The 110,242-nt window shown below is 37.6% G+C and overlaps 2 protein-coding genes across 2 annotated transcripts; one reads left to right on the top strand and one right to left on the bottom strand.

The window, feature by feature from the left end:
• Positions 1-16,643: 16,643 nt before the first annotated feature.
• Positions 16,644-57,480, top strand: LOC111156809 (sorting nexin 16). The gene is made up of 8 exons (XM_022517886.1): positions 16,644-16,850; positions 18,605-19,078; positions 27,693-27,779; positions 31,647-31,795; positions 44,600-44,669; positions 54,859-54,995; positions 55,517-55,636; positions 56,588-57,480. Exons 2-8 carry the CDS (start codon positions 18,704-18,706, stop codon positions 56,682-56,684), a joined length of 1,035 nt encoding a protein of 344 aa, XP_022373594.1. The 5' UTR covers positions 16,644-16,850; positions 18,605-18,703; the 3' UTR covers positions 56,685-57,480.
• A 15,000-nt stretch (positions 57,481-72,480) lies between these two features.
• On the bottom strand, positions 72,481-100,478 carry LOC111156838 (charged multivesicular body protein 4C). Its single transcript, XM_022517936.1, has 5 exons — positions 100,187-100,478; positions 80,905-81,082; positions 77,715-77,829; positions 74,633-74,798; positions 72,481-74,422 (listed from the first exon to the last, which is right to left on the bottom strand). The coding sequence occupies exons 1-5, from the start codon at positions 100,374-100,376 to the stop codon at positions 74,358-74,360; spliced, it is 714 nt and encodes a 237-aa protein (XP_022373644.1). The 5' UTR covers positions 100,377-100,478; the 3' UTR covers positions 72,481-74,357.
• Between the last annotated feature and the right edge of the window lie 9,764 nt (positions 100,479-110,242).

Here is a 110,242-nt window from a genome sequence, read left to right on the forward strand (position 1 = left end):
CAGGCAGAGGACATGAACAGACATTTCTGCAAAGAAGACATCCAGATGGCCAAGAGACACATGAAAAAGTGCTCCACATCACTCAGCATCAGGGAAATAAAAATCAAAACCATAATGAGATACCACCTCACACCAGTCAGGACGGCTAAAACTAACAAGTCAGGAAACAACAGATGCTGGCAAGGATACGGAGAAAGGGGAACCCTCCTACACCATTGGTGGGAATGCAAGCTGGTGCAGCCACTCTGGAAAACGGCATGAGGTTCCTCAAAAAGTTGAAAATGGAGCTATCCTACGACCCAGCAATTGCACTACTGGGTATTTACCCTAAAGATACAAATGTAGAGATCCGAAGGGGCACGTGCACCGGAATGTTTATAGCAGCAATGTCCACAATAGCCAAACTAGGGAAAGAACCTAGATGTCCATCAACAGATGAATGGATAAAGATGGGGTTTATATACACAATGGAATACTATGCAGCCATCAAAAGAAATGAAATCTTGCCATTTGCAATGACATGGATGGAATTAGAGGACATTATATTGAGTGAAATAAGTCAATCAGAGAAAGACAATTATCATACGATCTCCCTGATATGAGGAATTTGAGAGGAAAGTGGGGGGTTTGGGGGGGTAGGGAAGGAAAAAATGAAACAAGATGGGATTAGGAGAGAAACCCACTATAAAAGACTCTTAATCTCACAAAACAAACTGAGGGTTGCAGGGGGGAGGGGGGTATGGAGAGGGTGGTTAGGTTATGGACATTGGGGAGGGTATATGCTATAGTGAGTGCTGTGAAGTGTGTCAGCCTGACGACTCACAGACCTGTACCCCTGGGGCAAATAATACATTATATGTTTAAAAAATAAAAAAGCAAAAGTAAGAAGAGTTCTTTCCTTACTGAGTCATTTCCAACAAACAGAATGCAGTGACTTCCAGGGCTAGTTAAGGAAAGGTGATACAACTTCATTGTGGTTCTCTTTTTCTTAGCATGCTTACCCTTGGAAACTAGTCACCAGATTGTAAGGAAACAAGAAAGTGGAAGCAAGTAAAGGCCATGTCAAGATGTTCTGGCCAAGAATCCAACTAACGTTTCAGGCAACAGTGAGCATCAACTGGCAGACATGCATACGAGCAAGCCCACAGGTGATTCCAGGTCCTAGCTTTCAAGTTCTAAAGGTGATGCTAAGTGTTGCTGAGTAGAACAGGACCACACTGTCTCTACTCAGTCCTGCTCCATCACACTTGCATAACAAAACAAATTTTGTTATTGTTTTAAGTCACTAAATCTTGTCATAGTTAGTTACTCATTAATGGAAAAGCAGAACAGGCACTGTAACCAGAAGACCCAGTCTCTTCCTTCAAAGAGTAGTACAGACCAGTGAACAGGGGCAGTATGACCAACTAGAAAAAGCATGGACTTTGGAATCAGGTTGTCCATAGTCCCGATCCTCTCTGCTTACTGCCAACCACCTCCCAATCTCTGCTTCTACATCTGGAAAAGCATAGCAATAATACCCTCTAAGGATTGCTATTTACCCCAGTAAACCATCTCTCTGCCTCCAGTATTCTCTCTCCTATTTATTCTGGGCACCGAAGACCCAGTAATCTGTCTGAAATGCAAATTTGATCCTGGCTTCTTTTCCCCTGTCTTCCCATCTCCCACTCTCAACATTAAATTTCTAAGCTCCTCAAGCTTACTTTCAAGGCCCTTTGTGACCTGGTCTTCCTTCAACACCTCTCCTCCATCCTGAGCCTTCCACAACCCTATACTTTGTGGTATTTACTCTGTGAACTTTTTCTATTTCTCTTCTGACATTTTCAGAAAAGGTATAAAGGATAGGGTAGATCTTAACTATGAAGTTCTTAAAAAGGTGACACAGGGGTTTCACACAGAATTTCACAGAAAGCTATCTAAGCATTCCCTTTATACAACAATCCTTCCCCTGAAGGTTTTCCATTCTGAACAGCAAGCAAAATCATTCTCACTTTCTCCATACAGCAGTCTTACAGTCAGGTAACTCCACCGTCCATTCTGTCCCATTCCCCAAATGTATTACTCCTGATCTCTAGTCTTCCATGGAAGCCCAATAGCCAGCCAAGACCTGAGCCAAGGTTCAGGTTCCTAGACTTCTCTCATTTCCTCAGAAGGGAAACATACACCAAACTTCCTGGGAAAAGCAGCCTTGGCTCCCTCTCGGCTGCTTTTCTTTTAAAACAAAAACAGAAACAAAAACCCCACACAACTACAATGAGTATCCCCTTACACTTGTCAAGATGGCTAAAATCAAAAGCACAAGAAATAGGAAGTATTGGGGAGGATGTAAACAAAAAGAAACGCACTGTTGGTGGGAACACAAACTGGAGCCAAACTGTAGTAAGTAGTGTGGAGGCTCCTCAAACAAATCAAAAATAGAATTACCATATGATCCAGTCATCCCACCACTGGATATTTATCCAAAGAAAGCAAAAACACAAATTCCAATAGATATATGTATTCCTATGTTCATTGCAGCATTATTTACAATAGCCAAAATACGGAAACAACCCAAAAGTCCATCCATAGATGAATCAATAAAGAAGATGCAGTATACATACAATAGGCTATGACTCAGCCATTAAAAAGAGTAAGAGCTTCCATTTGAAACAACATGAATGGACCTACAGGGTATAATGCTAAGTGAAGTAAGTCAGACAGAGAAACACAAATACCATATGATTTCGCTCACATGTGGAATTTAAGAAACAAAGGAACAAAGACAAAAAGAAACAAACAACAACAACAAAAAACAACCCAGACTCTTAAATATGGAAAACAATTTGTTGCCAGAGGACAGTTGAGTGAGGGAGGGGTAAAATAAAGGGAATTAAGAATGTAAGTATCTTGATGAGCACTGAGTGATAAACAAAACTGTTGAGTCATTATACTATATACCTAAAACTAATATACCAATGTGTGCTAATTGTACTTCAAAAAAAAAAAAAAAAAAAAACCAGCGGGGCACCTGGGTGGCTCAGATGGTTGAGTGTCTGCCTTCGGCTCAGGTCATGATCCCGGGGTCCTGGGATCAAGTCCCACATCAGGCTCCCTGCTCAGTGGGGAGCCTGCTTCTCCCTCTCTCTGTCTCTCATGAATAAATAACATCTTTTTAAAAAAATCAACATATTACTAGATTATGCAAAAACCCTAATAAGCAAGATTGACTCCCTCTACCTTAAAGTCAAAAGTGTAAGAGAAATTGTCCATATTCATGCATTCTTAATATTTTGCTCCTAATACACTTGACTCTATCATTCTGTTTTTCAACTTCAGACCTTAGGAAACACTGTCCTGCCTGAAACACCCTCCTCTTCCCCCTTCTTATCCCCATTCCCTTCACCTGCCTAACTTTTAATCATCCTTCAGTCCTGAACTTAGAGGTTACTTCCTCCTGACTCCGGGCTCAATCTCACAACCCTGAAATCATGACCTGAGCCAAAATCAAGAGTCAGACACTCAACGGACCAAGCCACCCAGGCATCTCAGTAACAATTCTGTTCTGATGTAAACACTGTATCTCTTGGTTCAGAGGATGGAAACCCTAAGTTCTCAATAAATACCTGAAATGACGTATATAAAATGGCTAACGCAGAACCTGACACTTAATGCCCAATTGCCCCCTTCACGTTTCCTTTCCTTCTCCTAACGCCCTCCACGTTATTCCTATGTTCCACAAGTAAGTGACACCATATGATAATTGACTTTCTCTGCCACAGGCTTAAGAGTTTTGTTTTATCTCGTAAGTGACTCAGCAATAATAATGGATTCTAAGCAGGTGAATTATAATCCATGTAGATTTGTGTTATAGAATGCTCACTCAGGAACAAAAGTAGAGAAAGAATGTCTGGCATCAAGGATACCAATCTGGGGCTAATTGCATTGGTCCAAGGCAATATATGCACACGCCTGAAGGAAGGTATTTATAGTGATAAGGAAAGAGAAAACAGTTTTGAAAGGCAATTTTTGAAAACAAATTACTGCTTCTGACAGGGTGTAAAGAACAGAACAGTGGAAATCTCAATTTGACAATTCTCAAATTCCCTGCTTTGGTTGATCTGGTAGGTAAGAATATCATCACAACCAAAGTAGAAAAGGGAAGAAACATCAAGGTAGAGAGGAGGGAGACACTAAAGAAATGATAGCTTTGAAGTGCTGATGGGACATTCAAGGAGAAATATTCAACCAGCTTTAAGAAATAGACCTAAGTGGTGTGCTCCTTCTTTTTCTGTTCCACAGAGGAGATTTCTTCATTCCTAAAGAAGGGTAAACCTGGGGTGGAGATCAACTTTACCACATCTCCAGCTGGACTTCTGTCATCACCACTAAGCAGCCCCAATAAAATCAGTGCCTCTCCCTCTGGATGGCTGGAGAAGGAGACAAACTCCCTCAGTCTATACTAGGCACCACCCAACCTGGCTTTCCACAAATGAATACAGATGCCAGTGGAAATATAAGCTGATCTTCACTGATAAAGAATTCTTCAAAACCATCCCAATCTTTCTCTAAAAGCTATACACAGCTTTACCTATTAACTGGGACACAATCCAAGTTCTTCTGCCTCTTATCTAGGATTTGCATATATTCCCAACATTGATCTCCCCTCGTTATGTCATTAACTCTCCTTGTAGAATACTGTTTTTCAGCATCCCCATTCCATTCTCCCTTCCTAACCACAACCAGACTTTTCAGATACCCCATCGCCTATGCAACCCATGTACTTAGGGTAAAACTGATTCAAGGTCTACCTGAGGTAGACCTTGGTTGACTTAAGCTAGCAAACAGGTTCTATTTCCCTGGCCACAGTCACTGGTGTATTGTTGAGCATGTGACTTAAACGGTTTAATTAGAATAATTCTCAGGACTCTAGCTCAAAATATCCAGATGGAAGTTCTTTTTCCCATAAGAATAAATAAGGAGGGGCACCTGGGTGGCTCAGTGCTTAAGCCTCTGCCTTCAGCTCAGGTCATGATCTCAGGGTCCTGGGATCAAGTCCCACATGGGGCTCTCTGCTCTGCAGGGAGCCTGCTTCCTCCTCTCTCTCTCTCTCTCTCTCTCTCTCTCTCTCTGTCTGCCTCTCTGCCCACTTGTGATCTCTCTCTGTCAAATAAATAAAATCTTTAAAAAAAAAAAAAAGAATAAATAAGGAAACATATATACTTGATTATTACTGGCAGCTCCCTACATCGTGAGGTTAATGAGCCTAACATCACAGAAAACAAAACAGAATCATTAAGTCATCAGATCACCCAAACCTAAAATCTGTCCTGCTTCTGGATTTTTCTGGTAATTGTGTCAATACATTTTCTTATTAATGTTTCAGCACGTGTGTGAGCCAGATTTTCTATTATTTATTCCCCCGAGTCACATGAACTATTTCAGAACCTGGTATTAAAATGTGAAATGAGCTGAAGGAGAGAAGCATGGTGCAGGGCACATCTCAGACTGAGGAGCTGACATCCTGATAATAAGGCTGAAAAATTGTTGGCCAATCTGTTAGCTCTTGTGATGGAACGGCCTCTCTTCTTTGCAAACATTGCCTTTTCCAAAAGGGCACACCATCTTCTCTCATTAGACCCCCTATAATATCACCTGAGTGAATTTGATGATTGGACCAATTCTTTGAACTGGCACCTCTCAACAAAAATTTTAAAGACCGTTGGCACCAACTGCTTGCGCACTGTACCCTTAGGACATGGAGTACTTAGCAATTTGCATCCTCAGCTTTGAGATTTAGCTGCCATAAGTGACAGATTTCATTTATCCTCCAGTTGCATATCTTTACCACTATGTATATATCTATCTACACCCACAGCCATAACCATAGCCATACCTATACTTATACCTATATCTACACCACATCCATGCTTATGACTATATCTATTTACCTACATGCAGACCTATACCTATGCATATGTCTGTGTTTAAGTCTGTACATCTACCTGCACACATACTATGCTGTCATAACATTCGGGTTGTTATAGCAAGTAAATGACTTAACATATGTAGGTGCTCAGTGAATAGTAACTGAGTGAATGAAAGGTGCCTGTGACATTTTAAGCTCTCAATAAAGGCTAGGCATTATTATTTGTATTTATTGTTAATAAAGCTAGTAACAACTGAGAATCCCAACTCAAGCTTGCTTATCAATAAGGAAATGTATTATCTCAAGAGATAATTTCAAGACCAGAAGTAAAGAGACTCTAGGTAGAGTAAAATTAAAGGTTAAGGGATATCGTCAAGATGCTTTCCCCCTCTTCACTCCACCATCCTCATATTGGGTTTATCCCAAACTGATTCCCTTGCAGTTGCAAGACGATTGTGGATAGCAGTCAGGACTCTGTACGTCCTTGTTCATAAGCATTTGAAGAGAAGAAGAGAGTATTTCTTCCCAAGCCCAGGAATTAAGTCTTTCCTTTTTCTTGGCCCTTCTTTTGGCCCTTCTCTTCACTTCCCTATGTGGCAAGCTGCCAGAAGTGGCTCCATCCAATTTAAGAATAAAAAAATTTTAAAGAGAGACTAACAGCTCCCAAAATATCTGGGAAGCTTAGGACAGCTAAGAAAACGGCCCAAGACCAAAGCATAAAACTAGTCTTACAAGGAAGCTGTGACCACCGAGCACTAGACCCTGTACCCTGAACCACCAACACGGAAGGCCGGAGAAAGGATTCACATGCTTAGTAATGCCAGAAACATACATCTATACCTTAGCTGCAAGGGAGGCTGAGAAAGCAGATTATCTGGCAATTTGGAATTTCACAGTGGGAAGTGTGTTCTGAACTCTCACCTACATACATGAAGCAGGAAATCCCTAGACACAGAAAGAGATTCAGATAGTTGGCAACCACTAAGGTCCACTGCAGACAGAGCTACTATAGGAGCTTCTGCCAGCTCAGCCACCCACATGGTGGCTTTCCCCGGGGAAAAGAGACTTCATGAACAAAACTGAAAAGGCTTGCTCACCAAATTCTGTAATACTCGGGATTCAAGCAAAAGTGAAAGAAAAGTTCCCCATTTCACTTGGCGGCAGACTGCTGCACTATGGGTCCCCAGTCCAGCAGAGGCAGACAGCATTACTGGAAGACCTCCAGTTTGTATTCATGGTACAAAGACCTGGACTCAAGAGACACTGAATTAATCTCTGTGAGTGGAAAGGATGGTGTAGAGCTGTCAAGGCAAGCATGACTCAGCCAGTGGCAAAAGCAGTGACAGCAGCTCATCCAGCAATGGTGACAGGGAACAATAATCAGAACAGATTCCCTGGAGCATAGAAGATATCCCTTGAGGACTCTAAGGTTATGCAGGAAAGGAAAATTTACAAGAGACCAGAATTCCTTAAAATGAAGAGGGAATTTGAAATGAGCAAGACTTGGGTGTTCATGTTAAAAGCTAGTGTCTCGGAGACATGTGGATCACACATGTGATTAAAGAAACGTCTGACATCTTATTTCCTGGAACTGGAGCTCTGAGAAGGAGGAAAAGGGAGCACTTTTGCTAACTAGTTTCCTTTTTCCTCCTACTGAACACATGAGGCAGGTTTCCTAGAATCCTCTGCCACCCAGTTTTTTCAAGGTTGTTTTCTTCTAGACATTCAAATCTCAGCAATTAAGACACATTCTCAGAGAAGTCTGATTTGATACCTCAGTGTATAATTGCTGCACTTCCCCCAGCCCAACCGCTCTGATGATATTATTCTCTTTTATTTTCTTCAAAGAATATAAATCTAGCTAAATTCTTAAAACTTATTTCTTATTCTGTTTATTGTCTGTCCCCACATAAACATTCACCAGAATGTGAACTCCAGGAGAAAGTGGCTTTGCAGAGATTGTTACTCATGAATTCCTGTAGCCTTAGGACAACAACAATGGGCACATATGGTCGGCATTCAACAAATACTTGTTGAATGAGTAGGAGTATCTGACTCCCCACAGAGTTGAGGCCATTTGATACCACATAAAAATTAAAACTTTATGTCTATAAATCCTTATTTCAATTCAAACAACTCAGTCTCTCATTATTAAGTAGTCTCTACATAAAATCCTCCCCACCTTTTCTATCTGGGGCACTCCTTTTCCCAACTACACTTCTCACCACCAGCCCCCCAACCCTCCCCTCCCAGACATATACTTCATCTGGTTAACTCCTTCCCAATCCCTCTGGTCTACCCAGTCTTTCAACAAGGAAGATGAAAGAAGTGAAACACAGGAATCAATACGAGAGAGCAAATCAGAAAGACAAGAGAGAAGGTGAGGACTGAACAGGCACAGAACATGATTTTAGGAGTTGATACTAGGATGCATAAATTTTACTAGAACTAGGTAATGAACAAAGAGAAAGAAAAAAAGAAATGAAACGAAGCTGGCGACAATAGTGTTAAGTGGGATGAAGAACCCAGGAGCAGAAGCTTCTGAAACTAAACCCAAAGACCTTGTTTTCAACTGATGTCTTGGCAAGCGTGGTTCTTAGAGGGCCAAGGCTCCATGCACCACAATGACAGAGGATGTATGGCAGAGTAGAAATGTGAACATGGGCTTTGGAGACAGATAGAACTGAGCATGAGTCCCAACCTTGCCAAACAAGCTAACATCTAAGAGAATAACTTTCCATATAAAAAGGACAAGCTAATCAGCCTCTCAGAGATGCAATCTGTAAGTATCAATTATAATCACAGTACCTGTTTCATGGGATTACTGTGAGGATTAAATAAATTAATACACATAAAATCAGTAGTGCAGTTCTCTACCCACAGTTAACTGCTGTTCATTCATTCAACAAATACCTATTATGAGATGTTATTAATATTGTCTATCGTTTTAAGCTATCTAGTTGGCTCAAGAGATAATAATAGCTATTATTCATTTTACCAGGCACCGTACTAAGCACTTAAGAAGCATGATGACTTTCTATTTTTCACAAGAACCCTCTTAGGAAAAACTATTATTGTTGCACATGACAGATGAAGAAAAGTTGGAAGTAATCCAAACAAAAGACCAGAGGTAGCCCAGATAATTTCAGCCCTCCATGAAGAGGTGTGGAGTTCACCTACAAGATGAGCACGAATCCTGGTGCTGATGTGTTAGACTTGCTAATTCTTCCAGAGCTTTACTTTTCCTCCGAAAACTATAGCTTTCTTAGGATGATCTCTTATACACTGAGATGCTGAGACCTGGCACCGGAACTTCAGAAAACAGAATTTTTCCCCCCATGTTTATACAAGGAGTTGGAGCATATCTCAAATTTAATTAAGACAAAGACTTAAATGTACAATAATATCCATCCATTGGTCTGTTTAATTTCCGTAGTTTAGGTTTTTTTTTTTTACATTTTATTTTTGCTCAGCCTAATGCCTTTTATAGATCTTATCATTGCTAACCAGTCTGTGATATTCATTCCGTTATCTACTTCAGATTTCAAATGACACACATAAATTTATAAGACACTAGATCTTAAGTGGACCTTTGAAATCACCTATCTAGTCCAACAGTTTAGAAATTATTGTGAACAAATGAAAGAATCTTTTCTCTTAACCAGAGCAGCTTCATTTTGTTTCATAGAGCAAGTGTTATTTCTTTGAAACCAAATTCCCCTGAGAATATGTATGTAATTTTTGTTTGTTTACATTAAGTCACTGAGCTGATCCAAAAAAAAAAAAAAAAAAAAAAAAACAAAAAACAAAACTTTATTCACAACTTTTCATTCATTTATTCATTCAGTTTGACCTCACATATGCCAGAGTTTCTGTCAACCAGTGAAGAAGAAGAAAAGAACATGATCTCTGCCTCAAGAAACATGTGTTCTAGTCAGGAAGGCAGACACACAAGGACAACCACATCTAATATGAGGATGGCTATAGCAGAAGCCTGTAGAAGGAATGGTGAGGATATGGTTGAGAGGGATTAAAACAAAAATGGAGGTCACCTAGAGCTGGGACTTAGAAATGGGATGAGAGAAGTAGGATAACTCCTAGGCAAAAGCAACAACAAATGCTAGCAGGAGAGAAAATGAAGAGTTCAGAATGGGAAATAATTGATATGGCTGTTCAGTGAGATTCATTGCATGTGATAAGCTCAATAAATAGCTGGTTAGTTGATTTAATTAATTAAACTGGAGGAAATAGACTATAAAACTAGATAAAAGTCAGTTCATGAAGGGTCTCACAGGCTGACTCAAAGAATTCAATTTTGTTTTCTAAACTAGGAGTTGAAAAAACAAATGTCTAAAGGGATTTATAGGAAATGTGAATAAGTGGGTCAGGCAAAAAAAATAGTAATTATGGAGACTATACGTGACTATACTTGAAGTACTTGCTTTATTCAGGTATAATGTAAGGTACGGTCAGCACATCAATGTCTATATGATCCCGACCTTTATGCTGCACACATAAATAAGTGTGCTATATAATGTGATGACTGCCTCCATTCACATACCAAATACAAAAGGATCATTGAGGAGGGGATTTCCTTAATTCTATCAAATAGACATTACTGGTGAGACTGCATCTGAGACAATTTGAGGAATGAGTAGGAGCTCATCTTTCTACTTCCAGCTACATACCTTTCAACCCAATGAGGCTAGTCTCCTCAATGAGGAGACAACACCCTACACTCTACTATGTCCTCTCTCAAGTCTTTGACCCTCCCTGGTGTGACCTTTATTTACTCAATTCCCACCAACACTTAAAGGCCCAATGTAGGCCTTCTCCTGCATAAAATCCAAGAAGACTTCCCAGGTATCAAACTTTACTTGAGAATGTACCAGAGATAAGACTCAGTTGAGAGGCTTAAAGACATTAGGACATAAGAATCTACATTAAGTGCTCAGTGGGGGGGTGCCTCGGTGGCTCCGTCAGTTGGTTGGGCAACTGCCTCCAGCTCAGGTCATGATCACCGAGTCCTGGGACCAAGTCCAACATCCGGCTCCCAGCTCCACGAGGAGTCTGCTTCTCCCTCTCTCTGACCTTCTCCCCCTCTCATGCTCACTCTCACTCTCTCTCTCAAATAAATAAATAAAATCTTTAAAAAAAAAAAAAAGAAGTGCTCAGGAAAGGGTGTCTTATTATGTGTGATGAGCAGCTTACTTGTTGAGTACTCAAGAATTCACTAGCTTTGTGATTATAGGCAGATCTTTAAGCTTCTGTTTTCCTCAGTAGTCTTAGCTCTAAAATAGAGGTTTATCTCCATGATCTCTTTAGTTTCTTTCAGTTCTAAAGCTGTAATTAAGATCTAGTGATTTTGCGAGGGAATTTGATCTGTTATATTTCCCTTAAGATTTCCACATATGCTTTTGAAATTTTCCTTACATAATTTGATGAGTGGAATTCACAAATGAATCAATGGTAGGGATACTAAACAGTGTCTTCTCTGTACCATTATATATGCCATATAATTCCTACCACAGATTTAGGAAATTGCAAAGGTCACAGGTTAATTGCAATAAAGTTGGCTGTCAGTGTTCCCCTGTTATTTTGATCACCACCTGTTATTTTAAGAATAGGTCACTTGTGGTTCTTCTCTGGACCCTTACAATTTCATGGCAGTGAGAAAATAGGAGTAAGTAGATCATAGATCCTGAACATGAAATCACAGAAACACCACCTATGGAAAACAACATACACAAATTAGGGAATCCATGAAAGTATACCAAAATAATAACTGAACAGGAGTTGTTTTTTATATTAATTTAGGCATTATAAATCACAGAGAAGGGATTGTTTGTATTTTATCTGCTTTTAAACTTCATAAACTGAATATGAAGTTTAAAAAACCAGGCCTCCTTCTAACTTGCTGTAGTAGTTATACTTTTGTTTATAAGAAGAACAACTCTGGCTAGGTTTAAGCAAAAACCAAATCTATTGAAAGTACACTAGGGTATCTCATGAACTCCAAGTAAAAGTCAAGAATGGGGAATGACCAGATCAACTCCAGTGACCCACTTTTTTGACCCACTTACCACAAAATTTCCTCTATCTGACTTCACTTTTTTGACCCACTTACCACAAAATTTCCTTTATCTGACTTTACCTCAAGTGACTTCCAGTCTGTATCTTCCTCCCACCTCTTTTAATTCCTAGGAGAGAGCATCCTTTGGATATGATTTAAGTCAAATGTCCTCCTTAAGAACAATTAACTATGACAAAAAACATTTGTTATCAGACTAACATATTAGGGGCCCAGCCTTACAGAAGACAGAGCAGTTCCAGAGAAGGGGCAAATGTGGGATTCCAGGAAGCCACCTCAAGAGATGTCTGCCTATGTACATATTTTTTTCTGCTGGGTTTTTGGTTTTGTTTTTTTATACCATTCTTCCCTCTCTTCCTAAACCTTTCACCCACCATTACCAATATTTATATATCATTGTATAAAATTGTTCCTAGAGTGGGCTCAAAATATCCTACTTGATGTATATATTTTATATAAAATTAAAATAAAGAAAGGACTGAAAAATGGTCTGTTACTCTACAAATTAAAATGTACACAATTTCATTTGATTGTGTGTACTATATAAAGTCATCCAAAATTAACTAAAGTATTTGCATGGAGACTAGCCATTACATATGCTCTGTCAAAATATAACTTTCACTCTAACAACCACAGGATATACTTTCTTGATTATTAAAGACATTCAGGAGCCCAAAAATAAACCCATACATACATGGTCAATTAATTTATGACAAAGAAACCAAGAATATAAAATGGGGAAAGGATAGTCTCTTCAATAAATGGTGTTGGAAAAACTGGACAACCATATGTACAAAAATAAAACTATGGTGTATCTTTACACCATACACAAAAATTAACTCCAGAGGGATTAAAGACTTGAATGTAAAACCTGAAACCATAAAACTCCTCAAAGAAAACATAGGTGGGAAACTCCTTGACATGAGTCTTGGCAATGATTTTTTTGGATCCAGCCTCAAAAGCAAAGGCAACAGAAGCAAGAACAAACAAGTGGGATTATATCAAACTAAAAACCTTTTGCAGAGCAAAGTAAATTATCTATAAAATGAAAAGGCAACCTACTGAATGGGAGAAAATATTTACAAATCACGTGGGATCTAATAAGGTGTTAACATCCAAAATATATAAAGACCTCACACAATTCAGTAACAACAATTGGGCAGAGGATCTAAACGGACATTTTCCCAAAGAAGACATATGGATGGCCAACAGGCATATGGAAAAACACTCAACTGTACTAATCTTCAGAGAAATGCAAATCAAAACCACAATGACTGCAGGGGTTGGGGGGGATGGGTTAAATAGGTGATGGGGATTAAGGAGTATACTTGTGATGAGCTCCAGGTGTTACATGGAAGTGTTGAATCACTGTATTATATAGCTGAAACTAATATTACAGTACATGTTAACTAACTGAAGTTTAAATAAAAACTTAAATTAAGAAAAAACACAATGAGATTATCACCTCACACTTGTCAGACTGGTTATTATCCAAAAGACAAGAAATAGGGGTGCCTGGCTGCTCAGTCAATAGGGAATACAACTCTTGATTTTGGAGTTGTGAGTTCGAACTCCACACTGGGCATAGAGATTACTTAAAAAAATTAAATTAAATTAAACTATACTCATGTATCATTTTAAAAAAAAGATAAGAAATAACAAGTGTTGGTGAGGATGTGGAGAAAGGGAACTTTCATGTACTGTTGGTGAGAATGTAAACTGGTGCAGCCACTATGGAAAACAGTATGTAGGTTCCTAAAAAAATTAAAAATAGAATTACCATATAATCCAAAAATTCCACTTCTGGGTATTTATCCAAAGAAAACAAAACACTAACTCAAATTGGTGGCAGATTCATAATTCTCAGACCGGAGCTCTTTCTGCTACTGGAACTTTTCTTTTTCTTTTTCTTTAAAAACAGTACTTTCACTCTGGAAAACAGTATGGAGGTTCCTCAAGAATGGAAAACAGAACTACCCTACCACTAGGTATTTACCCAAATAATACAAAAATACAGATTCAAAGGGGTATGTGAACCCTAATGTTTATAGCAGCATTAACAACAATAGCTAAATTATGGAAAGAGTCCAAATGTTCATCAACAGATGAATGGATAAAGAAGATGTGGTGTACATACACACACACACACACACACACACACATACACACACTGGAATACTACTCAACTATCAACAAGAATGAAATCTTGCCATTCGCAAACAAATGGATGGAACTAGGCTGTAGTATTCTAAGCTAAGTCAGAGAAAGAAAAATACCCTATGATTTTACTCATATGTGGAATTTAACAAGAGAGATGAACATATGAGAAGGAAAAAAAAGAGAGGGAAGCAAATCATAAGAGACTTTTGAAGATAGAGAACAAACTGACTGTTGCTGGAGGGAGGTGGGAGGGATGGGCAAGATGGGGCATGGGTATTAAGGAGGGCACTTGTGATGAGCATTGGGTGTGTATGTAGTGATGTATCACTGAATTCTATTCCAGAAACCAATATTGCATTATATGTTAACTAACTAGAATGTAAATAAAATTTTGAAACAAACAACAAAAAACAAAAACAAAAAAATATCATATACACACTCCCATACTCACTGCACCATTATTTACAATAGCCAAATTTGGAAACACACTTAATGTCTATCAATAGATGAATGGATAGGGATGCCTAGGTGGGTCAATGGGTTAAAGCCTCTGACTTCGGCTCAGGTCATGATCCCAGGGTCCTGGGATCAGGTCCCGCATCCGGCTCTCTGCTCGGTGGGGAGCCTGCTTCCCCTTCTCTCTCTCTGCCCGCCTCTCTGCCTACTTGCGATCTTTGTCTGTCAAATAAATAAATAAATAAAATCTTTAAAAAAAATAGATGAATGGATAAAGAAGATGAGAGAGAGAGATAGATAATAGGTAGGTAGATATAACAGAATATTACACAGCCATAAAAAAAGAATGAAATCTTGTCATTTCTGACAGCATGGATTGACCTAGAAAGTATTATGCTAAGTGAAATAAGTCAAAGAAAGACAAATATCATATGATTTCACTTATATATGGAATTTAAAAAAACAAAAACAAAACAACAAGCTCATAGATACAGAGAACAGATTCGTGGTTACCAGAGGTGGAGGTGAGCAAAATGCATAAACAGGTTGAAAGGTACAAACTTCTAGTTCGAAAATAAGTAAATCACAAGGATATAATGTAAAGGATGGCAATTATAGTTAATAATACTGTATTGATTGAATATCTGAAAATTGCAAGAAAGTAAATATCAATGTCCTCATGACATGAAAAAATTTCTGGAATTATGTATGGTGACAGATGTTAACTAGATTTATTGTAGCGACCATTTTCTCAATATATACAAATGTCAAATAACTATGTTGCACACTTAAAGCTAATGTAATGTAATATGTAAATTATACCTCAACTTTAAAAAATCTTTCAATAGTCTGCAAGATAAAGAATACATATAGTCTCTCTATCCTGTGTGTTCCTTTCAATAATTTGTGTGGGAAGTTCTTCTTGGACAATTTCAACTTTCCTAGATCCTTCCTCCTCCTAACTGAGGTATTTGTCACTTTTGTCTCTTGAAAGTTTAATTTACCTTGGCTTTGGATTGGTTTTGGATTTTGGATTTTCTCATTATAAGTATCTTTTGCTACCATCTACAGCCCTGCCCACAGGTGAAGGAAATACTCCAAGGCAAATCTTTTTCCTTTCTTTTCTCTCTATACCCTTATTCACTTACAGAACTCATGGATATTAACTGCCACTTCAAGATCAAGACTACCAACTCTGAACAGAAAACTCACGTTTTAGTCTACTGTTTCCACAGAATTCCCTTTTTATGTCTCAATCACACAAGAAGGGCAATACCATCAATCAAAAGCATTATTATGCCACAAACCAGATTCTTTTCCTATGCTCATTTTGAAATCACAGCTATCAATTTTTCCCAGTCTTCGTAATGTTCTAAAGCCTAGAAATCATGGGATAATCTTTAAATCAAAATGCACAATTCTAATGATAAACAACCCTGTGAACTGGTCTAAATTTTGGTACTTGACTATCAAAAAACAGCTTTCCCCATAACTTTACAGGTCTTCAGATGTCCAAGTCTAACAAGTCTCATGTATCATTTGAGATAAAACTGCTCCCTGGACTATAAAAACACAAAACCCCTCAATAATTTCAATTATATTTCAATGATAGGGCGAATAAGCTTAAGTGCAGTGTTCTATCTTCCCACTCTTAGAATCGATTTTCATCCCTTAAAGCGCTACTAAAATCTATAACCTATTAGAACCAGCCCAAGCTAATGAGTGATGACTACGAGTCCCATGATGCAAAGCAAGAGCCTGGACCAATGCTGGCTGTAGTTCCTCCTCGAAACTGTAATCTTCAGATCACCTGTGCGACAAACTGAGAGTCCTAACCTCCACTTCTCAAAGTTAGTTTACAAAAATAAGCCTAGGGCAGAGAAGGTGGGATGCTTACCACAAAACTATGACCAACCCAGCTGCCAAGGAGCCCCGTCCGGTGAACTCCTGTCCCGACCTCTGGGGTGGGGGGTGACGAAGGAGGCGGGAATAGCGCCTTTGCGTGATGTCACTTCCGGGAGAGGCGGCCGAGTTTGGCCCCACCCTCCACCTCGCTGGAATCCTGGGCCGGGCGGCCAGGGTAGAGCCCGGCAGTGGCTGGGAACAGCTGCTTTGGGGGCGGAAAGTCGCGTGAGGCTTCTTGGTCCTGTGGGTGGAGACGAAAAGCTGCGGTTAAGGAGGGTCGGATGTAACCGTCACAGGGAAGTGCGCTCAAACCGGATCGCGGAGTGGGCTGAGGTAGGGCGAACGCAGCGGCGCTGTCCTGGGCGCTCATGCGAGTGACACCTGCGACCCCCGTGGCTGGCGGGCGGCGGGCTGACTCCACCGGAGGGTGGAGGGGCCCCGCGGGAGCCTCCGGGCCAACCTTAGGCCACCGCAGACCGCCGTGCGTGTGGGAGGCGCTGGCCTCTCACCAGGCGGCGTAGGTGGCACGGTCTTGGGGCCCCGGGGAGCCTCGGGAGCAGTGGGTTTCTCCGTCCTGTGAGCCGAAGACCCGTGGCCTGCTCTCGTACGGACCAGGCACTCCTAGGGTCGAGCTGCGCCTGGGTTTCTCCACTTTTCTCTCGCTACCCACTTCTCTCTCCTACCGTGTTGCTCCGGCTCGGGCCACTACACCTGACCGAGGTTTTCCAGTGTAGCACTGTGTTATCCCTTGGAGCATCTCTGTGCTAAGGCAAAAGTGAAGACGCTATTAATAATCCCAATACATTTATTTTCTTGAAGTTTGGGTAGCGCTCACTTCTTTGCGCGTCAGTGATTGTATTGATGGTCGTCCTCTCTCCCCAGCCTCAGGGCCTCAGGTAGTTGAGTGGCAAGGGGCAGGGGTATCCCACAGGCCTTGGAAAGGATAAGATTTCAGACTTTTATTTACTACTTTTGGGGGAGGCCATCAAGCAGAACCGAGGAGTAGTGAATCAGCAGTTCAAGTTTCTTGAATCCTTGATGATGAGGAAGGTTGCCCAGAGCCACGTGCTGGATTAAAAATCTTACTTCAGCATCTTTCCAAGTCCTGCGGCTCTCTTCCTACCTTTCTCACCAGCGGAGTTGCCTAGATGTGGTTAAGATAGGCAAACCCCTTGTTATGTGTCATTTCACAGGTCTGTAGTTATTACAGTTTCTTAGTTTATTATTTATTATTTAACCCTTAGTGGGAAACCCTTTCATTGTGTAACTATGAGATTCTGAGACAAAATAAACCAGTCCTTTCGACAACAGGGATTACAGCAGGGATGAGTTATAAGGATTTGTTAAATTCCCTCAGTTTCTGGCATAGCAGGATTACTGATGCTCTGGAAACTGTGAAGAATATTTTAACTTTCAGTCATTTCATCTTGTTGAATGTAAGTTTGAGTCTTATTTGACTAATTTAATTTGGTCACTGTTTTTTTGTTTTTTTTTTCAAGTACATTTGGTCCTGGGTTTAATAAATGGTTACCTTAAGAACAGTTGATATTTACCTTGTAGCATCTAAGCTTATTGTTCAGTTATTACTCTGAGTAATTCTTTAGAGTTTCACTAATTAAATCAAAAGGAAATGTGAATAATTCTCCCTTTCTTTTCTTCCTCTTTCCCTCCCCTTGTACTGTATGTGGAACTGTCAGGACCAGAGTAGACAATAAAGCTTCAGAAAGGTCTTTACCACTCTTCCTGTTCCCATTCTTCTGTGTAGGTGAAATCAGTTTCAAATGAACATTACAGAAATCTATCACAAGGAAAGAAAGTAGAGATTAAAAAGGATGACATGTAATATGAAGGTCAAGAAAGAGTGTGGAATAGTTCTGCTCTCTTTATCTTGCAAATGGGAATCCTTAGAGATGATATCTTGGGATTAAATGAAGTGATTTGAGGTGTGTTTTCATTTCCAAATGAAGTAATGGAGTGTCACAAAATCAAAAGAAATGGTTGTGAACATTCACAGTTTTTTTTTTTTTTTTTTTGGATAATGCTCCAAATTAAAGACTAACCTTTCAACATGTTCTTCTCATTTTTAGATAGTGAATTCCTAAGAAGAAAATAATGGATTTCATATTAGTTGTTCTCTAAGTGTTTGGACTCAGCATTGTGAGGTTTATTGCAAAGTCTAAAAGAAGATGGCAACTCCTTATGTCCCAGTTCCTATGCCCATAGGGAACTCTGCTTCCAGTTTTACAGCCAACAGAAACCAAAGAAGTTCTTCTTTTGGGAGTATCTCAACAAGCTCAAACTCTTCCAAAGGCCAGTTAGAGGACTCAAATATGGGTAATTCTAAACAGACAAGTGTACCCGATCAAATGGATAGTACTTCATCTGTCTGTAGCAGTCCCCTCATTAGGACTAAATTTACACGTGCAGATTCTTCCATTGAGTATTCTGCTAGACCAAGAGAAAGTGAAGAACAAAATCCTGAAACAGTATATTTGGAAGATAGACCTTCTACACCTACTATACTGGGTTATGAAGTGATGGAAGAAAGAGCTAAATTTACTGTGAGTATTGACTTCTGCTGTATATCAGTAGAAAGTGACAAATTGACTAACCTATGTTCTATACCTGGGTTAAATTATTACCTGTACTTATAATTTCTTGAACATAAAATTCAAGTAAGTTTTACACCTCTAAATTCTGTCATGCTGTAGTAAACTTCATTTTACTTGAAACCAGCACACAAATCAAGAAACAAAACATTACCAGGATCCAAAAAGCAACCCCCAACCAGGCTCTCTGTCAGTCAATACTCACCCTCATGATAGCCTACATTAATTTTGCCTATTTTTCTACTTTATGCAAATGGAAATACAGAATATGTACTCTTTTGGGTGTGTTCTCTTCAGCATTGTGTTTGTAAGATCCATCCTTAATCTTGCATGTAAAAGCTCATTTTTATTACTGATAGTATTCCTTTATGTGAATATACTACAGTTTATTTTTATCCATTGTACTGTTGAAGAGCATATGGATAATTTCTAGTTTGGGGCTGTTACAAATGGTACTGCTGTGAACCTTTTGGTACTTACTGCTCACTAAACACATTAAAATGTTTGTTTTACATCTGCGTAGGAGTAAAATTGCTAGATCATATGGCTAGCTTTAAAAGATACTGATGAACAGTGTAGTTCAGAGTAGTTGTACTAGTTTATACTCCTTTAAGCAGTATAGGAGAGTTCCAGTTACTCCACACCTTCCCAACATGTGGTATTTTTTCATCTTTTTCACTATTATTTTATGCTATCCCAGTGGGGAGAGTAATACACATTGTGGTCTTCATTTGCATTCTTAATGACTAATTAAATTGAAGACTTTTTTGGCCAATAGATATTCTCTTTTGTGAAGTGTCTGTTCAAGACCTTTATTCATTTTTCTTTGGAAAAGTTTTTTCCACTTTGATTTATAGTTTTCTGTGCATTTTGAACAAGTTCTTTGTTAGAGCATACATTGTGACTGTTCTGTCTATGATAATAGAGGCAAGTGTGCAGGTTTTTGCAAAGGCTAAAAGAAGATGGCAACTCCTTGTGTCCAGTTTCTATGCCCATAGGGAGCTCTGCTTCCAGCTTTGTCACTGTGTATGATCATCTCTGTGGCTTGCCTTTTTACTTTCTTAGTGATGCATTAGATAAACAAAAATTCGTAGTTTTACTATAGTCCAATTTATTTTTTCTTTTATGGTTAGCACTTTTTAAAAACTGCCTACTCCCAGCTTGCAAAGATGTTGTCCTATGTTTTCTTCTAAAAGCTTTATTGTTGGACCTTTCACATTTAGATCTGTAAACTATCTGGAATTTATTTTTGTCCGTGGTGTGAAACAATGGTTAAGATACTTTTTTTCCCTCCCTGTGGGATCAAGTAATCAGGTTTTTATTGAAAAAACCACTCTCTCTGCATTTGCACCGTTGCCAATGTCAAGATCAGGCAACCATTTAAATATATGGGTTTGTTTCTATGTTCCATTTTTCCCTCATTTACCAATTCCACATTGTCTTTAATTATACATTCGTTATGAGAGGCCTTGATACTTGCTAGCTTAAGTAGTCTAGCTTTGTCGTTCTTCTTCAGAATTGTCTTGGCTATCCTTTACCCTGTTCTGGGATTGTACTGAATCTATACACTAAAGAGATCTGACATCTTTACAATACTAAGTCTCTGAATCTAAACCTAATCCACTTACTGAAATCTTTAACTTCCTTTTATAGTTTTCAGAGCAGAAATCTTAGGAGTTTTAGTTAGAGGTTTTTGTTTGTTTGTTCGTTTTAAGTAATCTCTATACCCAATGTGGGGCTTGAACTCATGACCCCGAGATCAAGAGAAGCGTGCGCTACTAACTGAGCCAGTCAGGCACCCCCTAGTTAGATTTATTTCCATGTATGTGGTTTGATGTGCTTGATATCTTGTTCTGATTTCTGTTTATTCATTGCTAGTTCATATATTTTGGTCTTGTGTATCAGTGTGAGTTTATGTATCTGGAGACCTGCTCAATACACTTATAATTGGAATGGTTCTTCCTCTTAGATTTTCTTGATGTAAAGTTTTTATGTTGACTTCAACATTTTATGCTGTAAACCTACAACAGTATAGAATGACCTCTGAGAAAAAAATTGTTGAGATAATTTTTGTTGTTAGGGGAAATGTTTAATTTTTATAAAAAGTTTTTTATCTGAGTATATTTGACAACAATGTTACATTTGTTTTAGGCATTCAACATAGTGATTCTACTTCTCTATACATTATGCTATGCTCACCATAAGTGTAGCTACCCTTTGTCACCACATAACGCTATTCCAGTATCATTGACTATGTTCCCTATGCTGTACCTTTTTCCCTTTGACTTACTCATCCATAACTGAAGACCTCTACCTCCCACTTCCCTTCACCCATTTTGTACTTTCCCACCCTCCTTCCTCTGACAGCCACCAGTTTGTTCCCTGTATGTACAGATCTGATTCTGCTTTTTGTTTGTTTATTCATTTTGTTTTTTAGATTCCACATATGAGTAAAATCAGATGCTATTTGTCTTTTTCAGTCTGACTTATTTCACTTGGCATAGTACCCTCTGTGTTCATCATTGTCGTTACAAATGGCATGATCTCATCCTTTTTTGTCATTGCATGATACTCCATATTGTGTGTGTATGTGCATACCACATCTTTATCCATTCATCTATCAGTGGACACTTAGGTTGCTTTCAACCTATCTTAGCTATTATAAATAATGCTGCAGGAAACCTAGGGATGCAAATATCTTTTTGAATTAGTGTTTTCATTTTCCTTGGGTAAATACCCAGTAGTGAAATGACTGGATCATAATGGTAATTCTATTTTTAATTTTTTGAGGAAACGCCATACTGTTTTCCTCAGTGGATGCATCAATTTACATTCCCACCAACAGTGTATAGGGGTTCCTTTTTCTCCACATCTTTGATAATACTTGTTATTTCTTCTTTTTTATTTTAGTAACCCTGATAGATATAATGTGATATCTCATTTTGGTTATGCTCTGTATCTCCCTGATAGTGATGTTGAACATCTTTTCTTGTGTCTGTTGGCCATCTGTATGTCTTCTTTGGAAAAATCTTTATTCAGGTCCTCTGCTCATTTTAAGTAGCATTTATTTGTGGGTTTTCTTTGTGTGGAATTTTATAAGCTTTTTATATATTTTGGATATTAACTCCTTATCAAATATATCATTTGCAAATATCTTCTCCCATTCAGTAGGTTGCTTTTAGTGTTTTGTTTTTTTTTTAATGGTTTCCTTTGCTTTGCAAAAGCTTCTTATTTTTATGTAGTCCCAATAGCTTATTTTAGTTTTTATTTCCCTTGCCTCGGGAGACTTATCTAGAAAAATGTCGCTAAGGCTGATGTGAAAAAAAATTACTGCATGTGTTCTCTTTTTTTATGGTTTCAGGTCTCACATTTAGGTCTTTAATCCCTTTTGAGTTTATTTTTGTGTAAGGTGTTAGAAAGTGATACAGTTTCATTCTTTTACATGTTGCTGTCCAGTTTTCCCTGTGCCGTTTATTGAAGAGACTTTTTTCCCATTGTATATTCTTGCCTCCTTTGTTACAGACTAATTGACTGTATAAGCGTGGGTTTATTTCTGGGCTTTCTATTCTGTTCCATTGATTCATGTGTCTGTTTTTGTGCCAGTACCATTTGTTTTGATTGGTACAGATTTGTGGTATACCTTGAAATCTGGGATTGTGATACCTCCAGCTTTTTTCTTTCTCAAGATGCTGTGGCCATGCAGGATATTTTATGATTCCAAACAAATTTTACAATTATTTGATCTACTTCTGTGGAAAATGCTTTGGTATTTTGATAGGAATTGCTCTGAATCTGTAGATTGCTTTAGGTTGTATGGACATTTTAACACCATTAATTCTTCCAATCCATGAGCATGGACTATCTGTCCATTTATTTGCATTTTTTTCCATTTCTTTCGTCAATGTTTTATAGTTTTCAGTGTACAAGTCTCTCACTTCCTTCTTAAGTTTTTTCCAAGGTATTTTATTCTGTTTGGCACAATTATAAATAGAAATATTTTCTTAACTTTCTGCTACTTTGTTTATAGAAACACAACCAAAAAAATTCAATTTCCTATGTATCAATTTTGTATCCTGCAACTTTATAGGATTTGTTTATTACTTCTGGTGGAAGTTTATTACTATGGTAGAATCTTTAAGGTTTTCTGCATACCATATCATGACATCTGCAAATAGTGACAATTTAACTTCTTCCTTACCATTGTTTCTTTTTTTGTTGTTTTTTAAAGATTTTATTTATTTATTTGACAGAGAGAGGTCACAAGTAGGAAGAGAGGCAGGCAGAGAGAGAGGGGGAAACAGGCTCCCTGCTGAGCAGAGAGCCCTATTTGGCTATCAATCCCAGGACCCTGAGATCATGACCCAAGCCAAAGGCAGAGGCTTAACCCACTGAGCCACCCAGGCACCCCCCCATTGTTTCTTTTTCTTGTATGATTGCTGTGGCTAGTACTTCTAGTACTTTGTTGAATAAAGGTGACAGGAGTAGGCATTCTTGTCTTGTTCCTGATAAAGTTTTTCACCATTGAGTATGATATTATCTGTGGATTTTTCAGATATGACCTTTATTATGTTGAGATATGTTTATTCTAAATCTGTTTTGTTGAGAATTTTTATCATGAATAGATGTTGAATTTTGTGGGATGCTTTTTTGCCTCTATTGAAGTGATCATATGATTTTTATCCTTCATGTTGTCAATGTGGTTTTATCATTGATTTGCAATTACTGAACCATTCTTGAATCCCCAAAATAAATCTCACTTGGTTATGGTGAGCGACCCTTATAATGTGTTGTTGAATGCAATTTGTTAATATTTTGTTGATGATTTTTGTGTCTGTGTACATCAGTATTGAGATAATTTATGAAGAGAGACAATCTTTAGAGTTAAATTATCATAAGACTGATGATGTGATAGGAAATTTGCATGGACCTGACATTTTTGGAAATTATGATAAGCCAGGGGCCCATTTTCTTACATTGACCTACCTTATGCTGGACGAGTATTCATTGAAATGATGTGTGTGAAAATACAAGTTCATGGGCAAATTTAAGGCAGCAATACATAAAGTCTTTAAAAACACTTTGGAGGAAGAAGTAAATAATGGATATAAAGTTATTTTCATTCATTTAATTCATGTTGGGGTACCTACTGTGTGTAATGCACTCTTTCAGTGATAGTAGTACAGCAATTCAAATGAATGAATGATGGATAAGTAAGCATTTTAAAATGTGGTATGTCATATGGTGCTAAGTGGTATAAAGAGAAATAAAAGAGTGAAGGGAGATAGTTTCCCCACAACCGGAGTTGAAATTTAAATCACATTGTCACTTATGGCCTCACTAAGAGGCAGTGAGCCATGAGAATATCTGGGGAAAGAATGTTCCTGACAGATGAGAAGCTGCAGAGGCCCTTGTGGCTGACAGCAAAAGAAGCCATGGGGAGAGATGCAGGAACTGAAATAACAGGTAAAGACAAAGGAGACACAGATCAAGTAGAGCATGTCGGCCAGTATAAGCCCATTAGATTTTTCTCTGCCCAAGATGGGAATCTTTGAAAAGGTTTTAAAGGAAGTATCACATGATCTGACTTAATGTTTAAAGGCTCATTACTGATTGGTAATTACTGACTGGTTGCTGAGTTAAGACTAGATTTTATGGAGGAAAGAATGGAAACAGGAGGTATCAAGTTCTTGTAGTAATCCACGGGAGACATGATGGTGGTATGGACAGGGAGGTGGAAGAAGTCCTAAGCAGTGATCAGATTCTGGGTATGTTTTGAAGGTAAAAACTTGAGATGTGGAATAAAGAGAAATCAAAGATTATCCCGAAGTTTTTGGGTAAACACTAGGGTTGCTGTTTAATTAGATGGCAGGTTTTGAGGGCAAGATCAGGATTTGTTTTTGGACATTCTAAACTTGAGATATCTAGTAGACATGAAAATGGAGCTGTTAGGTCCACAGGCATATGTATTATGTATACGTATGTAAATAAAGTTGAGTTTAGGGGAGAGGTCTGAGCTGGATATACGAGCTTGGCAGTCTTAGGTTTGTAAGAGAACTTTTCCTAGGTATATTTCTTTGAATTGAGCTCTTAACTGAAGAAAATGTTAGGAATAACTGGTAAGTTCTTGTCAGTAGTGTGTCAAGCCTTTGAAAAGTGTTTGAGAACAAAAGTGACTAGGAGGGGTGATAAGTCAGATTGGGAAGGAGCCATGAGGTAGGCTGCTTCAATTGGTAATGCTTTGTCTCTTGTGCTCGGTACTAGTTACATGAGTGTGTTTGTTTTGTGACAGTTCATCAAGTTGTACACTTAAGATTTTTGTGCTTCTCTGTATGTATTCTGTAATTAGGTGTATGCTCCCGCATAATTTATTTAAAATCCTAAAATAAGGACTATATATATAAAAAGCACAAAGTTGTATGTACTAAGTTTCTAGTAAAGAGTAACTGCTGCTAGAACATAGAAGAGGGAGAGATCAGGAGTGCCTGGGTAGCTCAATGGGTTAAAGCCTCTGCCTTCGTTTCAGGTCATGGTCTCAGCGTCCTGGGATCGAGCCCCACATCAGGCTCTCTGCTTAGTGGGGAGCCTGCTTCCCCCTCTCTCTGTCTGCCTCTCTGCCTACTTGTGATCTCTCTCTCTCTGTCAAATAAATAAATAAAATCTTTAAAAAAAAAAAAAAAGAGGGAATGATCAGTAGTGTCCATAAACTTTCCACTGAAGGCCCTACTTACACAAATAGAAACATGGGAGAGCTTTCTAGAGAAGATAAAACCCAAAACCTGTACTTTGTCTTTCCTAGAGAAATAGGAGTTCTCAGGGGCCACTGTGGAGAAAAACTTGAAGATTCATTTTTTAAAACAGGAGAATAAAGTCAATATGGATTATGTAGATAAACCTTACTGTCATATGAAGTTGACTTTTATTATGCATCTGTTATTCATACTCAGAAAAGTTTTGAAGTCAAGTTATCCCTTTTGTTTCAATTAGTAACTCCTAAAAAGAAATGTTTCATGAGTATCGCCTTTACAATTATCTTAAATAAGGACTTTCTGCAGACTTTAGTGGGTATCCAAATAATCTTCCTCATTCTTTATATGTTAAAAAGATGAATTATTTATTTTTCCTTCAAAACTAAAGGAGTCATCCTTAACTCTTGCTGATTCTCCCCTTTAACAACTGAAAGAGAGGTCTGTAGGGGAGAAAAATAAAATAAGGATATCTAGTCCTTAAACAATGAGTTTTCTCTAGAGCATCCAGTAAGACTAGGTGAGCCACAAATGTGAGTCAGATTTGTAATTTAAAATTTCCTAGTAGCCATGTTTTAAAAAGTGAAAAGAAGCAGATGAAATTATACTTAATAATATATTTTACTTAATCCAAAACCATTTTAGTGAAGTATTTTTACATCTTTTTTTTTGTTCTCAGTCTTTGAAATCCAGTGTGTACTTATACTCACAGCACCTGTCAGTTAGGACTTGTCACATTTCAAGTGTACAGTAACCACTTGTGGCTAGAGGGCAGCACCAGAGCTGCAATTGAAAGTTATTGCACAGCTGACTTAAAAAAAAAACAAAAAACTTAACTCATTTTTAAGTTTCACTTGTTCAGCAAATGGTTATTGGGTACTTCCTATGTGTCTTGTATTTAGTTTAGCCCAAAACGCTGTACCAAAACTACCAGGAGATGGTTCACTGAGAGTCTGTCAGAAATAGTAGTTCCTCATAATAAACTCTAAAATTATATTTAAGAAAAATAGAATATAGTTTTCTTATTGTATGCTTTTTAAAATATTGACTTGCTTCAACCAAGTTTTTTTATTTAAAGCCTAGATAATTGTGCCTAAGTATAGAAGTGTAAACTTTTATCGAATATGGATAGTTTTTAGCTGCATCATAGCCTTGAAGAATCAAACAACATTAAATTTATTCAAAAACTTAGTGTGATAGTATTGAGTTTCGAAATTAAATTGATTGTATAGGACAAGAGTGGCTACTTTTCACAGCTTTTTCAAGTGTGATTCTTTCATCAATTTTAAATATTTAACATAAAATATATTTGGAACCGATGAGTTCATTTATTTTATTTATTTATTTTTTTTAAAGATTTTATTTATTTGTCAGAGAGAGAGAGAAATCACAAGTAGGCTGAGAGGCAGAGGGAGAAGCAGGTCCCCTGCCAAGCAAGGAGCGTGATGTGGGACTCGATCCCAGGATGCTGGGATCATGACCTGAGCTGAAGGCAGCCGCTTAACCAACTGAGCCACCCAGGCGTCCCCGATGAGTTCATTTATTATTAGTATGTGCCAAAACATTTTGTCGCAAATTTGTCATAGTAATGTTTCTTAAGAAACAAATCTTGCTTTTGGTATCTACATTGATTATTTGTACATTTGATGTTCCAAATGGTTTCTGATATGTTTTACATATTAATTGTTATGACCTGTGTTGTCAAGTAAAAGTTTTTGAAAATATTTGAAAAAATTTGAAATTTGAAAAAGTTTTGAAAATATTTTAAATATCTTTATAGATATTTTTTTTTCACCTCTCTCTCTCCCCATCTTTCTGCATAGGTATATAAAATACTAGTTAAGAAGACCCCAGAAGAAAGTTGGGTAGTTTTCAGAAGGTATACTGACTTCTCTAGACTTAATGATAAAGTAAGTACTTTAATAAATCTAAAATGGACTTTCCAGTTTCAAATTATTATCTGTTCAATTTATTATATGTTCCTGACAGTTCCACTGTTAAATATTTGTGGGTTTTCCTCCTTGTTGTTTGAGTGAAGTCAAATTTTGCCACTCCTAAGAAAATTAACTATTTTATTTCATTTTAATAGCCTATATACCTATCTCTATACATAACTTCCCTTTTTTAGAAAAAAAAAATTTTAGTATAAAAATGTGAAAATCTTAAAACTGCTAACAGAAATATAAATGATTATATAGTCTTGTGAGTTTTAAGAAGATGTATATAAGAGCCCCTAAATCATATGACTATAAGAAAATGAATAACAAAAAATATTTCTAATATATTGTATTAGTTTCTATTTCTGTTTAACAAATTACCACAAACTTTGTGATCTAAAACATACCTGTTGATTTAGTGATTTAGGTGGTCTCAGCTGGGTTTACCACTGAGGGTTAGATAAGGTCAAAGTCAAACTGTTGGCTAGATCGGGCTCTTCTCCGAAAGCTCTGAGAAGGTATCAGGTTTGGGCTCATTTAAGTTGTTGGCAGAGTTCAGTTTCTTGTAAGACCAAGGTCCCATTTCCTTGCTGGTTATCAGCCAGAGGTTGTTCTTAGTTCATAGAGTACTGTCCAGTCTTTACACATGGCCCCTCCATCTTCAAAGTCAGCAATTGCAGGTCAAGTTCTTTTTTGTGCTTTGAATCTCTGACTTTCTCATCTGCCACTAGCTAGGGAGAAAGCTAGACTTTTAAAGGGCTCATGATAAGATTAGACTCACCAAGATAATCTCCCTATCTTTTTTTTTTTTTTTAAAGATTTTATTTATTTGACAGACAGAGATCACAAGTAGGCAGAGAAGCAGGCAGGGAGAGAGGAGGAAGCAGGCTCCCCGCTGAGTGGAGAGCCCCATGCAGGGCTCGATCCCATGACCCTGGAATCATGACCTGAGCTGAAAGCAGAGGCTTTAACCCACTGAGCCACCCAGGCGCCCCGATAATCTCCCTATCTTAAAGCCAAATGAAAAGTAATCCTAATTACATCTGCATAATCTCTTTTTTGCGATAAAACAAAATCACAGAAGCAATACCAGGGACAAAGATCATGGGGCCATCTAGAATTCTGCTTACTGCACATATGAAACAAAGAATAATAATAAAAATCCTCAATATATTAAAATAAATAAATTTTATTTTACAGAAATTTTATTTCAATTTAAAAAAAAATCAATATATTGGGACGCCTGGGTGGCTCAGTGGGTTAAGCCTCTGCCTTTGGCTCAGGTCATGATCTCAGGGTCCTGGGATCAAGTCCCGCATCAGGCTCTCTGCTCAGCAGGGAGCCTGCTTCCCCCCTTCTCTCTCTCTGCCTACCTCTCTGCCTACTTGTGATCACTCTCTGTCAAATGAATAAATAAAAATCTTAAAAAAAAAAACATTTTCAAAAAGTCGATATATTAAAAGCTCTTAAAATAAATTACAGAGTAAACTCAAAAGTAGAAAATATTACAAATGATGTGAACAAGGCAAACCACAGAAGAAATATAAATGACCAGTAAATTCGGAAAACATTTGGTATCACAAGGACTCAAAGGAAAATTAAGAAACTATTTTGCACCCATCAAGTTAACAGACATTGAAGTGGTATTTTCTTTTTTTTTTTTGTTTTTTGTTTTTTAAGATTTTATTTATTTATTTGACAGAGATCACAAGTAGGCAGAGAGGCAGGCAGAGAGAGAGAGGAAGGGAAGCAGGCTCCCTGCTGAGCAGAGAGCCCGATGCGGGGCTCGATCCCAGGACCCTGGGATCATGACCTGAGCCGAAGGCAGTGGCTTTAACCCACTGAGCCACCCAGGCGCCCCTGAAGTGGTATTTTCCATTGTTGGAATCTTCCTAGGGTACACAGCTTCCTAAAGTTGTGCATAATTTTGACATAATAATCACATTTCTGGGATTTATCCAAAATAAGAAATCATGGATATAGACAATATTTAGCTCTAAGGACACTTTTCACTGTGTTTTATTCATTGTTATTTTCTTTGTATTTTAATTTGTTTTTAATAGTTAAAAATTAGAACCAACCTAAACTGGGGAATTGATAGGGAATTGATTGAGTAAATTGCAGTAAGAATATAATAAAGAGCTGAGGTGGTCACAGAGCTAGAGGGAAGTCAACTGAGGCAGGTGAGTGGGGCAGTATTTTAGAAACCAGGAGCATTTCTCCAAAAGAAACAAGTAGTTTATGATGTTTCTCAGAGGCTAAGTAACCTTGGATTCTGTCCTTGAATCAGAAATCACTCCCTAATTTTGACTGGTGTTTAGTAGAGGAAATTTGATCCTATTTTCTCCCATCTGCCACCTTCACCCTCAAAACTTCTAAAGTTAGTATATTCTTAAGATTTTTGGTGGTAAGAAACCCCATCTATGTGATTTTGCAGTTGCCTGGCTGCCAAAAAATTTATGCCATTTTGAAAAACCTCAATTTGAATGAAAGGTAAAATATAAAATGCTAAACTATTTTATCATTTATTTAGGTATTATCAAGATGACTTTTTGTAGCATGCCAAAATACTTAAAGTATTATTTGTAATGTATTTCCATCATTAAATATGAATTTATTTACTGTTCCTGAGTTCTTATTATTACACTGATGAATTAAAAACCTGTAATTCTGTACTTCCATTGACTTTTTTTAATAATTAAATAAGATCAAAGTAATTTATGAAGTTACCATATACTTAAGTGGAATTCTTGCTTATGAAATTGTTACAGTTTTTATTCATGAAGACTAATTTCTAACAGTTTCAATTTAGAGCTTTTTTTTTTTAAGATTTTATTTATTTATCTGACAGACAGAGATCACAAGTAGGCAGAGAGGCAGGCAGAGAGAGGAAGGGAAGCAGGCTCCCTGCTGAGCAGAGAGCCCGATGCAGGGCTGGATCCCAGGACCCTCGGGTCACGACCTGAGCCAAAGGCAGAGGCTTTAACACACTGAGCCACCCAGGCGCCCCTAGAGCTATTTTAATCCTTTATGACTTGCTATTTTTCTTTTCAGGGCTTAGTTATTAATTAATGTTTACTTCTCTTTACCTCTGTAGACTCGTCTTAATATTACTATAATATTTCTTATCTTCGGCAAGTTGGGATTTAGATAACTCTTAAGCTTTTAAAGAAAGTTGTTAGTAGTAATTTAAGTTAGCAAATATCTCCTACATATTCCAAGTTGGGCACTTTAAAATTAATAAATACCTATGTCAGTGTTCTAGGTACCAGAAAGAGCTCTACCTATCACCTGGTTTTAGTTGCAAGAATCAAAAAATGTGTATAAAAGTCAAACCACAGTCTGGGAGAAAATCTTTGTTGTATTCATATCTGACAGAGGACTTGTATCCAGAATATATAAAGAACTGTTGCAGCTTAATAATAAATAGATAAGCCAATTTTTTTTAAGTGGAGGGGTTGGAAGAGTTGAATGGATAATTCACCAAAGATATGCAGATCCAAAAAAAGCCCATAAGAAAATAGTTAACATCATGCGTCAACAGAGAAATGCATATTGAAGCCACAGTGAAATACTACTACATACCCATTAGATTGGCTAACATTGAAAGGATGGACAGTGTCAAGTGTTGGCAAGGGTATGGAGCAACTATAACGCCTATGTATATACAACTGATAGAAATCAACAAGTAAAACAATTGAGGTTATAAAAAGCTTAGCTGAATTTAATTATTTATTTTAAGCTTATTTCATGAACAAGTTCATGTAGTTAACAGGATAGATTTTATAGAATTGATATGATTGAGTTGAACATTGTATTTTCTTTTTTCTTCTTTTTCAGTTAAAAGAGATGTTTCCAGGCTTTCGATTAGCACTTCCACCGAAACGCTGGTTCAAAGATAATTATAATGCTGACTTTTTAGAAGATAGACAACTAGGATTACAAGCATTTCTTCAGAATTTAGTGGCTCACAAAGACATTGCTAACTGGTATGTAACAAACTGAAACAACTTGTTTAAATTAAAGAATAAATATAGAACCATAGTTATTCAAGCATAAAAATATGGGGTAGGAATATAATTACTTGTCCTCTTTAATAAGGTACTACTTGGAATTTTCTTGCTTTTTACCCATAAGAATTTTATTTGGCATTTGATTTGTATTAACCTTTTTAAAAAATCAGCAAAGTTAAAAATTTTTCAATGTAAAAAAAAAATTAGGGGCTCCTGGGTGGCTCAGTTGGTTAAACGTCTGCCTTCGGCTCAGGTCGTGATCTCCCAGTCTTGGGATCAAGACCCATGTTGGCTCCCTGCGCGGTGAGGAGTCTGCTTATCCCTCTCCCTCTGCTCTTCTCTGTGCCCCTCTCCCCATGCATGCTTATGCTCTCTCGCTTGCTCTCTCAAATAAATGTATATACTCTTTTGAAAATTTTTTTAAGTTAAAAATTCAGTGTACCATATGCTCAGCCATGCAACTATAAACTTGATTTTAGTATTTAGTATTTTTTTAAGATTTTATTTATTTATTTGACAGATCACAAGTAGGCAGAGAGACAGGCAGAGAGAGAGGAGGAAGCAGGCTTCCTGCTGGGCAAAGAGCCCGAGGTGGGGCTTGATCCCAGGATCCTGGGATCATGACCTGAGCCGAAGGCAGAGGCTTAACCCACTGAGCCACCCAGGCCCCCCAGTATTTAGTATTTTAACAATTATTTAAACAAAGTGGCCCACATATTAGATTTTTCGTTAATATAACATTATATAATTTTGAAGGTAGTGTTCTCACATTTCTCCAAAATAATGCAAAATGATGAAGGTTGTGAAGTTGGGTTAAGGTATATAGAGGGTAAATTGTGAAAATAAAAACCATTAAAGGGGAGATAAAGGATCTGTATGGTTTTTTGCTTCTGAAAATATTTATAAGAAAATTGCTTTATGATTTATTATCAATTGGGTGTCTGATTTTGGAATTTACATTATCAGATAAATTATAAGTATTTTGATATAAGTAGAGAGCATTTACAAAGCAGTGATAGCATATTGTTTAACTGCCTATGTCTATAACTATCTTTTTCACATAAGCAGTTTTTCACACAAGGATGAAAAACAAGGCAACCATCCTTTCTCACTTTTTCTCCCTTTTTTCCTGTCTTTCTTTTATGTATATCACCTTGTGTTATACATAACACATGTGCCATGCATATACATCTTGTTTTCTAATGTGTGCTTCCCAAGCGTGATGGCTACTGCTTGAGATCTCTGCCAGTCCCCCTCATTTTCCTCTATGAAAGGAACTACAAGCTAAACCCCTTCTCTTAATTCCAGATTCATACATGCATTTGCCTCTTTGACATCTCCTTCAGATATCTTAAAGTGGCATCAAACCCAGGTAAAAACTTACTCTCCAGACTTTCCCCAGTGTTCAGCAGCATCATTTACCCATAACCTGGGAGTCATCCTAGACACAACCCTGTCTATCCTTATCCTTTCCTTTACATTTTAAATATCACTCAAATCTGTCTACTTTTTTCCATTCCTGCCATTACCACCCTAGTCTAAGCAGTTATCTCTTACCTGAATTACTGCAGAAGGTTTCCCTCAAGTCCTCCTCATATACTCTTCTTTCTGTAGTCTATTGGAGCCACAGTGATCTTTTTTAATGCAGTTGAAGTCATTTTTTCTGGTCCCTGCCTACCTGCCTATCTCTCCAACTTCATATTTTATTATTCCTCCCTGACCTTGTTCTCTGTACTTCTGCTGTATTGGTCTTTTAATTCTCCAGAATCACCTTGCTCCTTCGCCCCTTAGGACCTTCAAATATGTTGTTCCTTGGGAAGACAGTGTTTCATACTACTACCCCACCCAGCCCTGGCCTAGTTAATGCCTATATATCCTTCAGATTTCAGTTAAAGACTTCACTTCCTTAGGCTTTTCTGACCACTCCCTCACTTACCATCACCACCACCACCATCACCAAAGATCAGTTCTTTCTAGAATCTGTACCAGTCCTTCTCACCTGGTTCTGAGAGACAAATCTTAGTGGCTTAAGTGAGATACCTATTGTATGTGTGAATTAACTTCTCACCTGTACTCTAGGATGGTACTAGCTATGTGCCAGTCTTAAGGGAATTCAGAAAATAGTCCCCAAATCATTGTCCTTAGCATCTAATTCTCTCATGGAATCCCAACTGAGAAAGGCTGGTTGGTACTTTAATCTCAGCATTTCAGTTTGTAACTATTTCTCTGATTATTTGATTGTGTTTCTCCTACCAGGTTGTAAGGTACATATGTAGTTGTAGGTCATGTGGCGGTTTTGCTCTCCATTCAGTGTGTAGCACTTAACACAGTGCTAACACAAAGTGTGTGCCCAATAAGAGTACCTCTTAAACAAATGGCTGGATATTTGCTATTGTATTATCTATAACAAACAAGTTTGAAGCAAATATGACAAAATTTAGTGATTGTGTGTTCTAGGTGTCAGGGACATGGGTACTCCCTACTTTCCAAAATTGTTACAGCTCAAAAGAAATAAAAGGTTAGTGTTAATTCAGACATATAAAGCAGGAATAAAAGCCAGCAAACTCTAAAATCATAGAACTGTTTGAAGAAAATATATATTAAACCATACAAAAAGAAGACTTACAGCTAAAAAGTCAACGTACATATCTTATCCCCTTCTCTTCTCTTTTATTCTATAAACCTTTATGTCTTAGTATTAAAAATATTATTATTTTTATTCTATAAATGACTATACTCTATTTTTATGTAGTGAAATATCAAATGATATAAACCACATTAATAAACTGATTTTGTGATATCTTGATTTTTTAAATAGTGAAAGTGTATCTTAGTTTTGTCTTATTTTTTTTTAAATTATGGGTAGTAGATCTCTGTCTCTAAGGTAGACATACGAGTGACATTTGAGATCCGTTGTTACTAAGACTGTACACTTTTTTTTTTTTAAGATTTACATATTTATTTGAGGCTGGGAGGGGCAGAGGGAGAGAATCTCCAAGCAGACTCCCTGCTAAGTGTGGAGCAGGACATGAGGTTTGACCTTACCACCCATGAGATCATGACCTGAGCCAAAACCAGGAACAGGATGCTCAACTGGCTGAGTCACCCAGGCACGCCCAAGACTGCATACTTTAGAACAGTGTGGTAATGGCCTTGTTCAACTTGTAAATAGGTGTTTCAGAGAAACAAAGATTTCTTAGCCAAATAAATTGGAAAAGATTTCATTTGACATTCCTAGAGTATTGAAAGTTCTAAGAAGTATTGCATTAAAGAATGTAGTGCTCCTCACGCTATTTGCCTACTTGTTTTTGTCATGTTGCATCATCAAACATTTAGGGATTACTGTTAGATAAATTGAACTCAAAATGAAGTATTTATGCCTTGTTTATTCTGAGATAACCACTATCCTTTTTGTGGGTTTTGTGTACCATTATTTATTTCACAATTTAAAAAGCTTCTTAATAAGCTTTTGTTTAAAGCTTGAGTGCAGGGAGGGGAAGACGAGTTATTTATCTATATCTTAAGCACTTGCTCTTTGTCAACCCAAGAAGGATATGAAAGAAACTGAGGGTGTACTCATTGGTCTTAAAATTCATTTGAAGAAATTAGGCTTCCATATGAACAAAATAAGGGAGTTTATGAATGTCCACTTAGTATGACACAGGTTATTAAAGTAGAAGGAACTCAGAGAAGGGGAAGATTGGTCCTTTTTCAATGATGAAGCAATACTGTAGGAAGTAGAATTTGAGAACATTGAAGGCTAAATTAAAATTATGGGTAGAAAGATGAATATGAGCCAATAACAAATAATTAGGAGATATCTAGGAGGTCTAGGATTGCCAAGCAGCCATTTATGAATTTCTTCTAAGGGAGAAAAGAGAAAATCTCAACACATCTGTATGAAAATATAAAACATTTAAGAATCAGTACTTAGGAGCTCCTGGGTGGTTCAGTTGGTTTTAGCTCAGGTCATGATCTCAGGGTCGTGAGATCAAGCCCCCCGCCCCTCTGGGCTCCATGCTCAGCACAGAGTCTACTTGAGACTCTCTCTCACCCTCTCCCCCTGACTCTCACCTCCATGTGCACATTCACTCTCTCTCTCGAATAAATAAATCTTAAGAAAAAGAATCACTACTTAAAACATCAATTAAAGTTACCTGCTGATATACCTATTAGCATCCTTTTAGAATTGTAATGGCAGCATGGGAAAATTACTTTCTTTACACGGTCAGGTGATTATTTGATATTAATTTTTTATAGATTTATAATTGCAGTCCTTTCACTTTCCTTTTTTATATCCTTAACACTTCACAACACAGTTCTTAACATTCATGTTGGCTAAGAGCTTGCCATTACACAACCAGCAGCTCTTAATATTATAACCTCTCTGATTGTAACAAAGCAGAAGTAAAAGTAAGAACTGAAAGGATACTAAGGATTGTTGGTCTGAAAGTTTTAAAATAATATTATTTTCAGATGCATTTAGAAAATACAAAGAAAACAGAATAAAAACTTAATATTTTCAAGATTTCAATAAATCAAAGGATTTATTATTAATTTTATCTGTTCCATTAATATTTATTTAGGTCTTAACTATATATAAGGTACCATAGTACACAAAGGTGTATTAGATACTGATCCTTTATTCAAGAAAATTGAATAGGAGGAATATTCACACAAAAAAACTATCGTGAGTAGAGTTAGATCTCTTTCAGAGGAGGAAGAGAGAGAGAGAGAGAACTTTTGACTGGGAGAATTGGAGAAGGCTTCCTAGAGGGTGATTTGAGCTGGATTTTAAAGAACTAATGATATTTGGACCAACAAAGAGAAGGTAAATACTCCCTCCCTATATTCCCTCTCTTATAAATGAGAAGGGAGTACTGTATCAAAATGCAGAAGCAAGAAGGCACAGGTCCTATGCCAGCAGCATGTTAAGGTGAAGGATATCTAAAGATAGATGGAGGGGACAAGTCTTACTCTGCACAATTTGGTTGTAGCTATTTACCATATATAGTTATTTATAAATTATTTATAAATTATAAATATAGTTATTTACTGGTTTATACTATCTTCTGCTACTTCAAAATTATTGCATCATTTAATCAGCACAGCAAATTTTACTATTCTCTATTTTCAGAAACACTACACAAATATCCTGATTTACCGAGTTTTTTTCTTCTTTTTAATTCTTTTAAAATAGAGACGTTAAATTACATAATTTTTTTTCAAATTACCATCCATCTATAAGAACTTCAGTGACAAAAATTCATGTTTTAAATTCTGTATGTGTTAAAAAAAAATCAGGATGGATTTGCATCAACAGCAGTTCATAGTTTAAAAAAAAAGTATAGAAGAATTTACAGGAAGGAGCAGTTGAAAAAAATGATAATATTTAGGCTTTAAAAAGCAAAAGTAGGGACGCCTGGGTGGCTCAGTTGGTTGGACGACTGCCTTCGGCTCAGGTCATGATCCTGGAGTCCCGAATCGGGCTCCCGGCTCCGCTGGGAGTCTGCTTCTCTCTCTGACCTTCTCCTCGCTCATGCTCTCTCTCACTGTCTCTCTCTCAAATAAATAAATAAAATCTTTAAAAAAGAAATAAAAAGCAAAAGTACTTGGGCGATAAAATAGCCATTTTCACATATTTGAAAAATTGTGATGGGAAGAAAGATTAATCAGATGATACTTAGATTTAAAATAGTGTTTCTCCAACCGTAGTGTATCTTGTTAAAGTGAAGCCCTGAATCAGCAGGTCTGGAGTGAAGATTCTGCATTTCTAACAGGTTTCTAGACGATGCTGATAATGCTGAACCAAGGACCTCATTTTTAATAGCAAGACTAACATGTAAAACTAGAAATAGTAGTGAGAAATTAGAGGAAGACCCTATCAGTTCAGATAAGAAAGAATTACATATCATTTCAGGCTATCAAATATAAAAATACTCTGCTTTTTTTTTGAGAAAGTGAGTTTCTCTTTACCTTAAGTATTTAAAAAGGCTAGATAAGCATCGATGGTACTGAAAGGGGGATTATTAAATGGGATATATTGGATTAGATGACTTCTTAGATCCCTTCTAGTTGTAAAATTCAGTAATTCTGTTATTCTGGAACAAGAATGCTTAAACTATTTTTTTATTCATTTTCAACCTGAACTATGTTCTCACAGGAAGCTTTTTTAATGTATTTAAGTTGATTTTATATATAAAGATATTATTAAGAGAAGTTACTCTTAGTATTTTTTATAATTATATATGCAAAGCTCATATAGTCCCAACTCATGAGAACCAACACTTTGCTAAGGTTGGTCAAGTGATTTTCACCACTAATGTTAGTTTGGTAAACATTCAATTATGGACAGTTTTTTTAAATGCAATAAAGCCAAATATTTTGTATTCAGATACATCTAAACTCTCATCTAATTAAATTGGGTGTCAGAGATCTTATGCAAAATTTAGTTTTTGGAGCTCAATAGTAAAATAATTTTAGTCAGTTACTTACCTGATTTTAATCAATGTCTTCAATTGGAAAATGAGGTATTTGATATAAGTAGCTTCTAAAAGTTCCCTTTCAACTCTAAATTTCTCATATTGTATTCTTTTCATTGTGCTTCCTCATGAATCTTAAGGTCACACCATCAGAAACAACCAGATTTTGACTTTTTAACTCTTAAGACTTTTGGTCTTATTGCTATCCAAAGTTTACCTTCTTGTGAAACTAGGAGTATCTGTTAAAACGTAAAATTCATCTCAAATTTGAGAATTGTAGTAGAGTGTTTATCTGCCAACAGTGGATATAAATTTGTTCTGATGCTCTTAACAGTTGCATTAAATTTTTTTCTAATTGTATAACTCTTAATTATTTGTATAAATAAGTCTTTATTTGTGGAATACTTACTCTATGGTGTACTAATTGGTTTGAATAAGGTCTATGCAGTCTAGAAACATCATCTACCTTTTGGTGAAGCAAACAATACTTGATATTGATAAACAGACAATACTAATAATACAGTGTAATAAGTGCTGTGAAAGGAATCCTCAAGGTGCCATGGTAATACATAGAAGAATATTGAACTTAGGGACACCTGAGTGGTTCAGTTGGTTATGAGACTGATTTTGGCTCAGGTCATGATCTCAGAGTCGTTAGATCGAGCCCCACATGAGGCATTGAGCTGGGTATGGACCCTGCTTGAGATTCTCTCTCTCTCTCTCCCCCTCACCACCAGTTCACACACCGGTTCATGCACCTGCCCACTGACACACCTGCTCCCTCGCGCACACGCGCATGTGCTTTCTCTCTCTCTGGGGGAAAAAGAAAACTGAACCTAACATGGGTAGGAAAGGGGATCTAATCAGAAGAGATTCCATGAAGAGATAATAGATGAGCTGAGCCACAAAGAATAAGTACAAATTAGCCAGATAGAGGTGGAAAGGATGGGCCAGGTTAATAGCAGCAAGCATGAGTAAAGGTATGGAGGCATGAAGTAGTTATGAAGATGTACTTTTTTAAGTGTCAGTTAAGAAAAACAGTTAAAACTGTAATGTAGGCAGGTGTTTTATGCCAACACAAAGATCTTGGCTTTGTTCCCTCTTGCTAGAGGAAGCATAGATGAGTTTTAACCTGGGTTTGACATAAAATGTTTGTTTTTGAAGTACTCTGGATTAGAAGGAATAAAACTGAGCATAGGGGCAAAAGTGGACTAGTAATTAGGCAAGAGATAATCAGGATCTAAACTGGTTCCCCACTACCCCAGTATTCCACCACAGGATTCTAAATGTGAGTCCTTCAGCCTCATACCCAGTAAGCCTACCTCCATTGTGACCCTCACTGTCACCAGCCTTGATCCCTGAGTCCTTATCTTCCAGGTTGTGTTTAATGTCAATTTTCTGTTATTTTCTTTTAGCTGGTAGAGTGTCCTGAAGAGAAATACTAACTGATAAAACATTTCTATCTGAAATCCTTGAGATTTCATGCAGTAGCCTTTTTGTGCTTAATTTGATTTTGACAGAACTGGTATCTAGTATTTTTAGTTCTTTCATATTTTTAGTTCTTGACTGACCTTTTAATGAATTGTAGGCATTAGTTTTAAGGGTTTTTTTTTTCTTTTAAAATACACATTTCAAGATTAAGAGCACTTTCAGCTATTAAATTACTGGTTTAAAAAAATCATCGTAAACAGATACATATTTATGAAAGAAAAAGATTTAACTATAATAATAAATAGAAGATGGTAGTTCACCAGATGAAATCATTTTCTAAGTTTGAAAATACAGTAGAACTCTGACAGAAAACTTTTTTAGAGAATCAGAGGAAGAGAAAGTTATAGGTCAAATTTGCTCTGATAATAAAAAATGCTGAGGGATACCATCTGTGGTCTCCTTATCTTCAGGCAAGCTAAGTCAACAACTGATCTCAATTTTAAAATAGAATTTTCCCAAACACACTTAAAAACTATTCTAGGTTATAAAGGGCATAGAAGGATACAAAGTCTTTCTTTACCTTTTAATTCCAGATTGTTGGATTTTTCTCTTAGATAGGTTTCTCTTTTTATCCTGTTTCTCTTACCTTTATTATCATAGCCAAATGGAACCAAAAGTATTGAAGATTGAATATGGAGGAGAGATTGGGGGCTATATTGAACCTATTGGTGAACAAGGAGGAAAAAAGAGTAAGACTTTTTCTTAAAAACTGACTTCTAAGGAGGCGCCTGGATGTCTCAGTCAGTTAAGCAGCTGCCTTTAGCTGAGGGCATGATCCCAGGGTCCTGGGATCAAGCCCCGCATTGGGCTCCCTACTCCGGGAAGCCTGCTTCTCCCTCTCACACTCCCCTTGCTTGTGTTCCCTCCCTCACCGTCTGTCTCTCTCTCTCTCTCTCTCTGTCAAATAAATAAATAAAATCTTTAAAAAAAAAATGACTTCTGGGGGTAACAGGGTGGTGGGTATTAAGGAGGGCACCTGTTGTGATGTGCACTGGGTGTTATATGTAACTAATGAATCATTGAACACCGCATCAAAAACGAATGATGTACTATACAGTGGCTAACTGAAAATAATTAAAAAAAAATTTAAAAAGTAAAAATTTCAATTCTCTGGGAAAAAAAAAGATTTCTATTTAATTTATAGACCATTTAATAATAATAGTCTTTGGTATTTATATTTTATTTTAATTCACTTGATTTGTTTATAAATTATACATTGGTAATATGTAGGAAATCACTGAGCAGAACCATGGCACACACAGGCAGTCAAATATTTATCAAATCTAAATAAAGTTCTCTAGTCAGTGGTTCTCAAGCATGGGTAAAGCTTTCCTTTTCTAGAAGGGGAAAAAAAGGTATCAGAATGTCTGTGAAAGAAATTGTTTTCTCAAATGCTACCATCTCCCAGAGATTCTTTTGTGTCCCTCTCCTATGGGAATAGTATGAGCATACTGACTCTCTTCCTCTGCCTCCTGAGTACTGTTGAAACAGGAAATGTAGTGAACCCCTGAGAAAGTATTTTATAAATCAGAGTTGTATAGCCAGTTTCAAATTTCATTCTTATGTTACAGATTAAAGAAGGTAGGGCATGGAATATGACTGTGAACTATATTGGAAAAAAATCCATTGGATTTCATTTGAGTAGCACACTAGTGAGCTATATAGATCATAAAGATTTTTCTTTTTTTACTGAAGTATAATATAAAATAAATAGGTCATGAGGCAGTAGTATAGATCATAAAGATGTTTAGGGAAGGCGAATGAAATAGAAAAGCCCTTCCAAAAAAGATTCCTACGGCTGGGTACATTGTCAATATCACTGTTGATCTTGAGTTAATTTCTACTATAAGTCAAAGATATAAAAAGAGATACATATATTCCCTTAACTACTTTTTCTTTACTAGCAGCAACATTTCAATAATTAGGTAATTTGCAAACATAAAAATGTTACTAAAGAATGAGGAAGTCTGGGTATAAACCTATAAGAAAACAGTGTCTCACATTGGGTTATCATACACTTGAAGTATTAAAAAGAAAAAAAGACCCTTCTATAAACTTCTGTGCACTTTCCATATCAATCTTAAAGGCTGTTCTCAGGGTTTCATCCATACTTCTGACCTCTCAGTCCCAAAATCAGTTTATTTCCTCTGGCTCATTTTTTGCCTAATAGTTGGTTCTCTAATAATGGGTGGATAGAAATATAATAGCTAAACCAAAAAAATGTGTGGTCTGTTCTTCTCTGTGCTCTTAGACCTACTGCAATATTTTAGAGGCCTTGATTAAAGGAGATAGACAAGTTGAATGTTTTCTGAGGGAAGTGACCAACAAGAGGAAAGGATCCAAATGAACCAAAATATAACAGAAAAGAATTTAAAGGTAGAAAAAGGTACATATTCTGACTCAGAAGACATATTCAAGGTCTTTTTCTACCACTTGTAACGTCGTATGGGTCATTTTAACTCTCTGAACTTTGGTATCATTTGTAAAATGGAAATGGAATGCCTGTCTTCACCTCACATGATTATTGTGAAAATCAAATGAAATAGGATATATGAAAGCCCTGTTGTGAAATGTACTTTAAAAATATTAGAAATGTTAACTATGTGGGGTGATAGATATGTTAATTAGCCTGATTGTAGTTCACATTTTGCAATGTATACTTGAATCAAGTTGTACACCTTAAATATACATACAATTTTTAACTGTCAGTTTTACCTCAGTAAAACTGGGGGGAAAATGTTGGCTCCATGAGTGCAGACCCATGTAGGCTTTAAGTATGCAATAAATTTTGTTACAGGATGAAAGAAAAGAGAATATTAATGTATTAGTATTGCTTTGGGCGGAATATAAGTTTAGAGGAAATATAACACTTAAAATGTGCTTTTAGGGTTATCATGTGAAAGAGGACTTAGATTTGCCCTGAATGGCTCAAAAGCAGAACTGATTCTTGAGTAGAAGCTGCATGAAGAAAAATTTCAGCTCAGTAGAAGAAATAATTCTGTATAATTTTCAGTATTTTTCAAACATAAGATGGTTTATTCTAAGAGGTGAAACACTCCCTATTCCTGGAGGTGTTCAGGTATACTCTTGCTGAACACATGAAAAGGATAAAAAGCACAATATGGATCACATTTTTTAAAAATCAACTAGATCACATTTAAGATCCTTTCCATCTCTATTATTTCATGACTATGAATACTCAGGTTTTTTCTGTTTCCTTGAATTTATGTTCTTTATTACCTGTATTGTCAAGATTTTATTGTCCACAGATTCAGTTCTCTTTGTTCTGTCTTTGCGATCTTCTGGATTAATTTCTTAACACATTTCTCTATATTAATTCACATTATTTTTACTTTTGGAAAGGTTTCCCTGTATATTCCATTTGTCTCTTCATGACCATCCACTATCATCATCAACCCATCTGACCCAATATAAAAACCCCAATGTACCATTCCCTTTTCAGCATAGGTTGACATCTATACAGAACCTCAAGATAATCATATTTTTATCCTTTTATACCTAAAAGTTTTAAGTCTCCATATACGTTTTAACATGCAAACAGAGTTGCCTCTCCATCCAAAATTGCTTTTAGAAAAGTGAGTATTTTTGTAACAAGGAAGTTAAATTTTCTACTATTTTAACCTATTTCTGATAATTGAGAAAGATGACAATGCCCTATTATAGTTGCCACTTGAACAGCACAGGTTTGAACTGCCTAAGATCCTCTTATACACATACTTTATACAGCATAGTATTATGAATGTATTTTCCTTATGATTTGCTAAAAACATTAGCTTACTTTATTGTAAAAATGAAGTATATAATAGAACATACAATATATGTATTAATTGACCATTTTTGTTATGGAGAAGGCTTCCAGTCAACAGTAGGCTATTAGAAGCTAACTTTTTGGAGAGTTAAAAGTTATATGCAGATTTTCAGCTGCAAAGGGGGTCAGCACCCCTAACCCCTGTGTGGTTGAAGGGTCAACTGTATTTCATTATTTCAAAATTTATAGTAGTTCAGAAATGAGTTGTTCAGCATTTTTTTCTCTTAAACTTTTTAGGGAAAATAAGTAAATTATGTAATAAACATGATTGCAAAAAATCTTTAACTTGTTTCAGAGAAAATACTTTTCTGTTACTTTAAAAGCATCTCCTGACAATAAAACAAATGAAGTATAAATTAGAAATTGTATTTCTGCATAATAGGATAATGACATTTTTAGAATAGTTTAAATTAATAATTTTGGAAGTAATCCTGTTTCTACTCATCATTTAGGTTGGTCTCCTATACCATTATTCTGACTTATGTTTTATGTCCTGCAGGTTTTGGGGGGTTTTTTTGGTTTCTTTTTTAAAGATTTTATTTATTTATTTGACAGACAAAGATCACAAGTAGGTGGAGAGGCAGGCAGAGAGAGGAGGAAGCAGGGTCCCCACTGAGCAGAGCACCCGATTAGGGGGGGCGGCGGTGGGGGCTCTATCCCAGGACCCTGGGATCATGACCTGAGTAGAAGGCAGAGGACCCACTGAGCCACCCAGGTGCCCCTGTCCTGCAGTTTTTATGTAGCATGGATTTACAATCTCTGTGTTCCTAAGATCTTAGAAAATGGCTTAAAATCTTTGCGTCTTCTATAGATTTTATATTTGTATTTGGTTGTGTGAAAACACATAACCAACTTGCTGCTTTTGGTATATCCACAAAACCAACTTGCTTAAAACACTGTATAGCTTCAAAGTAACTTTTGCTTTCTGTTTTTTGTAAACTTATTTGTACCCCAGCTTATTTTTTTTCCTCTGAAAAGCCTTGCAGTGAGAGAATTTCTTTGTCTGGATGATCCACCAGGTCCATTTGATAGCCTAGAAGAAAGCAGGGTAAGTGCCGTATTATGTATCACATGGAAAGGGGAACAAATGATTCAGTACAATAACTACATTGTTTCCTGAATGGAATAGCAAACAGCAAAATATTATAATTTCCGACCATCATCGTTTTATACAGAAAACTTTTAATGTTTGAGTCAAAGATGTCTTTAATTGAAATACATGAACCTAGTTTAGTGAAAAAATAAAAGTTCATACATGCCATGCCATCAGTGAAGCTCTAAAATTAAATCTTAGTTTTTTTTCTCCTTTTACTGTTTGGAAAAAAAAATCATCTGGAAATTTATTTTACTACATTTAAAAACGCTATTTCTGTGCTGAGTTTTCTCCCATCTAAATATCAAAGTAAAGAGCCTACAATTAAAATCAATTAAAACTTACCTTCAGAAGTAGATGTTATTGTCTTGTTATCAATTCAACTCAAGCTTGATGCTCCTCAAATTACGCTAATTGACGTGTTAGAGTGGCCTATTTCTTGAAGCAGTTGGCTAGATTCACAAAACAGATTTGGTAATAATAGGGAGGATTTTATGCAAGTTTGCCCCCACCCCCAAATGTTCAATTGCATTTAAATGGAACAGATTTAATTGATAGATTTGTAATGTTTTCAGTTAAACTGAATCTGTTCTTTGTATTAGAGTAAATGCCATAGCTTTTTGGAAACAGCCTTATTGAAGTAAAAATTTCATCCATAAAATTAGCTATTTACTGTTCCATTGTAAAAGTACAATTTAACAATTAGTAAATTTATAGAACTGTGCTACCATCACCATAATTCAGTTTTAGAAGTTCCCATTACCTTGAAAAAAATTCCTGCCAGACATTTTGCGATCAGTCCAACATTCCCAGCACCAGACAACTACTGGTCTGCTTTCAGTTTCTACAAATTGGCCTTTTCTGGTTATTTTCTATAAATAGAGTCACATTTTGTGCGTGTGTGTGTGTTTGTGATCAGTGTTCAGTATACATAATATTTTACAAATACAGTATGCATAACATAGTATACATTATATAATCTTTACATCTACTTTCTTTCACTTAGCATCATGTTTTTGAGGGTCAACCATTCATATTCTATAAATATAGAAGCAATACTTTTTGTTGCTGAATGGTTTTTCATTGTTTGCATATACCACACTTCTTTTATTCAGTCACCAGTTGGACATTTGAATAGTTTCCAGTTATGTGCTATTTGAATAATGCTGCTGTGAACAATCTCATAGAGGATTTGTGTGGACATTTGTCTTTATTTCTCTTGGATTGAGCCCTAGAAATGGAACATTTGCTTATATGGCAAATTATGTTTAACTTTTTAAACTTACAAGCTGTTTTCTGAAGTAGCTATACCATTTTCCCTTCCCACCACAAGTGTATGAGAATTTCACTTTATCCATGTCCTCATAAATGTGATTTATCTGTCTTTTGGAGTATAGCCATTGTGGGTATGTAATGGTATTGTGCTATAGTTTTAATTTGCATTTCCCTAATTTTTTATGTTGGCCACTTTTTTTTTTAATATGTTGATCACTTTTTCTTGTGTTTTTTAGCCATTTATATGTTTCATGAATTGGCTATTTATGTCTTTTGCCTTTTTTGTGTGTGTTTAGCTGTTATATTGAGTTATAAGACTTCTTTATTTTGGATATAAGTCCCTTTATCAGATACCTGATTTGCAGATATTTTCTCCTGATCTCTATGTGTCTTTTCATCTTCTTAATGGTGTCTTTTGAAGTACTAATGTCTTTAATTTTAATGAAGTTTATTTTATCACATTTTTCTTTATGGCTTATGATGTTGTGTCATTAAGAACTCTTTACCCAGAGGTGCCTGGCTGTCTGAATCAGTAGAGCATCCAAGTCTTGATCTCAGGTCATGAGTTCAAGTTCCATGTTGGGTGTGGAACCCACTTTAAAAAAAAAAAGAATTCGGGGCGCCTGGGTGGCTCAGTGGGTTAAGCCACTGCCTTCGGCTCAGGTCATGATCTCAGGGTCCTGGGATTGAGTCCCACATCGGGCTCTCTGCTCAGCAGGAAGCCTGTTTCCCTTCCTCTCTCTCTGCCTGCCTCTCTGCCTACTTGTGATCTCTCTCTGTCAAATAAATAAATAAAATCTAAAAAAAAAAAAAAGAATTCCACCTAATACAGGTCAACAAAAGTTTTCTCCATTTTTTTTCTAGAAGTTGTATAGTTTCTTACATTTAGTCTATAATCCATTCTGACCTGATAGATATATATAACGTATGAGATAAGGGTTTTAAGTTCCTACAGATAACCTAATTATGCCAGTACACTTTTTGTGTTGGTACCTTTATCAAAAATCAAATAAACATAAAGGAATGGTTTTGTTTCTGGACTCTTAATTCTCTTCCATTAACCCAGTTACCTATCCTTATGCCAGTACCATACAGTCTTGTTTATTACAGCTTTTTATGGTTACTGTTTACATAGTGTGTGTGTGTGTATATGTGTGTATATATATATATATATATATATATATATATATATTTTTTTTATATTTATATTTTTTTTTTTTTTTTTTTTTTGCTTTCAGTTTGTGTCTTTCAATCTAAGGTCTGTCTCTTGTATATAACAATATAACATATAGTTGGGTTTTGGTCTTTTGTTTAATCTGACATCTTTACCTTTTACATCTGCCATTTGCAATTTATTTTTTTATCTGTCTCATCTGTTTTGGTCTTCTTCATCCTTACTGCCTACTATTATGTGAAATACACATCTTTTATATGCCAGTTTGATTCCTCTATAGAAATTTTTACTTTTTTATTTTTTAACGGTTGTTCTTGGTATTACAGTATACATCTTAACAGTCTACTTCAGAGAAATAGTTAATTTCAGGGAATCATAAACTTAGTTCCAGTACATCTTTTTGTCCCCTCTCCTTGATATTACTATAATTACATTTTTTTTTTTTTTTAAGTAAGCTCTATGCCCAACATGGGGCTCAAACTCACAACCCTGAGGTTAAGAGTCACATGCACCACTGACTGAACCAGTCAGACACCCTTATTTTTTATTACATATTTTAAATCTGTGTGTCATAAAACCAGTATAATAATTATTTCTTTATATAGTCTTTTCTCTTACAAAGAAATTAAGAGAAGAAATGAGAAAAATATGTTACAAACTTTTATATTTGTCCATATATTTACTATTTCCAGCCCTCTGGTATTTTGTTTGGAATTATTGTACATTTATTGATTAATTTTGAAGAGCAAAGTCATTATAGAATTCATTCCTTGCTGTGGATTGGTATTATCATCTAGTATCACATTCTTTCAGCTTCAAGGCCTTCCTTCCCTTAGTACTTTTTGTAAGGCAGGTCTGATGGCAACAAATTCTCAGCCTTTGTTTATTTGGGAAAGTTCATTATGAAGGATAATTTTATTGATGGTTTTTTTTCTTTTACTACTTTGTGTCATTCCTTTGTTTTCTGGCTTCCATTGTTTCTGATGAAAAATCAGCCTTTAATTATATTCTCATGGACATGATGAGCCATTCTGCCCTTGCTACTTTCAAGATTTTTTTCCTTTGACTTTCAGCAGTTTTATTATGATATATCAAGGTGTTTATCAAAATTTGGCTTCATTGAGCTTCTTGGATTTAGTAGATTAGTGCTCTACATCAGACTTAGGAAGTGGTTGGCCATTATTTCTTCAAATAATTTTTCAGTCCTTTCCTCTTACCCTTCTCCTTCTGGGATTCCCATTAGCCATATATTTGTATACTTCTCATTGTATTACGTGTTTCTGAAGTGTTGTTCACTTTATTTCCAATCATTTTTCCTCTGTTCTTCAGGCTGAATAATTTCTGTTGATCTATGTTCAAGCTCACTGACTCATTTTTCTGTCATTTGAAATCTGCCATTGAACTCCTCTTGTTAATTTTTCACTTCAGCTATTGTGCTTTTCAACTCCAGCATTTCTATTTGCTTTTACATTATAATAATTATTCTATTTCTTTATTGAGTCCTTACTGTGATAATTAATTACTGTGGCTTTATAATTTTTGTAACTGGCAAGACAAGATTTCCCTTCCTTGTTCTTCTTCAAAATTGACTATTTGCTTTTCTGTATGAATTTTAGAACCAACTTGTGAGTTTCATAAAAGATCCTTGGGGCATTTTGTTTGGAATTATTGTACATTTGTTGATTAATTTTGAAGAGCCGAGTCATTATAGAATTCAGTCTTCCTATCAATAAGATCATTGCTTTAAGTCTTGTTTAAAAGCCTTCAATAAAGGTTAAATTTTTTCCTTGGGACATCTGGGTGGCTCAGTGGGTTAAAGCCTCTGCCTTCGGCTCGGGTCATGATCTCAGGGTCCTGGGATCAAGCCCCGCATCTGGCTCTCTGCTCAGCAGTGAGCCTGCTTCCTCCCCTCTCTTTCTCTGCCTGCCTCTCTGCTTACTTGTGATCTGTCTGTCAAATAAATAAATAAAATCTTTTTTTTTTTTTAAAGTTTAAATTTTTTCCTAAAACTTGTAGGGAAAGCTGTAGAATTTATTATTTGGGGGGTTTTTTTAATCATAATTGGTATTTTTATTATTTGTTAAAGATTTTATTTATTTGATAGAGAGAGAGAGCACCCAAGAAGGGGAGCAGCAGGCAGAGAGAGAAACAGCATCCCCACTGAGCAGGGAGCCCGGGGGGGGGCTCCATCCAGGACTGCAGGATCATGACTTGAGCCAAAGGCAGACCATCAACAACTGAGCCACCCAGGCACCCCTACTATATTCTAATTTATTACTGTTGTATTGTTGTTTTCTGTATATTTTATATGTTATACTTTGGTGAAATCTATCATTAGTTTGTAGATCCTTTTAAATTTTCTGTATAGGTAATCATATCCCCTGAAATACTACAGTTAAAATTTTTCTGTTTTAATCCTTAATACTTTTCATTCTATTTTCATAATTTTTTGTGCTACCTGGGAGCTTTAGAGTAAATAGAAGCAGTTATGACAAACATCCTTTTCCTCTGTTTCTAACTTTAAAGGAAATGATTCTGTGTTTCACCTGTAGGAAAACCTGAGTCTGATATTTTCTTTAGTTTGTTTAGTAGTTGTATGGGTAGATTTTTAACAACTGATTACGTTTCTTTAATGAATACCGTTTATTCAGATTGTGTGGTTTTTTTAGGGCTCAATTTTGGTGTATTTTAAGAAAATTGGGCAATTCATACAGATTTTAAAATACATTGATGTAAGGCATTTTCTCTGATTTTTAAAAATCTCTTAACGTATCTTTAATAACCAAAAGTAGTATATTGAATTCACTCATAATGGTTGGTTGTTAAAAAAATTTTTTTGGAATTCTGTAGTTGAAATATCCCTAATGAATCATTCCTTTTATTATCAGGTAGTGATTCTTTTTGTGCCTAATGTTTACCACTTGAAACGTATTGCTCTGAGATTAATAAAGCTACACTTTTTGTAGGGAAGAAAGAGCAGATTTGCCTGTTGCCTGATAAGTATTTTTCTATCTTTATATCTAAAATGTGTTTCTTGGGGCACCTGGATAGTTCAGTCGGTTAAGAGTCTGCCTTCGGCTCAGGTCATGATATCTGGGTCCTGGGATTGAGTCCCATGTTAGACTCTCTAATCAGCGGGGAGTCTGCTTCTCCCTCTGTACTCTCCCTCTCTCTCTCTCTCTTTCTCAAATAAATAAATAATCTTAAAAAAAAAAAAAAGAAAGTGCGTTTCTTGTCAGCATCATAGAGGTATTTTTGGTTTTTGATACAAACAGAAGAATCTGTTTTTTAAATGGCAAGTTTATTGTGATGTATCCAGTAATTACCAATATATATGTATTTATTTCTGCCATTTTATTTTGTGCCTTTTATTTACCTTTTTCTCCTTTCCTTTCTTTTATATAGTTAATGAGTTTTCTTTCCTCCCTTTTCCCTCTACTCCTGGCTTCTAAGCTCTATATTCACTTTTATTTAATGGCCAAATACTGTTTTCATCAAATAATTTAGAACCGAGCCTCCCCAAAAGTGAGCCGGTGCTTCCTTTAATTACCTGCATACTGGCACTTCCTTTCCTCACCATTCTAAGTTCTTTTGTCTCACTTTTTCCACTGGGGCTCAGTTAATTGCTCTTAAAATACACCATTTAATAGCTCTTGCAGTGAATGTGTGTTGGTAATATTTAGGTCTTTAATGTCTGAAATTTTTTAAATCTTGCTTTCATTCTTGAAGTATGATTTAACTGGGTCTAGAATTCCACCTTGATAGTCCTTCTCAGTTCTTTGAGGTCTTTTCTCCTGCCTTTGCTGTAGACCGCTGCTGTGAAATATCTATTTTCAGTTCATTGTTGTCCCTTTCTAGTAGACTCTTTTTTCTCCCTAGTGTTTTAGAGACCTTCTCTTTGATTTTCACAGTTGCAGTTTTACCATCTTATGTATGGGTGGTGTTTATTTTTGTCTTCCTTGGGATGCATTATTCTTCCCAAGTCTGAAAATGCTACTATTCAATCAGTTCTGAGAATTTTCTGCTGTTTTCTCACCGAGTATTGCTTCTCCTCATTCTCTCTGTTCTCTATTTTAGGCCAGTTTATAACTATATGTGTTAGTTATTTTCCTTTTCCATCTGTCTTAATTTTTCATGTTATGTCTCCATCTCCCTGTGCTTCATTCTTCAATGAATAAATTCTGTAATTTTCTTAGTTCTAGCTTCCAGTTTATTGTCTTCAGACAGGATTATTCTACTGTTTGATACTTCCATTAAGATCTTAATAATATTGGGATGCCTGGGTGGCACAGTGGGTTGGGCCTCTGCCTTTGGCTCAGGTCATGATCTCAGAGTCCTGGGATTGAGTCCCACATCAGGGTCTCTACTTGGCAGGGTGCCTGCTTCCTCCTCTCTCTCTGCCTGTTTCTCTGCCTACTTGTGATTTCTCTCTGTCAAATAAACAAATAAAATCTTAAAAAAAAATCTTAATAATATTGACTATACTTGTCATGTCTTGAGATTCTATTGTTTTGGCTCAGGTATACCTGATTTTTTTTTTAATAGTGGCTTTTAAAAAATATTTTCCAGTCATTTTACATGTTCATCTCTTATGGTCTTTATCTCATAATATGCTATCTGAAGTTTATGGAATTCTAATCATCTTTTCAGTGGATGATATCCAAGTGTGTTTTGTAATTTAGGTTATAAATTTGCCCTAATTAGAACCTTGTCTCCAAGAACACTGAACAGCCAAACTTGAGGGTATATCCTTCCATAGAAGTTTGTTTTATTCTGCAGGCATACCTTGAATATCATTGATCCTAGGCCATTTTTTATGCTAATTTCAAAGCTTGGGTATTTCTGACTGATTGTGAATAGTATAAATTCAAACCAAAATCCACATGAGGCATTGGCCCATAGTTACAGATTCTTCAGGGAAGACTTTACCTCTCCCACATAGAGGCCAAGATGAGACACACAATCTTCCTTGATGTATTCCAATGTTGATGAGTGACTTTTATTAATGGCTTTGCTCTTTAGAGTCCTTACTTTATTCCTAAGTATCTGATTTTTTGCCACTAGCCCTTAAAATGTGCCTGATTCATCTCTTATCCCATCTTGGTGTTTAAAGTTCAAAGTTACCAAAAGCAACCTCTCCTTACTCCTTTTTCACCCATTACCCAAAGCTATATTAGTGCAGATGCTGGTGGTACTTGTTTTCATTTCTCTTCGTTTTTGTTCCCGGAGACTTACCTCTGTTTCTTGCCCACATAGCTGTTTAAAAAAGTTGAATTTTTAGCTAGGTATTTTATAGCCAGAAGCCTTAGTTTGTCTGGTCACCCGTACTATTATCTATGGAAGTCATGTGTGGTTCATTTATTTTGTTTTTCTCTGTGTTCCTATGTTCTATTTGCATGATTGTTGAACACTGTTCAGTTTTTCTCATATGTGACTATACCCAGATTTTTAAATATGGGTATGTTTATAACATTCATCTTATGTCATTAGGTAAAAAAAAAATAAGCCACAGACTGATATATATTATATACTTCCATCTATATAAAGATAAATATTTGAGAAACTGAAAATAATTCAGTTGGGTGGAACATGGGTTATGTAGAGGACCAGACGAAAGGAAAGGTAAATACAGCAAGCTATGAAGTTGGGGTAAAAGGGATATGTCACATCATAAGGTACTTCATTTGCCTACATATATTTGGCCTTATTATTTAGGCAGTATTAAATCATAGGTAACATGATCAAATGTATTTTTAAGAAAGTCAACTGTATGGCGACTAACATAACAATTTAAAAAAAAAAAAGGAAGAAAGCCAACTTACATTGCCAAAGTAAACATAGGTGAGCCAATTAGTTTACTGGTGGTGTAGTTTGGTTAAGAACTGAAGACTGTAGAAATGAGAAAAAAATGACAAAAACATAAGAAGTGTTGATGAGGCAGTAGAGAATGAGGGTAAGGGAAAGGTGGAAAGACTGGGTTATCTTTGGGCCATAGAAATTAGGGGACTGGAGTTATCTAAGATGCCTGCTTGATGACTTTAATGATGAGACGGTAGAATAGATACTCCCTTGCGAACGCTATTTGACTTGCCATTGGTACATCTAGTTGAAGAGGACCAGCAGATATATGAATGATGTTTATGCACTCAGGAAATGTTGAGGGCTGAAGATCAATAACAACAACAAACCCATTAGAAATTGATAGCATATAGTGGAGATGAGAGCTGAAGTCTTAACAGTAAGTGCAATTGCCCAGGAATGACATATAGAGCAAGAGAATACATAACCAAGGGCAAAACTCTGATGAATGCCCACATGCAAAGAACAGATAAAAAGCTAAGAAGTAGCTGTCCAAGTTAAGAAGCAAACCATAAAGTTTCATGGAGGCCAATGAAAGAGATTCCATTAAATTAAAAAAAAAATTAAGTCAATAGTGACATGCAGTGAAGTCATTAAAACAACACTTTGGATTTGACAATTAGAAGGTCATTGTTTGCCTTTCCCTAGGCATAGTTGGTACAGAAAAAGAAAATGAAAATCCTCTAATTTAATGATTTTAGAAGTAAATGGGGGGCTAAATTTGGGTGATAAAAACCTTTTGTGATAAATTTTTTCATTTTGAAAGGAAGGAGGTGAGTTAATAGCTAGACAGACTCATGATTAAGAGGGAGGTGATGATTTTTCTTTATAGAGAAATTTTTAGGACTTGCTTAATCAACTTCAGTCAAGTTTATTAAGGAAATTTAGGGTCTAGTGGAGGGGGAAAGGTTGAAAATTTAAGACAAAGTGTATGTGGTTGAACACGCTTCCAGAGGAGGAAGATAGGTAGATAAGATAAAGAGTCTCATGTTCTTAAGGAAAAGAACAGGATGTGAAGGTAGCTGGGATTCAGGGAGTCAGTGATTTTTCTTCCCCCTGATACAGTAATCAAGATCATCTGCTGGGTTTGGAATCAGCAATAGTAACACATTGTAGGGGACCTACCAGGGGTGAAGTTCTGAAACAGTCATAGAGAAGACAGGACAGGGAGTGATAGATAACTAGGAATAATTAAAAGAATTGATCAGTAACGCTGAAAGCCTCATCAAAACAAGTGACCCACATTTTTTATGACATCATTTTTTATGGTAGAACAATTTTGTTTGTTTTATCTTTATTTCAGCAGTGTTTAGTAGGGATCCCGGGTATGAAGGATAACATATCAATTTTGAATGACTCTGGGAAAAGGAGAAGCAAGAGAAAAACAATGTTGAAAAAAGAACCCAACATTGTTTTGGTGTTGTGGAGGAGGTTGTTACAATAGTATTGCTGCTAAGCTAATACGAATGAATAGTCAGTTTTTCAAAAAAGTATATTCATCTAGGACTAGGCAAAAATAGATGAAGGAGAACAGAAACTTAAAACTTGGTCATTTTTTTCCCCCAGTTCTACTCTAGAGGGTTATCACATACTCATTTCAAGCACTGTGGCTTACTGATTAACAATTCTCAAGAAAGGGGACCTGTAGTTAGAAGTCCCGCTGGTAGGTGGCAGATAGCAAGACAGCAGAGACCGAAAAAGATGAGTAAAGGGAACAAATTGTTGGGGCTGCATACATATTATTTTGATTATGTTCTTTAACTCCTCAAATAAATGCTCTTGAGGAAGATACTGCATAAGTAATTTTTTTTCTGAATTTTTTTGTTTGTTTTTAAGGCTTTCTGTGAAACTTTAGAAGAGACAAACTACCGTTTTCAAAAAGAACTACTCGAAAAACAAAAAGAGGTGGAATCACTGAAGAAACTGCTGCATGAAAAGCAACTTCATATAGAAACTCTAGAGAGCAGAATCAGGTGTATTGTGATATTTACATTTTTAGCCTTACTCATTAAACTCTTAATACTCTGGGCTAAATGCCCTTTGTATTTTAGTATGATTTAGGAAATTTCTGATTCCAGAAGTCTTAGACTCTTGGTGTGATTTCTTATAGATTGGGAAAATTGCCTTTCGGTAAATTATTTAGGAGGTTGAACATTTGAAGGATGGGAAACATCAGAAATAACAAGTCTCTAGCTGTTCAAGATAAACATTATTCATTTTAACCTGTTTAAGTGGTATCTTTGTTTCTAGGCATTTCTACCAACTTTTACATACGAAAGTTGTAGTTTGTGTTCTTGTCAGCATATATTGAATTGACATTAAAATCATTTTACATTAATTATAAATACTAGTTTCTCTGTTGACTCCCAGAGTCAGCAATTTATTAGCTATATTAAGAATAGCTAAAGACTACTAAAGTTATGTGTATTTACAAAAATAAACTAATACATACTTTATTCGTAGAAAATAACTTGTTGCTCTAATTTACTTTCAGAACATTGTCTTTAGAACCTGAAGAGTCATTGCACGCATCAGAAACAGAAGGTGGACACATCCCAAAGGTGGAGTCCTCCTCACTTGAGGTTGATCAAGATGTTTTGCATGAGGAATCTAGGTAAATAATATTTGGCTTATTATCTGATTAATTAGAGGGAAATAGTAATACTGTATCAAGTTTGTTTTTTTTTTATGAACTCAGTGTTATTGTATCGTGAATCTGCTGAGCAAATAAAGACAGACTATTCGAAAGTCTAGGCTGTCCCTAAAAATGAATCTTTGGCATCTAGGCTGTAAATTATTACTTACTTTGAAGATATGTCTAAATTACCTATTCAGTTAATTCATTAATTTTATTAAGTTTAACAAATTAATCTCCCTCAGTCTTTTCCCATTCAAAAAGTGGGATACTATAATAGCAACAAGCCTGCCTACCTAACAGGAATGATGAAGATAGTATATTTGAAAGCACATAGAATATTTATTACTTATAAATCCAAAGTCATTATAAATACTTTAGTGGTAGCAGCTAAGCGTAATTATGAGAACAAATTTATGTTGGTAAAGGTCATTATAAATTGGATTTTTAGTGATAAATGGTAGTTGGGAGAGCTGAAAGACTCAAAAATATATCTCCATAGATGTTGTCTGGTAATAACAACTTAAAAATATAAAATTTCTTGGGGCACCTGGGTGGCTCAGTCCGTTAAGCAGCTGCTCTTGGCTCAGGTCATGATCCCAGAGTCCTGGAATCAAGCCCCATGTTGGGCTACTGGCTTAGTGGGGAGCCTGCTTCTCCCCCTCCAACTACCCCTGCTTGTGGTCTCTCTCTCTCTCTCTGTCAAATAAATAAATAAAATCGTTAAATATATATATGTATACAAATGTGTGTGTGTGTGGGTGTGTGTGTAATTTCTGATCAATTATTTAAATATTCTTTTCCATTAAATATTTTCACATTATAGTTTTTAAATAATCTTTCCATCAGATAAAAAAATTTTAAAGGTAATAGTGAAGTGAATTCGCATGTTTCTAATCTCTTTGTTGACATGTTTCTCTTTTCTTGCAGAACTGATGATAAGCCATGCTTAAGTTTTAATGAACCTGAAAATTCTGTATCAGACATAGAAGTTGCAGAAGTGGCATACAATGCTGAAGAAGACTAATACATGACAAGCAGTTCCTTCCATGTGTATGTTTCAGCAAATTTAGAATAGAATGGCAAATACTTAAAAAGAAAAAAGAGTGAAGCATTTACAGAAAACAGAAAGATTGCACATGTAAAAGTTTACATAAAGAAAAGTTTTTTAAGTTATTGGGATAAGGAATGTATTCACTGCTGCTTTAAATTGTCTTTTATCCAACCTTTGTATTTAATACACTAAAAAAAAAATTAAGTTTGAGTTCTGTTATCAAGACTCAATTCTTAAATAATGTGCATAAATTATTTTGGTATTTTGCCAATATGTTGCTCCAAAGTAATGTGTGTGTGCATACTCTTGTGTGTATGTGTGTGTGTTTGAGTTTGTGTTTAAAATGCCAATTTTATCAGTTAAATGGACATTAAATGCATGTTACTATCTGGTTGATATATACTTCTTTGTATCTATGACATGATATATTTTCATTAGTCGTTTAAATCAGTGGTAAAGATGAATTAAGTTTTAAATATCGATACATTTACCATCTGTAAATAAAAATTGCCTGTTTGCAATGTTACTGCTATTTAAAAAGAAGAAAACTTTCTAATACCAAAGGAAAACTATTTGAAAGAGCTATAATAACATAAAATAACATAGCTAAAGTGATAAAATAGCCTTGATTTTAAAAGCTGATACATTATCAGAGTACTATAATAAGTATCCTAGTTTATTATAATATGTTGTACTTGTTTATTTTCCACATAATCTTTATCTTAAATCTCTACCTATAGAATCAGTGAGTTTTCCTCTTTCAGAATACTACCTCTTTTTGCTAATCAAGGTATACTCTTTTGAAAATAAAGATTCTAAGCAAGTAGGGAGTTATAAAAAAAATACAAAATAAAAAGCCATATATACTATAAAGTTCCTTAACTACATTGACTCCTGGGATTGCATTTTTATTTCTGTATATGTGAATATGTTGCTATAATATATTAAGGCTGATTTTCCTTTTAATATATTTAGCCAAGTGATGCACTTTATGATAATTAAACTCCTTTGTGCCAAGTTTAATTGGTGAATTTCTTTAGTAAGTGGAGTTAGGAAAAAGAATTATGTAGTGCCTTCACTATTTAACTTTTTACACCAGTTTGCTAGGGTCTGTGAGTCAGCTTTATGAAAAAGTGTTTCTTTCAGATTGGCTTATAGTTTTCGAAAGTGCCTTGTTTCATTTTTACAACATGAAGTTTCTCATTTATTTTCTATTTCCAGTGCTTTGCATATTGCTGTTAATAAGTGTTGTGATTGTGCTAGCATTTTGAAATACTGCTCGGTATATTGAATTGCATGTGCTTTTTAAAAGCTGAGGGAAACTTACTGGGGAAATAGAATAACCATCTCCAGTTTTGTTTTCTTCACTATCTAAAAGTTTATCAGTATCTTGATGTACATACTAAAATGTAGTTGTTTAAAATCCTACTTCCATAGATTATGAGATCAAGTGGCTGTTGTTAACTTTTGATCTAAAAAGGACACTGTTTCTTACAAAGTACCAAAAATTTTAAAAGCCTTTGTCAAAATGCACAACTACGTTCTGTCTCAATATTTTCCACAAAGTACACCAGAAGTTTGTTTACTATCCTGGGAGAGAGACAGGAAGGATATAATAAACTCTTCTCTTTGTTCATTTCAAAATATTCTAGGCTTAAAAGGTTTAAAAAGAACAATCATTTAAATTAATTTCATTTTTAGTCTAATGATAAGATGATCTTTGCTAAATCCCAGATGTTATAATGCTACATACATGTCTGTTTTAAAGTGAACCATACACTTCTGAATCTGGCTTTTCAGAAGATTGTATGTAAAGTTTGGGATGGGTGAAGAAAACTTATTAATTAGATAAACCACTATTTATATTTAGAATTTACTTTTTTTACTTTTATGATGCATTTTATTCCTATTATTATATTCATTTAATAAATTATTTTCTCAGTACAGCAGTAGCTGTGTTGTTTAGATCTTGAATAGTGTTTTTCCCCTTCCATTTCAGTGTTCTCTCTATCCCTTACAATTATTGTAAATTTAATTATACTTAACTGCTCCATTTCACAGATATGGAATGAGTTTATGATCATTTTTTAGGTTTACACTTTATATTATGATCATTTTAAGTCTTTGTGAATAGGTGCACTGTGTTACAAATGTAACCAATATTAATAAAAAAAGTTGAACATAATTCAAACAGGAAACACTTCTGTGAATACTCTTTTAACCTTTTAAAAATTAACCTCGTGTGTAGGTAGTAAAACCATAAACCAGCATTTTAAAATGTGCTTTGTCTATTCTGAGAGTAGACATTTAAAGCACATTATTTAGGAAACCATGTTCCTCAGATAAATAATCTACGTAGTCTACTTCATCTGTTTTTGATATTAAAAGGGAACAGTGGCCTTACATCTAAAAATAATTTGTCTAGTTTTAAAACGGGTTTTATTACTTACGGGAAGAGAGGAGTTTGGGGATTATGTTAAAAACAAGCCTGTATTCTCAACTAGTAAAGAGAGGAATCCAAATTGTATCCTCTGGGAGATTTTCAAAAAGCTACATATTTGATCCACATTTTAGTTCTTCCAAAAGATAATAGAATTATCTTCACTGCATTGCAATTTGCTTCTGTGCTGTTGGCTTCTACTAGCAAAACAATCATCAGAAACTGCGTTTTCAACACATGTGTTTATTTTAAGGCTGATGCCTGCTACACCACAGTGTACCTTTATGAGGACTCATGAGAGAAAATTCTCTTAGGTCTCAGCAGCAGTAAAACCAGTGCTTTTCTTAAAGAATTTATCTGGTTTTTTGTTTTTGTTTTTGTTTTTCCTTAAAGACTATTACTGTCTTTCTCTTTTTTGATTTGTTTTTTTAGGCAAACTTCAGCCAAATTGTGTTCACCATGGCTACCATATAGAACCTCAGGAATTCTACTTTTGTGTAGCAAACATGACTTTATTTTTCTTATTTTCTCAACCCCAATTTTCCTCCCTATTTAAGGTCTCAATTAGAACACGTATGTTTTTGTTCTGATGAAGTCTCCATTCGAATGGTATTTTAGACTACATTAGGTAAAAACTTGCCATAGCCTGTACTAACACCATTACTGCACCATTAAGGATAGCAGTAATTACACAAAGATAAGTTATCTTCCCTTTCAGAGATCTTCTTAAGTAGGACCAGTGAATGTGGGATGCAAACTTAGAAATGTTAACTAGTGGTAAGCTATGGGTAGGTTCTTGGTCAAAATACAATATTGATAAACTCAGATTATGTGTTTAACCATAGCCTCAAATTAGAAGGCCCCACTTGCCAGTTCCTTGTGTATCATTGACAGAAAAGTAGAATAGTGTCATTAGCCCCACACAAAACAATAAACAATACAGCTAATGTATATTCAATAGCTGAAGTCAGTATTATATTGTAATAGGTACAGATAAGACTTGGTATAGAATTGCCTAATGAAATGTTTGCAGCCTAGCTAGTTGTAATCAAAAAAGTATTGGTTAGAAGCTGGTTAAAGTTCTTTGGTAAGGTGTGAAATGAAAAGCCCACCTTGGGGTGATTAAGCCCATACCTGGAGGATTATTTCTTAAAATTAGCTCACCTGCCAGTCGTTTTCCAGTAACCCTGTTTGGCAAATACCACCATTCACTGACTAGCCCAAAAGTTTCTTTACCCCCTTCAAAATGGGAATGGGATAAACTAAATAGTGTTTTCTCAGCTCCCCTTGCACCTAGGTTTGAGCCTGTGACAGGATTACGGCCATTGAGATGGATAGAAGTATGCTGATAGCTGCTGGAAAATCACTCGCTTTTCCTGTAAGAGGGTAAGTATGCTGCTCGTATGGCCTCTCCCCCTTCCTCTTGTTTTAATCTCAGGTAATATGCAGAGGAACTCTGGAAACCATCTTGCAGATACAAGGTGTGACAAGTCTGAGGGAAGAGTCAAGGGAATCACAGAGACTAGCCACTTGTGAAACTACTAAAAATTGTTTTTTTGTTCATTGTACCAAGATAAAAGCTATTTTTAATTTGAATTATAGGTTTAACTTTAGGGGGTAAAAGGCTTTCCAAACAAAAAGGCTTCTTCCTGCGATGGTACTATGTATTTTGTTAGTAAAGAAAAATAATCAGAGGAGAAACATTTTTTTCTTGAAAGCTAAAAGAGAACCATCTCTTAGACGTATCAAAGTTCGCTTACTCCTCAGACTCCTTCTGGCAAACCAAATATGAAGGAGAAAACAATCTATTCTACACATACGTATAGTCCACTCCACTGTAACAAAACCACAGACTGGATGGCTTAAACAACAGAAATTTATTTTCTCACAGCTCTGGAGACAGTGCCAAGATAAAGGTGCCAGCACGGTTGGTGTCTGGTGAGGATACTCTGGGTTACAGAGAACAAGCTCTCTGGTGTTTCTCATAAGGGCATTAATCCTGTTGGATCAGGACACCCCCCACCCCGCTTTGATCTCATTTAACCTTAATCACTTTCTTAGAGGACCCATTTCCAAATTTAGTCACACTAGGAGGTTAGTGCTTCAACATACGAATTTGAGGGAGGCACAGACATTCAGTACGTAACAGTATAGTATGGATTATCATTTAATGCTTACAAAGAGATTTCTCAGTTCAAAAAATCAAAGTAGATAGCCTATTTCATTTGTCCATTGAACAAACATTGACCATCTACCACATGTCAGCACTGGGTGATACAAATTGTTAAGCACATGATCCCTTCAAGAAGTTTAGACCAATACAGCTTTTTATACAGGCTGCTCTGTACAGCATTGTGGCAAGTGTGGTGGTAAGTGTGTTATTCGTGATGAATTATGGAAATGAGAAGGCTGGAAAAGAGGACAAATGTTGGTCAGCAGTAGAAATGTAGAGCATTAGCAGCTTCTCAAAAGCAGAAGGGTATATGCCAAGCAGATCGGCTTCAGCCCATGCAAGTGGCAAGGATCATTATTATCCCTGATTCTTTTTCCCTTACCCAGTGTATCACTTCTAGCTCCAAAGTAGAAGCCCACTCACCTGATGTGACAGGCCAAAGAAGGACACACAAACCACACTGCATACCTTCAACATTTTATTTTAACTTAATGCACATATATTCATTTGCCAAAGTTCAAACAGTGGTGCAAAGTCTATCTTTGGCACGTTTTTACTAATGAGTGCTCTGGTTTTCTCTCCTGCTAAGTCATACTCCTAAATGCATTTTCTGATCTCTAGCTTTAGTTTCTGTAGAGTGAAGGCATGAGATGTATATGAAGGAATCTGTGGCAGAAAGCATGATTTTTACTGTTGGGTTTTTTTTTTTTTTTCAGTCATGTACTCTCTTTCCAAACTGACCTAGTTTTCCCTAGAAATGATAATTTGTTCTCATATTGCATTATTTTTTATAATATTAATGATCTTATTTAAAATTTAATTTTAGGGGCACCTGGGTGGCTCAGTCAGTTAAGTGTCTGCCTTTGACTCAGGTCATAATCTTAGGGTCCTAGGACTGAGCCCCTTGTCAGGCTCCCTGCTCAGTGGGGAGCTTGCTTCTCCCTCTCCCTCTCCCTCTGCCCCTCCACCTGTTTGTGCTCTTTCTCTCTGTCTCAAATAAATAAAATCTTAAAAATAAAATTTTAAATATAGCTAGTATACACAAATTTGGAAGCAAACTGATGCTTAGAAATCACACAGTTCTCTTGGGAGGAAAGAGGGGTGTGCTGGTGTTCTAAGAAGAAACCAACTAGCCACAGGCATTCAGGTTGCCCTGGGTACCACTGAGCACATTTTATGCAGAAGATGCAGAACTTCAGCAGGTCAATTATGAATTGATCACCAGGATCTACCTTCCCCGCATCTACCTTCCCCCCTCTATAATCCAGTCTCCCACAGCAGCCATGGTTTTCTTTTTGAAAAACATAAATCACAACATGTTTTTCCTCTCCTTAGAAACTTTCAAAAGTTTCCCATCATGTTTAATATTACAACGTTCAGACTTCGTTACATGACGTTCCAATATGATTTCATTCTGCCAATTACTGTCCTTAATGGCCCCTTTTCTGTTCCTTGAGTCTAGTAAGGTCTTCTTCCTGGCCTGGCCTGTTTAGAATGCTCCTCCCAGAATCCTGGCAGGCTCTTCTCTTAAATCATAGGTTAAATATTACCTCTGTAGGCAACCTAAAACGGTATTCAAAACAATCACCTCCATCTTAGAGTTTTGTTGTGTTTTTTTTTTTAAGATTTTATTTATTTATTTTAGAGAGAAAGAGAGCACAACAGGAGGAGGGAGAGAATCCCAAAAGAACTCTGTACTGAGCATTGAGCCCCAGGTGGGACTCAATCTCACAACCCTGAGATCATGACCTGAGTGGAAACCAGGAGTTGGTCACTTAACCAACTGAGCAACCCAGGCACCCCTTAGATTTCTTAGTTACTTTTTTACTGTCTGCTTCACCTGTGTACTTCCCCAGCACATCCCCCAAAAAGCAAGGCTTTTTTCTTTTTTTCCCTGTAAGCCTTGCTCTCTCCCCCATCACCACCAAGCCTAGGAGAAGATCTGGCACATAAGAAAGGTTCAAAAATACTTAATGATTAAGATAGAAGCCTGAATTAGGGAAATATTAGAGAAAACAGAGGTATTTGAAATAAAATTGAGTCTTGGGGATTGATACTCTCTGGTTAGATTGATATGCTAATACCTGAGGAAGAGCGAGAAAACAGTGAAATTTAAGGAGGCGGGCAGTAGATTCAGTTTGGGACATGCTGGATTTGAAATACTATAGGCAATCCAAGGCAGTTGGATACAATTATCCAGAAATCAGGGCAGGTATTAAATATAATTGACCTGCTGAAGTTCTGCATCTTCTGCATAAAATGTGCTCAATGGTACCCAGGGCAACCTGAATGCCTGTGGCTAGTTGGTTTCTTCTTAGAACACCTGCACACCCTTCTTTCCTCCTAAGAGAACTGTGTGATTTCTAAGCATCAGTTTGCTTCCAAATTTGTGTATGCTAACTGTATTTAAAATTTTATTTTATTTTTATTAATTTTGTTAATAAAATTGCTTGTTCTCCATATCCCTTGTCCATAATACAGTGGTCTAAAACCTGTTAAGGACTCACATTAGCACTACCGAAATGAAGAAGACCAACAATGCAGGACTTCAAATGTACCATGGTGACAAGTGTTATGGAAATATGTCTGATGGGCCCAGGTGTCTCATTCTGTTAATTTGTTTTTCATTCCATAAGTAATTTGTCATCAGAGAAGATTATGTTTTTCTTCTTCCCATAGAGGAGATATAAAAATAGCATAATATCACAAAGTTTGTCTTTTCTTATTTAATATTTAGTATTTAAAGCAAAGTTTAAGAAAAAGAAGAAAGATAGACAATAGAATGGAAAACTTTTATTACACTAGTAATCAAAGAAATATAGTTGCCATATAGTAGTTTCACTAGAGTATGGAGAAATGAAATCTGCATTGTTGGTGGAAGTATAAATTTGTTTAAGAGTATTTCTGGAGCAAATTTGGCTACATACAACAAAACCATTAAAAATGTTTATAGCCTTCAACCTAGCATTTATGCTTCTAGAAACTTCAACTAAAGAAATATATGCAATGTGTAAAGATCTGCTCAAAAGATGTGCATCACATTTATCACAAACAATTTAACCAAAGTTTCTAGTGCTAAGGGGATTTGTTAAATATTTATGACATAAAAAAAAAAGGAGACTCTCTTGTATTCAATAAAGTGATGTTGCCAAGAAGATTTAAAGATGGTCATGATATGCCACTAATTGAAAGAAGCCAGTTACAAAACAGAATGATCTCACTTTTTATAAGTAAAAAGTAACGCATTTATGCATCTGTATACAGAAAAAATACAGCAAATTGACAGCCATGGTTAACTACTTGATGGAATTATGAAGGAACTTTGTTTTCATGAATCTCTGAATTTTCTACAAGCATGTATTACTTTGTAATTTTTTAAATTATTTTTAAATTAACTAACATGTCTTGCCCTACCATCTACTCTCTGTTTGACTTGTGGCAAATTCCTCAACCTGTCTCCTGAAAGAAAAAGATAATGTGATCCCAAGTACAGCATTGTTGTGGTCCAAATGGAGTAGTTAAGTGCTAACTACAGTCTGTCGCATTGTAAGCACTCATAAATGAGCAGAAGCTGATATCCAGCCTCCTGCCCAAAATACCATCACCCACTGGCCATTCAGGAATCCATCTGGAACCTAAAATACTGAAGAAATCTTTTATTAAAAATGACTTTAGTGGACAGAATTCATTAACCATGTTATTCCATCATCTACCCTATATTTTATTTATTTTTTAAAGATTTATTTATTTTAGAGAGAGAGTGAGGGGAGGAGGGATAGAGGAAGAGAGAGAATCTCCAGCACACCCCTCCCTGAGTGCAGAGCCCTACGCAGAGCTTGATCCCACAACCCATGAGATCACGACCCGAACCAAAACCAAGAGTCAGATGCTCCACCAACTGAGCCACCCGGGGACCGCATACCCTAGATTTTAAATCTGGAAGATTTAAAGATTAATGGCAGCTTATCAATCTAAATTTAAAATGCCTTTTAGATCAATCCATAAGAAATTTATATAATGTCTGCAGAAGGACAAAATCGTTTTGAACTGGGAGTTAAACAATAATGTAATAACATTTCTCTAGACACACAGTTGAGGGAAGCAGTTTAATTGGTGGCGAAAGGTAAGTGGAGATTTCTGTAAGGTATCTAATGGGAGACTGCAAAGTGAGCCAGGCCAAGCACAAAGAGACAACACAGTTTTGAAGTCTGCCAAAAAATGACAACTCTGACCACCTCGACAAAACAGGCCAACAAACAGTGCAAAAGTTTGACACTGTAAGGATATGTGAGGAAGGAGATGGCTCCCCGCATTCTCCCCAGCAGCTCATGAAAGCCAGCCTCCTACATGGCGGTTCCTAGAAATCACTGGCCGCCTGTGCCTTCTATGCCACCAGGCTGCAGTGGGACCCTGTCACGCCATGAAGGTCTAACTCAGGCCATATAAGGAAATTCCTTGCAATTCTGAAACACCTGACAATTCTGTTTTTTAAGTGTCTTCTTACATGCAGCAGGCCAAGTCATGGCCTGCTTGGCCCTGGCTCATAAGAAGGAGGCTGGCACGGAATTTCTTTGTTTAGCCTAAGTCTATCAATCACCAGTTCTAATCTTGTTAATCAAAATAAGATCTGTTTTTGCCTAAAACAGAATAATGTTTTAACTGTGGTAACTAGATAGGAATTAGAAAACATAGGAAGGAGTGAGCATTGGTTTACACGTGTAAACAAATGATTTCTACACATCTACACATCTACTACTACTAAACACAGAAGTTCCCTGAGACAAGGACCATACTTGTTCTTCCTTCTAACTCTTTACTGTATCTAGTGTACAACCCAGCACACAGAAGATGCCCACAGTTGGATTAATTGAAGTATGCATGTAAAAGAAGACAAAGCAACAAGAGCGCATGGGCTCAAACCCCCGTGGGCAGAAAGCTGAGCAGAGTGGGCTAGATGCACGGGGTAGACAGAAGCAGCCAGGCACTTCATTTGGGACGTCCATAATGTCCATAATGTAGTACGTGTCAGACCTCTGCCCTTCGGATACTCAGCCAATGATTAATTTAATTGGGTCTTGGAGAAGTTGGTTTTATAATATGTGAACAACTTTATGTTCAAAATAAGACTTCAACTGTATGTACCAAAAGAGAAATACATTTAAGAACATCTTTCATTTTTTAAGCCAGATAATACATGAATTCCTCAATAAAAGCTGACATAGCTTCATAGATATATATATATTTACAATGCCTTCCTCAAAATATTTTTTTAAGAATCTATAAACAATGAATCTTGGAACACTGAAAAAAGAAAAAAAATAAGTAAATAAATAAATACACGCCTTAAAAAACAAATGTTGGGTTTTACTTTTCTGAGCATTTTGTATCTATGAAACTTTTCCTAATTTTCTCCAGTTCTTAGAGCCCCAGAACTTTCCAAGTTCACTTGCTTCTTACTTCCAGTTCCAGTTAAGAATATAACTTAAAATTGAACAGACCTGTGTTTGAGTTTTGGTTCTGCTTCTTTACCAAGTGGGGTGGATTATTTCGCTTCTCTGAGCCTTGGTGCTCATATAAAACGAAGATAATAACAGGGCTCACCGGTTTGGTATGCTGGAAGAAGCACCTGTGAAAGCAGGTGCCAACTGCTCAAACATTTGAGGCCTTGCCCTCGGTTACCCAACGCTTTGTCGTCTGTATACACACAGGCATTTAATCAGCAGGCATCGTCAGCTGCCTACTGCGTGGAAGGGCACGTGCTTGACATGCGCTGCAATGAACAAGTCTCTTGGTGACCCAGCTCTTTGTGTGGCCTTCCTCCTGGGATGCCTGGGAGGTTAGACCCATAGTGGCTGGTACATTCCTCCCGCAGAGTACTTACTACTTCGTATTGTCCTCCTTTGTTTTCAGTCCCTCCACCACACAGACTTGAAGCAGCCCTTGACTGCTTATGCCATAGTGCTGGGATATACATGCCAGGGGCTCAGTATATTTGTTGCACATGAATGGATTATGACCAACCTTGGAAATAACATTTTGAGGTATTTGGAACTCTTAACTCCCGGTCAATTAATACTTTGTAGACTACTCACATGTCATATGGACCCAGGGTGATCTATTCTAACTAGGAGTACTTTAGAAATCAGCTGGTCCAAACAGCCTCAAGCACGAAGCCCCTTCATAGAAAGTCTGCTGTGCCCACAGAAGCAACAGTGATCAGGAAGGCTCTCTGCATGGTGGTAGGGTGACAGTTTGCAGAGAGACTCAGCTTCCTTGGACCCAAATCCTAGAACTTGTATGCCTGAAAACACATCAAGTCTTCTGCTCCAAACCTCTCGTCTGGCAGATGAAGCCTCAACCCAGAAAAATTACAGGAATACAGTAAGCAAGTGGTGGAGCTTCATGGAAAGAAGTCTCTGTGGCACTCACTATAGTGTTTCTCTCTCCTAGGTTTGGTTATATCCATAAAGACTTCATGAATGATGTTTCATAGCCTTATCTGTGAATTCTTCTTCTCCACAGCCAGTGAAGCGAGAGTTCTCAGTTTTGTCCCTGAGCACAGGTACCAGTTCTCCCTCTTGGGCTGAGGTTGACAAAGGTTGTTAATGAAGAAGGGTCACGAGTCACCCTTTAATACCAACAGCCAGGATGAAGGACTTTTGACATGAACCTAGCTACATGCATCATACCCACTTCTCCGAAGTCTTTGAAGACCGCTGCCCCTTCTGATGCCTGGAACCTCATGAGGAGAACTGTTCCTCTGAAGTAATGGAGAGGTGAGCCCCCTCAGTCGCGGCTACAATCCTGCAGTCTTTTTCTCTGCCAATGAGCAGTGAAACACTTCCCTCTGAGGCTGCTTGTTAGAGAAGTGATCTCTCTTGTATGTGTATGGCTGAGCAAGGTTGCTGGGTCCTATCAATTCCGTGAGTAAACCAAAGTATCTCCTGAGGGTCAGCTCAGGCCTCACCGCCACCCTGATCCATCTGTCGCCCCGGGCAACGTCTCCCGACCGGTCTGCAAGATGCATTGGAGCGTGAGATGAAACAAAAGCAAGGATTCCAAAGATCACTTACTTTCAGTGAAACCATATGGCCTGTCTTGTTGCCTAGTGTATAAAGAACCATTTCTATTTCTAATGTTTCAATTAATAAAATCCAAACTGCTATCAATTTCCCACAAACGGAGCCTCCTGCGGCCGATTTCAGCAGGTGCCTAGTCTTCGCTTTTCCGATGAGCTTAGAGTGCCGCCTAGTGGGAAGGATGTGTAGTAGCACTTGATTACATACTCCTTAGAGGAGATGGCAGGAACGCAACAAATTGAAAATCCCAACAGTCTCAGAACTTGACTGCTGTTTTACGGATTTGTCAGCCCTAACGGAGATATATTTCAAGATTTATCTCGACTGACTGACTACATCATTTAAGAAAGTGCGTTACCTGTATGAGGGTATTCACCTAACCAGGTCTCAACTAACCTAAATAGGATTGTATTTCATTTACCATAGAATATTTTAGTATTTTTTTCTATTTAACTCCATAAGGAAGGAACATGAAATTGATCCATGCCTTACCCATTTTTTTTTAAATCTGAAATGCTAAAAAGTAATCATCAGCTAAAAAGTCATTATCGGGACACCTGGAATCAGTTAAGTGTCCGCCTTCAGTTCAGGTCATGATCCCAAGGTCCTGGAATGGAATTCGGTATCAAGCTCTTTGGTCGGTGGGGAACCTGCTTCTCCCTCTGCTTCAACTCTCTAGTAGTAGAAGTAGTAGTAGAAGTAGAAGAGTAGTAGTAGAAACCCCTGCTTGCGCTTTCTCTCTCTCTGACAAATAAATAAAATCTTAAAAATTAGTAAAAATAAAAAGCCATTATCAAATTTTAGTGACATTTTTATTTATTCAGTTCTGTTATTTTACCTATTTAACATGGGATGCCAACTACACAACACTGATAGGTGCCTGTTTCTTTAGGTTTTTAATAATTCTGTACCAGAACTCATCCCTACATTTTCATTTTCTCATGTGCTCTTTATTCCTTTACAAAACATTTTCTCGTTTTTTATTTTTTTAACCTCAGTTTTCTAAAAGTGGTATGTCTGATTTGTTGTCACCTTATTTAAAAAGACTTTTTTCTCTTACTCCATATCTTCCTTTTGAGGAGGAGTTTTATAATCTGAGAGCAGTAGTTTTGTTCAAATAATTAAAAGATGGAAAGCTGCTATTTAACTAGATAAAAATGGAACATTTTCCCATACTGTGAAAACATATCACAGAAGCTAGAAAACCTCCTGGATTTTCTATATTTATCCCACTCCTTCCTCAGTTGAATTCCGCTCACTGGAGGTTAGCATTCCTCTTCTCTCTACATCTGCAATTTTTTTACTCCAAACTCTGACTCTTCTACAGATTATCTTTTGCTTTATAGCCCTCTAATGATCAAGTGGCTCCAAACACCTCAATTTTGATGTCCAAAGCCAAAATGATCCTTTTCTTCCCCAATTCCCACCCCAGGTCTTCTCCTTTCCTGATATTCCTTATCCCATAGAAAATGGAACAACTATATGCCAAATTATTCAAACAAGACATCAAGGAATATCTATGACTCCTTGGTCCCGTTTGACCTTCCTCTATATGCAAACTCCATTGCCATGCTCTCAGCTCATGCTGGCCTCTCAGTAAACCTAATGTCCCACAGAGTGACTTTTTTTTTTTTAAGATTTTATTTATTTATTTGAGAGAGGATGAGAGAGAGCATGAGAGGGAGTTGGGTCAGAGGGAGAAGCAGACTCCCGTTGAGTAGGGAGCCCAATGCAGGACTCAATTCTGGGACTCCAGGATCATGACCTGAGCCGAAGACAGTCTCTTAGACTGTCTTAGACTTAGACAACTGAGCCACCCACGTGCCCTGAGTATGTAACTCTTGATCTCAGGGTCATGAGTTTGATCCCCATGTTGGGTGTAAAGATTACGAAAAAAAATAAACAAACTTAAAAAAAGAAAATGATCCTGGGTCTACAGGCAGTGTCTCCATCACACATTTAGCTTCCCTGCACTTTAAAATCTGCCCTGGGTGACTTCAAGCACCACAGCCACCTGAAGCCTGTGGCTACAGCAGAGCTCTAGAGCCTGTCAACAAACATTATCAGGTAAAACAGCTCAAAATCCTTCTTAACTTTAATTTTAAGATATGATCCTGAACTCTTCCATCTTGACTAAGAACTAAGCTACAGAAGGGCTAAATTTTCAAATAGGAACTTAGGGGAACATTCTTACAAGTATTTGGACTGTTATTGGCTTCATCTTTTTGGCTGAAGTTTGCTTTCTTTCTCTGAAAAAAGGAGTGTTCTTTTTAAGAAACTATCAGATAAAAAGAATAAATAGATAAATAAGTTTCAAGAATGCTATCTGGCTCAGTTTCCTAGGAGCTCCTTGCAAAGTTGTAGACATCTGCGATTTTTCATTATCTAAATTAAAATAAACTTCTAGGAGAAATACCAGTAAAGAGTCTAATGTTCTACTCTGAAGTGCTCACCCCCCGCCCCCGTCACACTCTGGCTCTCTGCTGCCCTCTACAGCCAAGGAAAGGCAAGGAATGGTCCCTTAGGTTCTACTACTGGCTCAGAACTATTTCCTCAAGGATTTTATGCCTGTGTGTGTCATCTTGTGAGGGAAGGGCTAGTATCAGCAGAGATGTAGGGAAGCGGTTGAGGAGATAGGTATTAAACTAAAGGAGACCTAAATTCAAATTCTTAATTTTAATTTAGCAATTGTGTGGCCTCAGGAAGTTGCTTAATGTCTTTGAGCCCCTTTCAATCTATTAATGGCTACTCATTTTATTACCTACTATATTAAAACCAATTTCATAACCATGTTTTACAAACTAAATAAAATATTAAATAAGACCCTTTGCACTTATTTGGCATGTGGATAGCATATGACAGATGGTGAGATTTGTTACTTAAGATACCTCTGTTGTTCTGAGAATTGACAAGAGCATGAAGAAAGCATTTGTTAAGCATTAACTTTGTGCCAAGTACTGCACTGGCTTTACACTCATATTCCCATTTTATTCTCATGACAATCTGATGAGATTAAGGTAGTATTCCTATTATTTCATGAAAGAATTTCAGCCTCAGAAAGATTAAGAAACTTTCCAAAGGTCACACTGCTGGACTGTGACCTACCTAAGAGCAGGATCTGTATCTTGTTTAAATTCCCATCATCTGTCGTTGAGTAGTCTTTGGTGAATGAACACAAGAACAAATGGATGAATGAATTGGGCAACATATAAATGAAATATAAGCCTTTTTTTTCCCAGGTAGTACAGACTTTACACATGTCACACTCAAAGAAACAAGTCTTAGTGAAATATTAAGAAATCATATAGATTGTTAGTATGGATTCATAAAATGTACAGAGTGTTACACACCACTTTATGCTAAATATGTTAGTTCACACAACGCATTTCAGTTCCAAATGTTTCAGGAAATCTGTGGCCAATTATTAGCTGACCACTACATGGGATAGAGGCTTCAAGGGACACACACATCTAAGAATACAGACTTCATAAAATTAGTTCAGAAAAGTAACTAAAAAAGTACAAGAATCAACCCACAACAAACACTGAGTGGATTATACTATTCAAATATATAATATTCAAAATGTCCCGTTTTCAACAAAAAATTATGACACACACAAAGAAACAAAAAAGTATGGTCCACACACAGGAAAAGAAAAACAAAACCACAAGAGTATAGAATAGAAACTATGCTTTAAAAAGCCCAGATATTAAACTTACTAGATGAAGACTTTAAATTTGCTATTTTAAATATGCTCAAAGAGCTAAAACAAACAATTTCTAAAGAACTAAAGGAAATGATTAAACTCTCCAGTTCAAAGGGAGAGATTGCTGAATAGATTTTTGAAAGACATGCTGTCTACAAAAGACTCACTTTAGATTCAAGCACAGATATAGACTGAGAATTAAAAGATGAAAAAAGATATTTCGTGCAAACTATAACCAAAAGAGATCTGGAGTAGCTATATTAATATCAAACAAAGTGAGCTATAACACAAAGATGTCAATACTGAAGAGATGGCAGGAAAACCAGAGGAAATCTCGAACTTGTACTTGACTGGAGCTTGAGCTAGAGCGCATAGCAAGAGATAGACATCATGACAGGACCATGCTTTATTAAACTCTGTGTGTGTGTGCATGCAGGAATCTTCCCCACAGATTTCCTCTACTCAGTAAGACTACTAAGCTTTCCCTGCTAAGGCAGTAAGCGGGGGTTGGGGGTCTCAGGGGAGGAGGCACCAGAAGTGTTCACTTCATTTGTCATTTGTCTCCCTCTCAGGAATCACAGTCTAGTGCTGCCTGTTGTACTATCTGTAAACTATTACTTCATGTATTTTGTCCAGTTGTCTAGTTGTTTGAGAGTGGGAAGTAAATCTAGTTCCTGTTATTTCTCATAGCCCAAAAGATGTAAAAAGTTCATAGTTATTCATTTAGTAAATATCTACTGAGTACCTACTGTATATGAGGCACTGTGCTGAGTCCTGGGATGCACTATTGAACTGGAAGAGGTAGAGTTCATGCCCTCCTGGTTACCCAGCCCAGCAGGGAAGAACAAAAATAATTAAGTAAACAATCAAGCAATAGAAACCCTGATAGGTGATTAGAGAGAGAGCATAGTACTGTGAAAGCATATAACAGGGAGACTTGATTTAATCTGTGCAATCAAGAAGAGTTTCCCAAAATAAAGAACATTTTAACTAAAATTTATGGAATAAGTAAGATTTGGTATCTGTGTGGATAGCAGGAAGACTGCTAAGAACAGCAGATGCAAAAGGCCTGTGGCAGGATGGACCGATTAGAGATCAAGTCCAACACTTGAATTTCCCAGCAAAGAAACAGAGGTTCAGGGTTTATGACATGGCTGATCATACTGCATTAGCAGCAGAGCAGAGGCTGGAATCCAGGACTCTTACCTCCAGCTCTTGTGTTCTTTCCATTCCATTATGTAGCCCAGCAAAAGTAGGGAATACTAGAACATCTTACATAACGACATTTGTCATTTTGTGGTCCATGACATATGAGCAATACATAATTTTGTCATTTATTTTCATTTGAAAATAATTATGATCCAAATTTTATTCATCATATACTTTTAATTGCCTCCATTTTTATGTATTTACAAAGAATATGATGTAAAGGGTAAATAAATGTACAAGAGAGCACAGAATAGAAAAGAATGAACCTTCACAGATTGAGCATGCGGAAGCCATAACAGCATCATAATGGCCTGGGAGTGTTAACATGGCTTCCTAAGTGGCTAAATTATACCCAGGAGATCCTTGCTCAGCAGTGTAAGCTGTTAGCACTTTCAGACATTTTGGGAAGTGCATCCATTGCCCTATTCCAGGCTTAATTGCCATAATAAATGTCAGTTAAAGCTCCTTTAAGATTTTAAACTGCAAAACTCAAATGAAACTACTTATGTAGAGACTCACACAAGACTTCCCTACATGAAGTCTCTCCTACAAGACACATGGTGTATGTACATTTACCATGGGATAGGTATGTCCTAACAGATGCATACAGCAAACTTGCATTCCCTTAGAAAAGAAAGTAATTTTCTCTAGCTATCACTTTTACAACATCACTTTTACATGACATATAAACGGTTACATGTTTTATACGTTAACAGGAATCCATTTTCTTTCAACAAATGTACACAGAGCACCTAGTATGTGTCGGGACTGGAAATACAGTAGCATGTAACAAGATAGAATGCCCCTTCCCATCAGCATGGGGAGACCCTCCAAGATGCTAGCAGGAAGTTGTTTTCCATCCCTGATTGGATGTCTACACATGATTCTTTGTAACTTTTATTTATAAGGCTTAAAAGACAATTACTGATCCAGTGTGAATATAAAACAGGGCCTTTGTTAACTTCTGAACAAGGCAAAAACATTTTTTATGTCTTACATACAGCTCATTAATTCAGGTGTCCATGAATTCCATTTTAGTTTAAGTTGCCCAAGCTGCCAATTGTTTGATATCATCATCCTCGTCTTCTGCCCTCCTGGATGATGCTGGAACATAAAATGGATAAAAATTAGCAAATGGTGATATTCACAACTGCAGCACAAAAAACGGGTTTGCATATGGGTATTAAAAGGTATGTATCAAAAAAAAAAAAAGGTATGTATCTATGAAACAAAAAATAAGTGCTAAAAGGGATCAACCTGGCTAACTATTTCAGGGAACTATCTGACCACAGGCAGCTGAGGTGGGCAGCAGACCTGCTCGGGATCTATGTGCAGTGGAGGACGTGGCTGACATTCTCCCTGGCCTCCTCTCTGGCTGTGCTGGGAGGGAGGAAGAAGGCACATTTGGAAGTCGGATATTTGTCATCTTCTTATTTAATTCTTCCTGCTCCAATTCTTCAAGTTCTGCCATCAACTCATCCTGAACATAGGAGAAAGAAAATTACGGAGTTAACGTTTCAGGAAGTGGGTTTCCTCAAACACAATAATAAGAACATCTGCTACCCAATTGATGTGAGAACCCAGTGAAATGGAATATTTATTTTAGGACTAAGTCTTTTTTTGCAACATTGAGCAATGATTAAAAAATGAATATTTTGGGTTGTGCAAATTTGTCGTAGTTAATCTTATAATACTTCAGTAAACAGTTATTCAAGTAATTTGTGCTAGCTGAATATATAACCTCCACAGTTTCTAGGAAATTTACACCTTGCCTGTCATTTTCCAATGTATCTTTTCTTTTCTACTGTAACAAATTAAGAATCTGTAAAACTTTAATTGGAGCAAATAAATATTTTCATCTCAGCTAATGCTTTTGAAGATAAAACAACCGGTATAGCAAAACCATAATGTACAGAAAGTAAAAAGAATCAAAAATACTATGGTTTCTCTGTTAACTTACCAAAGCCAGTATAAATCATTCTGTGTGTCTGGGTTTAGAAAACTTCGACTCAAGGTAGATACACTGTACTTCCTTCTTTCAGCTGTAGTCTCAGAGAGTCTGGTTTCATCCTAAACTATTCTCTGCCCTGAGAACCTTAGAGAGGCAAGACCAGTTTGAGACTTTAAAGGCCTAAGTCGCCTTATGTCAGATAACTATGGTGGTTCAGATCTAACTGGCTCCATGACTACTCAGAGTCCAAGCCCTTTCCCCCTCCACTCTGAGAGAGGTTGGGAGTCAACACTAAATTTGTTGTTATTAGAATTCTAAGACTGTCGCTATTGGAAATGACCTAAGGCACTCTTACATTTGACCAAGGAGATTCTTTGTTTATTCATTAATTCATCATTGAACAAATTTATTGAGATCTCACTCATGGTTAGGCATTGAACTCGGTGTTGGGGATGCAAAGTTAAATCAACAGTCTCTACACTTCAGGAACTCATTATCGATTGTGGGAGAAAGGTAATAAACAAATCATTATCTTATATTAAAGTAAGAGTAACAATACTCTGGGCCATGACAGCAGATACTTAAGCCAACCACAACATTGGATCAAGTCAATTTATATCAGATGTGCAGCAAGCTTAACGACTGTCTGACCACTGTTAAGTCTACCTCATGAAAAGGAAATAAATCATGAACGTGTATGTCATCAGGGCAATTGAAATAGTATGGCCGGTGTACTTGTGTGCTTTCAGGTTTCCACAGACAATATGAATAACATGCCTGCAGGATGAATATTGCAATGCCTACTTCTGCTCACAAAATAAATGGGAACAAATATAACCGATACAGTAATGGCTGCCCACGCCAGCCTACACTGAATGTGTGCCCAGAACTGCCAAGAGCACCTGCTAGTTTCAACAGCACCAAGAAGATATTGATATTTGCTTTAGCAAATATGACAGAATAATCATCTCCCCCATCAATTATAGACTTTGAGTATCAAACACTTGTTCACTGAAAAAATAATTTTAGAATTTAAGAAACTTCAGAGATATTCAAGCAAACCAGTAATTTTTCTTTTACAGATGAGAAAACTAAGGGTCAGAAAAGTGAAGAGACTTACACAAAGTAACAAATGGCAGAACCCAGATGTCCTCGAGTCCAGAGCCCCTTTCACCATATCATACGTAATGCACTCATTAGATGCTTATTAGCCTAACCAGGGCTAGGCCACATTTTCTGTAAAGTGTCAGATAGCGATGTTTTAGGCTTGCTGGCCACATACAGTCTCTGTTGCACAGCGTTCTTTGTTTCTATTATCATTGCTCTTATTTTCTGCAGTCCTTTAAACATGTAACATCCTTAGCTCAGGCATCATACAGAAAGACCATGGGAAGGATTTGGCCTCAACACCAAATTTTCTAACCCCTGGTCTACACCATTTGGGGGTGAGGAGGAGATAGAGTTTTTTATTTTAATTCCAGTAAAATTAACATTAACAGTGACTCAACAACTGCATGTGCCCCTCAGAGTTCCTCACGATAAACGCATTCTTAATCCCCTTTACCTGTTCACCCTCCCCTCATCCACATGCCCCCAGGCGACCACCCCGTTACTTCTCTATATTTAAGAGCCTGGGGTTTTTGTCTCTCTTTTTTTTTTTTCCTGTTGGTTTGTTTGTTTTGTTTTTTAAGTCCCACATGTGACCATCTACACCTTTTTTAAAAGTTGTTGACACTCAATTCTCACTTTCCAGGTTTCTATGCAACCACATCTTACTTCATAGATATATCATTTTAATACCAGGCAGATGTAGAAAGTCAGATTCTTTCCCATACTAATCAGAGAACTGGAAACATTTCGAAACATACACTAGTCCTACTTATATGTGCTTTAAGTAGAACAACTGAAATTCACAGTGCAGACATCACCATTATAATTAGTGTCTCTATTATTGGACTGATTAATCTAAATGGAATGTGTGTGTTAATAATGCCACTCTACATTTATTTTGTTTCATAGACTGAGTAATAAACAGAGGCAGACTAACCTCTAATTTAACAACTGCAGAGCGTGATATGTCTGTTCCTTGCAGAGTGACACAATCTGCTTTGTTTTGCCCAGATGTGTGAGCACTTGATTCCTTGTAATGGGGCTGTTTAGGCTTCAGCCATTAAAAGTCACTAACTCTACATAATCACATGCTGCCTTTCCTTAATAGCTGAAAACTTAATTAGGGGGTAGTTTGCTAAACCATATTAATCTTTTTTTTAAATCAGGGTTGCCAGCACTTCATTTCCTCCTTAAGAGAAATACATTGCTAACAAATACCATTTATTCTTTAATGATATTTAAGAAAATATTTAAGACCCCCCACCTGCTATATATGGGAGGAAGCTATCCTTTCCAGCAACCACAATCCTCCGTTCTTTACACTGTGTTACCTACCTCATCAAAGTCATCGCCAAATCCGACCCGCTGAGAAAAGGCTTCTGAGATTTCTTGGGCAATATCTTGTTGCTCTGTAATCTCTTGCATCAGATCATCTATTTTGTTCAGATCCCTGGGAGATAATATGTTGTTGAAATATTTCAGAAGTTAAAAAAAAAGAAGAAATATTTCAGAAGTTTACTTTAAAATTATGAATTTAGATACAATCCCATATGGAAAAGGAGTTAATTTAATGTAAACTCTTAGTTATTTCAGTAGAATAACAAAAATTTCTGGTGATAAGATTTATCAACTTTAAAAATAACTTGCATTGCAATAAAATTAATAATCCTGCATATGCACATATATTTTAAATATCTGATAGATAGCCATTACATTCGGGAGTTACTAGAGACTAAAACTAACAATATTTGTAGATGCATTTAGAAATTTTGTCTGGTAGGTAGGCCATATGTAGAATTTAATAATATATGCTGCTCTGTATTAAGTCAGCGGAAATGGTGCCATGGACCACCAAGGACCACCATGACTAAGATAAGCTATGGCGACTCTCAGCAGCCACTACCTGACCGCAGCCTTTTAGAGAAGCTGAACTCTGGAACGAGAGATTTTTCTAGAATGCCTCATGGTTCTGAGATCCTGACTTCCTGAGGGCTTTCCCATAGCTGCTGATGCCAGGGGGGAGAATACTAATGAGAAAAGGGTGAGGCCTGGGAAGCCCTCAGAAGAGTCAGCAACTTGGGCACAGAAACCCAGGTCGCCACAGGCCCATGACGGGCAGCTGTTCTGTTGACAGTTCCTAGTACCTGATCACCATCCCCTACCCCTCCAGACCTAACCACCTGCCTAAGGCCAGGATCTGGACTGCTTCTCTACCACCCCATCTCTGAATCATTCCTCCAACTCTGAAACTAGGGTAAACTGATAAGATACCAGAGAAGTGACAATTTTCCTTATTATTAAGCAACATAAACACTGAAATTGTGACTCCCAGTGGAATAAATATTTTGCAAGTTTCCCAGACTCTGTTTATAGGAAAAGCCAAGGGTTTTTTTTACATAAAAAGTTTTCTTTTAGCACCCTCCTATCACCCCTTATCTCTAATTATTATAATTATATTTGTAACAAATATACAAGGAACTTATTTATGAAAAGGAGTAAAGTCTGGGCCTGAGGTTGAATTTTTCTCAAAAGGAATTCAGGGGAATGCAGCTGCTCAACTACTTGGAGAGAAAGGTTGTGATTCTGTGACACAGTTAGCACACCGCTGACAGCAGTGAGAGAGGACTTTGACTGTGGTAACAACTCTAATGATCTTTCTGAAGCTGTCAAAATGATAGCTGATTGTCAAGGAATCATCAAGGCAAGAAAATGTCAGCAAAGAAGTCTTCCCTGGCCCCAGCCTCCCCCGCCACCACCACTCTTCCCATCCATGGACACTTCTCTAGATCCCTCAGCCACTCATTGTTCTTATGCATTTTTTTTAAAGATTTTATTTATTTATTTATTTGTCAGAGAGAGAGAGAGAGAGCACGAGCGGGAGAACACAAGCAGGCAGAGCTGCAGGCAGAGGCAGAGGCAGAGAGAGAAGCAGGTTCCCCACTGAGCAAGGAGCCCGATGTGGGACTCGATCCCAGGACCCTGGGATCATGACCTGAGCTGAAGGCAGCGGCTTAACCAACTGAGCCACCCAGGTGTCCTTCTTATGCATTTTTGACCCAGACTTCACCATCATATCCAATCTCAAGAAAGGATCAGGTCCCAGGCATGGATTTCCTAGTGTAGATGTACAGCAAATTATCCCCAGCCCCACTACCATGATGAATATTGATACTGAGTGCTTACTTTGTGCCAGAAACTAAGCGCATTGTATCTGGTATCTCATTGACTTTCACAATGACTACATGAGGTAAGAATTATTATTATCTCCAATTTATAGCTAAGGAAATTGAATCAGGGAAAGGCAAAGTAATTTGCTTCAAGGATAGCTGGTAATGAAACTGGGATTGTAACTTAGAAAAATCTGACCTTAAATCCATGCTCATAGTTATTCTTCCAGGTCAATGTTTCACAAACACCTGCTACTATTAGAATCACCTGCGGAACTTGGTGATCAAAAACAAAAGGCCTAGGGGCGCCTGGGTGGCTCAGTGGTTAAAGCCTCTGCCTTTGGCTCAGGTCATGATCCCAGGGACCTGGGATCAAGCCCCGCATCGGGCTGTCTGCTCAGCAGGGAGCCTGCCTCCTCCTCCTCTCTCTCTCTGCCTGCCTCTCACCTACTTGTGATCTGTCAAATAAACAAATAAAAATCTTAAAAAAAAAAACAAAACAAAAGGCCTAATCCCTACCCTGCTTCAAGGAGCCTGGGCATCTGTGTTCTTTTGTGGTTTTCCAAAAGGTTTGATAACCAAAGTTTGGCAACCATTATTTGACCATTCTAACACTCACAGGTGTCGACATTTAGGCCTTTTTAAAACTACAGTGTGAGGAGCACCTGGGTGGCTCAGTCGGTTAAAAGTCTGACTTCAGCTTCGGTAGTGATCTCAGGGTCTTGGGATTGAGCCCTGTTTCATCAGGCTCCCTGCTCAGTGAGGAGTCTGTTTGTCCCTCTCCCTCTACCTCTCCCCCTGCTCGTGCTCTCTGTCCCTCTCTCTTTGAAATAAAGAAATAGGGGCGCCTGGGTGGCTCAGTGGTTTAAGGCCTCTGTCTTGGCTCGGGTCATGATCCCAGGGTCCTAGGATCGAGCCCCACATCGGGCTCTCTGATTGGCGGGGAGCCTGCTTCCCTTCCTCTCTCTCTCTCTGCGTGCCCCTGCCTACTTGTGATCTCTGTCTGTCAAATAAATGGATAGAATCTTTAAAAAAAAAAAAGAAAGAAAGAAAATTCTCTAAAAAAAAATAATAACCTATAGTGTAAAAGCATTTATAGTTGGAGTATCTGACAATATTGAGACAACTGGGAAACCTAAGGGCAAAATGAATGTCTTCATTTTCTCATGGTCTTTTTTTCTTTCTTTCTTCCCTATTCTAACTTCTAATCCTTCTTTGAGGGGGCATTCCATTCCAACATGTCAAAAATCCTCAAATGAATAACTAACTCCCTTCCTATCAAAATCATCATGGAGTTCCAAAGGCTCTTCTCAACACTGAGGGAATTTATGACTTGGAGGGAGACCAAAGTCACTCACATGTTTTCATGAACTGCTTTCATCGCTTTTGCCGCAAAGCCCATGTTTCTTAACACCTCGGTGTTGGTGTGTGAGTTTTCCAGGGCTTCTCTCTGGAACTCAATGGTGGAAAGTGTGCCATCAATCTGAGTGAGCTGCTTCTCGAACCTCTTCTTTCTCTTTAGTGCCTGCAATGCAGCTAAATAAGGGAGAAGCCACATTTATAAGGAGAAAGCCCAAGCCTCTTACTCAAGAGACATTTGCTCCACACCAACCATAGACTCAGCATTGTTGATCCCTACAGACAACGAGGGCGCCAAACAAAGCTGAGAAACTAACATGTGTCCCTTCAATCACCTGCACCAACTACCACACCCTCAAATGTTTTGCTGTTCTTTTCTTCCAAAGATCTGGTAAGAGGTTGAAAAGTCATTTTTCATATTCATAAAATATTTCTCAGAAGTATTTTTGTCAATATAGTGTGGGAGGCCGCAATAAGGCTTGAGACGAGGACCAAACCAGGCCCTGACTTGTGCCTCCTTTAAAGTCCGAATAACCTAACAAAAGGTTTAGGACGGGAAAAGTTGAGTAGCACTGGGAAAGGGTCTGTGCTATGTGTTGTGCGCTGGCCTAAGTGACTTCCCACATGCTTGTTAAACAAATGAGAACAATTCAGTTGGGGTCAAAAGTTCGTTGCTGGTCCTTGCTGCCCTAGTACAGCCCATAAATTACTTTCAGGTTTGCTGTATCAATACAGAACAATTGTACTGGCATCAGCCGTTTGGCGTCACGAGGTCTGCTTGTAGTTAAATGTGAAACTTATTATGTGAACTCATGGGTGTTCAACTAGACACAGGTGTATTGCTTCTCCTATTATCACTATATATATGGCCTTAGTGCTTTGAATAAACTTAGCACTGTTGGACATCCTCCTCAGTGCTCCTCCTGCCCCCACCTCTTTGCTTCTTGAGTTCTTTTCTTCATCCTCTTACCCTCACGTTCCTGGTCAATTTGTCGCACCGGCCACGACAATATAGGATTTTAGAAAAAGAATAGATAAAAATATGAATAAAAATCAAGCAGTAGAAAAATAAAACTTTAGAGGAAGAAAGAAATCTTAATAACTATTCTATCCCAATTTCTTTAATTCAAAGACAAGTTAATTGAGATCCAGAGAAGTTATGTGACTTTCTTGAAGGTAGACAGTGAGTGGCAGCTGGAACCAAAACCTAGGATGATGAGTTTCATGTCTTGGTCTAAAATGATTATGAGATGGTTAGCAAGGTTACATCTAACCATGAGCATCCATAAAATCAATACCATTAAAGTCATACTCAAGGATTGGATGGCATGCTGGTAAGAGAAAAGTGTTGCTTTAAGCGAAATATCCAAATACACTCCCATTAGCTCTTCAGTAAAAAAACTTTACCTGCTTCATTTGAAAATCACAAAATTAATGGAGTCCTTTTGACTCTGGCACCCCTGCAAAAAAAAAAGACCTTAAAATATGAGTTTTGATAGCATATTTAAGGACAGTGCAGGAAAAGAGAAGCAAAAGAATGTTAATATAAAGATAATTAAATGGAACTGACAAAAAAACTCAAATAGCTTTACGGTTTCAGAGTAAAGCACGTAAAAGTTACTGCAACAGAGATTTCTGAAAGAAGGCTCTCTTCAAACTCTGTTTTGATCAATTTATGCTTATAATTCCAAGAGATTTGGATTACTTATTCTAATGTTTTTTGTTTGGTGCACAAAGACTCATAGTCATTATAGTTTCTTGTCAGATTTAACTGGTTATCAATATGAAATATCACTCTGTCCCATTTAATCCTCTTTGCCTTACATTGCATTTTGTTTTATATTAATGTTTCAGTTTTCCTTTTGTTACAATTTGCCTATTATAATTTTATGGGGACCTCTATTTCAAAATTATTTTCCATTTGCTCTATTGCACCTTTTACAAATAGCATATACTTGAATAGGTAGTTTGTGTGACTGTTTTCAGCAGATTCAAATAGTCTTTATCTTTTAATATAAGATTTTAACTCATGTTTATTTATTGTAATGACTGATACATTATCTAAAATTGTCTTTTTATTATCATCTTTTTGTGTTTTCTATTATATTTTTTGTTTACTTCTGCTGTCTTATCTTTATGTATATTGATCAAATTTTCTTTATTTTCCCCTCTATAATTTGTTGGACAGCTATATATACTAAATTTATTCTCCAAAGAATACTCTTATATTTAAAAAAGACATATACAATTGAGTTTTCTATCCATGTTGAAAATTAAATTAAAATTAAAATTAAAATTAATTAAAAATTAATTATAATTTATTGTTCCCAAAAAAGATTCCTTTCTCAGTTAGACTTTATACATTTGATTAAAATAATCTAAAATTTTATTAGTTCTAGATGATTACTAGTTGTTTTTACTATCCTTTCAATTTTTAACAATTGCATTAAGTTTGGCAGACCCAATTTCAAAAATTTACACTAAACTATAGTGGCTGGCTTATTTTCTTACTATTGATTCTTGTATCCTACATCATTACTTCATGGATTATTTTTCCTTTACCGGAGTAAATCTTAATTTTTTTTTCATAAAACGTGCATAGATATAGATTTTCTAAATACCTAGAGGTCTAAAAATGTCATTTTGTTTCAAACTTGAATAATAGTTTGAACTTTTTTTTACAGAATTCTAGGTTCGAAATATTTCAAAGATTTGACTATTTCATTGTCATTGGGTAATTAATATTCTAAATGTTTGATACTAATATTATTTTTATCCCTTTGTAGAAAATTTGTTAGCTTATTTCCTCTTTGGGAATGTTTACAGTTTTCTTTTTTATGTTAGAGTTATGAAGTCTCACCAGCACAGGACTAAGTGTGTGTCTTTTATTTTTTGCTTTTCCCAACTAAATAATTGGTGAGGGATTTTTTGTTTGTTTGTTTTATTTTTCCTGAAGAATTAAGTCTTCCTTCAGTTTGGAGAAACTGTATCTTTTATGTTTTTTATTACTTCTTTCCCCTCCATTATTTTTGCCCACTTTCTTCTTCTTCTTCTTCTTTAAGATCTTATTTATTTGAGAGAGAGAGAGAGAACATGAGCAGGAAGTGGGAGAAGCAGACTTCTGCTGAACAGGGAACCCAACAAGAGGCTCAATCTCAGCACCCTGGGATCATGACCTAAGCCAAAGGCAACACTTAAGGACTGAGCCAACCAGGTGCCCCTGCCTACTTTCTTCTGAAGTCCCTATTTATTTTTGTATTATAATCTGAATTGTACCCTTGTCCAAACCATTCTCTGCTTTGAAACCCTTATATGATAGATGTTGGGTTCCTTGGTGCTATCCTCCAATCTATTAATTTCTTTCTCTTTTTATTCTATCTTCTAGGATAATTCCTTAACTTTATATTCTGAATTACTAAGTAGTCTTCAACTACATTTATTTTACTTTTTGCCCACTTGTTTATTTATTTTTAATTATATTTTTTAATTTCTAAGAATTTTTTCCTCTAGCTGCTCATTTTTATGGCAGTCCATTCTCGCCTTATTATTCAACAGCCTCTTGAATCTCCCTGAAGATACTAACACAAGTTTTGTTTTTAATGTTTTTTATTTCCTACATTATCTCTCTTCTCTTGGGTTTGGCTGTTTGCATTGCTTATCTTAACCCTTTCTTGCAATACCTTTCATCTAAATTCTTTTGAGTCTGTGTTAGAAGTTCATATCTATCAATGAAAGACTAGAATAGTTAGTATAAGTAGCTGGGCTTCTTGTAGTTACTTAGGAGTGTTTTCCCAGGAGGTCTCTTGAAAGGCAAGGCTGCCCAAAGCTCTGAAGAAGTGGGTGTGGTACTCCATGGGAGGGAGCAAGTAGAAAGGCTTGACAAAGAATGCCTTTATTTTAGGTGTGGAGCATTCATTGTTCTCCTTCTCCCTTGTAAGTGGTAACTGTCTTCCCCATCCTGCACACTGTGGAAGTCCAGGGTTCTCAGGTTCCCCTTGGCTCCCTCTCCAGGTGTAAAATCACAATTTAAGTCCCCGCTGAATAGCACTGACACTTTATTTAGAAAAGAATTTTTATTTGCTTAACCTGTCCTTTAGGAAAGAACTAAAACAATTTTTAAAAAAATTTTTCTTCATAAAGGCCCTTCTATGATATCATACAATATCGCCCTATAGAGAGGCTCTCATCACATTAATGACCAGAGCTGTGCAGGGGTTTTCTCCCCAGCATGGGAAGAATAGAATTGACCCTCCATGCTAACACCCTGCCTATGGATCCATATATCCTGCTGCATTTATCACACTGGATTATAATTATTGGTAAAACCTATTCTACCCCATCTCCCCTATACTACTTATAAGCCCTTGGAAGAAAGATGTAGTATCCTAGTCTCCTATTTCCCCAGTACTTGGCTCAGGTCCTGGCACAGGGCCAATAAAATACATAACAAAAATTAACATTGAGCATCTGTTATATGCTAAACTGGTGCTAAGTGCTTTATGTGAATGGTCATTAACACTCACAAAAACTCCAAGAGTAGATACTATTACTGATCTACTTTACAGAAGATGAAATGAAGGAAAATTAAATAAATAAATCTGATAATTTTGTTAACATAGTATAATGACAGCGTGGTATAATAGGAAAGTATGGCCTTCAAGGCCAGAGTGTGATTCTTCTCCCATGACTTAACAGATGTGTACTCTTGGGTAAGTCACTTCCCTTCTTTGAGCCTCAGTGTGATATTCTGGAAACAGGGATATAATGCCCACAAGGCTGGGTGATTGTTTTAAGAATTAGGGATAACTTATGGCAAATACCTTATATAGTCCCCATGCAAGGTAGACACTTAGCAATTAGATATTATTATTAAAAATAGCAATTACCTAACATTTATTAATTAATATAATTGTGTATCTTATTTCTGAGGCCAATGAGCCACAAGTTACTGGCTTTTTTGCTGTAACTCACCATAACAGGAACATAATATTAGAAACCATTAGAAAATATTAGGAAGCTAAACTTCAAATACACATCTCCACCCAACATACCCAGAAGTGGAGTGTTCCAAGTGTGCCTCCTCCCTATCCTGTTAGGCTGGTTCAGTGTCTATATTTATTTGGAACCTAACTGGTATCCATTGACCCAAAAGTATTTTCTTTTTTCTTTCTTTCAGAAAAACTTTAGATTTCTCTATTTAAAAATGTACCATGTTTCCTGGTAAGAAATAATTTTAGCTTACTTTCTAAAAATAAAAAAATGCAACATGATATAAAGGATGAGACTTCAGAGTTACATTTTAATCCTACCCTTACCAATTAATAACTGTCCATAATAACCTTGGAATGTAACCTTAACTTTTAAGTGACCTTCCCTACTTGGATAATAATAATAATAGCAACAACAATAATACAGACAACAACAGACCACTGTACTCTGGAGTCAAGTTGCCTACTTTCAAACCTATGCTCCATCTATTCATAGCTGAGTGACCTTACATAGGTTACTTATTGGAAAATGAGGATATAACTCAATCTGTGGTTAAGGATTAATTGAAATAAAATATGCAAAGTATTTAGTGCCATGCCTGACACATAATGAGTGATCACTAACTACTAGGGAACGTCACAATCACCATCATTATTTCCTTTGCAGCGTTGTCCGAACGGTATGGTGGGAGCCACATGGTATAACGCCCAACCTTGCAAATGTTTGTTGTTAATAATAATGAGTTCTGGTTTGAACACAGTTTTAAATGCCTATGTTAACATGGTTTCTGCCCCTCAAATTATGTGGGAGAAATTTGAAAATTCATCAAGAGTTGGGATCTCAACTTACATGTTAATTCCCATACCACAAATTACGGATTGGCCTACACCAGAGTCCTAATCTCAGAAGGAGCCAAGCAGGTAATGAAAGGTAAGTGAAGCAGAGAGAGGTTAGGGAGAAAGGCCTTCTTTGTTTTCTCACCTGTGAGAGAGAATATTAGTCTACTGAGAGAGGAATATTAGTCTACTGTAATACAAAATAGCATAAGAGTGATAATAAATGGCAGTGGACCCTGGCCCCAGGATAAGGGGTCAAGAGGAAGAAGCAGAACTCTGGCAACCAGCTAAGCATTGAGCCTGATCTACCAGAAGCATCTGGATTCGCATGCAAAGTCCTCCAAATTTAAAATCTGACTTCCATGTTTCAGATCACCTTGTGTGAACAAACCCAGTGATTCCTGTGTAGCTGGGCCTGGCCCTAGGACACCAGATACTTCCTGTGCCTTCTGCCTGTCTGGTATATTTCTTCCAAACACTGAGACAAGAGCCTTATGTTCCAAAGAGCCACGAAATATACGTGAAGAGACTCATGACGTGGTTCTCACGTGAAATGATGATGCCTCAGGCCCACCAGGAGTCAGACAGGCTTTGATTTTTTTCTAATAAACAATTTGGGAAAGAAATAGCTGCCTATTTTCAAAGACAAGGAACAAATACTGCAAATTTAGCAGCGTTCCTGATTTGGCAAAGAAGGATGTTTTCAGAGCCATGTAATTTAACTGGTGTAGGAGGTGCAATTCAATCTTCAAACTCCTGTATGTGCTTTTAAGCAGCAGGTGCGACCTGGACAGCATTCTTTCTGAAACAAAGGAATCTACTGTATTCTTTTGTGGTGGAGAAACAGCCAGGGGTTTTGTCTCTTGGCTTCACAGTGACGTTCCTTCAGCAATGGAGTCACGGAACAATGGCCTGCACGGACTGCTGGGAAGGGATACATGAAGAGCCCTTACCACCACCTCATGAGGAAAGACGCTGAAACTTAAGAATTACTCACTTGAACCAAAATTCCACCAGCCTTACACAACTTTACTCCACTACTACATGGCCAGAGGAGGAAGGCTTTCAGTCATCTATGAAAAATAACTAAAAATGGCAGAAAAAAAGTTACAATTTCATTGCTCGTATAACATATAGGCCATCTTGGTTTTAAAGGTCAGTCTGTTCTTCACTCATTTAAGAGTATATACATGTGTGGGTGCCTGGGTGGCTCAGGGAGTTAAACCTCTGCCTTCGGCTCAGGTCATGATCTTGGGGTCCTGGGATCGAGTCCTGCATTGGGCTCTCTGCTCAGCAGGGGGCCTGCTCCCCCCCCCCCACCAACCTGCCTCTCTGCCTACTTGTGATCTCTTTCTGTGGGTCAAATAAATAAATAAAATCTTTAAAAAAAAAAAAGAGTGTATACATGTATGTATTGTTAATTCATTAGTTGCCAAAAAAAGAAGAACCTTTCAGAAACCATCATATCCAGAGACGATAGACAAACCTGTGTGTGAAATATGAAACTGCATTATGATAGCTCTTCTTTCTACCAGGAATGGATGTTCTTTAGAGAAGACCTGAAAGATGAGGCCTAGAAGAGAACTACCAGAGAGTGCTTAAGAGACATACGTCACACATAATCGGCCGTGTCATCTCTTGCTTTTAACTGGGAAGTGCCATAATCATGTTGTTTTATTTGAGAATCTTAAAGGTGAGCCCTGTTCTTACTCACATACAAATTACTTCATCAATTAAAGAATACCTTCTATTTATGGCACCTTGTTTTAGTTCTTGAAAAACACCATCTGAATAGGCATCATTCATGGTAAGCTTTCTGCAAACAGAATGAAAACAAAATGCTTCTGTTCAAAGTCACAGGTTAGATTGAAAACAGCTGGCAGAATACTAGAAAACTGAAGGTTCATTTGACCAGGAACCCCGCATCATGAATTCCCCTGGCCTTCTTCAGTTTAAAAAAATATTCTCATACATTCATTTCAGCCACTCCAGGAGTATATGCTGAAGACCTACCACACGACCACCACTCTGTTGGGTACCGCAGGGACAAAGAAATAAGGCTATAATCTCAGAGTGTCAAATACGAAGAGAATGTTCAACCACTTATTCATCATGAAACAAGCATTTAGTAAGCACGTGCTATCTTCCAGAAACTGTGACTGCAGATACTAACATGTGTAAGTTACATTTCAGTAGCAGAGGAGACATAGAGGGAGAATAATGTGCCACGTAGGAGGTAGGTGTGTGCATAGAGGGAACAGACAAGCTCTCTCTGGAGGGTAAGGAAGGGCGCCACAGAGGAGGGGATGGGGATGAAGCCAGGGTGACAGTCTACACGTAGACACAAACAGCAAACACGTGGCTCAGGAGAGAGCATGAATGATAACAGGTGTCACAGAACGGAATCCTCCCAGCCCCCAATGCTCTCCCTGACGCAAATCTCCTGCTGGACAACAATGTGAATTTTCTCACTGAGATATAGGAGAAGCCAGAAACCATCCACCCCAAAACAGAGCAAATCACACCAGCCTGCCACACCGGCTGGATCTTATAAGTAACCTCCATATTTTCAGAGGTCTCACCAATATTAAATGCATATTTTCAGAGGCCTCACCAATATTAAATGTCATAAAAAGAGTAAAGAGCAAGCTAAAAGATTAGAACATGACAATGACGTGGTGGATTATACAATGGCACAGCAGATGCCTGAGAAAACAGTGGAAAGGAAGGAGACTGGAGAAAGTAAATAAGAGACATTCTGAGGAAAGGGACATTTGGAAGCAGAATGTTGGACCGAAATCTGTGGAAAAGAAAGAGAACGAGTGACTAATTAATATTATTAAGTAGAAAAGATTAGAAAGAAGATAATTAGCACTTTCTCCCATCTTCAGAAAGAAAGGAAATGGACAAAGGAAGTTAAAGGTACTTTCCAACAGAAATGACGCTACTCTTTCTTTTTTTTTTTTTTTTTTCCTAAAAAGCTCACAGTTACTTTTGGAGATGAAGCAGTTCTTACTGCCAGGATATCGCACAAGAGATTATTAAATCTGAGAGTGAAAAGTCATGACCAATAAGTGCTATCAGCCTTGAGTTGTCAAAAAAGGAAGAATGCTTGCATAAGACTTCATTTTATATATCCACTGAAATTCTTATTTCTTATAATTGCTTCTGAGGTCGACTGCCAGGCAAGTCGAATTAACCTGCTATTGGAACAACATACCAATGCAGTCATTAAAATGTACTTGATATTCTTTGTAAAAACCCAACTAAATGTTTGAACAGGCAGAACATAGAACGGATTGGATGAGGTTTTTACTTGCTACTGGTATTATTAGTAACCTCACACACATTGGTAACCTCTATGGTCCTGCTACTGCCTAAAATGTAGGAAAAATAGTATGAATACCAGACCAGCAAATATTAAATAGAAAGTCAGAAATAGCAATTATGCTTAATTCTAGAGGGCAGACATATGTACCTATAAATGTAATTCTATATTGCATGTGTACATATATACACATGTATATGTATCTGTATTTATGCATGTGCAAATATGTATGTATGAATATGTGTGTATGTATAAATGTGTATATATGTGTGTGTCTGCATGTATAACATATTTTCTATTTTCTATTTTCTATTTGTATGAAGTATTCCTTGTTCATTCGATGCATCAGTATTTCCTACTACTGTGTCTGTGGCTTACAGGTGCTCCTGAGGACCAACAAACTATTATCTCTACAGTGCCCTTCAGGCCTCACAGTCTATGAATCTATGATAATTGCCTTGAGATTCTATGATCAACAAATCTAGAAAATATAGCTCCTACCCTTGAGATCACTGTATCTATTTGAAATTCTTTAAGAATAGGTTTATGTTGCTATTGGTGATGAACTACACTATTCTTTAACTTTGCAATTTAAGTGGCTGAACAACACTCCACAAATGAAGGTAGTTTATATAAATAAAATTTTTCATATTGCTCACAGAAAGATAAACCAAAGGCTCGTATATGCGTGATCTTTAAAATATGTATAAATTGGTTTAACATAACTATAATATTTTTTTTCTTGCTGCAGTTAATGAAGTTTAAGTTTTGAGTTAGGATAGTATCTTTGTTCAAACTCCAAGGTTATATTGGCTTTCAGTTACAGGTACTAAATATATGGCAAGAATCGGTCATGGAATTTGCTGTTTGCTGAGAAAGGTACTAAATATATGGCAAGAATCGGTCATGGAATTTGCTGTTTGCTGAGAAAGGCCCATTGAACCATGTTATTATTGCTAAAGCAAATAAGACACACCCATTATGGATATGCAGCATATAATACTATGTGAAAGAACCAAAAAGATTCACCAGAAATTGATATTTAAATAGAGAATAAAATGTCAAACGTGTCTGTCGAATATTTGGTTGCAGGATTTTATTCCTCTAAATTTACATGTGAGCCAATTGTAAAAGTATGCACTTTATTTTATTTAGCTGGATGGTTGACATTAAATGTTATTTTTAAATACTTTAACTTCTACTGCAAATATTCCCAACTCTTAACAGAGAATAATCAGCTTCTCCTTTCCTGTTATTTTAAAATCACCATTCTTGTTTGCTTGCTTTCAGGGGGTGATTTTGTTTTGAGGGTAGCAATCACAGCATTGGTATTTAAGTCACTAGGTCACTAGATTGAGGAAGAGTTGATAGAGGTTGCCCAGAGCAGATCACAGTAGGCTTTGGCTAGCCTCCATCCTCTCACTGGAAATACCCACAAGTCAGAGATATCTGGGAGAAGGGCTTAGCAGTGGGCTTAAAGACTGATGGGCCTGGATTTAGGAGCTCTCACTGCTTTAAAGCAAAAACTTTGGAATAAATCCCAAATATTTCCAATAAGCAATTCCCTATTAGAACCACCTGTCTGAGGTAAGAAAGCAAGATCTCTATTATAGGGAAGTCAGTAAGTCAGGAAGTGGATTACTAGTTGCTTTTCATTTGTTCCAGACTCTTGTTTTTTTACCCTTTCTCCTTCTGCAAACTTTATTAAGCCAATTGTGTGTTTGTTGAATTCTAGCAAATGATGCCCCCCCCTAAAAAAAAGTAGGAGAAACTAAAATTACCAGTGTGTATTAAAAGTTCTGGTTACAGTTTACTAAGGCAAAAGATTGAGAATTGAATTTTAAAAAATATATTTTAAGTACCTGTAATATTTGGTCCCTTAAAAGTACAAAGAGAGGGGTGCCTGGGTTGCTCAGTTGGTTGAGCATTGGCCTCTTAATTTCAGCTCAGGTCATGGTCTCAGAGTCACAGGATAGAGCCTACGTCAGGCTCTGTGCTCAGTGGGGAGTCAGCTTGAGAGTCTCTCCCTCTGTCCCTCCCCTTGCTGTGTGTGCACTCACTCGTGCGCTCTCTCTCTCTCTCTCTCTCTCTCAAAATAAATAATAAATAAATATTTTTTTATAAAGTACAAATAGTCACATGTACTTAAGCATATTACAAAAAAATGAATCCCAAAATAAATCACGCTTGCCCTTTCCAAACCTGATTGCTAAAGCAAAGCACTATAAACTTAAAAAACTTGGTATTAGAACTTGCCTTACCTCTCATTGATTACACTATCCTGCATTAGTTCCATTTTCTTGAAAATGAAATCTAACCTGAAATTAGAAGTTCTAAATACTGAGAAACACAAAAGTAATTCTAACTACAGCTGAGGGCAAGCTTACAATAATCTCCTGCTATAGTTTCTCTGAACTATATAAATCATATGACTTTGGCATAATCATGGTGTTAATAATAAATTTTCTACCTTATTGTGTCTAATTCAATTCACTGCAAAATAGTATATACCAAAGAAATTATATGCTTTGTACAATGTAAGTATTTTGTGAAAAGCTCCACTCTCTAGCTTTGTGAAACTTAAATGAAGAACAATAATAATGACAGTTCCAGAATGTACAGTGCTGCTCCAAATTCATGGAGGAAAAGAAAAAATGTAGTTATATAACACAAGAAATGGTACCAACTACCCTTCTAGAAGTAGCTATAACACATCAGCAAACTGTAAGAATCTGTGCCGCAGATACTTGGAAGTATGCTTCTAGAGCACAAACTCCCTACACTCTGGTTTCTGAGAAATTAGGAAAGAAGACAAAGATAACCAGAAGCCAATATGAGCTCAAAAAGATGAAAAATATCAAACTAATCTCATTGGCCTGTTTTCTTTGGGTTACGAGATGCCGACTCAAGGAAGAAAAATAAAAAACCATAGACCACCACTAGCCTTCTATGCACATCAAAATCAACCAGAAAGGCCTGAGTATCACATTCCTGGACTCTTCCCAGATTTCTTGAAGTAGAATCTCCGGGTATGTCATTTTAAAAAGCTCTCCACGTGAATCTGGTGAAGCTCATACACTCTCAGTTCATAAATCCGCATTTGTGAAACAGAAGTGTGTGAATATAGTTTGGTTTCAGGAATATAATCCACAAGGTATACTGAAGCATTGTTAGGGGAAAGGGAATGAGAAATAAGATGATATGGGCTAGAAATGCAGATCAGGTGTCTTCCTGAGATGGATAGTGAGACGGATAACAGAACTCACGGAGTGCTGATCTGTCAAATTGGTAATCATGCCTTACTTGAATCGGAGATGAAATATTGTTACTATAATGTAGAGGTTATCCTGGAATAAAGTCTTGAAGCATGCCATGAGGCTCTGTCCTTGGGTTCTGTCTTATTCAATATTATTTTAACAAAAGACTTGGACAGAAAGAAAAAAAAAGCTGTTGATCAAATTTGTGACTGGTTCAACAAAAAGAAATAGCGCACACATAAGGCAATAAAATTAGAATTTTAAGATTTAATTGAAAAGAAGATGCTATTTAACAGAAATGTAAAATACTGAACACAAGCTTCACATATTGATTTAAATGGGGAGAGGGTAAATCTGGCTGGGATTTTTCACTCTTTCCAACTCCACTGGGGAAAAGCAACTGATCCTCATCAGAAAAAGCACAAGCAAACTGAGGCAATATTAACAGAACAAAAGAGATAACAAGCCCAGGGCATTCTGCTGGTCGATACCTAAGTGGGTGAATGGGGGTGTAAGTCTACTAGGGTCCCTGCCAGGGCTCAGAGGGCGAAGGGAGGTAGTAGGAATGTGAGAAGTTTTAATACAACAACTTAAGTGAATAGGCTCCCAGGGGCCACTCAGATGTTTTAGGTTTCCCCAGTCATGGGATGAAAGCCCCGGCGGAGCTCCTGAGGTTGGGGGAGAGCAACTGGGGGTAAAAACTGAGGAAGTGTCACATTTCCATAGATCTATGTTTTCCAGAAGAGAGAAGAACAGTTGACTGGAGAATAAGACCTGACTCACATGTGGGTTTTTAATGCCCCAGGAATAAAACTCTTTGTTTCAGGATGCCTGGTTGGCTCAGTCAGTTAAGCGTCTGCCTTTGGCTCAGGTCATGATCCCAGGGTCCTGGGATGGAGTTCTACATCGGTCTCCTCGTAGGGATCCTGCTTCTCTCTCTGCATGCCACTCCCCCTGCTTGTGCTCTCTCTCTCTCTCTCTCTCTCTCTCTGACAAATAAATAAAACCTTTAAGAACAACAACAATCAAAAACAAAAAAAAACACCACAGCTCTTTCTTTTCTCTGGCTCCAGAATACACAGAGTATGGTACAAAATAATCAGATAATCAGGGGTGCCTGTGGCTCAGTTGGTTCAGTGTTTGCCTTTGGCTCAGGTCATGATCCCAGAGTCCCTGGATCCAGACCCATGCAGGCTCCCTGCTCGTAGGGAGTCCCCCTCCCCCTGCTTGTGCTCTCTCTCTCACACACACACACGCACTCTCTTTCTGTCTCAAATAAATAAAATCTTTTTAAAAATCACATAATCGGAGGCAAGCAAACCCTCTATGATGACGCTTGCTTGTAATCTGAATACTGGAGAACTACGGAGTCGCAGTACCATGTGAACCCTCCATCAGGAAAACTGATTTGGGCCGGCTACAGAGGATCTGTCAGGAGCTTCAGAAATGTGTCTTCAGCAGGAAATGGAAGGAAGGTGGATAGATAGTGCTCATCTGGGTCCCTGAGAGATGGAGGAGGAAGGAAGCAACAACAGGCACGGGGAGGGAAGAAAACAGCAGGGGGGTAGAGGTAGCCAGCTTAGCTGCTCTTGGAATACTAAATGCCTCTTCAGTTTCCCAAGCTGTAGTGGGCATCAGAATCACTGTGTTATCAGTTCCAAGTTCAGATTTCTGGGCCCTACATTCAACCCACTATGTTAGAATATTGAGGGGGTCTCTGTGAGTGTACATTATAACAAACACCCTCAAGACCCAACAAACACCTGAGGGCCCTATCTGAGAAACTCTCTTAAGAAACGAGGTCACCAGGTAGTGATATCTCCCAAGGGAGCTCCCATCCACCAGGGCCTTCTGCATCAGTCTCATATTACCTGAGCCACACATGCTGTGCCCTCACTACTTTGGTGCAAAGCTGACACACAACTGACACAGATGTGATTCTTTTTATACAGAAATCCTTCTGGTCCCCGTTGTCTGAGACTGCAGAATTCAGTTCTGTGACGACTATAGTAAAAAGCAAGCTTAAGAGTCCAGGCTAAATCAATGGGATCATGGTCACACCCTCAACTCCAAGGAAGACCAAGTCAGACTCTGAAAGCAAATTCAGCCTTCCCCCACCAACTCCCCGGGGGGAAAAAAAAAAAATAAAAAATCCCAGGCTTCAGAGTGAGCTGGCTTACTCCAATAAAAGATTCTGCCTTAGGGTCTCATTCATCAGATACCTGATGAAGAGGTGGAAGGGCTTCAGCTGCCAGGATTCACCAGAATCACATGTAATGATCTTGAGGAGGGGTTATGGCCGAATTCACTCCTTCCTGGTGTCACCCTTTCCTCTCTCTCAGCCCACTTCCCATAGCCTAAGGCCTATGGGTAACCCATTCTGGATCCATCCCTCTCCACGTAATTACATATTTGATGTTCCTGCTCAGCCTAGGACGAGGTAAGTAACAGAGACACCTAGGATGTAAATTTAAGGGGACAATCACTCTCAGGGTCACAAAAGTGTGTGTTAGGGGTCTCTCACCTCCCCCTAGACCCGGCCCTGGGAAGCCAACCTCAGCACAGTAAGGGGTAATTGAGAGGTGACTGATGGAGTCGAGGAGAACAGGAGACACAAAGAAATGACTGTTGTCCTCAAATATGTGAAAGGTATTCACATGACAGGTGGAGTAGATTTATCCTGTTATTCCAGAAGACAAAATTTGAACCAGTAAATGGAATTTAGTAGGAAGCCAATTTTAGCTGAAAAAGAAAATACTTGTTATTACAATGGCCGATATTTTTGGAGCTCTGAATTAAGAGTTTTATACAATAATGTCATTAATCCAGACAACTCTGAGGATCAGTCTTATCCTCACAATTGTGCAGATGAGGGAATTGAGAATTAGATGGGCCTAGTAAGCAGTCTGAAGCCACACAATGTCTAAGCCACAGGGCAAGGCTAGGAATCAATCCCAGGTCTGTCTGCTTTGAAGCCGAGGCTCCTGACTACAACACTAAATTACTTCCTATCAAATGTGTAAAACCTGGATCAGAACATTATATTTAAACAAAAGATAACCTACGGCCATCTCCTAGTGATATTATTTTTATTTAGTTTTTCAACGTTTTATTTATTTGAGAGAAAGAGAGTGAGAGAGCGAGATCATGAGCAGGGGAGGGGTTGGGGGGGGAGGTAGAGGGAGAAGGAGGCTCCCCGCTGAGCAGGGAGCCCAGTGCAATGCAGGACTAGATCCCAGGACCCTGAGATCATGACCTGGGCCAAAGGCAGACTGAGCCACCCAAGCACCCCCTGGGGGCACCTTTTAAAATATACTGGTGCCTGAGCCTCACTCCCATCATTTATATCAGAATCTATGGGACTGGGACCCCGCAGCAGGGTGACTTAATATACAGCCAGGATTGAAAACTGCTCTTGGGGGTACCTGGGTGGCTCAGTGGGTTGAAGCCTCTGCCTTCGGCTCAGGTCATGATCCCAGAGTCCTGGGATCCAGCCCTGCATTGGGCTCTCTGCTCAGCAGAGAGACTGTTTCCCTTCCTCTCTCTCTGCCTGCCTCTCTGCCTACTTGTGATCTCTCTCTGTCAAATAAATAAATGAAATCTTAAAAAAAAAAAAAAGAAAGAAAGAAAGAAAAGAAAACTGCTCTTGATGACAGCACTCAAGAGAAAAAAACTAAGTGGTCTGTAGAAAGTTTGCTTTTCCACAAAGCAGATGACCAGTTACAAAGCGGGGTAATCTACATAAACTGCATTAAAGAATCTCCAACCTCCAACTTTTTTTCTTTTTTCTTTTTCTAATATGACTACTAGAAAAAAATTTTTTTATTAGTTTCAGAGGTAGAATGTAGTGATTCATCAGTTGCATATAATACCCAGCGCTCATTCCATCAAGCGCCCCCTTTAATGCCCATCACCCAGTTACCCCATCTCCACCCTCACTGACCTCCAAAACTTTTAACCAAACTATAAATCTTGCTCCAAGTGTTAATCTTTTAGATCAACAGGGCCTTGAATATCATAGGTGTTGCAAAACCAATTTTGTGGTGCACAGTCAGGTTCTTTTTGGTAGATTACGGTAACTACCGAAGAAGTTTGAGATGAGAAGAATTAGCTATGCCTCCACAACTTGGTATGGAGATACAATGAGAGCAAGTTTCAGACTAAATTCTGTATAACCAAACATACACTGGCAAGCAAAAACAGTTTGTTAGCTTGTCCCATTAGCTCAATGAAGTCCTGACTCATCCTTTCAGGGGCTCTGATACACCCCATATGAAAAGCTCACTCAAGGCAACAACGTCCCCTGTAGGGTGCTGAGTCCTGTGGGAGGTACCCTCTGTCAGAAATACACCTGGACCAAGAACTGGACTTGGGGCGCGTCTGAGATCAAGCCTCACTACCCTTCTAATGTTAAGTTCATCATACACCTCGTGGATTTGTAAGCCTGTTGGGAATGGGAAGCAAGGAGGTGTCTCTAAACTATTTTAGCCAATGTCCCATTTTTTTGCATTCAGAATGCTGTCAAAGCTTCTGTTTTTGTGAAGAAATAGACCACTGAAGACTTTGTAATGACCAGGAGTGTGGCTCTTTCTGATACAGGGCTAGCTGGCCATTCAACCTATTATTCTTGGCAGTATATGCTAGCTGACCAACCATGTCTAGAAGCAAAATTTTAACTGCACATACATTGTGTCATTCAGATTATAAATTATAGACCTTATAGCACAATATATAGTCTTGTATAACATACAGCCTTGTGTAACACAAGGCCCATTGTGTACTAACTATATTGGGCCTGATTACACTGTGTATGTGAAAATATTTCTTGGTAGCTAATGGGAAACAGAAACTATCTGTACATGAAGTTATCTGATTTATTTGGAAAATGCTGATATTGACAAGGTTTCTAATACATGGGCCTGCGATTGAATTCTTTCCATAGTTTAGAGTACAGATGAATTCATGCTAACTAGCCTCCTTCTTCTCCCAGAACCACTGTAGAACCCGGCCTGGGCTAATACCCAAGGATAAACGGTAAAGAATAAGTGGCTTCTCTAACCCCAATTGGTTATTTGCACATGATACATGCATCTGTTACTTATCTGATTTAAGGAAGTTAAATTGATGCTCTTAATTAATGTTGTCTTTAATGTTGGGAGAGGGTCTTAATAAAGCCAATTTGTAGTATACTTTAGTGCATTAACAATTGGAGAACATTTCTGAAAAAAACAAATAAAAGGCTTATTACCTTACATTTTTGTCTTCTAAAAGCAAATCTACATTTTTACCACTTCCTAGAAGCAGATGTTCAATTTTTAAGATTTTTTTTAAACCAGTATTTACCGAGCCACAACTGTAGATAAAGGGATATGCAGACACAAAAGAATGACAGACAACCCTTGACAGACATTATGCAAATTTCAGAGTGCATATCAAACAGAAGAGAAAGAACAGAGAAACAGAACTGGCCATGACTTTTAGCAGGCCATAATAGCATGGTATCTCTTTAGAAATTGCCACTAACTAGGTTCCCAAAATATTTTCGGACAAAAAGTAAAAATAGAAACCAGCATTTAACTCTAAAACAGGCTAGACTATCGTAGCACAGCAGCAGCAGAGAAAAATGAAACTTGGCCTTTTTATCGTTGGTAGTAAGTGGACACAAATGTATCAGGCACATTTTTATAGGAAGCGGCAGGGTTTTCAAGGCCAACTCAAGAAAGCATTATTCCTTTCCTGCATTAAACAATGGCAGCATCATTTAGGGCTAAGTAAATCTTCCCAGAGCTTTGTTTCGACTAAAGAAGTCTGACTTGTGGATGCAAGTTCAGGGTTAGGTGGTGGGCAGAGTCCTGGACTGCCGCTTCTATTTCTGAGTCTGCCATTACAAAACCACTTTTATTTCTGGTGTTACAAGACCAAATCACTTTAACCTCTCCCTGGGTTTTTATGTGTCACTGTATTGTTTACGTCTCTTCTCTATAAAGAGAGCAGTACACTAAAGAAACCAATTAACTCTGGAAAATAACAAAGGGTTCAAGGTGAGACAGGAGCACCAAGAATCATTACTGGTTCAAAGTCCTTTGTGTGGTAAAAACCAGTGATAGGAAATATAATGTTTAGTTTAGTTTTTGGGTTTTTTTTTTAAATAATATCTCAACTGCAGAACAGCCAACTAAACTCTTCAATGGCTTAGGATTAAGGCAAACCAGAACATACTAGAATACATTTCACAAAAGATTTCCAGTCAAGTTAAAATGTGTGATTCAATATACATAAACACGTAACAGAAAACTTGATATTTGAGGTCAGCAGGGCTGGACTAGGGTAAGGTAAGACAGGAGTAAAATGTAAGGGGGGGCAAAAAAAAGTAATCAAGATAAATAATATTTTAATGCAATGCTTTTATAATTCAAAATTAACGCAACAAAATTCACGATGGACAAAATAGCACTTTTTTTTTTAAAGAAAGTTAAAAAGGGCCTTGTAGAACGTCGTAAGAGCCAGAAGTAAAAAGAAAAAAAAAACAATAATACCAATTCTGTCTTTATTTAAAATTTTGATATTTTGTTCATCATCTTTTTTGTTTGTTTTGGTTTGGTTTTGTTTGGTTTGGGTTTTTTTACGTTAATTCTGAGCTTTTTTGTTGTTGGTCTTCTTTGGAACTCCCTAACATTTTGCCATCCAGGATTGTGCCTCGCTCAGCTGACTCGAGAATTTTGGCCCTGGGGGTCAATACCAGTTCCTAGAAAGGCTGTGGGAGTAAACCTGGCCTCCTGGGGAACAGGTGCTGTGGGCCTGATTGCCCCCAAGGAAAGAGCTGGAGGCCTAAGGGTGAGAGCTCACTCCTGCAGCCAGACCCCAAGCCTACCTCGCTTATTCTGCGTGCCGTGCTTCTTTGCCAGGGTGAGTTCCCTCTGGATTCGATTTTCCAGGTACTCTTGTTTCTTGCTCAGCATCTCCTCGGTCTCCCGAAGTCGGGCCAGGGCCTCCTGGGGGCTGGGAGCGGCTCGGCTTTTAGAAGAGCCTCCCCCCTTAAAGAACTTGCCCAGCTTGCTCATGGCTGTGGATTAGAGGGGCGAGCGTTCCCGGGAGTGTCTCAGCAGCTCCCTGGGCCGCGCCGGGGGAGCAGATAAGCGAGACAGTCCTCAGGTCTCGGGGGGCGCCCTGCGCTAGAAGGCAGCGCTCCAGGGAACCAACAAATCGTCGGGGGCAGGTGACACAGACTCCTGGGCATTTCCTGGCGGCCGGCTGGGCCCCGCCCCTCGGCGCGGCTGGAGCGGGGAGGGCACTGGAGTCCGGTCAGCTGTGCTCGTCCAGGCCGGCACCACCCGGCCCTCTGGGAGTTAAAGGAGAGCAGGGGAAAGAGTTGAAAAGATCAACAAGACTGCCACAAAGTTGCTGCTTGATCCGCACGGAAGACACACCCAGGATTGAAGGACTGACTGGTTTGCGAATGGCTCGGAGAAAAGCGAACCAATTTTCCGGGGGTCTCCTGTGAGTCCTGAAAGTGAGATTTACCGACCCCGATTAAGTTAAACAAGCAAACAAATAAAACTTCATTCCACACACGTGTTTTTACTTTTGAGTGTGTGCGAGCACACTGTTTCTGTATTCAGGTCTCTGTCCTTGTGAATAAGAATATTCAGGTACGTTCCTGTGGGTGTATATGGTGCGGGAGGCAAGGGCTTCCAGGCCCTTCACTCTGAAGCAGGTCTGGGGGCAAGCGGTTTACTCTGGGAGCAACTGGTTTGACTGGACTTGTCTCTGCAGATGCAGACTCTGGGCAGGTTGAAGTGTGCCTGGTTGCCAGTTAGTACGGATCGATTCTGGATCATCCTCACATGGTTTGAAGTGGGTGAAAGATGGTATTCTCCTCTCTTCCTAATGCCAGGACTGAGTGTGATTGCTGCACTCAATTCTGTAAGTAGGTATCTGAAGCTTTCAGTGTGGATGTTGGTGTATCAAAAACCTTTAATGGAGTGCCCCTGTGTTTGTAAATATCTTTAGAAAGACACCTAAGAAGAAAAAGGAGAGCCATCCTAGAAAAAAGAAACATTCTGTTCATGCCCACTATCTCAGCCCTGTTTCTTAGAGCTGCAAGCAGAGAGTTTGGTAAGATGAAAGGACAGCCCCAGATAATGATTATGGATGATGGATACGACTGAAAACCGGTGCTGAACCTGCTACAAAGACATGGAAAATGGATTTGAGCCTATGTTCCAGTTTTGAAGGGCTAGTGTATACTCTCACATAATACACCAAATACTGAGGAACATTACCCAACATCATCAAAACCTGTTTGCGATGATAGCTAACCTCTGATTGTTAAAGGGGGAAAAAGCAGCCATTACTATAACAAAGACACGGTGCTACCCAAGATCAATAACCCAATTTTGTCTGCCATTATAATAACACAGAAGCAGCAGGTTGATCCATTTTATCCAACACTGGTTGTAGCCAGCATCAATTTTGACAAAGAAATAGAGCATTTTCACAGGAGGCTCACTGGTATAGATCTTACACACACAAACATGTGAACTTATCATTTCCCAATAACTCCAGCCAGCCACCTCTGATCATTTCCTGCCTGGCCTTGTAAAGCGCTTATGGTCTAGAACACATATGTTCCTATAATCTCATATGTATCATAAACTATAGTAAGTACTGTATTTCACTGTTATCTAAATATTTCGTGAATCTGTCTTGGAACTTACTTTCTTGCTTATCTTTTAAGCCCCACGGGAGTTCAGAAGGATCACTTATTCTGCTACGCTTCCCATTGCTGGTTAGTTTAACCAACCTTTTTGAAGAGTATTCTATATATAAGATACTAGAAATGCAAGTATAATCTGCCTTCTAGGAGCTTACCTTCTAGTGACAGCAGTAACAACTGCCATCTTTTGAGCACGTACTATGTGGCAGGCACATTGCCTACATTATTAATAACCCCCCCAAAAAACACACAAAATAGATATTGGTATTTCTATTTGGCAGATAAGGAGCCAAAGGCTCAACTGGTACTTTGCCAAGCTCACACAGGCATTTAGAGGGTAAGAGATCTTTCTATTTTAAGCATATGGTCTTCTCGTTATTTACATGACTTTCTTTCCCTCCATATAGCTTGGTCCAGAGGAGAAACCCATCAAGTATTTATTTAATTAAATAAAGTGGGGGATGAAGAGCCCGGTATGAGGCATTAACATTAAGGGATCCTCCAAGCATTATTGAATTCATGGAGGGGTATATTTAAATAAGAACTTCTTTTGTGGTTCACTAACAACTATTTTTTTTTGTTGGGAGAATATTGAACAAGCAGAGCAGAGGACTGAAAGTTATAATGAGGATTGCTTATCTATCCTTCCATCCACATTTTCTTTTAACAGATATTTATTGAGCATTAGGCATTCCTTTGTTCCAGGCGTTATACTAGATGTTGGATAGACTATTAAGGACAAGATAGAGGGGCGCCTGGCTGGCTGGGTTGGTTAAGCATCTGCCTTCAGCTCAGGTGATGATCCCAGAGTCCTGGGACTGAACTATGCGTCCAACTCCCTGCTTAGCTTCTACCTCTATACCTCACCCTGTTCTTGTGCTTTCTCTCTCTCTCTCAAATAAATAAATAAATAAAATCTTTCTTTTAAAGAAAAAGATAGAGCTATTTTATAGTTTGGGGGAGAAGATAGGAGTTAAGCGAACTACCTCACAAGAAGTAGACTTTATAAGCTAAAATTCTAATAAGTTCTATGAAGAACTTAGAAATACTGAGAACTGTAAGAACAAATAATAAAAGAAAGCTTATCATGTCTTGGGGGTCCACAAGAGCCAAACTGTGGAAGGAGTTAAGATGTCCTTTAACAGATGAATGAATAAAGATATGGTTCACATATACAATGGAATATTACTCAGCCATCAGAAAGGATGAATACCTACCATTTGCATCAACATGGATGGAACTGGAAGAGATCAGGCTAAGTGAAATAAGTCAAGCAGAGAAAGACAATTATCATACGGTTTCACTCATATGGAGTGGAACATAAGGAATAGCATGGAGGACCACAGGGGAAGGGAGGGAAAACTGAATGGGAAGAAATCAGAGAAAGACAAACCATGAGAGATTCTGGATTCTGGGAAATAAATTGAGGATTACAGAAGGGGGGGGCGGGTAGGAGGATGGCAACCAGGTGATGGGTATAAAGAGGGCACAATTGTGCTGAGCATACACAACTAATGAATCGTTGAACACTACCTCGAAAGTGATGATGTACTATATTTTGGCTAACTAAACATAATAAAATAATTTTTTTTTAAAAAGATGGCCTGAAAAAGTGACATTTAAGCTGGAACTCAGATGACGAATAGAAGTTACCTAGATGTAGAGAAGGGAAATTGGTATTCCAGGGTGAGGAATTATTCATTCATTCATCATCTTTTCTCAGTGCATACTATATACCCAACACAATTCTAGATGCTAGAGATGCAGCAGTGAAGAAAAAAGACTAAAATCCATGTATTTTTTGGAGGCTACTTTCTTGTTAAGGGAAAAAAGGCAATTCATTAATTAAGAAAGTAATAAGGCAGGCAGTGCTAAAGAACTAAATTTTTAGACAATATGTGCAAAAATATTGAGTGTGAAATATTAAGATTTAAAAGAAAGCCAGGGTAGATGGGGTTTGGAGACAGAAGAGGACAGTGCTGTCAGACTGCCTTTAAGGGTAGGTGGAGTCCTGATCACATAGAGTCCACACGGGGGGGCAAAGCATCATGTATTTTATCCAAAGAGCAAATAAAATCAATCAGAAATTAAAACAAAGGATTTAGTCATTAATTTATAATTCAATAAATCAATTTTAACCAATTTAATGTGTAGAAATGCATGTGATGTGTAAAGCATGATACATTTGAATTAAAAATAATTCCCTTCCATTAATACATAACCTCAATAAGGAAAAGATAACACTTATAAGCAAGTAAACCATCCAAATATATATTAGTGTTTAATCCAGCAATGGGATATAGAGAATGAATTTTTAAATCAATGATGTAGAAGCTGAAAATAACACATTTATCTTCATACAATACTCATCCTACCAATGTGGTTTCATAAAGAGTTCTCAGCATCTAGTGTATTTTTCATTTTCTAATCTCAATTGATTTCAGTTAATAAGGAGGCTGTTGTTCAAAAGACTGATCTTGTTCAGGATGATTTACCATGGTTAAGATGGCAAAGGAAATTGGAAATTTATAGATCTGCTAAAAAGACCTAGATGTCAGGCTAACTGATACATTTTGGCCACTGCTTGAAATTACATCCATTTTTAGAATGCCAAATGAATTTTCTAAAGCAACAGAAGAAGAATTACCCTTTAAACATACTGCAGAATCATCATCAAATAGTTATTTATTAAGCAGCTCAACAAGCATGTACACATTCTTTTCATCAGCAGTTCCATTTGTTTCTTAGAACCAAATATTCATTGTACATAATAATCACAATAATGAGTACAAAAGTAGCCCTGATGAAAAAATAATAATTTTGCAAAAATAACTTTTATTGCCCTCATTCATAATGAAGACATATGGTGCCTGTGACTCAATTTTGCCTGCATAGGTCTTTATGCATGTTTTTGCATATCTCTGCCTATCCCTGATCAGAAAGAAGTTACAGAATCTAAGAGTTATCAGATTTGGCTGTAGAATGTTTTCTATACCAACCACTTAATGAATATAACATGAGATGTAGCTCTCTACCTCACAATCACCTTTATTGCATAATCTACCCAAAGTTGATTCTTACACCTCCCCTTACCTCCAGAATTTCCTTCTACCTGAGTGCAATCACATGAGATATTGTACCTCATTGAGGAACACACAAGTTTCTAATTCAGCTCCTTTCCTTCTCAAATAACGATGGCTTCCTTTTGCTCGGGCCAAACGCCCTGGAGTCATCCTTCACACATCTCTTTCTCTCACCCCCATCTAATCCATCAGCAAGCCCCCTGTGCTAAACTCCTACAGAAACCTGACCATTTGCCACCACCAACACTGCTACCATCCTGCTCTCAGCCACTCTCATCTCTCAGCTAGATATCACAGACTTCCAACTGACCTCCCTGTGGTCATCTTCACCTTGCTACTATTTCCCTATAAAGCAGCCAGAGTGAGCCTGGGTCAGACCTCCCCACCCGAAGCTGACTTCCCACCTCACTTCAGTAAAAAGCCAAGACTTTCATAAGGTCTTCAAGTCCATATAGGGAGTGCTACTGACCCCTACTATCACATCTCCTCGACCTCCCTGCCCACTTATTCAGCCATTCTACCAACCACCCCACACCTCACACCCCCACCCCGTCCACTCTGCTCCAGTTACACTGGCCTCCCCATACTGACTGGAATTCACCAGGTACATTCTCGCTGCAACAGAGCCTTTGCCCGGCTCTTCTGCCTCAAAACCTATCCCAGATACCCATGTTGTTCAGTTCTTCACGTTCTGTAGGCCTTGACTTATGTCTCGCCCTCTTGCTTCACCATATTTAAGGTTGCATGCTCTCCTCCCACCCTCCTACTCCTACAGGACTCCTACTCACTTTCCCAACTTTATTTTTCTCATAGCACTTACCGCCATCTATCATATGCTGTTTTGGTTTTATTATTCTGCTTAGTTTCCGTGCCCCTCCCCACAAGAAAGTTCCACATGAGAACAGGGATTTTTTTTTTTAAAGATTTTATTTATTTATTTGGCAGACAGAGATCATAGGTAGGTGGGGGGGGTGGAGAGCAGGCTCCCCGCTGAGCAGAGAGCCCAATGCAGGGCTCGATTTCAGGACCCTGAGATCATGACCCGAGCAGAAGGCAGAGGCTTAACCCACTGAGCCACCCAGGAGCCCTGAGAGCAGGGATCTTTATTGGCTTTGTTTACCAGTTTCTAGAACAGATCCTGGCATGTCAAAGGCTTTATATCAATATTTGTTGAATAAGTGAATGAAGAAATACAACATAAGTGATAAAATATTCAAATGATGGTATAAAATATTAAAATATTGGGAAGCACATTTTCTAGATCCAGTAATCTGTGTTTTCATTCTGATGCAGAAGAGAAACCTATACTTTGAAGCTTTAAATCTCTGAGGCCAGTAGGCAGTTCTCACAAAATTTCTGGCGATGTTATTTGGGGCAATGGAAAAAAACTTTGGACAGATGTTGAGAAGGAGGTAATCACTTTCTCATATTTTCAAAATGTATTCTCTAGAAACTAATTCACATATTAAAATATTTGATTCCTTTTTATTGGTGAGAATTTCAAGGAGTAAACTTAATAATAGCTGTTATTACACATCAAAAAAAATCTTTTTAAAAGACTATTTGAGAGAGAAAGAGGGAGAACATGAGTGCGGGGAAGGGGCAGAGGAAGAGGGAAAGGCAGACTCCCCAGCGAACATGGAGCTGGATTCAGGGCCTCAATCCCAGGACCCTGAGATCATGACCCTAGCCGAAGTCAGACACTTAACCAACTGAACCCCCCACGCGCCCCTACACATCAAAAAAAATCTTATAGTTAGCACCCTGCAGACTAATGTAGAGGGGTTTTCCCTTCCCCACTATCTCTGCCTGAGGGGTAGAGGTGTTTATTAAGAAATGATTCCCGGGGTGCCTGAGCGGCTCAGTTGGTTAATGGTCTGACTCTTGGTCTCAGTTCATGTCTTGATCTCAGGATTGTGAGTTCAACCCCCAAGTTGGGCTCCATGCTAGGTGTGGAGCCCACAGAGAAAAAACTAAAATAAAAAATAAAGGGCAAAAGAAAAAAAAATGACTCCACATCTGGGTCTGAGGGGCAAAAATGTTGATGTGCCAAGCTTGGAAGTCCAGATTTGTTTTGCGGGAAAAATAAAGCTCCATGAATGTAAAAAAAAAAAAAAAGAAAGAAAGAAAGAAAGACAGGAAGGAAGAAAAAAAAAAAAAAGAAAACTTTACAGCTAATTAATTACATGTGAATATCCAGTTTGTTCCCAGACACAATCTATGCCATCATTTCAAAATAGTTTAATGTATGTTTATCAGGACAACTAAATTATCTCTCTAAAAAGTAATTACTTATAAAAATGTTACAAAGTTTCCTTCTGAAACAAACTGCTGCTAAAAAACATGATGCTTTCTAGGGGCGCCTGGGTGGCTCAGTAGGTTAAAGCCTCTGCTTTCGGCTCAGGTCATGGTCCCAGGGTCCTGGGATCGAGCCCCACATTGGGGGCGTCTCTGCTCAGCATGGAGCCTGCTTCCCCCCTCTCTCTCTGCCTGTCTCTCTGCCTACTTGTGATCTCTCTCTCTGTCGAATGGATAAATAAAATCTTAAAATAAATAAATAAATAAAAACATGATGCTTTCTAAACACACCCATGCACACTGGCTGCTATAATAATAGTGGTCATGGTAGTCTTGATGATGAGGTTTTCGTTGCTTCACATCTTTCCTCAATTCTGCTGATTAAGCCCTAAGCGTTAAAATGCCCTTTTACAGAATGCTCTTTCTCATTCTTCACTATCCTGTTGCCTTCCCTATTTTTTTTTTTTTAAGATTTATCTATTTATTTGAGAGAGAGAGAGAGAACAGGTGAATGGGGGAAGAAGGTTTCAGGGATTAGAATGCGGACAACTTTATGGGACCATTATTTTACCTACTCCAATATACATTCTCATACTTCCCAGAATTGAAACATGGTAAGGCCTCAAAAAATACGTCTATTGAATTAGTGAATGAACAAATCAACATTGACCTACAACCCCTCCAAAAGCATTTTATTTATTTATTTATTTATTTGTATTTAAATTCAGTTATCTAACATCATTGCCTGAAACCTGTAACTGTTTCTTTATATGTCAAAAGGGACTTTGCAGATGTGATTGAGTTAAGGCTCTTGAGATGGGGAAAGTAGCCTGAAATATCCAGGTGGGCCCAGTGTAACCACAAGGCTTCTTAAGAGGGGAAGGCAGAAGGGTCAGAGTAAGAGAAGGAGGTTGATGAAAGCCGGGAAGCATGGAGAAGGCCAGGAGCACAGATACTCAAGGATTTCATTTTGTCCTCCTTGAAGATGGAGGAAGTGGTTGTCATTGAGCCAAGGAACACAGGTAGTTTTTAAAGTGGAAAAAGACAAGAAATTGGATTCTCCTTTGAACTTTCAGAAGGAATACAGCCATGCCATCACATGGGTTTTAAGACTTCTGACCTCCAGTAAGGTACTATTAAAAAACTTACGGTGGGGCGCCTGGGTGGCTCAGTGGGGTAAAGCCTCTGCCTTTGGCTCAGGTCATGATCTCAGTGTCCTAGGATGGAGCCCCACATTCTGGGATCGAGCCCCGCATGGAGCCCTGCATCCGCATAGGGCTCTCTGTTCATCAGGGAGCCTGCTTCCCTTCCTCTCTCTCTGCCTGCCTCTCTGCCTTCTTGTGATCTCTGTCAAATAAATAAATCTTAAAAAAAAAAAAAGTCCTAAAAAAAAAAAAAACAACAACTTACAGTGTTTAAAGTTATTTGTTGCAGCAACAATGGGAAACTGAGGGGGCCAGATCTTAAAAGCCTCTTTTGAGAGCTGAAAGGTGAGTAAATAGCCAAGTAAATTTGGGGAATGGAGAAAGAATTCCACACTAAGAGATTAGTTTATGAGATTCACCAGGAAGATAGCTAGTCAGTATAATCAATTAAGTCAGTGAGGAGATGAAGAGGGAGAGCAGTTTCTTGATGGAGGCAAAGAGGCAGGAGTTGAACAATTTTTATAAGGCATTCTATGAAATGGGAACAAGAATATCTAAAAGTGTTAAGATTAAATGATCCATGTAAGTGCCTAGTACATAATAAGGTACTCAAAGAATTTTGGCTGTTCTAACTGTTCAGGTTTGAACTTAGGTTGTTCGAAGATTTAATGTAGAATATGGTACGCAAGATAAACTGTTATTCAGAGATATAACAAATCTACAGAAGATTGCATAAACATAGGGAGACATATTAACAAAGAGTTCTACAGTAACTATATAATCACCAAACCACACCCTTGTCCTCATGGAGCTTACAGCTGAGATGGGGAGACAAAAATTAATCAAATCATACAAATACAAGATCAAATCTGGGACTAATGCTTTGAAGGAGATGCAAATAAACGTAATAACAGCAGGATTCGCCCTAGTCAGGAGAACAAAGAATTTCCCAAGAAAAAGATACTTGAGGTGACTGCTAAAGGAAAAGCAGAAATAAACCAGCTCAAATGGGAGAGCGAAAGAGCATTCCAAGTAGGAGGAATAGCACCTTTAAGGGTCTGAGGCTATGCTGAGCACAGACTGTGGAGAGTCCTTTGAGTGACAGTGAGAAAGGTAGGTTGGGCAAAGAGTTGAAAGACTTTAAATGCCAAGCAGAGATATTCTTCCCTAAACTTTGTGAGCTCCTTGAGTTCAGAGACCATGTCTTATTCAATTTTGCATCAAATCTAGAATAGGTTTGTTGAATTAACTTGAGTGCAGATTTTATTTCCTAGCCAGTAGAATCCACTGAAGTTTTTAGTCCGGTAAATCACAGTATTGATTGGTTAATGCTGGTAAGGACAGTATGAAGCGATTACTACCATAGCAGGGGCCTGATGCCTTGGAGGACTGAATTTTGGCTGAGCACTCAAAGCTTTCCCAGTTGAAAGAATAACAGAATTATATTCTGAAGGTGGAGTAAAAGAGAAACCTGTTTTTCAAATTGATATGATATGAATGAATGTAAGGGCACTTAAAGATCTAGCTTCCCAGGACCCATCCCAACCCTCTAAATTAGACCCAGGGAGGGGTAGGGGCAGCTGTATTTACTAACAAGCACCCCACTTGATTCTTATTCTCAAAGCTTGGAAGACCCTGGTATAGAGCACATTCAAGGGAAAAGGAAAGACATGTACATACGAAAG

This window comes from Enhydra lutris, unplaced genomic scaffold (assembly GCF_002288905.1).
Source record: "Enhydra lutris kenyoni isolate GAN:26980312 unplaced genomic scaffold, ASM228890v2 scaffoldscaffold49, whole genome shotgun sequence".
Lineage (NCBI taxonomy): Eukaryota > Metazoa > Chordata > Mammalia > Carnivora > Mustelidae > Enhydra > Enhydra lutris.

Bases quoted from the DNA above. Each gene is read 5' to 3' on its own strand.
- LOC111156809 (XM_022517886.1), top strand. From the start codon at position 18,704: ATGGCAACTCCTTATGTCCCAGTTCCTATGCCCATAGGGAACTCTGCT. The intron at 27,780-31,646 runs GTAAGTACTTTA...CTTCTTTTTCAG, and splicing joins TCTCTAGACTTAATGATAAA to TTAAAAGAGATGTTTCCAGG. The intron at 31,796-44,599 runs GTATGTAACAAA...TCCTCTGAAAAG, and splicing joins CACAAAGACATTGCTAACTG to CCTTGCAGTGAGAGAATTTC.
- LOC111156838 (XM_022517936.1), bottom strand. From the start codon at position 100,376: ATGAGCAAGCTGGGCAAGTTCTTTAAGGGGGGAGGCTCTTCTAAAAGC. The intron at 77,830-80,904 runs GTGAGTGACTTT...ATTATCTCCCAG, and splicing joins AAAGCAGTTCATGAAAACAT to GGATCTGAACAAAATAGATG. The intron at 74,799-77,714 runs GTAGGTAACACA...TCCTATGTTCAG, and splicing joins TTGGCGATGACTTTGATGAG to GATGAGTTGATGGCAGAACT.